Source organism: Oncorhynchus mykiss, chromosome 1, assembly GCF_057628025.1.
Source record: "Oncorhynchus mykiss isolate SJ-2025 chromosome 1, ASM5762802v1, whole genome shotgun sequence".
In the NCBI taxonomy this organism is placed as follows: Eukaryota; Metazoa; Chordata; class Actinopteri; order Salmoniformes; family Salmonidae; genus Oncorhynchus; species Oncorhynchus mykiss.
In genome coordinates this window covers 50874332-51018510 of record NC_143022.1, presented here as the reverse complement: position 1 = coordinate 51018510, position 144179 = coordinate 50874332, and the positions used below count along the sequence as shown (strand labels likewise).

The window sequence follows — 144179 nt, the reverse complement described above, 5'->3', positions numbered from 1 at the left end:
GTCTCAGAGAGAAAAATGAGAGAGAAAAGTTGTAAATCACTGAGCTGGTCTGATTGCATAAGACACTTTCCTATACAGAAAGAAGAATAACTGCCTCTGCCTGACCCGGTGTGTCTATTGCAACACGACCTGGGGCTCTGCTGATAATCTACAGGTTTACACAGCACAATACTGATTTGGTAGAATATGGAATAATATTCCATACCAGAATATTCCATACTGATAATAACCTACAGGGTTACATAAATACAGCATTTTACTGACTTGGTGGAATGTAAGGAATATTCCATACTGATATTTACAGTTTGAAATTTACCAGGGTGGGGGGGTTGGTCCAAAATAGGGGAGTCATACTTTTTTTTTTTTTAAATATTTGGGAGGGTTGTGTGTTTTTTTTATTGGGTACGGTGGAGGTAGTGCACATTTCCCCAGGTTTACATTCTCCCTTTTGCAGGTTTTAGGATATAATTTCTTCCATCCTAGCCAAATTTACTCTTCTGCTTGCCCATGCCTCCCCTATCAAGGTGATTTGGTACTTCCCTTATGCATTACGCTTTTCTGCTCGCTTACTATACCACAGGTCAATGTAGTCTACCAGTCTAACAATCCATCTGCCCTCTATCTACAATTCATTGTGAAAATAGTGGTGGGTGGATCGTTTGTGCAGATCTGCAATAGGCTGACTAGCAATCATACCACACATAAAATCATTAAAGGTTGCAACTATTTTCAACATAGATCCACAAGTACATAGAGAAATAGCTGATAGGCAGCATAGAGGTTACATGTGTCATTGTGCATGAAAGAACATTGAAGACATGAGACACACAGCTCAAATAGCTCCCCCATTGATCTTGGTGAGGGACAATAAAAATGTCCTATCAATAAACTAGCCTACAACACCACAATACAATGAATAATAGCATTATTGTTTTCAAGTGAGTTCAAAATTCTACTCTAGGCTGTAAACTGCAGTGAAAATGTCATTTGAGTAACGGTGCAAAATCCCTGTGATGTGAATGTCTGATTCCATTTGGATCAGTTGTGGGTCTACTCTAGACAGTTCATAAGGTCCAGAAAAGCACAGTAGCAGGCCAGCCTGGCTGTAATTTTACTTCTGATACTGATGTCTTTTGGGGATCATTGTTCTCCCAAGTCGTCCTATAATAATGTGGCCACATACAGAGCTTTCAGAAAGTATTTACACCCCTTGACTCTTTCCACATTTGGTTGTGTAACAGTTTAAAATTGATACAATTTACATTTTTGGTCACTGGCCTGGTCTACACACATAATGTCCAAGTGGATTTTTTTATTTTTTTTAATCTACATTTTTTTTTTAAATATAAAAAAGAAACGAGGAAATGTCTATAGTCAGTAAGTATTTAAACTCTTTGTTATGGCAATCCTAAATGAGTTCAGGAGTTAAAAATGGCTTTACAAGTCACAGAATAAGTTGCATGGACTATGCAATAATAGTGTTTATTAACATTATTTTTTGAATGACTACCTCATCTCTGTACCCCACACATCTAATTATATGAAAGGTCCCTCAGTCGAGCAAAGAATTTCAAACACAGATTCAACCACAAATACCAGGGATGCCTCACAAAGAAGGGCACCTATTGGTAGATGGGTAAAAATAAGAAAAGCAGACAATGAAGATCCCTTTGAGCATGGTGAAAGTATTCACCACACTTTGGATGGTATCAATACACCCAGTCACTACAAAGACACAGGCGTCCTTCCTAACTCAGTTGCCAGAGAGAATGTAAACAGCTCAGGGATTTCACCATGAGGCCAATGGTGACTTTAACACAGTTAAAGAGTTTAATGGTGGTGATAAGAGAAAACTGAGGATGGATCAACAATTTTGTAGTTACTCCACAATACTAACCTAATTGACAGAGTGAAAAGAAGGAAGGCTCTACAGAATACAAATATTCCAAAACATGCATCTTGTTTGCAACAAGGCACTAAAGTAATACTGCAAAAAATGTGAGAAAGCAATTAACTCCTTGTCCTGAAAACAGTGTTATATTTGGAGCAAATCCAATACGTCACATTACTGAGTACCACTCTCCATATTTTCAAGGATAGTGGTGGCTGCATCATGTTATGGGTATGGTTGTAATTGTTAAGGACTGGGGAGTTTTATGGGGGGGGGGGGGGGGGGTATGGAATGGAGCTAAGCACAGGCAAAATCCTAGCGGAAACTCAATTCAATCTGCTTTACACCAGACACTGGAAGATGAATCCACCTTTCATTAGGACAATAACCAAACACACAAGGCCAAATCTATACTGGAGTTGCCTACCAAGAGAACAGTGAATGTTCCTGAGTGGCTGAGCTACAGTTTTAACTTGAATCTGCTTGAAAATCTAGCAACGATCAACAACCAATTTGACAGAGCTCGAAGAATTCTGAAAATAATAATGGGCAAATGTTGTACAATCCAGAACAACTCACAACTGTAATCACTGCCAAAGGTGATAATAACATGCATTGATTCAGGGGTTTGAATACCTATGTAAATGTTTCTGTATTTCATTGTCATTAAATTAGCAAACATTTGTAAAAACCTGTTTTCACTATGTCATTATGGGGAATTGAGTGTAGATGGGTGAGATTTTTTCTCTATTTAATCCCATTTCACTTTCTGAAAGCACTGTATGCTCCCAGCAGGCCCCGTTATTCAGGAAAACTTAGGCACACTGCCTCCTTTCCGATCTATTCCTTGTGCACCTAGAACCTAATGCTTCAATATAGCCTAAATATGTATTATTTAACTTTTAAAATGCACTGCCTTTTATGTGTGGCATAAACACAACCAGTTACAATCTTTTAATCTGATTAGGCTACTTCGAAAGTTTCCTGTAGGCTACCTGTGCACATTTGTCCAACCTCAGGAGGCTTTACTCATTTCACATGTACAGTGCATTTAGAAAGTATTCAGACCCCTTGACTTTTTCCACATTTTGTTATGTTACAGCCTTATTCTAAAATTGATAAAATAATGTTTTCCCTCATCAATCTACACAGAATACCCCATAATGACAAAGCAAATACGTATTTAACATTTTTAAACTGAAATAAGACATTTACATAAGTATTCAGACCTTTTACTCAGTACTTTATTGAAGCACCTTTGGCAGCGATTACAGCCTTGAGTCTTCTTGGGTGTGATGCTACAAGCTTGGCACACTTGTATTTGCAGAGTTTCTCCCAGTCTTCTCTGCAGATCCTCTCAAGCTCTGTCAGGTTGGATGGGGAGAGTCACTGCACAGCAATTTTCAGGTCTCTCCAGAGATGTTAGATCGGGTTCAAGTCTGGGCTCTGGCTGGGCCACTCAAGGACATTCAGAGACGTGTCCAGAAGCCACTCCCACGTTGTCTTGGCTGTGTGCTTACAGTCGTTGTCCTGTTAGAAGGTGAACCTTCGCCCCACTCTGAGGTTCTGAGTGCTCTGGAGCAGGTTTTCATCAAGGATCTCTAAGTACTTTGCTCCGTTCATCTTTCCCTCGTTCTTGACTAATCTCCAATTCTCTGCTGCTGAAAAACATCCCCACCGCATGATGCTGCCACCATCACGCTTCACCGTAGGGATGTTGCCAGGTTTCCTCCAGAAACTTGGTTTCAGGCCAAAGAGTTCAATCTTGGTTTCCTCAGACCAGAGAATGTTGTTTCTCATGGTCTGAGAGTCCTTTAGGTGCCTTTTCGCAAACTCCAAACGGGCTGTCATGCGCCTTTTACTGAGGAGTGGCTTCCGTCTGGTCACTCTGCAGAGATGGTCGTACTTCTGGAAGGTTCTCCCATCTCCACAGTGGAACTCTGGAGCTCTGTCAGAGTGACTATCAGGTACTTCGTCACCTCGCTGACCAAGGCCCTTCTCCCCTGATTGCTCAGTTTGGCATGGGGCCAGCTCTAGGTAGAGTCTTGGTGGATCCGAACTTCTTCTATTTAAGATTGATGGAGGCCACTGAGTTCTTGGGGACCTTCAATATTGCAGAGATTTTTTGGTACCCTTCCCCAGATCTGTGCCTCGACACAATCCTATCTCTGAGCTCTACGTTTTTGCTCTGATATGCACTGTCAACTGTGTCCCTTTATATATACAGGTGTGTGCCTTTCTAAATCATGTCCAATGAATTGAATTTAACACAGATGAATTCCAATCAAGTTGTATAAACATCTCAAAGACAATCACTAGAAACAGGATGTACCTGAGCTCAATTTTGAGTCTCGTATCAAAGGGTCTGAATACTTATGTAAATAAGGTATTTCTGAATTATTATTTTTTTCAACATTTGCAAAAATGTCTGAAAACCTGTTTTCACTTTGTCATTATAGGGTATTGTGTGTATATTGATGAGTATTTTTAAAATGTAATCAATTTTAGAGTAAGGCTGTAACGTATCAACATTTTGAAAAAGTCAAGGGGTCTAAAAACTATCTGAATGCACTGTATATACTGTATTTTACTGTATTTCAGTAAATGCCACTCCGTCATTGCTCATACTAATATTTATGTATTTCTTAATTCCATTATTTTACTTTTAAACTTGTGTGTATTGTTGTGAATTGTTAGATACTACTGCACTGTTTGAGCTAGGAACACAAGCATTTCGCTACACCTGCAATAACATCTAAACATGTGTATGTGACCAATAAAATGTGATTTGATTTGATTTGACATGTCTGGTGAATGTGCAGGCCATGGAAGAACTGGGAGATGTTCAGCTTCAAACAATTGTGTACAGATCCTTGCGACATGGGGCTGTGCATTATCATGTTGAAAAATGAGGTGATGGCGGTGGATGAATGGACCTTGCAGTTGTGTTCACTGTCCATAGCTTATGCCTGTCCATACCATGACCCCACTGCCACCATGGGGCACTGTTCACAACATTGACATCATCAAACCGCTCGCCCACCTGACGCCATCTGCCCGGTACAGTTGAAACCGGGATTCATCCATGAAGAGCACACTTCTCTAGCATGCCAGTGGCCATTGAATGTGAGCATTTGCCCACTGAAGTTGGTTACGCTGCCGAACTGCACTCAGGTCAAGACCCTGTTGAGGACCACGAGCATGTTGGTGAGCTTTCCTGAGACGGTTTTTGACTGTTTGTGCAGAAATTCTTTGGCTGTGCAAACTCACAGTTTCATCCGCTGTCCGGGTGGCTGGTCTCAAATGATCCCGCAGGTGAAGAAGCTGTGTGGAAGTTTATATTTTTGTTCAGTATACTGTAGTTCCAAAGTCTTTTTTTATTGAAGATGCCCAAATAATAATTTCTAGTTGAATGAAAATATGATACAAGTTGAGCCAACTTTTAATTTTTAAAATGTTATTTCACCTTTATTTAACCAGGTAGGCCAGTTGAAAACAAGTTCCCATTTGCAACTGCGACCTGGCCAAGATAAAGCATAGCAATTCGACACATACAACAACACAGAGTTACACATGGAATAAACAAAACATAGTCAATAATACAGTAGAACAAAAGAAAACAAAAAGTCTATGTACACTGAGTGCAAATGAGGTAAGATAAGGGAGTTAAGGCCATAAATAGGCCATGGTGGCGAAGTAATTACAATATACAGTGGGGCAAAAAGGTATTTAGTCAGCCACCAATTGTGCAAGTTATCCGACTTAAAAAGATGAGAGAGGCCTGAAAATTTCATCACACTTCAACTATGACAGACAAAATGAGAAAAAAAATCCAGAAAATCACATTGTAGGATTTTTAATGAATTTATTTGCAAATTATGGTGGAAAATAAGTATTTGGTCACCTACAAACAAGCAAGATTTCTTGCTCTCACAGATCTGTAACTTCTTCTTTAAGAATGGTGTCATCAGCGTAGAGGTATACCAGAGAATCACCAGCAGCAAGAGCAACATATTGATGTATATAGAGAAGAGAGTCGGCCTGAGGATTGAACCCTGTGGCACCCCCATAGAGACATGGGGGTGCCATGGGGAGACACACACACAAACTTAACATTTTATGTTCCGGTAACACATTGATCAAAAAGTTGAGTAAGTAAAAAACGTCTGTGGAATAAGTTACTTAATAATAATTAGTTGAAACAATTAACAAATTCTTACAATGCTTCTTTTGTCTGATTTGCGATTATCAACCAATTACCCCTCTGGTCACAGGTCTTCAGTTTAACGTGAAGTCTACTTATCTACTTCAAATCAAATCAAACTTTATTTGTCTCATGCGCCAAATACAAAAAGAAATGCTTACTTACAAGCCCTTAACCAACAATGCCCTTACAAGCCCTTATTTCACTCTGTTCCTCTATACCAAGCACAAGAGGAATGGTTGGTTCTTCTACATCTGGGTAGTCAGTGTGTGATCTGGAGCCAGAATGCACATTTTTCAGAACCTTCTATCTCACACAAACAGCACTGATATAAACACTGACAAGAAAAAGCAACCTGTCTCCCTCTTTTGTATGCATCAGTACTGTTTCCTCAGGGGCATTAAAATATATCCTATCCTAAAGACAGTGTTGTGATTGTGACTCATTTGCATGTATTTTGCATTGTCTCACACACCTCACCTGACTCTGCAGTAGATTCCAACTGATCCAGTTCTCTTCCCTAGAGAATGGCGACAGTCAACTTCTAGGCAACTGGATGGTGCAATGTGTAGCCTAGGTTACCAATTACCCCCCACCCACCCCTCCACACACACACACAAAATCTCATTCATACATTCTTTCTCTCTTACCACACACACACACACACACACACACACACACACACACACACACACACACACACACACACACACACACACACACACACACACACACACACACACACACACACACACACACACACACACTAACTAAAATCAAGACGTGGAAATGCAATTCATTTTGTTTCATTAATTTGTTGTGACCCACCCATCAAACAAAGAATGCAATGCATGAACACCCATACGACAGGTTGAAAACAACCCGGACATGACTGTTGTGTCTCTGGGGCTGGTGTCATTTCTTAACCAAGGTGAGTTGTTGCCCTGGGCAGAGAATCAGACAAAGGAATGTAGACAGACTAGAATGACCAGAGCCCTATACTGCGAATGTAGTTTGAGAAGTAAGCAAGGCAACTTTGGTCAACTCTTGAGTTCAACTTGAGATTACCAGTCATACGAAAGTGGCTGACCTTTTAGCCAGGTGCATTTCTATTGCAACGAATCCGTCAGAACTAACCTGCTCCTGGGCAGGCTAACTCTTGGGTAGCTACACTTCTAACTGTGACTAATAACGGTAATATGATCCAGGTTATCACTCAACCAACTAGAGGTCATACCAATAGTGTTGGATCTGTAACGTCCACTTGTATTGATCGTATTTTCACTAATGCTGCAGAGCTTTGCGCTAAAGGCTAGTTATGACGTGGCAGGTGGCAGCTTGGTAGGCACAGTTTGTCCCATGAATTAATCCTAAAAACTGAGGATCAGCTGATAACTGCGAAACAAACGTTCTGGATGGTTTAAAGAGCCTTGAACTATTTATTGATCAGAATTTTTCTAAAAAGAAGCAGGTACATCGAAGCGAACAAGAGAAGACCTTTCCTCGAGCTCCGCGAGCGAAACTGAAGGGAAGACGCCGTCTAACATTGGAGGGGGACTTTTTATATAACTATGTCTCCAGAAGATAGAGAATTGCTTACAAGCATGAGCAAGCAGTTAAAAAAAGCTGGATCTATTGCCTGGGCTCCAGGGGGAGGTTAAGGCCATAAAAACAGGAAATGATTACAGTAATAAAATGATGGAAGAAATACGAGCGGAAAATAATATATTGAATACTACCGTGGACTCCCTAGAAGACACTACACAGAGGCTATGATAATAAAACAATGAAAGCCAAATTACTTGATCTAAAGTGCAGATGTATGAAAAATAATATTGTTATAATGGGAATAAAGGGGAATGAAAACAAAAACCATCAGTCAACGGAGGAAAAAGTCAAGGTGTTCATGAAACAGGACAAACAGGTGGAAACAACTGATTTTCAATGGCTTCACCGTTTCGGTGGCAGAGGGGAGGGAAGGCCCGTTACACATTACAATTATGTTTTACAAAACATTGTTAGTATGATGGACTTTTTTTTATTCATGCAGTATGGAACCGTTGACTATGTGGACATAAAATAAGGTTGGACTTATGATAATGTAGAATGTTTGTGATGAACGTATCCTTTTTTTAATTTAGGCAATATGGAACTTTGGACTATATCGGGAAGGCGAAGATGGAGAAGTCTGACCTTTTTTATTTTTGATTGTACATTAGAAATACCAAGGTTGTTGTTTTTTTTGTTTGCTATGGCATGGACTAATTGTAGAGGTCAGGTATATTATGACTTAAAACCTGCATAGCTACTCGATTGGAGTGGGCCTATACGATCCTAAATAAATTGGTGCCATTATCCTTTTGCATTTAAAAAAAATACATCTCAATATTACAAATGTAAGGGACATATTATAGTTCCGGTACACACCGGCAAATGGATTAGGTATTGTCACGAGGTTGTTGTCTCTATTAGTATGCCAGGCTGGTTAACACTGGGATAAACTGATTAAAGGTACTGGTAGAACCAACACAATAACTCAAAATCACTGGAGAGACTCTATCCGAAGCGGTGCAGCCAACGGGTTTCTCCACACATCGCGCTGACAGAAACAAACATCTTTCTGGTAAGAAGAGGGGCGGGGGCGTATGCCTCATGGCCAACGTGACATGGTGTGATGAAAGAAACATACAGGAACTCAAATCCTTCTGTTCACCTGATTTAGAATTCCTCACAATCAAATGTAGACCACATTATTTACCAAGAGAATTCTCTTCGTGTCATGTACTGTCATGTTGTGTCTTGTCTCTGTCCTTTCCCTTCACCCTGTCTCCCTCTGCTGGTCGTTGTTAGGTTACCTTTCCACCCCCTCTTTCCCCCAGCTGTGCCTTGTCTCCTCCTAACCACCTCGTCACCCCTTTTCCCACCTGTTCCCTTTTTCCCTCTGATTAGTCCCCTATATCTCTCTCTGTTTTTGTTCCTGTCCTTGTCGGATTCTTGTTTGTTGTGTTTCATGCCTGAACCAGACTGTCGTCATGTTTGCTGTAACCTTATCTTGTCCTGTCGGAATCTGCCGGTCCGTCTGAGCCTACCTATGTTTGGTAATTAAAGAAGCTCTGTTTAAGTTAATTCGCTTTTGGGTCCTCATTCACTCACCATAACAGAAGAATCCGACCAAGAATGGACCCAGCGACTTCGGATCCTCTCCACTCAGCCGTCGGGATCCAGGGAGCGATGCTAGGCAGACACGAGCAGGAAGTGTCTGCTGCTCGACATGCCGTTGAGACCCTGGCCACCCAAGTCTCCAACCTCACAGAACAGGTTCACCATCTCCGCCTCGATCCACCGGCCACTTCCAGGGCTTTCGAATCTCCGGAGCCCAGAATCAATAACCCGCCGTGTTACTCTGGGGAGCCCACTGAATGCCGCTCGTTCCTCACCCAGTGTGATATTGTGTTTTCTCTCCAGCCCAACACTTACTCCAGGAGCACTGCTCGTGTCGCCTACGTCATATCTCTCCTTATTGGACGGGCTCGTGAGTGGGGCACGGCAATCTGGGAGGCAAGGGCTGAGTGTACTAACCAGTATCAGGACTTTAAGGAGGAGATGATACGGGTTTTTGATCGATCTGTTTTTGGGGAGGAGGCTTCCAGGGCCCTGTCTTCCCTATGTCAAGGCAATCGATCCATAACAGACTACTCTATTGAGTTTCGCACTCTTGCTGTCTCCAGTGGCTGGAACGAGCCGGCCTTGCTCGCTCGTCTTCTGGAGGGTCTCCGCGCAGAGGTAAAGGATGAGATTCTCTCCCGGGAGGTTCCTTCCAGCGTGGACTCCTTGATTGAACTCGCTATTCGCATTGAGCGACGGGTTGATCTTCGTCACCGAGCTCGTGGAAAGGAGCTCGCGCTCTCCGTCGCCCCCCTCTCCGCATCACTACCATCTTCCTCTGCCGGCTCGGGTGCTGAGCCCATGCAGCTGGGAGGTATCCGCATCTCGACTAAGGAGAGGGAACGGAGAATCACCAACCGCCTCTGTCTCTATTGCGGTTCTGCTGGTCATTTTGTCACTTCATGTCCAGTAAAAGGCCAGAGCTCGTCAGTAAGCGGAGGGCTACTGGTGAGCGCTACTACTCCTGTCTCTCCTTCAAGATCCTGCACTACCTTGTCGGTCCATCTACGCTGGACCGGTTCGTCAGCTTCCTGCAGTGCCTTAATAGACTCTGGGGCGGAGGGCTGTTTTATGGACGAGACCTGGGCTCGGGAACATGACATTCCTCTCAGACAGTTAAAGGAGCCCACGGCCTTGTTCGCCCTGGATGGTAGTCCTCTCCCCAGGATTCAGCGTGAGACGCTACCTTTAACCCTCACTGTTTCTGGTAATCATAGTGAAACCATTTCTTTTTTAATTTTTCGTTCACCTTTTACACCTGTTGTTTTGGGCCATCCCTGGCTAGTTTGTCATAATCCTTCCATTAATTGGTCTAGTAATTCTATCCTCTCCTGGAACGTCTCTTGTCATGTGAAATGTTTAATGTCTGCTATCCCTCCTGTTTCCTCTGTCTCTTCTTCACAGGAGGAGCCTGGTGATTTGACAGGGGTGCCGGAGGAATATCACGATCTGCGCACGGTGTTCAGTCGGTCCAGGGCCACCTCTCTTCCTCCACACCGGTCGTATGATTGTAGTATTGATCTCCTTCCGGGAACCACCCCCCCCCCGGGGTAGACTATACTCTCTGTCGGCTCCCGAACGTAAGGCTCTCGAAGATTATTTGTCTGTAGCTCTTGACGCCGGTACCATAGTCCCCTCCTCCTCTCCCGCCGGAGCGGGGTTTTTTTTTGTCAAGAAGAAGGACGGGTCTCTGCGCCCCTGCATAGATTATCGAGGGCTGAATGACATAACAGTGAAGAATCGTTATCCGCTTCCTCTTATGTCTTCAGCCTTCGAGATCCTGCAGGGAGCCAGGTTTTTCACTAAGTTGGACCTTCGTAACGCTTACCATCTCGTGCGCATCAGGGAGGGGGACGAGTGGAAGACGGCGTTTAACACTCCGTTAGGGCACTTTGAATACCGGGTTCTTCCTTTCGGCCTCGCTAACGCTCCAGCTGTCTTTCAGGCATTAGTCAATGATGTCCTGAGAGACATGCTGAACATCTTTGTTTTCGTTTACCTTGACGATATCCTGATTTTTTCACCGTCACTCCAGATTCATGTTCAGCACGTTCGACGTGTCCTCCAGCGCCTTTTAGAGAATTGTCTTTTTGTGAAGGCTGAGAAGTGCACTTTTCATGCCTCCTCCGTCACATTTCTCGGTTCTGTTATTTCCGCTGAAGGCATTAAGATGGATCCCGCTAAGGTCCAAGCTGTCATTGATTGGCCCGTCCCTAAGTCACGCGTCGAGCTGCAGCGCTTTCTCGGCTTCGCGAACTTCTATCGTCGTTTCATCCGTAATTTCGGTCAGGTGGCAGCTCCTCTCACAGCCCTTACTTCTGTCAAGACGTGCTTTAAGTGGTCCGTTTCCGCCCAGGGAGCTTTTGATCTCCTCAAGAATCGTTTTACATCCGCTCCTATCCTTGTTACACCTGACGTCTCTAGACAGTTCGTTGTCGAGGTTGACGCGTCAGAGGTGGGCGTGGGAGCCATTCTTTCTCAGCGCTCCCTCTCTGACGACAAGGTCCACCCATGCGCGTATTTTTCTCATCGCCTGTCGCCGTCGGAACGTAACTATGATGTGGGTAACCGCGAACTGCTCGCCATCCGGTTAGCCCTAGGCGAATGGCGACAGTGGTTGGAGGGGGCGACCGTTCCTTTTGTCGTTTGGACTGACCATAGGAACCTTGAGTACATCCGTTCTGCCAAACGACTTAATGCGCGTCAGGCGCGTTGGGCGCTGTTTTTCGCTCGTTTCGAGTTCGTGATTTCTTATCGTCCGGGCTCTAAGAACACCAAGCCTGATGCTTTGTCTCGTCTCTTCAGTTCTTCAGTAGCCTCCACTGACCCCGAGGGGATTCTCCCTGAGGGGCGTGTTGTCGGGTTGACTGTCTGGGGAATTGAGAGGCAGGTAAAACAAGCGCTCACTCACACTCCGTCGCCGCGCGCTTGTCCTAGGAACCTTATTTTCGTTCCCGTTCCTACTCGTCTGGCCGTTCTTCAGTGGGCTCACTCTGCCAAGTTAGCCGGCCACCCTGGCGTTCGGGGTACGCTTGCTTCCATTCGCCAGCGTTTTTGGTGGCCCACCCGGGAGCATGACACGCGTCGTTTCGTGGCTGCTTGTTCGGTCTGCGCGCAGACTAAGTCCGGTAACTCTCCTCCTGCCGGCCGTCTCAGGCCGCTTCCTATTCCTTCTCGACCGTGGTCTCACATCGCCTTAGATTTTGTCACCGGACTGCCTTCGTCAGCGGGGAAGACTGTTATTCTTACGGTTGTCGATAGGTTCTCTAAGGCGGCTCATTTCATTCCCCTTGCTAAGCTTCCTTCTGCTAAAGAGACGGCACAAATCATCATCGAGAATGTTTTCAGAATTCATGGCCTTCCGTCAGACGTCGTTTCGGACAGAGGTCCGCAATTCACGTCTCAATTTTGGAGGGAGTTTTGCCGTTTGATTGGGGCTTCCGTCAGTCTCTCTTCCGGCTTTCACCCCCAGTCTAACGGTCAAGCAGAACGGGCCAATCAGACTATTGGTCGCATCTTACGCAGTCTTTCTTTTCGTAACCCTGCGTCTTGGTCAGAACAGCTCCCCTGGGCAGAATACGCCCACAACTCGCTTCCTTCGTCTGCGACCGGGCTATCTCCTTTTCAGAGTAGCCTCGGGTACCAGCCTCCGCTGTTCTCATCTCAGTTCGCCGAGTCCAGCGTCCCCTCCGCTCAGGCTTTTGTCCAACGTTGCGAGCGCACCTGGAAGAGGGTCAGGTCTGCACTTTGCCGTTATAGGACGCAGACTGTGAGGGCTGCTAATAAGCGTAGAACTAAGAGTCCTAGATATTGTCGCGGTCAGAGAGTTTGGCTCTCCACTCAGAACCTTCCCCTTAAGACGGCTTCTCGCAAGTTGACCCCGCGGTTCATTGGTCCGTTCCGTATTTCTCGGGTCATTAATCCTGTCGCAGTTCGACTTCTTCTTCCGCGATACCTTCGTCGCGTCCACCCGGTCTTCCATGTCTCCTGCATCAAGCCCGTCCTTCGCGCCCCCGCTCGTCTTCCCCCCCCCCCCCCCATCCTTGTCGAGGGCGCACCCATCTACAGGGTCCGTAGAATTTTGGACATGCGTCCTCGGGGCCGTGGTCACCAGTACCTCGTAGATTGGGAGGGGTACGGTCCTGAGGAGAGGAGTTGGGTTCCCTCTCGGGACGTGCTGGACCGTGCGCTGATCGAGGATTTCCTCCGTTGCCGCCAGGTTTCCTCCTCGAGTGCGCCAGGAGGCGCTCGGTGAGTGGGGGGGGTACTGTCATGTACTGTCATGTTGTGTCTTGTCTCTGTCCTTTCCCTTCACCCTGTCTCCCTCTGCTGGTCGTTGTTAGGTTACCTTTCCACCCCCTCTTTCCCCCAGCTGTGCCTTGTCTCCTCCTAACCACCTCGTCACCCCTTTTCCCACCTGTTCCCTTTTTCCCTCTGATTAGTCCCCTATATCTCTCTCTGTTTTTGTTCCTGTCCTTGTCGGATTCTTGTTTGTTGTGTTTCATGCCTGAACCAGACTGTCGTCATGTTTGCTGTAACCTTATCTTGTCCTGTCGGAATCTGCCGGTCCGTCTGAGCCTACCTATGTTTGGTAATTAAAGAAGCTCTGTTTAAGTTAATTCGCTTTTGGGTCCTCATTCACTCACCGTAACACTTCGATTATAATCACAGCCGTATATATCCCCCCCCAAGCAGACACATCGATGGCTCTGAACAAACTTTATTTAACTCTGCAAACTGGAAACGATTTATCCGGAGGCTGCATTCATTGTAGCTGGGGATTTTAACAAGGCTAATCTGAAAACAAGACTCCCCAAATTTTATCAGCATATCGATTGCGCAACCAGGGGAGGAAAGACCTTGGATCATTGTTACTCTAACTTCCGCGACGCATATAAGGCCCTGCCCCGCCCCCCTTTCGGAAAAGCTGACCACGACTCCATTTTGTTGATCCCTGCCTACAGACAGAAACTAAAACAAGAGGCTCCCACGCTGAGGTCTGTCCAACGCTGGTCCGACCAAGCTGACTCCACACTCCAAGACTGCTTCCATCACGTGGACTGGGAGATGTTTCGTATTGCGTCAGATAACAACATTGACGAATACGCTGATTCGGTGTGCGAGTTCATTAGAACGTGCGTTGAAGATGTCGTTCCCATAGCAACGATTAAAACATTCCCTAACCAGAAACCGTGGATTGATGGCAGCATTCGTGTGAAACTGAAAGCGCGAACCACTGCTTTTAATCAGGGCAAGGTGTCTGGTAACATGACCGAATACAAACAGTGCAGCTATTCCCTCCGCAAGGCTATCAAACAAGCTAAGCGCCAGTACAGAGACAAAGTAGAATCTCAATTCAACGGCTCAGACACAAGAGGCATGTGGCAGGGTCTACAGTCAATCACGGACTACAGGAAAAAATCCAGCCCAGTCACGGACCAGGATGTCTTGCTCCCAGGCAGACTAAATAACTTTTTTGCCCGCTTTGAGGACGATACAGTGCCACTGACACGGCCTGCAACGAAAACATGCAGTCTTTCCTTCACTGCAGCCGAGGTGAGTAAGACATTTAAACGTGTTAACCCTCGCAAGGCTGCAGGCCCAGACGGCATCCCCAGCCGCGCCCTCAGAGCATGCGCAGACCAGCTGGCCGGTGTGTTTACGGACATATTCAATCAATCCCTATACCAGTCTGCTGTTCCCACATGCTTCAAGAGGGCCACCATTGTTCCTGTTCCCAAGAAAGCTAAGGTAACTGAGCTAAACGACTGCTTTGAGAGACTAGTCAAGGACCACATCACCTCCACCCTACCTGACACCCTAGACCCACTCCAATTTGCTTACCGCCCAAATAGGTCCACAGACGATGCAATCTCAACCACACTGCACACTGCCCTAACCCATCTGGACAAGAGGAATACCTATGTGAGAATGCTGTTCATCGACTACAGCTCGGCATTCAACACCATAGTACCCTCCAAGCTCGTCATCAAGCTCGAGACCCTGGGTCTCGACCCCGCCCTGTGCAACTGGGTACTGAACTTCCTGACGGGCCGCCCCCAGGTGGTGAGGGTAGGCAACAACATCTCCTCCCCGCTGATCCTCAACACTGGGACCCCACAAGGGTGCGTTCTGAGCCCTCTCCTGTACTCCCTGTTCACCCACGACTGCGTGGCCACGCACGCCTCCAACTCAATCATCAAGTTTGCGGACGACACAACAGTGGTAGGCTTGATTACCAACAACGACGAGACGGCCTACAGGGAGGAGGTGAGGGCCCTCGGAGTGTGGTGTCAGGAAAATAACCTCACACTCAACGTCAACAAAACTAAGGAGATGATTGTGGACTTCAGGAAACAGCAGAGGGAACACCCCCCTATCCACATCGATGGAACAGTAGTGGAGAGGGTAGCAAGTTTTAAGTTCCTCGGCATACACATCACAGACAAACTGAATTGGTCCACTCACACAGACAGCATCGTGAAGAAGGCGCAGCAGCGCCTCTTCAACCTCAGGAGGCTGAAGAAATTCGGCTTGTCACCAAAAGCACTCACAAACTTCTACAGATGCACAATCGAGAGCATCCTGGCGGGCTGTATCACCGCCTGGTATGGCAACTGCACCGCCCTCAACCGTAAGGCTCTCCAGAGGGTAGTGAGGTCCGCACAACGCATCACCGGGGGCAAACTACCTGCCCTCCAGGACACCTACACCACCCGATGTCACAGGAAGGCCATAAAGATCATCAAGGACATCAACCACCCGAGCCACTGCCTGTTCACCCCGCTATCATCCAGAAGGCGAGGTCAGTACAGGTGCATCAAAGCTGGGACCGAGAGACTGAAAAACAGCTTCTATCTCAAGGCCATCAGACTGTTAAACAGCCACCACTAACACTGAGTGGCTGCTGCCAACACACTGACACTGACTCAACTCCAGCCACTTTAATAATGGGAATTGATGGGAAATGATGTAAATATATCACTAGCCACTTTAAACAATGCTACCTTATATACATGTTACTTACCCTACATTATTCATCTCATATGCATACGTATATACTGTACTCTATATCATCGACGGTATCCTTATGTAATACATGTACCACTAGCCACTTTATACTATGCCACTTTGTTTACATACTCATCTCATTTGTACATACTGTACTCGATACCATCTACTGTATCTTGCCTATGCTGCTCTGTACCATCACTCATTCATATATCCTTATGTACATATTCTTTATCCCCTTACACTGTGTACAAGACAGTAGTTTTGGAATTGTTAGTTAGATTACTTGTTATTACTGCATTGTTGGAACTAGAAGCACAAGCATTTCGCTACACTCGCATTAACATCTGCTAACCATGTGTATGTGACAAATAAAATTTGATTTGATTTTGATTTGATTTGATTTGATAACTGGCAAATTGAAGCACTTCTCTAAATGAGAGAGAGAGGTATATTATATATTTCTATATAAGCTGTTTACGCTACCTTTTATATTCTTGATCCTAATGATATAGGCCTAGGTGTAAAACAGCCGAGGTGATAGAGCAGCGACCCTGGAATAAAAACAAAAAGTGTGTAGGTGGAGAAAGGGTTGGTTTTACAGGTTTACTCACTCTGGATTGTCTGTACTGCATGTATTATTGGCTAAACGTGCCATTGTAAGTTAAACGTAGGTGTTCCTTTATGGGTATTGTGATGCCTAAGACACATTTTTACTGCCAGTCATTAGCGGCCTCTAGAATGTATGTTCCTTTTTCCTTCTTCCTTTCTTATTGGAATAAAACAGGATATACTGACGACTACATGAAATATGGACGTAATGAACTGGTTTTGTGATATATACAGTGCCTTGCGAACGTATTCGGCCCCCTTGAACTTTGCGACCTTTTGCCACATTTCAGGCTTCAAACATAAAGATATAAAACTGTATTTTTTTGTGAAGAATCAACAACAAGTGGGACACAATCATGAAGTGGAACGACATTTATTGGATATTTCAAACTCTTTTAACAAATCAAAAACTGAAAAATGGGGCGTGCAAAATTATTCAGCCCCTTTACTTTCAGTGCAGCAAACTCTCTCCAGAAGTTCAGTGAGGATCTCTGAATGATCCAATGTTGACCTAAATGACTAATGATGATAAATACAATCCACCTGTGTGTAATCAAGTCTCCGTATAAATGCACCTGCACTGTGATAGTCTCAGAGGTCCGTTAAAAGCGCAGAGAGCATCATGAAGAACAAGGAACACACCAGGCAGGTCCGAGATACTGTTGTGAAGAGGTTTAAAGCCGGATTTGGATACAAAAAGATTTCCCAAGCTTTAAACATCCCAAGGAGCACTGTGCAAGCAATAATATTGAAATGGAAGGAGTATCAGACCACTGCAAATCTACCAAGACCTGGCCATCCCTCTAAACTTTCAGCTCATACAAGGAGAAGACTGATCAGAGATGCAGCCAAGAGGCCCATGATCACTCTGGATGAACTGCAGAGATCTACAGCTGAGGTGGGAGACTCTGTCCATAGGACAACAATCAGTCGTTTATTGCACAAATCTGGCCTTTATGGAAGAGTGGCAAGAAGAAAGCCAATTCTTAAAGATATCCATAAAAAGTGGCCACAAGCCACCTGGGAGACACACCAAACATGTGGAAGAAGGTGCTCTGGTCAGATGAAACCAAAATTGAACTTTTTGGCAACAATGCAAAACGTTATGTTTGGCGTAAAAGCAACACCCTGAACACACCATCCCCACTGTCAAACATGGTGGTGGCAGCATCATGGTTTGGGCCTGCTTTTCTTCAGCAGGGACCGGGAAGATGGTTAAAATTGATGGGAAGATGGATGGAGCCAAATACAGGACCATTCTGGAAGAAAACCTGATGGAGTCTGCAAAAGACCTGAGACTGGGACGGAGATTTGTCTTCCAACAAGACAATGATCCAAAACATAAAGCAAAATCTACAATGGAATGGTTCAAAAATAAACATATCCAGGTGTTAGAATGGCCAAGTCAAAGTCCAGACCTGAATCCAATCGAGAATCTGTGGAAAGAACTGAAAACTGCTGTTCACAAATGCTCTCCATCCAACCTCACTGAGCTCGAGCTGTTTTGCAAGGAGGAATGGGAAAAAATGTCAGTCTCTCGATGTGCAAAACTGATAGAGACATACCCCAAGCGACTTACAGCTGTAATCGCAGCAAAAGGTGGCGCTACAAAGTATTAACTTAAGGGGGCTGAATAATTTTGCACGCCCAATTTTTCAGTTTTTGATTTGTTAAAAAAGTTTGAAATATCCAATAAATGTCGTTCCACTTCATGATTGTGTTCCACTTGTTGTTGATTCTTCACAAAAAAATACAGTTTTATATCTTTATGTTTGAAGCCTGAAATGTGGCAAAAGGTCGCAAAGTTCAAGGGGGCCGAATACGTTCGCAAGGCACTGTATATATACTGCTCAAAAAAATAAAGGGAACACTAAAATAACACATCCTAGATCTGAATGAATGAAATATTCTTATTAAATACTTTTTTCTTTACATAGTTGAATGTGCTGACAACAAAATCACACACAAATTATCAATGGAAATCAAATGTATCAACCCACGGAGGTCTGGATTTGGAGTCACACTCAAAATTAAAGTGGAAAACCACACTACAGGCTGATCCAACTTTGATGTAATGTCCTTAAAACAAGTCAAAAAGAGGCTCAGTAGTGTGTGTGGCCTCCACGTGCCTGTATGACCTCCCTACAACGCCTGGGCATGCTCCTGATGAGGTGGCGGATGGTCTCCTGAGGGATCTCCTCCCAGACCTGGACTAAAGCATCCGCCAACTCCTGGACAGTCTGTGGTTGGTGGATGGAGCGCGACATGATGTCCCAGATGTGCTCAATTGGATTCAGGTCTGGGGAACGGGCGGGCCAGTCCATATCATCAATGCCTTCCTCTTGCAGGAACTGCTGACACACTCCAGCCACATGAGGTCTAGCATTGTCTTGCATTAGGAGGAACCCAGGGCCAACCGCACCAGCATATGGTCTCACAAGGGGTCTGAGGATCTCATCTCGGTACCTAATGGCAGTCAGGCTACCTCTGGCGAGCACATGGAGGGCCCCCCAAAGAAATGTCACCCCACACCATGACTGACCCACTGCCAAACCGGTAATGTTGGAGGATGTTGCATGCAGCAGAACGTTCTCCACGGCGTCTCCAGACTGTCACGTCTGTCACATGTGCTCAGTGTGAACCTGCTTTCATCTGTGAAGAGCACAGGGCGCCAGTGGCAAATTTGCCAATCTTGGTGTTCTCTGGCAAATGCCAAACGTCCTGCACGGTGGTGGGCTGTAAGCACAACCCCCACCTGTGGACGTCAGGCCCTCATACCACCCTCCTGGAGTCTGTTTCTGACCGTTTGAGCAGACACATGCACATTTGTGGCCTGCTGGAGGTCATTTTGCAGGTCTCTGGCAGTGCTCCTTCTGCTCCTCCTTGCACAAAGGCAGAGGTAGCGGTCCTGCTGCTGGGTTGTTGCCCTCCTACGGCCTCCTCCACGTCTCCTGATATACTGGCCTGTCTCCTGGTAGCGCCTCCATGCTCTGGACACTACACTAACAGACACAGCAAACCTTCTTGCCACAGCTCGTATTGATGTGCCATCCTGGATGAGCTGCACTACCTGAGCCACTTGTGTGGGTTGTGGACTCCGTCTCATGCTACCACTAGAGTGAAAGCACCGCCAGCATTCAAAAGTGACCAAAACATCAGCCAGGAAGCATAGGAACTGAGAAGTGGTCTGTAGTCACTACCTGCAGAACCACTCCTTTATTGGGGGTGTCTTGCTAACTGCCTATAATTTCCACCTTTTGTCTATTCCATTTGCACAACAGCATGTGAAATTTATTGTCAATCAGTGTTGCTTCCTAAGTGGACAGTTTGATTTCACAGAAGTGTGATTGACTTGGAGTTACATTGTGTTGTTTAAGTGTTCCCTTTATTTTTTTGAGCAGTGTATATACAGTTGAAGTCGGAAGTTTACATACACTTACAGTAGGTTGGAGTCATTAAAACTCGTTTTTCAAACACTCCACACATTTCTTGTTAACAAACTATAGTTTTGGAAAGTCGGTTAGTACATCTACTTTGTGCATGACACAAGTGATTTTTCCAACAATTGTTTATAGGCAGATTATTTCACTTAAAATTCACTGTATCACAATTCCAGTGGGTCAGTCATTTACGAACACTAAGTTGACTGTGCCTTTAAACAGCTTGGAAAATTCCAGAAAATGATGTCATGGCTTTAGAAGCTTCTGATAGGCTAATTGACATCATTTGAATCAATTGCAGGTGTACCTGTGGATGTGTTTCAAGGCCAACCTTCAAACTCAGTGCCTCTTTGCTTGACATCTTGGGAAAATCAAAATAAATTGTAGACCTCCACAAGTCTGTTTCATCCTTGAGAGCAATTTCCGAACGCCTGAAGGTACCACGTTCATCTGTACAAACAATAGTACGTGAGTATAAACACCATGGGACCACGCAGCCATCATACCGCTGAGGAAGGAGACGCATTCCGTCTCCTAGAGATTTGCAACTGCACATTTCTTTTTGGAGAAATGTACTCTGGTCTGATGAAACAAAAATAGAACTGTTTGACAATAATGACCATCGTTATGTTTGGAGGAAAAAGGGGAGGCTTAATATTTGGTACAGAAACTTTTGTTTGTAATTACAGAGATCATATGTTTCCTGTAGTTCTTGACCAGGTTTGCACACACTGCAGCAGGGATTTTAGCCCACTCCTCCATACAGACATTCTCCAGATCCTTCAGGTTTCGGGGCTGTCGCTGGGCAATATGGACTTTCAGCTCCCTCCGAAGATTTTCTATTGGGTTCAGGTCTGGAGACTGGCTAGGCCACTCCAGGATCTTGAGATGCTTCTTGCGGAGCCACTCCTTAGTTGTCCTGGCTGTGTGTTTTGGGTCATTGTCATGCTGGAAGACCCAGCCACATCCCATCTTCAATGCTCTTACTGAGGGAAGGAGGTTGTTGGCCAAGATCTCACGATACGTGGCCCCATCCATTCTCCCCTCAATACGGTGCAGTCGTCCTGTCCCCTTTGCAGAAAAGCATCCCCAAAGAATGATGATTCCACCTCCATGCTTCACGGTTGGGATGGTGTTCTTGGGGTTGTACTCATCCTTCTTCTTCCTCCAAACACGGCGAGTGGAGTTTAGAACAAAAAGCTCTATTTATGTCTCATCAGACCACATGACCTTCTTCCATTCCACCTCTGGATCATCCAGATGGTCATTGGCAAACTTCAGACGGGCCTGGACATGCGCTGGCTTGAGCAGGGAGACCTTGCGTGCGCTGCTGTTACTAAATGTTTTCTTCGAGACTGTGTTCCCATCTCTCCTCAGGTCATTGACCAGGTCCTGCCGTGTAGTTCTGGGCTGATCCCTCACCTTCCTCATGATCATTGATGCCACACGGGGTGAGATCTTGCATGGAGCCACAGACCGAGGGTGATTGACCGGCATCTTGAACTACTTCCATTTTCTAATAATTGCGCCAACAGTTGTTGCCTTCTCACAAAGCTGCTTGCCTATTGTCCTGTAGCCTATCCCAGCCTTGTGCAGGTCTACAATTTTATACCTGATGTCCTTACACAGCTCTCTTGGCCATTGTGGAGAGGTTGGAGTCTGTTTGATTGAGTGTGTGGACAGGTGTCTTTTATACAGGTAACGAGTTCAAACAGGTGCAGTTAATACAGGTAATGAGTGGAGAACAGGAGGGCTTCTTAAAGAAAAACTAACAGGTCTGTGAGAGCCGGAATTCTTACTGGTTGGTAGGTGATCAAATACTTATGTCATGCAATAAAATGCTAATTAATTACTTAAAAATCATACAATGTGATTTTCTGGATTTTTGTTTTAGATTCCGTCTCTCACAGTTGAAGTGTACCTATGATAAACAAATTACAGACCTCTACATGCTTTGTAAGTAAGAAAACCTGCAAAATCGGCAGTGTAATACTTGTTCTCCCCACTGTATATGATTTACAAATATTACACTGTAATGAAAAACAATGATTGATTTGTAAATGTGTACATGTATCAACAGTGAAATACTGTGAAGCATTATACTGCAGCATCCTGTAAATTGTGGTGCATCGTTGGAAAATGTTGTGGGCAGGGAAATAATTGCTGTATTTCGAATGGTACTGTAATTCCACCCCACAGAATACACTACCGTACTGTATTTCTGGAGCGCCAAAAACCTTTTGACCACTCGTGGTTGCATGGTACGTCCTTAGGTCTGTTCTACCCTATAGTCACTGCCAGTTTGGAAGCCTTTGTTAATGGTTCCAAACAGTCAAAGTCACATTTTTCATCAACTTCGATGGTATTTACATGAAACCAATTCCAAGTAAGGTGACCCCAAGTATGAACAATTACTGTAGCTGGTACTTTGACGAAGTCTTTATGCAACATCATATAAAGCCGGAAATGTAGTACACCAACGGTAGCGTTTTATCATCTTTACTAATATAAATATGTGCCGCCTTTTCATTTCGGGTGGACAGGCTGCACCGAAAATTACAATCAGGTCACGCATGTGCAGTGCACATTTGAGGAAAGTTGTTTTATCAATTGGGGAGAACGTTCGATGGGTCTTGCCAGGAAGCTAATCTTGAAGACATATGCTGTACCGTCTTGAACAGTGGATCTTGCAAGCGCTGACGATAATGTAAGTATCAGAGTTTGATTTTTATTTCACCTTTATTTAACCAGGTAGGCAAGTTGAGAACAAGTTCTCAGTTACAACTGCGACCTGGCCAAGATAAAGCAAAGCAGTTCGACACATACAACAACACAGAGTTACACATGGAGTAAAACAAACATACAGTCAATAATACAGTAGAAAAATAAGTCTATATACAATGTGAGCAAATGAGGTGAGATAAGGGAGGTAAAGGCAATAAATAGGCCATGGTGGCGAAGTAAATACAATATAGCAATTAAAACACTGGAATTGCTATATTGTATTTACTTCACCAACATGGCCTATTTCGAATTGATGAGTCCGACACGGTAGCCAACATTTTAAGGAGGGCGAGGGGGATCGGGGGGCTAACGTTCGATAACGGAACTGTGGTTTGGCTGCGTTATCTTGTGAACTGTATATTTTCTGTAACACACCTAATAGTCACTATATGGTTTTTGTTCATCCATCCCTAAGCCCCCTACATTGAGTCTGAGAACTCCCAGTGCACAGCTGGCAAGGAAAAACTCTTAGCCAAGAGATACATGCATAGTGTTAATATTAGCCCTCTGATGCAACTCTGTTCTGGGCCTGCTGCAGCTTGAACTAGGTCTTTCTTTGCAGCACATGACCATATGACTGGACAATAGTCAAGATAAGATACAACTAGAGTCTGCAGGACTTGCTTTGTGGAGTGTGGTGTCAAAAAAGCGAAAAGCATCTCTTAATTACGGACAGACCTCTCCCCATCTTTACAATTATTTAATTTAAATGTTTTGACCATGACCGTTTACAATCTAAGGTAACACCAAGTAATTTAGTCTCCACAACTTTCAGCCACACCATTCATTACCAGATTCAGCTGAGGTCTAGAATTTAGGGAATGATTTGAACCAAATACAATGCTCTTTGTTTTAGAGTGTTCAAGAGTTGTTTAGTTGTTTATTACTGGCCACCCATTCCAAAAAAGACTGCAACTATTTATTAAGGGTTTTAGTGACTTAAATAGCTATGGTTGCTGATGCGTATATGGTGGAATTATCAGCATAGATGTACACACACGCTTTGTGCAGTACACCACACTTTACATTTCTGACATTAGAGAAGCCTCTGAGTTCTATAGGATAGATATCTCTGAATCCACAATAAGGTTGCACAGCCATTACATAAGTGTTCTAAACCACCGGATATGGTCAATTCCTCATCAATCCATGGAGCCTTAACAGTTACAACAGTCAGTTTCATAACAGGTGCATGTTTATCAATAATTGGAAGAAGCAATTTCATAAATGCATCAAGTGCAGTGTCTGAAAGATGATCCTTATTAATCACATCAGACCAACACATAGTTTTAACATCATCCACATGAGAAATATTTTGTATGATCTCTTATACACTATTTTAGGTCCAGCTTTTGGAACTTTGGCTTTCCTGGATATAGCCACTATATTGTGATCACTGCATCCAATGGGTACGGATACAGATTTAAAACAACATTATACAGTATTAGTAAAAATGTGGATGATCTTGTTCCTGTAGTGTTTGTAAACACCCTGGTAGGTTGATTAATAACCTGAACCAGATTACAGGCACTGGTTACAGTGAGAAACTTCCTCTTGAGCAGACAGCTTGATGAAAACCAGTCAATATTCAGGTCCCCAAGAAAGTAGACCTCTCTGTTTACATCACTTACACTATCAAGCATTTCACGCATATTATTTAGATACTGACTGTTAGCACTTGGTGGCCTATAGAAACATAGAAAACGTTTTTAGGTATTCATTTCAAATCTGCACCAATTGAGCATTTCAGGCACACCAACATTTCCAAATACAAACATTCAAATGTTTCACAAAAGAGTGCACAACCAAATACTGCATATTTCACATTGAGTACTTCAAAAACACTGGAAAACAAATTGTTGTATGAGTAGATCACTAGGTAAATGAATTGATAGCATAATAACTCAGAACAGTAAATAAAAGGAAACTAAATGAACTGCCCATTTAAGAAACATTGACCTTTTCAAAAACACTACAGGCTACGTAGACACGGTCCTGGATCTCCTCTTCAACGAGGTCACTGTAGGAGTCTGCCCAGTGTGACAGGCCTGATGAGGAGGAGGCCATAGCTGGATTTGTTTCCGGCTTCAATCTTGGGGGTTCTTGAAGACAAGTGGGTGACTGAGGTCTGCTTGATTGAAACGGGACACGTGGGTCCCCCTCCTCTCCTGCTCCACTCCCCATCAATATCTGCAGTTGGTTGCATTTCCTGAAGCTTAAGTCATTCACTTTTACGTGATACGATCTCACAATTTGTTTCATTGTATTGTTGTTTTTTTCAAGCATTCGGACAGGAGATTAATGTTACAAATTGTACAAATCAATGGGTCCTACACAAAGTAGGGCGGCCGGGTGCCTATATTAGGCTTATGGCTCTATTTTATTTTATGTTTATGTCAAACTATGTCTCCATTATTTCTCACCTTTTATTTCTTATGAGTGTTCATGTTGATACACATTTTGGCTATGCTGGCATATTGTAAATGATCAAATAAATGTCTGATCAATAAATACACGTCTGAACATACTGTCATTTATAATGCTAATGCAGAGACACCAATAACTTGTCCAGTATACTTATTGCATGCTGTTTCAATATACATTCCCTTGTGTCTAAGCTTCTAAATTGACTCAAACTTGACTAGTTCTTGTGAAGTATATTATTGAAGTAACTGTATTCTGTAATGCTGTTTGTCTGACATCCAACAGTCCATTTTCAGCTGTTGATCATTAAAGCCTTTTGCAGAGAAAATGGGTTGAGGCATACTATTTAAGCTCAGAATGAGTAGTCTATTGTTTACCATGTCATCAATGACATGTGGCCCACTGTTTAGCTTGTTACCTGGCAACAACTACAAGGGTGTTTTAAAGAGCTGTCAGTCAACCGCCCACTCAGCCGGTTCTTTCAAGCTTCCTGATAGTTAGAGATGAGAGAGAATGTCAAATGTATTCAATTCTGAGCATTGTAATAGCATAAAGATATAATGGGTGATGTTTTGGTCATTCAAATGCTTTTTTTACTTGGGAAATAGGATGAATGTGTGGGACCTTTAAGGCAATTGTAAAATACTTAAGTGTGGTATTTTATATCACTTGCACTTCTAGAGGCCTTAACAAAGGCTTCCAAACTGGTATTCATTGATTTGCTGTAATATGTAAACACAATACCTAGCGGCCAACCTGCTTGCACCAATCCCATGCAATTATGCTAAAATTCTGTAAAATGCAAACCCCATCTCCTCAATATATGTAATTAATTCGTTAATTATTTACAATTACCATAACATTAGTACAGTAATGCTACTAATGTTTTTACAACAATACTGTTGTTTTGTGTAAGGTACAGGCAGACAGTTGCCTGTAAGTTACCATAAAAAAACAACAGCAAAAAAGATCACAGTAACATTGGATACTGTAAAATATGGTACAGTACCTTTTTTATGGTAAGTTAAAAACAGGACATGTTTTACAGTGTACACAGGTGACTACTCTGCGAATATGAAATGCATTAATTCAGTCCATGCAGATGCGCGCCGAGATTTACTCTTAGGTCTCTCCAGCTAGTTAACTAATTGTGTTTCCAATGTGCGCAACGTAAAGATAAGGCGACAGGATTTGGTAATACCCCCGGAGGAGCCCTCCAAGTCGTCACCATATTCCACACGCCTCCTGTTATTGCTTTACTTCCTCTGTTAAACTGATATTGTCTCGCTTCACTGACACACTGGTCTGTTCGCACTTCAGGCGCGGGACAGCATGACTGGTGGACTCAAGGACGGTGAAACTGACGAGGTATGGTTCTCGGTTCTCTTCTGGACACTGCTGTCCATATTTGTAAACATTTGTACGTTTTTAGAAGATATTTCATCATCTGAGAGCAAAACAGTTTATCTGGCTCATTCTCATTCTGACATTTATCGAAAATGCCATTGGAAAATTGGGAAACTTAAACTCCAAAGCCTATTTGCCAATAGTTATCTTTTTTGGCACCTAGTTGTGAACGTTACTCCCACTCCTACTGGGCGAATGTGCAAGCCAGCCCCCTCTATCCATTAGCACTGACATGAGACATTTACAGTTATTTATTCACTTGTATTTTCTATTGTGTTACTGAGTATTTGTTCGGTGGCTGTGTAATTGACCTTAGCTACCCTGCGACTTTGGGTGCAAATTAGCTTTTGGGTGACCCCCGGTACATTTACATGGATGTTGCATTATTGTAATATTGATGCTGATTAATGTGCATTGTCCCCTATAAATAAACAAACTACACTTCTTACATTCGGAGCATTGTTTATGTTTCAATCCACATAGATAATTATGCGCACAAAGTCAGTCAAAGTTGTGTTTTTTTTAGAATGTTAATTATATTAGACTAGCTAAGCAAATCGAAAAATGCACATTCCAGTAAAACTTGACGACAGTTATATGATTAGAAAATATGCTTGCGATGCCTTATGTGAAACAGGTTCTCAGTGTACAGAGCATACGGCCATCCTAATAACCATCGCATTGTGTGAGTTCTTGGTGACGACCCCTTGCGGTGAGAGACGGATATCTACTAAAGAGGGGTGTGGTGCTCTCCCTTAAAACCATCTCAGGCTGGGGTAGGCTGCTAACTCTGGTGCGCTCAGTCCGTCTATCCTCTGCTCTCTACCCGTCTCTCCACTAATTTATCCTCCGCTTCTCTTCTTTCCCTCCGGACTACAAGTCATTTCTGCACTCGCAGTTCATCAGGAAACAAGGGAACATATACAAACCAAATAACAAAGAGATGGATAACGACAGTATGAGCGGGATGAAGACGATGCAGGACGTCCACACGAAAGAGATCGACCTGGTGAACCGGGACCCCAAATACTTAAACGACGACGTTGTCAAGGTGAGTTCAAATCCGAACCAGTCCGTATACTGGATGTGGTATTATTATGCATGTTACCATTGTAATATACCCATGAGGACTGGAAATTGTCACTTGCACGATGATTGAGTAGGAGCAGTCAAATGTGCACAGCAAACTGTCAAGGGTGACCCAAAGTAGCCTACTGCGTGTGTTCAAGTTCAAGTTAGTCAGATACACGTGATATACGTGGAGGACACAATACAACAAAATGCTTACTTGCAGGTTCACCTCTCGACAAAATGCAACAACAATAGAAACGTAGCCTTATTAAGTGAATAAAATAATAATTAAAACAACTCAATGATTGAAAAATAGGATAAACATTTATCAAAAAATATGCGAAGTGGGTGGTGAGTCGCATAGCATTCTCACGTGTAACCTATACTATATGTCAGTTTGAGCTTTTTCGGGTTCATGACCCCAGTTGACTATGTTTTACAATAGGTTTGTGAAGGGGCTCAATATGTGCGTAAAAGTTGTAAGTAGCAGCAGAGCATATTCTAAATAAAATGTATTTGTCACATGTTTCATAAACAACCGTGCAATGCTTACTTAAGGGTCCTTTACCAACAATGCAGAGTGAAAGATACAGTTTTAAAAAACATTTAAAATATATAAATAGCAACATGAGGAATAAATACACAGTGAATATGGAATAACAATAAAGAGTAAAAGTAACATGGCTATATACAGGGAGCACCAGTGTGTAGTAGATGTGCATGGGAATGAGGGAGTTGAGGTAGCTATGCTTACTGAACAAAAATATAAAACTTTGAGTTACAGTTCATTATAAGGAAATTTGTCAATTGAAGTAAATAAATTAGGCCTTTCACATGACTGGGCAGGGGCACCGCCGTTGGTGGGCCTGGGCGGGGGCTAAGGCCCACCCACATGGGAGCCAGGCCGACCCACTGGGGAGCCAGGCCTAGTCAATCAGAATGATTTTTTTCCCCACAAAAGGGCTTTATTACAGACAGAAATACAATGCAAGAAAGCGTGAGTGTGGAGGTGTGTATGTGTGTGTTGGGGTGTGGGTAGAGTCCAGTGTGTGCTCATCGAGTTCATGCAAGAGGGTTAGTGCAAAAAAGGGTCAATGCAGGTCTAAATTTGATTAGCTATTTAGCAGTCTTATGGCTTGGGCGTTGATTATGTTCAGGGTGCTGTTGTTTCCAGACATGGTGCACTAGCACTGCTTACCTTGCTGTTACGAGAGAAAATTCTATGGATTGGGTGGCAGGAGTCTTTGATAGTTTTTTTGGACCTTCCTTTGACACTGCTTGGTATAGAGGTCCTGGGTGGCAGGGAGCTCGGCCCCAGTGATGTACTGGGCTGTACTCCCCATCCTCTATAGTGGCTTGCTCGCAATGGTGCAGCTGTATAACTTTTTGAGGATCTGAGGGCCCGTGTTGCTGCGGCTGCTGTCATTAGAACAGAGTGGAACATCCTTGCTCCGGTGTTGGAACAGAGGAAATATTACTCATATCCTGTTGTTGGAGCAAAACATTTCTCACAGTCCTTGTTTTTATAGTTACACAGCATCTGTTATTCAATTAGTGAGTTATTAAAAGAGAATCATTCTTTTCAAAGTAGACACAAACCACACTGTGCCCATTTTGTGTGCTTACAGTGCGTTCAGAAAGTATTCACACCCGTGGACTTTTTCCACATTTTGTGGTGTTACGGTATGATTTTTAATATATTACATTGCGATTTTGTGTCACTGGCCTACATACACTACCCCACAATATCAAAGTGTAATTATGTTTTTCAAAACGTTTACAAATGAATACAAAATGAAATGCTGAAATGTAATTGAGTCAATAAGTATCCAACCCATTTGTTATAGCAAGCCTAAATAAGTTCAGGAGTACAAATTTGCTTGACAAGCTACATAATACGTTGCATGGACTCAATATGTTTGCAATTAGTGTTTAACAGTATTTTTTTAATGACTATCTCATCTCTGTATCCACACACACAATTATCTGTAAGGTCCTTCAGTAGGCAAGTGAATTTCAAACACAGATTCAACCACAAAGACCAGGGAGGTTTTCAAATTATTCGCAAAGGGAACCTATTGGTAGATGGGTAAAACAAAGTACATAAACACACATTGAATGTACCTTTGAGCATGTGTAAGTTGTTAATTGCACTTTGGATGGTTTATCAAAGCACCCAGTCACTACAAAGACACAGGCGTCCTTCCTAACTCAGTTGCCGGAGAGGAAGGAAACCCCTCAGCGATTTCACCATAAGGCCAATGGTGACTTTAAAACAGTTACAGAGTTTATGGGCTGTGATAGGAGAACTGAGGATGGATAAACAACATTGTAGTTACTCCACAATTACTAACCTAATTGACAGAGTTAAAAGAAGGATGCCTGTACAGAATAAAATATTCTAAAATATGCATCCTGTTTGCAACAAGGCACTAAAGTACTACAGCAAAAGAATTGGCAAAGCACTTGAATTTTTGTCCTGAATACAACATGTTACGTTTGGGGCAAATCCAATACGTCACATTACTGAGTACCACTCTCCATATTTTCAAGCATAGTGGTGGCTGCATCATGTTATGGGTATGATTGTAATCGTTAAGGGCCGGGGAGTTTTTCTGGATAAAAAAAACAAAACAGAATAGAGCTAAGCACAGGCAAAATCCTAGACGAAAACCTGGTTAAGTCTGCTTTCCAACAGACACTCAGATTAATTCACCTTTCAGCAGGACAATAGCCTATAACACAAGGCCAAATCTACACTGCAGTTGCTTACCAAGAAGACCGTGAATGTTCCTGAGTGGCCGAGTTACAGTTTTGATTTAAATTTACTTGAAAATATATGGTAAGACCTGAAAATGGTTGTCTAGCAATGATCCATAACCAATTTGACAGCGCTTGAATTTTTTTTTTAAAGAATAATGGGCAAATGTTCGATGATCCATGTGTGGAAAGCTCTTAGAGACTTATCCAGATGTCATCGCTGCCAAATGTGCTTCTACCAAGTATTGACTCAGGGGTGTGAATACTTATGTAAATTACATATTTCTGTATTTAATTTTCAATAAATATCCGAACATTTCTAAAAACACATTTTTTTCATTTTGTCATTTTGGGGTATTATATGTAGATGGATGAGAGAAATCGATTTAATCCATTATGAATTCAGGCAGTAAGTCAAGGGCTATGACTACTTTACGAAGGCACTGTATGTAAAATATTAGTTTGTTGAGAGAAAGCTTGGCTGAAAGAGCGCTGATGTAGGCTCTAGTGAAAACCACCTGTCGTGTGTGGTGGGAAGAGAACAGCAGCTGCCACAAAGTCAGAGGCTGCTTCCCAAATGGCACCCTATTCCCAATGGCCCTGGTCAAAAGTAGTGCACTAAATAGGGAATAAGGCGCCATTTTGGATGCAGTCACAGCCCATGTCCATCGCCATGTCCAGCTGGGTTATTTATTCATATGTAAGGGGTCACTGGGAGAGTGTCAGGCATTTGATGTAGTGAACTTTGATTCATAAAACATGAAAACACCCACATAGGTGAGGTATCTTATAGATCTGAGGGCTCTTCAGCATGCTTATAGAGAAGGGAACTCAACATGTACTGTACTGCACTGACAGAAATGACTACTGATTGGTTGAAAGAAATTGATAATAAGAAGGTGGGAACTGTACTGTTAGATTTCAGTGCAGCCTTTGATATTATTGACCCTGTCCTGTTGTTGAGATCTTATGCGTTATGGCTTTTCAACCTCAGCTCTGAATCCATGATATGGCAATCTATCTAATAGAACTCAGAGGGTTTTCTTTTAAAGGAAGCTTCTCTAATGTCAAACATGTAAAGTGTGGTGTACCGTAGGGCAGATCTCTAGGCCCTCTACTCTTTTCTATTTTTACCAATGACCTGCCGCTGGCATTAAACAAAGCATGATTCAACTATATATGCATCAGCAACCACAGCTAATAGTGGTGTAATGGACCGTAGTTGATCCGTGATCCGTACGGATCACCCCCCATGGTTCGGCATGCATGTGAACATGCAAATCATTTGTAAAGTTTAACCATCAGCGTGAAATACCGTTTTACTGCCACTGTTACTTTTAAAGTAATAATTCCCTAAATCTCTACGCAGAGTTGCAGTGAAAAGTAAAAGACAAGACAGATGCTTGCTGTGTTTTACTCTGAAGCCTGAAGGCTAATTTTATTATTTTTTTAAAGCAGTTGTGTGTACTGTTCACGTGAACGTGGCATGTTGAACCTGGTGGACAACACCATTACCGTGTGTAGACATTGTGCCACAAGAAATCCGTATCATCATGGAAATACATTGAGCATGGCCACACATTTCAAGCGTTATCACCCTGGTGTGTCAGTGACGGGAGCCAACTCAGCCAAGAGACAACAACTTCTCACGGCGGCATTTAAGCAGCCTTTTGCTGCAGAATCAGACCGGGCTAAAGCCATCACCAAATCTGTTGGGATGTTTATCGCTGCAGACATGAGGCCATACTCTGTTGTAGAGTATGGCCTCACGCTACGAAATTCCCTTATTCCCTTATTCCCACTTCAGTATTAAGGTCGTGCCAGATCTTTATGAAGAGGAATTTTATTACAATGGGTTCAGTCATAGGAAAATATTCTACCAGGGAACCCAACTCATGTGAGGAGAATAACATTATTCCAACCGTGGAGGTTTCTTACATGTGAATCTGTAAATGAGATTTTTCACATGATTGATTTTCAAAGTTTTTCACATGTGAAAATGCATATCCAATTTTCACATGTGGAAGCGCAAATTTGTGAAACTGAAACTGAAAACATGTTATTCTGCTCACGTGAAAAGGTGATGTTAACATGTTAATTCTAAATGAAATACATGTGAAAATATGGTTTTGTGTGTGAAAGTTAAGCTCAACATGTGAAAACCGCTATTTCACATGTTTTTTTTGCAAGGGACACACACACACACACAAGTCCCGCATACATACAGACATACAGTCACAAACACACACAACACACACAAACAATGTACACTACTCTCTCTCCTTTTGCAGAACCAGTAGACTGTTGACTTTTTTTAGCAGTGATCTTATAGTTAGAATTTCAACAGCTGCACTCAATTGGTCACATCAAAGAATCAACATCCATGCAGAGTTTGCCTTGGGAATATATTTTCCTCTCATAAAGCTGAGTTCTTTATATAGCGCAGTCAGTGGAGTGGAGTGGCTCTAGCAGTGGCCCCAAAGCCACGCAGTCTTCTGTTAAACCATAATGGGGCTAATCTGGGCAGAGTAGACACACCCACAGCCACGCCGCACGGGAACCACAGCAGTGATCGGTTCGCTAACTAGCCGCTAGCTAACATCTCCCTGCCAAATGCTCCAGTATCCTGGGAGGCACATTATAGTGGGAAATGATTATGTTCAGGCTCAATGGAGTAGCTGAGGCAGGGATTCCCTTAGATTGTCCAGGTGGGGTGCAAACAAAGGCCCCAAATCAACATGATTTATTAAGCAACAAATTCAATTAAATAAATGAAAGTCACATCAAACCCCTTTAGGTGGGAGGAAACAGAGCGAGGCAGGGGTTGTCCGCCACACCTATACAATAGTAACGGAAACACTGGACTGAGGCATTCTGCAATCTAGGGACAAAATGAAAAAAATACATTACAGTTGTCACTCCAGATTGACGCCAACAAGACTGGTCACATGTTGAACCTGAGAATGGTTCGAGTTTGTTTTATTGTATGTCCAATCCCTAAAGGGGCGACAGGTACTGAGACGAACAGTTGAAGTCGGAAGTTTACATACACCTTAGCCACATATTTAAACTCAGTTTTTCACAATTCCTGACATTTAATCCTGGTAAACATTCCCTGTCTTAGGTCAGGTAGGATCACCACTTTATTTTAAGAATGTGAAATGTCAGAATAATAGTAGAGAGAATTACTTATTTTAGCTTTTATTTCTTTCGTCACATTCCCAGTGGGTCAGAAGTTTACATACACTCAATTAGGATTTGGTAACATTGCCTTTAAATTGTTTAACTTGGGTCAAACGGTTCAGGTAGCCTTCCACAAGCTTCCCACAATAAGTTGGGTGAATTTTGGCCCATTCCTCCTGACAGAGCTGGTGTAACTTAGTGAGGTTTGTAGGCCTCCTTGCTCGCACACGCTTTTTCAGTTCTGCCCACAAATGTTCTATAGGGTTGAGGTCAGGACTTTGTGATGGCCACTCCAATACCTTGACTTTGTTGTCCTTAAGCAATTTTGCAAGTATGCTTGGGGTCATTGTCAATTTGGAAGACCCATTTGCAACCAAGCTTTAACTTCTTGACTGATGTCTTGAGATGTTGCTTCAATATATCCACATAATTGTCCTACCTCATGGTGCCATCTATTTTGTGAAGTGCACCAGTCCCTCCAGCAGCAAAGCACCCCCACAACATGATGCTGCCACCCCCGTGCTTCACGGTTGGGATGGTGTTCTTCGGCTTGCAAGCCTCCCCCTTTTTCCTCCAAACATAACGATGGTCATTATGGTCAAACAGTTCTATTTTTGTTTCATCAGACCAGAGGACATTTCTCCAAAAAGTATGATCTTTGTCCCCATGTGCAGTTGCAAACCGTAGTCTGGCTTTTTTATGGCGGTTTTGGAGCAGTGGCTCCTTCCTTGCTGAGCGGCCTTTCAGGTTACGTTGATATAGGACTCGTTTTACTGTGGAAATAGATACTTTTGTACCTGTTTCCTCCAGCATCTTCACAAGGTCCTTTGCTGTTGTTCTGGGTTTGATTTGCGCGTTTCACACCAATGTACGTTCATCTCTAGGAGACAGAATGCGTCTCCTTCCTGAGCGGTATGACAGCTGCGTGGTCCCATGGTGTTATACTTGCATACTATTGTTTGTACAGATGAACATGGTCCCTTCAGGCATTTGGAAATTGCTCCCAAGGATGAACCAGATTTATGGAGATCTACAGTTTTTTTTCTGGGGTCTTGGCTGATTTCTTTTGATTTTCCCATGATGGCAAGCAAAGAGGCACTGAGTTTGAAGGTTGGCCTTGAAATACATCCACAAGTGCACCTCCAATTGACTCAAATGATGTAAATTAGCCTATCAAAAGCTTCTAATGCCATGACATCATTTTCTGGAATTTTCCAAGCTGTTTAACGGCACAGTCAACTTAGTATATGTAAACTTCTGACCCACAATGAGCTATAAGTGAAATAATTTGTCTCTAAACAGTTGTTGGAAAAATGACTTGTGTCATGCACAAAGTAGATGTCATAATCGACTTGCCAAAACTATAGTTTGTTAACAAGAAATTTGTGGAGTGGTTGAAAAACAAGTTTTAATGACTCCAACCTAAGTGTATGTAAACTTCCGACTTCAACTGTATGTATCTAGCATACCATGACTTGCAGGATATTATAAGTCATTCCCATAGTCATGCACAAGAGCAACCTTTGAGTCTGCCCCAGTAAGACAGTATTAGTAGCAGCAGTCATGCTGTCTGGCTTTCAGAATGAGTGAGGATCCCTTCCAAATAACATAGGTGTAACGGTTCTCTTCTTCCTCTTCCTCTGAAGTAGAGGTGTAGCAGGGATCGGACCAAGACGCAGCGTAGTTATAATTCATGGTTCTTTTAATAACGAAACTATACATGAAATAGACTACAAAACAAGAAACATGAAAACCCGAAACAGTCCCGTGTGGTACAAACACTGACACAGGAGACAACCACCCACAAAACCCAACACAAAACAGGCTACCTAAATATGGTTCCCAATCAGAGACAATGACTAACACCTGCCTCTGATTGAGAACCATATCAGGCCAAACATAGAAATAGACAAACCAGACACACAACATAGAATGCCCACCCAGCTCACGTCCTAACCAACACTAAAACAAGGAAAACACACAAGAACGATGGTCAGAACGTGACAATAGGGGTATTTCTAGTGAAGAATCTTGTTCTCTGTTCAGTTATCAATAGCAAAGTAATAACCCCCTATGAACACAAAATATTTTCAGCTCATGTTTATGTATTTCTAAATTGGGCTACAGAAAAACATAGGCACAAGAGGCACCCTTGCTTAAAATTAAAACATGAATTTTTATAACCCCAAAAATACATCTGCAAAAATATACATCTGGTTTCCGGACACATGTACAGTTCTTTCGAACACTACAAGCTTGGCACACCTGTATTTGAGAGTTTCTCCCATTCTTCTCTCCAGATCGTCTCAAACTCTGTCAGGTTGGATGGGGAGCATTGCTGCACAGCTATTTTCAGGTCTCTTCCAGAGATGTTCGATTTGATTCAAGTTTGGGCTCTGGCTGGGCCACTCAAGGACATTCAGAGACTTGTCCTGAAGCCACTCCTGCGTCGTCTTGGCTGTATGCTTAGGGTCGTTGTCCTGTTGGAAGGTGAACCTTCACCCCAGTCTGAGGTCCTGAGCGCTCAGGAACAGGTTTTCATCAAGGATCTCTCTGTACTTTGCTCTGTTCATCTTTGCCTTGATCTTGACTAGTCTCCCAGTCCCTGCCGCTGAAAAACATCCCCGCAGCATGATGCTGCCACCACCACGCTTCACCGTAGGGATGGTGCCAGTTTTCCTCCAGACGTGACGCTTAAGGCCAAAGAGTTCAATCTTGCTTTCATCAGACCAGAGAATCGTGTCTTTTGGTGCCTTTTGGAAAACTCCAAGCGGGCGGCTATGTGCCTTTTACTGAGGAGTGGCTTCATATCTACATGTAAATACACTCAATATGAGCCGTCGTTTGTAAAAAATAAAACTTTTTAAAACCCAAAACCTTTATAACGGAAATAAAAACAATCTTCCAAAACGGCATCTTGTTCTCATTGACTTGTATACTTAGCTTGGATACAGTCATGTAAATGGGAAAATCTCCCTTGTTTTTCACTCAGTGTTAACAATTCAATTATACATCAAAATAACCCAAAAACAAAACAGTTTAGTGTAAACTGTTATCTCTAGATTTTGAAAACGTAACCACGAGTACAACCTGGAAAAAAAATATACAAAATGAAGGAGACAGAGAGCTAGCGTCTCTGTTCTTTTCAATGGGCTTCTTCCAACAGTCACGGAGCGGCATACAAAGAAGAGAGGCACGCGTCTGCAGCAGTAACACTCTGAATGCCTCCACCTAGTAGTAGCGCTTAAGTATGCATATATATCAATGCAACACCATAATAATGGAGTGGATGGCTCGTAAATAATAAATCATTATTTTTAAACACACTTGAATTATCATACTCGGGTAGTCTAAGTAACCTTTTTGAAAACAACCATTTCACATGTGAAACTGCAAATTTCAAAAAACAATTGTAAGGGTACATACAGTACAGTACTCAAGATGTAAGGCCTCTGGGGAAATTAAATGGACGTTGCTGGGTCTTGTGGCTTAAAATAATAATATGATTTATTATTACAGGGCTGTAATCACCAACTTTTATTTTATGCTATAAGTTTAGCACGTTCAGTTTAGGAACCCCTTTGTGTACACAGAAAGAGCTGGTAGGAATGTGTTCTGAATAAAATGTTCAATCTCATATCAAAAATGAACTTTTACTCTGCACTAGATACAGGTGTTAAACCCTCTGACAGCAACACGTCTCTCGCAGACAAAACACACGCGCAATTACTTCGGAGGCACGTAGCAAACCCGTCGACCACCTGAGAAGTGTTTTTACACTGAAAATAAATACATTTCATGGTTTACCTGGGACCCAGACTCTTGACTAGTCTTCATGTAAAGATGTAGGATCTTCATTTGATCACCCTTTTGTTACAGGAAATTTCTTGATTTGATTTGACCTAACAAAAAAATGATCAACCCCTATAAAAAAATGTCCATGATGTATAATCCACACAATAATTCACATTTCCTGTTATTATTTTCCTGCTTTGAGAAACTGGTTAGTGTTGCACCATCTTGGGAGTATAGTGCTGCTTATTTGCCCTCTGACTCAGACAATTCTGGCACTGTGGCTCTGTCTTTTGTATCAGCTCTGTCTGTCAGGAATTGTGAAAAGATGGTTTAGGATGGTAGAGAGAGTACAGAGGGTAAGGAGGGAATCACAAAAATGTTTGTTGTGGGGGTGGGTTGACCTGGTTGACCTTCTGTACCAGTCACTATGAGGAGGCATAAATCTCTTGTAATACTTTTTTGCACATTTTTAGAAATAGGTTATTCTTTATCTATGTTAGTTGCTTTGACAGTGGCTGTCTAATGAACCGTTATTGATTCAGTGATTCTCTTCTCCCGTCAGGTGGAGTTCGAGGATGTGATCGCGGAGCCTCCAGGGACATACAGCTTCGATGGCGTGTGGAAGGCCAGCTTCACCACCTTCACGGTGACCAAGTACTGGTGCTATCGTCTCCTTACCGCCCTGGTGGGAATCCCGCTGGCGCTGGTCTGGGGCATCTTCTTCGCCATCCTGTCCTTCATCCACATCTGGGCGGTGGTGCCGTGCATCAAGAGCTATCTGATCGAGATCCACTGTGTCAGCCGTGTTTACTCCATCTGCATCCACACCTTCTGCGATCCTCTGTTTGAAGCCATGGGCAAGTGCTTCAGCAGCGTCCGCATCAGCACCACCAAGGGGGTGTAGAAGAAGAGGAGGAAGAAGAGGAAAATGAATGGAGGATGTGGGGAGGATGGTGGGAATGAGGTGAGGGCTAGAAACCATCAGATTTTAAAGGGAGAGAAGACACCTGAAGAAACTGAAAGAAAAGAGAGGGAGCAACCTTTTTTGATAAAAGAAGAGGGTGAGACATTTCTAGAGCTGTGGGCGGGATGTTGGCGGTGAGGGGGCGGAGACACAGAGAGTACCTTGCCCCGCCTCTCTTTCTCCGTCTCCCTCAACGACTATTGTTTCTCTCTCCAGTGCTGGTTTAACTAACAGGGGCACATGATTATGTCAAGTCATTTCTTGGGGTCTTTGTTTATATTTTTAATTTAGTTTTTTGTTAGTGTTGTTTATCATTGCAGGAGCACCACCACGCTAGCCACCCCACCCCCCCTCCATTATTCCTAACATTATTCCGAAATGTTGTGTGATCCTCTCTCTGATTACAGCTTGTTGAATGAAGGGTATGATTGGTTGAATTATTGATTGATTGATTAGTTAGTTAATTGATTGATAGGCTCATATGATGGATTTTGGTGTCCTCTTTGCTGGGTTTGTGTTCCTATTTTTGGGAGGGTAATGCTTTGGGTGCGGGGGAAGGGATATCCCTGTGCCTGTCCCATTGCGTTGTTTGGAGAGAGTTGACAAATCCCACCTGACACAGCACAAAATCATAGAGCCAAAACCCTCTCAACACCCCTCTCTCAGTCCCACTACCCCCCCCCCCCCCCCCCACCTGACCCCCTCACACACCCTCCACCCCGCTATGCCTGCCATGACTCCGAGTCTGAAACACTGAACCTGCCCTTGTTTCTGCATGCACCACCACCTCTGCAAAGCCACCGAGCCAACCAACACGCCACTGTCAGTCTGCATGTCCTGACAGACAGACATACAGGCAGGCAGACACACGGGTATAAGACAACCACCTGATGACATCATAATCACTCTCTCCATCAACACTGTTTTGTTCCAGCTCCAATCCAAGAAAGAGAGATGAAATTCTATGACAACAACCAAGTCTACGAACGGAACAGCCTTCATGGTATATACCATTTTTCTATGTGACCGAGGATGTTTTTTCATGTTTGCCTTTGAATCTCAAAAAAATATCACTTGAAGTTTGTTTCATTACATTCACACCTGTGGGATCTTCTTTTAAACCACGTGAGGTCTCTTCTCTGTATAGGGAGGGTTGAACTTTCAATGTTGATGCGCATTTGCTGTAGCCGTAGCTAAATAACCATGCTTTATCTACACTCTATGAAGAACTTTTTGTTTTGAGCTTTGTTTGCCCAATGTATGCAACTTTTGAGTTGCGTTGTCTTTAAAAAAAAAAATGGTTTACTCCACTGTGAGTTTTGAGTTTATTCCCTGATTGAATAGTATGGTCTGGTGTAGACTTCTGCTTATTGACTGTCGTCCGCAGGAGGCTGCTGAGGCGAGGACAGCTCATAATGGCTGGATGTGTTCGATACCATTTAATCCGTTCCAGCCATTACTATGAGCCCGTCCTCCCTAATTAGTGCCACCAGCCACCTGTGCTCTCGACAGCTCCAACCAAGGACTACAGTGCCCTCAGAAAGTATTCAGACCTCTTCACTTTTTCCACATTTTGTTACATTACAGCATTATTCTAAAATTGATTAAATTATTTAAAAAACCTCATCAATCATCAGACTGTCCTCATCAATCTACACACAATGCCCCATAAGGACAAAGCGAAAACAGGTTGTTTGACATTTTTGCAAATGTATTAAAAATAAAAAACTGAAATACCTTATTTATATAAGTATTCAGACCCTTTGCTATGAGACTCAAAATTGAGATCAGGTGCATCCTGTTTCCATTGATCATCCTTGAGATGTTTCTACAAATTGGAGTCCATCTGTGGTAAATTCAATTGATTGGACATGATTTGGAAAGGCACACACCTGTCTATATAAAGGTCCCACAGTTGACAGTGCATGTCAGAGCAAAACCAAGCCATGAGGTTGAAGGAATTGTCCTTAGAGCTCCGACACCGGATTGTGTCGAGGCACAGATCTGGGGAAGGGTACCAAAACATTTCTACAGTATTGAAGGTCACCAAGAACACAGTGACCTCCATCATTCTTAAATGGAAGAAGTTTGGAACCACCAAGACTCTTCCTAGAGCTGGCCGCCCAGCCAAACTGAGCAATCGGGGAGAAGGGTCTTGGTAAGCGAGGTGAGCAAGAACCCAATCGTCACTCTGACAGAGCTCCAGAGTTCCACTGTGGAGATGGGAGAACCTTCCAGAAGGACAACTCTGCAGCACTCCACCTATCAGGCCTTTATGGTAGAGTGGCCAGACAGAAGTCACTCTTCAGTAAAAGGCCCATGACCGCCTCTAGGAGTTTGCCAAAAGGCACCTAAATACTCTCAGACCATGAGAAACAAGATTCTCTGGTCTGATGAAAGCAAGATTGAAATCTTTAGCCTGAATGCCAAGCGTAATTTCTGGAGGAAACCTGGCGCCATCCCTACTGTGAAGCATGGTGGTGGTAGCATCATGCTATGGGGATGTTTTTCAGCAACGGGGACAGGGAGACTAGTCAGGATTGATGGAAAGATGAACGGAGCAAAGTACAGAGAGATCCTTGATGAAATCCTGATCCAGAGCGCTCAGGACCTCAGACTGGGGCGAAGGTTCACCTTCCAACTGGACAACGACCCTAAGCACACATTCAAGACAATGCAGAAGTGTCTTTGGGACAAGTCTCTGAATGTCCTTGAGTGGCCCAGCCAGAGCCGCTTCTAGTACCCAAACGAACATCTCTGGAGAGACTTGAAAATAGCTGTGCAGCGACGCTCCCCATCCAACCTGACAGATCTTGAGGATCTGCAGAGAAGAATGGGAGGATCTCCCCAAATACAGGTGTGCCGAGCTTGTAGCGACATACCCAAGGAAACTCGACATTGTAATCACTGCCAAAGGTGCTTCAACAAAGATCTGAGTAAAGTGTCTGAATACTTGTGTGAACGTGATAATTCATTTTTTTTTTATAAATTAGCAAACAGTTCTAAAAAAAACAGTTTTTGAGGGGGAAAAACTATTTCATAAATCTTATAATAACGCTGTAACAATAACAAAATGTGGAAAAAGTCAAGTGGTCTGAATACTGTCCGAATGCACTGTAGGTCTTCCACCCCTGAAATCACTGCTGTTTGATAGCAAATGGGGGCATGTTTTTTAATATACTGACATGAAGCACACTTTGTTTGCGTCCCAAATGCCCCCTATATAGTGCATTATATAAGGAATACCTGCTCTCTGTGAGGATGGTAAATATTAGCACGTTGCTTAATTGAATGAAAAAGGTCATATGTATTTTTATATTAAAATGACATTTTCCTTCCCTTGCTTTTACTGTACAATCTCACGTCACTGTGCACATTAAAATGTAATATAATCCCATCTGCTAGTGATGCTTGCTTGTTAGGTTTGTTTTGTTTTCTTTTGTTTTGGTTTGTAAATCTCTCATTGAGGAGAGGTGAATTGTTGTCATATGATTCTGACCTTCTTTTGTCCATAGATAGAATGTGATATTTAGACTATATTGTGCAAATACACCTACACTACCGTTCAAAAGTTGTCACGTAGAAATGTTCTTGTTTTTGAAAGAAAAGCACATTTTTTGTCCATTAAAATAACATCACATTTCTCAGAAATACAGTGTAGACATTGTTAATGTTGGAAATGACTATTGTAGCTGGAAAGGGATAATTTTTTATGGAATCTCTACATAGGCATACAGAGGCCCATTATCAGCAACCATCACTCCTGTGTTCCAATGCCACGTTGTGTTAGCTAATCCAAGTTTATCATTTTAAAAGGCTAATTGATCATTAGAAAACCCTTTTGCAATTATGTTAGCAAAGCTGAAAACTGTTGTTCTGATTAAAGAAGCAATAAAACTGGCCTTCTTTAGACTAGTTGAGAATCTGGAGCATCATCATTTGTGGGTTCGATAACTGGCCAGAAACAAACCTTTCTTCTGAAACTCGTCAGAGAAATGAAGGCTATTCCATGCGAGAAATTGCCAAGAAACTGAAGATCTCATACAACGCTGTGTACTACTTCCTTCACAGAACAGCGCAAACTGTCTCGAACCAGAATAGAAAGAGGAGTGGGAGGCCCCGGTGCACAACTGAGCAAGATAACAAGTACATTAGTGTCTAGTTTAAGAAACCGACGCCTCACAAGTCCTCAACTGGCAGCTTCATTAAATAGTACCCGCAAAACACCAGTCTCAATGTCAACAGTGAAGAGGCGACTCTGGGATGCTGGAGGCAGTGTTCCTCTGTCCAATGTCTGTGTTCTTTTGCCCATCTTAATATTATATTTTTATTGGCCAGTCTGAGATATGGCTTTTTCTTTGCAGCATCCCGTAGTCGCCTCTTCACTGTTGACGTTAAGACTGGTGTTTTGCGGGTACTTTTGCTGGCCTCCTTGCTGTTCAAACTTGCAAACTGTTCCAAAGAGGAGCTTTGTCTGGGTCAGAAGACTATCCCTAAGGTAAAAACAATGTAATGTTGAGGCTACCAGTGGCAGACTTACCATCTCAGGTCTCACATCATCAGGGGCCTCATGAACTGGGCATGATTTTTTACATAATACAAGGGATGTAGGGATGGAGTACTTCCAGCTAGATGGGGAGGCGTTCTCCTGCATTGCCATGGTGACCCAAAACCATAACCCAGTGAAATTGGGAATCAGCTCAGACCTGGGCTGCACACTAAGTACACAGACTGGCCTCTGCCTGGGGCCTCCAAATCACTATGTGCTGTTGTAGCCTGGTGGCTACAACATCATTCTTCACCTGTGCTGTAAGATTGAGCAGTGTTTATGAATTAGATATACACACAGACTTAGACTCTTATCACCCCACTTGTGTTGACAATACCTTTGAAAAAGTTGCTCTATTTGGCCATTTACTGACCTTTGCATTGACAGATATGTTCTGCAAAGCGGATGCTAGTCAGTCATACATCAATTCGGTTTAAAACAAGTTTGCAAACAAGGAGACACCTCTCACACAGAAACATGTCTAACAGGCCTCTTGGAGACGGGCCCTTTATATTCTGATCCGTCACTACCTAATGTTCTGTAAAGACTAGTCTGAGAGGCTGGGAGGAAGACACAACATCTGGTTACAGAATAACACAGTGTCACAGAGACATTATCAGCATGCCCTCGGCTCAGTGTGGCTTTTTATTTGATTTTATATGGTCTTAACTGGGAGTACACACGTGCCTCAACTATGCTGTCATACAGCTTTACAAGTACCTGATACTCTGCAGACCCCGTATCGACAGACTACACTGCTGTACAGCTTTACAAGCACCTGATACGCTGCAGACCCCGTATCGACAGACTACACTGCTGTACAGCTTTACAAGCACCTGATACGCTGCAGACCCCGTATCGACAGACTACACTGCTGTACAGCTTTACAGGTACCTGATACGCTGCAGATCCCGTATCGACAGACTACACTGCTGTACAGCTTTACAAGTACCTGATACGCTGCAGACCCCGTATCGACAGACTACACTGCTGTACAGCTTTACAAGCACCTGATACGCTGCAGACCCCGTATCGACAGACTACACTGCTGTACAGCTTTACAAGTACCTGATACGCTGCAGACCCCGTATCGACAGACTACACTGCTGTACAGCTTTACAAGTACCTGATACTCTGCAGACCCCGTATCGACAGACTACACTGCTGTACAGCTTTACAAGTACCTGATACGCTGCAGACCCCGTATCGACAGACTACACTGCTGTACAGCTTTACAAGTACCTGATACTCTGCAGACCCCGTATCGACAGACTACACTGCTGTACAGCTTTACAAGTACCTGATACTCTGCAGACCCCGTATCGACAGACTACACTGCTGTACAGCTTTACAAGTACCTGATACTCTGCAGACCCCGTATCGACAGACTACACTGCTGTACAGCTTTACAAGTACCTGATACTCTGCAGACCCCGTATCGACAGACTACACTGCTGTACAGCTTTACAAGTGCCTGACACTGCAGATCCCTTACAGACAGGCTCGCCCGAATGCACAGTTAGCGCCTCTCAGAATATGGACCACACACACAGCTGACATGACTCTCCCTGAGAGACATGCTTTTCCCACCCCGCAGGTACCGTGTTCACAGGCGAGGCTGTTGGGCGGCCTCAGGAGTGGCATATACTAGTATCCCATTTTAAAATGTTGACCACAATGCAACCAAGATGGATCTATTGACAATACAGTGAGGCTCCTTTCACCAAAATACGTGGAAATCTTTAGATACCACGGGAAGGCAACCTCTCAGTGAGAGAAACCACAGAAGGCTCCACAACAGAGGAGTACACACGTTTGTTTGCCTCACCTGCAGAGAGAGGATTCTGAAGCTTCGCTCAACGAACATGGCTGAATACCTTAACATCCCATCCTCGTTGCCAAACTGTGAAGGGGATTTTCAGGTGAACAAAAGAGCAGAGCAGTAAATACCAGCCCGAGAGGCCCATTATCAGCATGCCCTCGGCTCAGTGTGGCGTCAAACTTTAACCATAACATTCAACACGGGCAGAAATTACAGGGGAGGAATTCATCAAATTATTCCCCATTACAAGATTTTACTCACAAAGAATCCTAATATTTAGTTTTCATCATCATTGTAATACGTTTTTTTTACCAGACATGAACCGTCTTCCTTCAATTAGTTTGCATTCAAAGACATACCATGCTTTTCAGAACTATGATTTCAGATATCTATTCATAATAATAACGGCAAAGCAATTCATATTGGGGCTGGCCTCAGTGCTCACATCCTATGTAACCCCTGACAGTTCCAGGAACTACACTGACATTACTAGGAATCAGAAATGGTGCATACTATGTATACAGAGGTATGTATACTATGTATACAGAGGTTCAATTCAAATGACTGGATGCCAGAGACTATTTGAACAAGATACATATACATGCTGAACTGTTCCTGGCCCTCTCTCTGATATAACTCAGCCATATTGGACAGGAAAGTATGGGGCCTAGAGATGTTTAAGTATAGTAGCTATGTGCTGGGGTCATTATGCACTCAAATAATTCTGCCTCTCTCTCTCTCTCTTTCTCTCTCTCTCTCTCTCTCTCTCTCTCTCTCTCTCTCTCTCTATGATCTCTCTCTTTCTCTCTCTCTCTCTATGATCTCTCTCTCTCTCTTTCTCTCTCTCTCTCTCTCTCTCTGATCTCTCTCTCTCTCTGATCTCTCTCTTTCTTTCTCCCTCTCTCTCTCTCTGATCTCTCTCTCTCTATGATCTCTCTCTCTCTCTCTATGATCTCTCTCTCTCTCTGATCTCTCTCTCTCTATGATCTCTCTCTCTCTCTCTCTCTCTCTATGATCTCTCTCTTTCTCTCTCTCTCTCTCTCTATGATCTCTCTCTTTCTCTCTGATCTATTTCCACCTTTCAATCCTTTACAATAAAGCAGTAGCCCTTTCCTGCAGTGAAATGACCAAAAACCTGCAGAAAATCTGGTGCTTCTGTCAAATGGTTTTGCTATATTTCAGTCTTCTGTCATGTACACTACCGTTCAAAAGTTTGGGGTAACTTAGAAAAGTCCTTGTTTTTGAAAGAAAAGCACATTTTATGTCCATTAAAATAGCATCAAATTGATCAAAAATACAGTGTAGACATTTGTTTATGTTGTAAATGACTTGTAGTTGGAAACGGCAGATTTTTTATGTAATATCTACATAGGCGTACGGAGGCCTATTATCAGCAACCATGATAATGGTTGTGTTCCAATGGCAAGTTGTGTTAGCTAATCCAAGTTTATCATTTTAAAAGGCTAACTGATCATAAGAAAACCCTTTTGCAATTATGTTAGCACAGCTGAAAACTGTTGTGCTGACTAAGGAAGCAATAAAACTTGCCTTCTTTAGACTAGTTGAGTATCTGGAGCATCAGAAATAGTGTGTTCAATAACAGGCTCAAACTGGCAAGAAACAAACCTTTCTTCTGAAACTCGTCAGTCTATTCTTGTTCTGAGAAATGAAGGCTATTCCATGTGATACATTTCCAAGAAACTGAAGATCTCGTACAACTCTGTGTGGTGCACAACTGAGCCAGAGGACAAGTACATTAGAGTGTCTAGTTTGAGAAAGGACTCCTCACAAGTCCTCAACTGGCAGCTTCATTAAAACACCAGCAACACACCAGTCTCAACGTCAACAGTTGTTAAGGGATTTTTTTTTATCAATAATGACTAATTATGTATACATTTCAATCAGGACTGACTAATCAGAAAACTATTATGTTACTGTATAGATGTATGAATTTTCTTTTTAACCTTAGTACTAAATATAATGTGTGTAAATATAATCAAGAATTAGAACAATGACTGTCTGTTCCTTGGTAGAAATGAATGAACTTATAGCCAGACTGGCTAGAATGCTTATCTACACAGGCAGACCTTGGCTTGGGTCGTAAATTATCTTACTAGGGAGAGACGATGTGGGAAGGCTTGAGAACTATACAGCCATTGTACTGCTGGTTGATGAGACGGGGTAGTACGAAAACTAATGACGTCATTTTCAGTTTATAATCTGTGGTAAACTGTATAATGTTCAGTACTCTCGAGAATAAACGCAGCCGGTTGATTTTTGAGACGGGTCTCTGTCCATTTTATACAAATAAGTCTTACAAATTCTTAGGAATTGACAAGAGTGTTTAATTTTAATTGGGTATTAAAACATAGAGGAATATGATGAGAGATGCTGGCCTCCTATGCAAATTGGAGTGGGTCTAGCTTTTCTGGGATAATGGTGTTGATGTGAGCCATGACCAGCCTTTCAAATCACTTCATGGCTATAGACGTGAGTGCTATGGGTCGGTAGTCATTTAGGCAGGTTACCTTAGTGTTCTTGGGCACAGGGACTATGGTGGTCTGCTTGAAACATGTTGGTAATACAGTCTCAGTCAGGAACAGGTTGAAAATGTCAGTGAAGACACTTGCCAGTTGGTTAGCGCATGCTCGGAGTACATGTCCTGGTAATCCGTCTGGCCCACGGCCTTGTGAATGTTGACCTGTTTAAAGGTCTTACTCACATCGGCTACGGAGAGCGTGATCAGACAGTCATCCGGAACAGCTGATGCTCTCATGCATGATTCAGTGTTACTTGCCTGGAAGCATGCACAGAAGTAGTTTAGCTCGTCTGGTAGGCTTGTGTCACTGGGCAGCTCGTGGCTGTGCTTTTTGTAGTTTGTAATAGTTTGCAAGCCCTGCCACATCTGACAAGCGTCGGAGCCCGTATAGTACGATTCAATAGTCACTGCGGGGACAACGTCATCGATGCATTTATTGATGAAGCCAGTTACTGATGTGGTATACTCCTCAATGCCATTGGAAGAATCCCGGAACATATTCCAGTCTGTGCTAGCAAAATAGTCCTGCAGCTTAGCATCCGCTTCATCTGACCACTTTTTTTTGACTGAGTCACTGGCGCTTCCTGCATTAGTTTTTGCTTGTAAGCAGGAATCAGGAGGAAATAGTTATGGTCAGATTTGCCAAATGGAGGGCGAGGTAGAGCTTTGTACGTGTCTCTGTTTGTGGAGTAAAGGTGGTTGACAATCATACTTAGGTAGCCTGGGTTTCACTTTTGAGTTGTGGGTGTTTGTTTTCCGTGTGTGTGTTTGTTGCCACACGGTACTGTTTCGGTTTCGTTCGTTTCACGTTTATTGTTTTGTAGTGTTCAGTTTATGTCTTTAAATAAACGTTATGGACACTTATCACGCTGCGCATTGATCCTCCGATCCTTCTCGCTACTCCTCCTCAGAAGAGGAGGAGGAATGCCGTTACAGTGGTCTAGAGTTTTATTCCCTCTGGTTCCACATTTAACACGCTGGTAGAAATGAGGTTAAAAGGATTTTAGTTTCCCTGCATTAACGTTTCCGGCCACTAGGAGCGGCGCCTCTGGATGAGCGTCTTCCTGTTTGCTTATGGCTGTATACAGCTCATTGAGTGCGGTCTTAGTGCCAGCATCGGTTTGTGGTGGTAAATAGACAGCTATGAAGAATATATATGTAAACTCTCTTGGTAAATAGTGTGGTCTGCAGCTTATCATGAGATACTCTACATCGGGCGAGCAAAACCTTGAGACTTCCTTAAATTTCGTGCACCAGTTTTTGTTTACAAATGTACACAGACCGCCACCCCTTGTCTTTCCAGCGGCGGCTGTTCTATCCTGCCGAAAAAGTGTAAATCCCGCCAGCTGTGTGTTATTCATGTCGTCGTTCAGCCACGACTCGGTGAAACATAAGATATTACCGTTTTGAATGTTCGTTGGTAGGATATACGTGCTCATAGTTTGTCTATTTTATTATCCAACGATTGCACGTTGGCTAATAGGACCGGCGGTAAAGGCAGATTACCCACTCGCCGTAGGATCCTTACATGGCACCCAGACCTCCATCCCCGATATCTCCGTCTATTTCTCCTACGAATGACGGGGATGAGGGCCTTGTCGGGTGTCTGGGGTAAATCCTTCGCGTCCAACTTGTTAAAGAAAAAATCTTCTTCCAGTACAGGATGAGTCATCGCTGTCCTAATATCTATAATGCACAAAAAAACACACAAAAGCACAATTGGTTAGGAGACCGAAGCCATCTCCTCCGGCGCCATTATTAGAATCCTTCCTATTCAAGGTGTCCAAGCTGAAACTGTGAGGTGTATACTTTTGTTTCAAAGTAGATTTGTTTAAGACTACCAAGAAACACTCTGTGTGACCCTGATTTAGCCCACTGCAGTAAAAGGTTAAATAACATGAAAAGCTAAGGAAATTTCATTCTACAATTTAACGAGAGTAGAGAGGAGAGTTAACATTTTAGTCCCTGTGCCATCTGTCTCCACCCTGACTTGAATGTGGTAAGCAGAGTCATACTATATAACAGGGGTTATTTATCAATGAGGCCTTATGCCCATCTCTTCAGTGTTGCTTATTTTTCCCCTGTAGGTTGCACAACATCACCATGGTAACCAGAAACATTGAAACAAACAGTTGAGTAATACACTACAATGTTTGAGAAAACAGGACCTATCTCAGTCTTGATTTATACAAAAAAACACGTAACTTACAGTAAGTACAGGGTGAGACAAGCAACTCCATATGCACTATATTTACAAAAGTATGTGGACACTCCTTTGTGGAGGAGGAATAATGGTCTGGGATTGTTTTTCATGGTTCGGGCCCCTTAGTTCCAGTGAAGGGAAATCTTAATGCTACAGCTAACAATGACCTTCTAGACGATTCTGTGCTTCCAACTTCGTGGCAACAGTTTAGGGAAGGCCCTTTCCTGTTTCAACATGACAATGCCCCTGTGCACAAAGCGAGGTCCATACAGAAATGGTTTGTCGAGATCGGTGTGGAAGAACTTGACTGGTCTGCACAGAGCTCTGACCTCAACCCCATCGAACACTTTTGGGATGAATTGGAACGCCGACTGCGAACCAAGCCTAATTCTCCAACATCAGTGCCTGACCTCACTAATGCTCTTGTGGCTGAATGGAAGTAAGTCCCCGCAGCAATCTTTGACGAGCAGGTGTCCACATACTTTTGCTCATGTTGTGTATCTGCTTAAACAGTATCTTGATTCACTGCCTCAATATCAGTAGCCTAATTACAGTTTAAAGGGATTTAAAGTTGCACTAAGGCTACCTTCCTCTTTCACATTGTCCATCATGCTTATTGTCTGTTAGTTGCAAAATCCGCTAAGCAACCATTAGAATGACTAGAACACACAGACATTCACATTCAATGCAACGTTCTGTGATAGTGTGGTCTGTTCCTTCTAGCGATTCTAATTCTATGGCCGGGACAGGCCAACGGACCTCTCTGGACCTACCAGAGAGGGTGTGGAACCACTGAAGCACACAGAGCATAAACACAGCAGGCCAGGCCTTACTGGACCATGGTCCATTAAGCACAACACTGTCATTTTCACTAGGTACCAAACGGAAGACAACTGAATGAAACAGGGAGGAACTCCTTGAACATGTCCAATAAGACATTTTCCATTTCCATTGCAAAACGTTTTATTATGTCTTGCTACGGTGTGACCTAATGAATACACAACCCAGAAAACTACTGCTAGAGAGGTGGAGAGGTGGAGAAGGCTTCCGTCAGTCCCAGACTCCCAGCTACAGGTAGGTTTACAGTAGTGAGGGAGAAATCCTCTCAGACTCCTCTAGGAGGGAAATTTCCATCCAGAGCTTCACACAGCGTGCCCAAAGCAGACATAACAGGAGGATGACAGAACACAAAGACATCAGTGTTACCTTGCCACAATGACCAACAGTCCTCACGTCATAGCCCTCTGGCATACATAGAGAATCAGACATCTAGCACTAGAGTTTGGATAACGTTAAGAAAATGTGACATTAAACACATTTTTCTGTTGGAGTGACTGTTAGGTGATTGGTCATGTAGCCTACCAATGAAACAGCACAGTGGCGCCATCAGGTGATAACAGATTAAACCTGCATAGAGTACACACATCTCTCCTTGGTTACAAATGGTTTCTGAGTAAATCCACTCGACTCAATGACATATTCCATTTCTGGGAGAAAGAAAATGACTTGTTACGTCCTCATTTCATTGAACAAGACAATAAGTTGGTGCCTTGGAGGTGTCCTTCCTTCTCTCTGGGATGATTCATCCAATGATGGATTCGTCATCATACACAATGGAAAGAAAAGGTAAGGTGACATAGACCTGTTTCCATTTTATTCTGTTTTTCTCTCTCTCTCTCTCTCTCTTTTCTCTTCCTCTCTTCTCCACCTCTACAACGGGTCAGGGAGAACAGGTCTTGGACCCATGCTTTTTGGGGGCACAGTCCAGTCTAGATATCTTGGCCCACCATGAGTAGTGATGATGGGGATGACACTTACATCACACAGGAAGACTGGCGGTGGGCCATCTCCTCCAGCCCCAGTGTCTAAGATCTACTCCCCTTACAGATGTTTCCTGTAGCACACCAGGTTTCTCTTCTCCACACCACCAGTCATCCTCTCTCAGCTATTTGTCTTTAAGCGTTCCAGTTTTGACTGCTTTGCTGTTGTCTTTTTGACAACACAATTTTACTACATGGTGAAAAATTAGTCAGGAAATATATATTTTCAGAGAAGTACTGATGTCCACAGGTTCAATTGCACACACTGTATGTCTGGATTTGTCATCCATTAAACAGAACAGTCCTCCTCTCTATAACATACATGTTGTTAATCCACAGCTTGGGGAGAGAAGCCAGACAGGAAGGAGGAAGACGTCCCATACCTTACAAATATGAAATTCTCATGGCAGGCAGGCCCTGAATTGTTACAGTCGTGCCCAGTCCCCTCTAGCTGCCCTGTAATCCGAACCCATGACCTGGCTTCTCCCAGATGAACGAGTGAGCCGGTAGAACATTACTAGAGCTTCTCTGAGTCTGAAGAACCTGGCTCCACTTGATGGTGATTTGTTTTGTGTCCGTTTCCTCGGGTAAACAAGCCGAGTGGATTTTTAATAGCTCTTTCAAGAAACCGCGTAAACATTTTAACTAGACCCGGGAGCATTCCACTAGAGACTGAGAGAGATACAAAAAATAATAATAATTCAACATATTGTAGTAAATGTTTTATTTTGGAACGGTTGTTTTGAGAATGGGAATCCGGATCTATTGCTCCCCCTGAAACAAATTCAAGAAAAGTTTAAGAGAAGGTTTTATTGTAACGCTAAGTGAGGATTTATCTACCACAGCTAAATGTTATAATATGCCTTTCTGAATTTGGATTCAGTTCATGTTTCCAATATTCCACAGATGACATCATTTTGTCTCATATCACTTTTATTACAGACGCTGTGCCGCAAATATGAACAATGACAATGAGATTTCGTCCGATAATGGCCACACAAGGAGAGATTAGAGGATGCCAGAGTCTTATTGATTGACACTTTTTCACTCTCAGATGTAGTTATCTTATTGTACAACTCCAAGATTGGGATCTTTTGATTTCCTATTTTATTACCACCACGCTTGTGACGCTACAAACAGACTGTCTCTGAGACTAGTACGTCCACCAGACCCTCACTCATCTTGACACAATGTCCTCTTCCTCTGACCTCCATCTTGTGATATTGACACATGTATGTCTCTCTTGTTGTTTACCAACCAAACATTGTGTTTTTATCGCCAAGATGCTTTATTATTGGACATTATTCTCGGTCACTGGCCTCCATCTCCAGGATATGTGGTTAGTGACTGATTGATTGAGAGGAGAGGGGATCACTAAATCCCTGTCTATCCGTCTGTCTGTTACAGTGATCAACTTCTGGAGCGACCCCCCTCCCCCAGCCCAGCCCAGGCCTCAGCAGGGTCAGGGCCACTAATGGGTCAAGCATCAATCAGAGTTTACAGTGACAGAATGGAGGGTAGATCTCTATGGTCAGCGGTTACTTCAGGTTTCTATTGACCTGCCAGGTGATAGATACAGTATCTCTACTAGACTTAACCACTGCTGGATGACTTGGGGGCTGATGAGGATTATTACTGTTCCACTCTCTTCCTCTTGACAGTGGGGTTCTCTGTGAGGTAAAAACATTTTTTTTTTTTTTAAAGAGTCATGGTGGCTCATAGGATTAAGGCAAGTAAGTCCCTCTCTCTGTTTATTTCTCCCCATTTTTTAGTATTGCCTTTCTCTTTTCTGCCTGTCATTCGTTAGCCTCTGCCACAATCTCTGTTCAAATTCCAAGAGGAAACAGTGCCTAGTTGTTTAAACTCTTCTCCACTAGATGGCAACAACAGTTATACAACGTTCATTGAACAGTCAAGCCTACGCTGGTCCGGGTTACTTTTGGGACACGCTATGTTCAATGAACGTAAAAATGTTTATGCCGTACCCATGAAATCTGTGGAAATCGGATCCTTGCTATACATACAGGACGGCACGACAAATATCTCTGTTTATCAGAACTGTGGTGTGGTGGTGGATCGTGCGGTGAGTTTTTTCACAGACCAACAACAGCAGTGACTACAGCGTGAAGACGTAAGGTTAACCACCCCGACCATCCACCCAACTGAACTTTTCCTCCATGGCTGCTGTTGAGGAAAAATGCCCCAGTTGGAATGGAGTCCACTGTCGCCACAGGAGCCACGAGCCACCACAGGACCCCTTCAGGCGCACACACACACACACACACACACACACACACACACAAACACACACACACACACACACACACACACACACACACACACACACACACACACACACACACACACCCCGTTCTGTCAGAGCAGACACACACCTTGGTTACTGCATCAGACATACTGTACATGCCCTGAGGTACTGCAAAAACACAGCAAACAGACATGAGACACACACTATAAAACCAACAAAGGAGGAGTAGCAGGCGAGGATACTCCACACTACGTAACTGTTGTTGACAGAATAAGGGTAGAGCGTTGACTCACAGAAACATTAGCAGGATGTATGTGCACTTGAACAGAACCCTCTCAAATAGGCTACAACCAGATAATGTCTCGTGTGACAGATTATTACAACCACTGTTGCCAAGTGGGTGACTATGGTAAGGGTGCACATCGCCCAAACACATGGCGCCTGATTCACATGTTACATTCACCAGTTCACCAGTCACTAGAATGAAGTCATACGAAGGGCAATTATGTTACTTGTTCTCACTTACTGTTGTCACTTGTTCCAACACACTCAACAGTCTCAAAGAAGTCGACCTCCCTCAGAAGTCAAAGGTTACCGTCACTTCTGCAGTCACTGTAGAACGTGAATAGTCTCCTACTGACCAGCGTGCCTGCTCATTTTATGTTCTCCAACGTTACACTGTTATCTTGATTTCCCAACTCCCTTTCACTTCAATAGCCTGGTTTCAGGAAAGTGGGACAAAGTGATCATTGTGCTGTCCACTGTGATTCATAGGTGACACACTCAGCTGGGTTAGGACCCGTTTGAAATGTACTGTGGTGGGGAGGGAGTCCAAAATAGGGGAGAGTTGTGTGGTGTTTTATTGGGCACAGGGGGAGGGTAGTGTGTTTTATCCCTGGTTTACATTTGCTCTTTTGCAGGTTTTACTATATAATTGCTTTCATCCTAGCCACATTTCCTCATCTGCTTGAATGTGCCTCCCCAATATAAATGTATTTTGTTACTTCCCTTACGCACTACACTTTTCCATGTGCTAACTATACCACAGGTATTTAGTACAGTCTACCAGTCTAACGGACTAACCTGTCCTCTATCCACCATTCATAGTGACAATAGCGGTAGGTGGATCGTTTGTACAGATCTGCAATAGGCTAACTAAGAATCGTACCACACATAAAAACCATTCAAATGAGCATTAACTTTGAATATGAGTCCACAAGAACCAATGGGACGGGCTGATAGGCAGCAGAGAAGCCAGGTGCATCATTGCTCATGAAAGAACAGTGAAAACATGAGACACTCAGCTTAAAAAGCTCCCCTATTGATCTTGTTTACCAGAGTGCACTAATTCGCTATGCCTAGAAAATGTTTCTTGTGACAAAACTATCAGTAGGCCTAGAGTTGAAAATGAATGGAAACCCATTTAACTATGTATTTACGTATTTTACCCACATGATTGTATCTGCAACAAGTCCATTTGATGGAAACACAACTCTGACGGGAAAATGAGCATTTAGTTTTTATGCAGTTTTTGATGTTTGCATGAAAATCTGGCAATTGGATGGAAACCTAGCTATAGACACCCTAAGGACTCTGGCAAGTGTGCTAGTCCAGTGTCACTTTGATTATGCCTGCACATCATGGTTCACCAGCAGCCCAAAGCATCGAATGAATAAGCTACAGACCAGTTTATGAGAATTGTACTTAAATTTCCCCCCGCATACTTGTCTAGAGGTCGAGCATTTTAAGCAGCTAGCCTGGCTATCCGTGGAAAATATAGTCAGTCATATTAATTCAACTTAGTCTGGTCCATAGAATTATCACGGACTCAGCCCCCAGGTACCGATCCAACCATTTTTCATTTGTTTAAGATGTCCACCAGCGTAATACCACAGCAAGAGACTCTAACATTCACTGTTTTAAATATGAGTCTATCTGGTAAGAACAGATTTTTACAGTACCTGTCAAAAGCTTGGACACACCTAGTCATTGCAGGGTTTTTCTTTATTTTTAATATTTTCTACATTGTAGAATAATAGTGAATACATCAACACTATGAAACAACACATATGGAATCATGTAGTAAGTAAAAAAGTGTTAAACAAACTCAAATATATTTTAAATTTGAGATTCCTCAAAGTAGCCACCCTTTGCCTTGACGACAGCGTTGCACACTCTTGGCGTTCTCTCAACCAGCTTCATGAGGTAGTCACCTGGAATGCATTTCAATTAACAGTTGTGCCTTGTTAAAAGTTCATTTGTGGAATTTCTTTCCTTCTTAATGCGTTTGAGGCAGTCAGTTGTGTTGTGACAAGGTAGGGGTGGTATACAGAAGATAGTCCTATTTGGTAAAAGTCCATATTATGGCAAGAACAGCTCAAACAAGCAAAGAGAAACAACTGTCCATCATTACTTTAAGACATGAAGGGCAGTCAATACGGAACATATCAATTACTTTTTTCTTCAAGTGCAGTTGCAAAAACCATCAAGCGCTATGATGAAACTGACTCTAATGAGGACCGCCACAGGAAAGAAAGACCCAGAGTTACCTCTGCTGCAGAGGATAAGTTCATTAGACTTAACTGCACGTCAGATATTTCACAGAGTTCAAGAAACAGACACATCTCAACATCAACGTTCAGAGGAGACTGTGTGAATCAGCCCTTCATGGTTGAATTGCTGCAAAGAAACCACTACTAAAGGACACAAATAAGAAGGGGAGACTTGCTTGGGACAAGAAACACGAGCAATGGACAAATTTGAGATTTTAAGTTCCAACCACCTTGTCTTAGTGAGAGGCAGAGTAGTTGAACGGATGATCTCTGCACGTGTGGTTCCCAACGTGAAGCATGGAGAAGAAGGTGTGATGGTGTGGGGGTGCTTAGAATTCAAGGCACACTTAACCAGCATGGCTACCACAGCATTTTAAAGTGATATGCCATCCCATCTGGTTTGCGCTTAGTGGGACTATCATTTGTTTTTCAACAGGACAATGACCCAAAACCCACCTCCAGGCTGTTGAAGGGCTATTTGACCAAGGAGAGTGATGGAGTGCTGCATCAGATGACCTGGCCTCCACAATCACCCAACCTCAACCCAGTTGAGATGGTTTGGGATGAGTTGGACCACAGAGTGAAGAAAAACAGCCAACAAGTGCTCAGCATACGTGGGAACTCCATCAAGACTGTTGGAAAAGCATTCCTCATGAAGCTGGTTGCGAGAATGCTAAGAGTGTGCAAAACTGTCGTCAAGGCAAAGGGTGGCTATTTGAAGAATCTCAAATATAAAATATATTTGTTTAAAACTTTTTTGGTTACTACATGATTCCATTTCTGTTATTTCATAGTTTTGATGTCTTCACTATTATTCTACCATGCAGAAAATAGTAAAAATAAAGAAAAAACGTTGAATGAGTAGGTGTGTCCAAACTTTTGACTGGTACTGTGTATCCCGGAGCTGTTGAGTGGAACAAACAACCACAGCAATTCAAAGCCATACCAGCCGTAACCACTTTAGAAAAGAATGGCAAAAGCTGGCTAATGTGTGAATAGTATAACCTTTTTTTGTCTGTGTCTCTGTAATGTGTCTGTATGTATGTAATGTGTCTGTATGTCTGTATGTATGTAATGTGTCTGTATCTATGTAATGTGTCTGTATCTATGCAATGTGTCTGTATCTATGTAATGTGTCTGTAAAAAAAAAGAAATGGAGACCACAATGGAAATCAGTCCCCAATTTTATTGTGCCATCCCAGTCACTTCCAAACATCTTTGTACTGTGTGTATATATACTGAACAAAAATATAAACACAACATGTAAAGTGTTGGTCCCATGTTTAATGAGCCGAGATTTAAGATCCCAAGAAATGTTCCATACACACAGAAGCTTATTTCTCTCAAATGTTGTGCACACATTTCTTTACATCCCTGTTAGTGAGCATTTCTCCTTTGCCAAAATAATTAATCCACCTGACAGGTGTAGCATATCAAGGAGCCGATTAAACAGCATGATCATTACACAGGTGCACCTTGTGCTGAGGACAATAAAAGGCCACTCTAAAATGTGCAGTTTTGTCACACAACACAATGCTACAGATGTCTCAAGTTTTGAACGAGTGTGCAATTGGCATGCTGACTGCAGGAATGTCCACCAGAGCTGTTGCCAGAACTTGCCTCTTTATTGATAGCTAAGGGAGCATTTTTAACTTGACAACCAATAATTAAGAATAGAGTGAGTCAGTGGTCTTTCTTGGGTAAAGTCAGGTGGAATGTTGGATAGTTTTTCTAGTGAGAAGGAAAGGTGCTTCTATAACGAGTTATAGGATATTTTATTTACTTGTTATGGCACATATAATTATTAATTAACATACAATGTGGGAACTAAGCTAAAGACTGAACAATACTGAGAAAAGTTAGCGTTGCTATCGATGAAACCTGTAAACTCACCTGAGTGTAATCGCGCGCCTTCCAACCACCCGCAGTACAGTAGTCGAGAGGAGGAGCGCTGCGCGCTAAAGCGGACAAAAATACGCAGGGGGTTAGAATGCCTGTGTGTGTGACCTACACATCTACATTATATCCTGAGTCACACAGGTCCGCAGCTTGTGAATCGGAGTCAGAAAGAGTCGAACTTTGTCTGAGAAACGGGAAAACGGTTGTGATCGTTGTGAAAAGAAAGGGAAAACGTCTGATAGAGTATTCAAAGTCAAACATCTTCTGCGCATCAATTTGTTCTTTAGCCGTCAAAACGTTGATGCATGCGTGAGGAATCCTGAGTTTTGTGGGCTACTATGATTTGAAAGAAGAAACCAAAACATAACTGAGATAGTTGCCTAACTGACAGGTAAGTTCTATTTTTGCCTTTCTATTGTTCATGTTTGCTTTACTTTGAATGACTTTGTAGCCTGTGACTCATCCACGAAACACTCGTCATTGCTTTATAGGTCGTTTTCAATACAACGTCCCAATGAGGTGTAGAGCGTTCGATTTACCTTCTTTGGGGCAAGACCCACAGCTCCGCTAATACCATTGCCGTTTACAAAGGATTGATAAATAAATGTTATACTATTTGGTTTAAATATCATCACCTCTTGAAGAGCACAGGCAGACCTACAAATGTCAGATTATTCCATGCAAAAACAAAACAATTGCGCACAATGGCCATTACTGAATTCTTTCAATGATTAAAAAAATAAGATTGTCCAAATAGCCTAAGTTTTGCAATACATGCATTATAATATGCTCAGAATTTATAACCTACACTAACCAAAATCTCCAGAAATAGTCTTACAGAAATGTCCGCGTGTTCCCTCACAGAGCAATTTCTCCCATGAGTCATTTCCCTCTCTTTAAATCACAATATATCCTCAAATATTCTGTTTCTCAAAGCTGTATTTACTTAGGATAAGTCATTGTTCCTTGCAATAACACCTCTTATAGGGAATGAATTGTTTCGGGAGTGGAGCAGGTGCGTGGTAGAATGTGGAGTCGAGAAAATGTGTTTTTGTTCCTCACTCTTACTCATAATTTTAAGTAAAAAAAAACGAACTAGTCACTTGACCAGTATGCACACCTGCCACTTTGGCTCCCATCCATCCTTGAAAATAGTATAGTAGTCAGAACTCTGGACTGGTGATGGTCCATGTTAATTGCTTAATTTACCACTTTCCACTGATTTATTTCGATGTTAACTTGCACGACTTTTGGCAGACCCTATAAAACAACATATTTCACTGCACCTATCTCTGGTGTATGTGACAATAAAACATTCTTATTGTTTCGTTTTTTACAATCTTGTAATGATTCTATGTTTTAGGGCAGTTAATATCCTAAAGAAATCCCAGAGGGTTAATCAATAACTTGTTTGCAGTAATTAAGTACATACTGTATCATTCATTATATAATAGAAATCGTCATTTCCATAGCACATTACATGATGGCTGGGGAATCAACCATTTTATATGATAATGAGTTGGATCAATTGTCTGAAAATATCAATAACAGAACTTCCTATACCAGTTCCATTTATTGATTTTTCTGAGAATCGACAATATAAGCTAAAAAAAAAGAACTGGGGGGTTCTGTTGGGCTTTCTCTCCTGCAGTTTTTGTTGTCTTGTTAAAAATGTGCTGAACCACCAACTCAGATCGCCCTGATATGGATCGTACTTGCAAATGATCTGATGACTATCATGCATGGGGTCGAAAATCTCTCTATTTCTCTCTCTCTATTTATCTCTCTCTCTCGCTCTCTCTCTCTCTCTCTCTCCCACACTCCCCCTTTCTCTGACACTCTGACAGACCCTAAAAGCATTCCCCAGTGGATTGCCATTTAAGTGGCCTCCACCAACTATTTATCATTTTGTACAGAGCACCACTCAAAGTCCCCCTGCATTGTTTTAATTGAGTTCTATCTCCCGCTACCTTGGAGACATTTTCTAAACTTAGCGCCGTGGTTGGTTGCATCGCCCTGCAGAGAGGGAGGGCTGCTGTGTCCATGACTCCACCATGATTCACCATGTTGGGTCGCACTGTGGATGGAATTTGGAACCACAGAAGTGGTGCTCAATGGTGTTTGGTGGTGCTCGGTCAACACAGCGGCACGCTACTTCCAATAGCCTACGACTTTATTGTCCCTCAGTCAGCACATCAGCAACAGTTCTCCAGTCCCTCATGAGTGTCAGCGATTGGCTTGTTCACAATATTAACGAGTCATAGTAGAAGTGCTGATGTGTTTGATATTGAAGTAGGGCTCTATTAATGCTCCCATATCGGCTTTCAGCAACAGTGATATTACTGAGGTGATGCTGTGGTGGAGTGAGTAAACCATGGCTTTTAACCCCAAAACACAGATTCATATGTGTGCCGAGCTGACAAGCAAATTGTCCCTCTCTCTTGTGTTTCTAATGGTCTCTATTTTTAGCAAGAGAATGCTCCTTTTTCTCCATATACAGTTGAAGTCAGAAGTTGACATACACCTTTGCCAAACACATTTAAACTCAGTTTTTCACAATTCCTGACATTTAATCCTAGTAAAAAATCCCTGTCTTGGGTCAGTTAGGATGACCACTTTATTTTAATAATATGAAATGTCAGAATAATAGTACTGAGAATTATTTATTTCAGCTTGTCTCGACTTCCGCCGAAGTCGGCCCCTCTCCTTGTCCGGGCGGTGTTCGGCGGTTGACGTTGCCGGCTTTCTAGTCACCACCAATCCATGTTTCATTTTTGTTTTGTTTTGTCTGTATTACACACACCTGGTTTCAATTCCCATATTATGTTCCTTATTTAACCCTCTGGCATACCTTTCTGTTCTCTCCGTGATTGTTGGTGTCTTAGTGGTTGTTGAAGGTGTTAGTTTGACTGTGCCTTGTTGGAATATTGACTGTTTGTTTTATTGAGTAAACTCAGTTGTTTTGCTCTAAGCTGTGTCCTGCGCCTGACTCCGCTACATCTCTGCACCCAATCGCTGACACAGCTTTTATTTCTTTCATCACATTCCCAGTGGGTCAGAAGTTTACATACACTCAATTATTATTTGGTAGCATTGTCTCTAAATTGTTTAACTTGGGTCAAACTTTTCGGGTAGCCTTCCACAAACTTCCCACAATAAGTTGGGTGAATTTTGACCCATCCCTCCAGACAGAGCTGGTGTAACTGAGTCAGGTTTGTAGGCCTCCTTGCTCGCACACGCTTTTTCAGTTCTGTTCTTCCTATCTTCTATAGGATTGAGGCCAGGGCTTTGTGATGGCCACTCCAATACCTTGACTTTGTTGTCCTTAAACCAGTTTGCCATAACTTTGGAAGTATGCTTGGGGTCATTGTCCATTTGGAAGACCCATTTGCGACCAAGCTTTAACTTCCTGACTGATGTCTTGAGATGTTGCTTCAATATATCCACATAATTTTCCATCCTCGTGATGCCATCTATTTGGTGAAGTGCACCAGTCCCTCCTGCAGCAAAGCACCCCCACAACATGATGCTGCCACCCCCGTGCTTCAAGGTTGGGATGGTGTTCTTCGACTTGCAAGCCGGGCAGTTCTATTTTTGTTTCATCAGACCAGAGAACATTTCTCCAAAAAGTACGATCTTTGTCCCCATGTGCAGTTGCAAACCGTAGTCTGGCTTTTCTATGGCGGTTTTGGAGCAGTGACTTCTTCCTTGTTGAGCGTCCTTTCAGGTTATGTTGATATAGGACTCGTTTTATTGTGTATATAGATACTTTTGTACTTGTTTCCTCCAGCATCTTCACAAGGTCCTTTGCTGTTGTTCTGGGATTGATTTGCACTTTTCACACCACACTTTTCACATCATCTCTAGGAGACAGAACATGTCTCCTTCCTGAGCGGTATGACGGCTGCATGGCCCCATGGTGTTTATACTTGCGTACTATTGTTTGTACAGCTGAACGTGGTACCTTCAGGTGTTTGGAAATTGCTCCCAAGGATGAACCAGACCTGTGGAGGTCTACAATATTTTTTCTGAGGTCTTGGCTGATTTCTTTTGATTTTCCCATGATGTCAAGCAAAGAGGTACTGCCTTTGAAGGTAGGCCTTGAAATACATCCGCAGGTACACCTCCAATTGACTCAAATTATGTAAATTAGCCTATCAGATGCTTGTAAAGCCATGACATAATTTTCTGGAATTTTCCAAGTTGTTTAAAGGCACAGTCAACTTAGTGTATGTAAACTTCTGACCCACTGGGATTGTGATACAGTGAATTATAAGTGAAGTAATCTGTCTGTGAACCATTGTTGGAGAAATTACTTACCATGCACAAAGTAGATGTCCTAACCAACTTGCCAAAACTATAGTTGTGGTTGAAAAATTAGTTTTAATGACTCAAACCTAAGTGTATGTAAACTTCCAACTTCAACTGTAGCTCTGTCTGATCAAGTGAGGGCAATCGAGGAAGACATTTAAAAAATGGATGGTGTTTTCTTTGTGTTAGTGACTGTTCTCAAAATCAAATCAAATCAAATTTTATTTGTCACATACACATGGTTAGCAGATGTTAATGCGAGTGTAACGAAATGCTTGTGCTTCTAGTTCCGACAATGCAGTAATAACCAACGAGTAATCTAACCTAACAATTCCACAACTACTACCTATACACACAAGTGTTCTGAATAAGTAATTCCTCATTTTTAACTCATTTTAAAACTTTTTTTTGGAACAGGATGAAGAATATCTGCTTGTTGGACATCGCTCACATTGTGATCATCCGCTGGGCTCTTTGTTTCTCTGGGTCCGTGGTGATGGGTCAGTGTAATGAGGCAGCTGAGAACTCCAAGCTCAATCTGTCTGTGACCTACGACCTGCCCACCTTTGAGGCCATCTCCGCCATTCAGAACCTGGTAACCTTCGAGGGGACCGTCTACATTGGTGCCGTGAACCGAATCTACGCACTGTCAGAGAACCTGACCAAGCTGTCGGAGTACCAGACCGGGCCCGTGTCTGAAGGCGCTGTCAGAAGGCGGTGTGGTCCTAGTTGTCAGGATGGAGCCTGCGGTAAGACCAACGCTGTGGTGGACAACTATAACATGGCCCTGCTGGTGGAGCGTTATTATGACGATGAGCTGTTCAGCTGCGGCTCAGCGGACGCCGGTGTCTGCCGTCGCCACCTGCTGGAGAGAAAGAAGGTGGACAGGGAGGTACAGTGCATGTATTCACCCAAGACAGATCAAGGAGGACGGCACGGCTGCCCCGACTGCGTGACTAGCCCCCTGGGGTCCCGTGTGCTCAACGTGGAGAGCGGAGGCGTGGTGCGATTCTTCGTAGGAAACTCGGAGATCCCCGGAAGCCCATCCCGGATGATCTCCAGCCCCCAGGCCCAGCAGCCACAACACCACACCATCTCAGTGCGTCAGATGAAAGAAACCCAAGATGGTTTCCGCTTCTTCTCCGACCAGTCCTACATGAATTTGGCCCCGGGCCTCCGCGGCGACCACCACCTCCAGTATGTCTATTCCTTCCAGAGCGGCTACCACGCCTACTTCCTCACCGTGCAGCGCGAGGGCCACAGCTCGCAGGTTTACCACACCCGCATCGTCCGCATGTGCGGCACGGACCCGGAGCTGCGGCGCTACGTAGAGATGCCATTCGAGTGCATCCTGACGGAGAGGAGGAGGCGGCGGCGCTCAGCCAGCATCGAGGTGTTTAATGTCCTCCAGGCAGCCCACGTGGCCAAGGCGGGCCGCGAGCTGAGGCAGGAGATGGGGCTGAAGGAAGGGGAGGACGTGCTGTTCGCCGCCTTTGCCCGGTCCAAGCCAGACTCCCCGGAACCCAGTGCAAACTCGGCCGTTTGCGTCATCTCACTGGCAGACGTCAACAACTTCTTCAAGGACTTCATCCAGAAGTGCCACACCAAGCAGCCGTACCATTTCACCGGCTCCGAGGAGAAGCGCTGCTACAACGGGGTAAGAACTGAACAGCAATGCACTATAACAGTTATGTGTTATAGAATAGACTGCACTGTAGATGTAGTGAGAGTACTCTTCAAGGGTATTACGGTTATTAGGTTATTTTCGGGATTTTAGAGATAGAGAATTAGCTACTGCAGTAAATATGGTATGTAGTTGACGTGAATTAAACATGGGTCTTCTCCATCCATACTTCATCATTGATGGGATCAATCAGCTAAATCATCTGATCAATAGTGACACGAGTTTAACTGCTGACGACCTCTCCGGAGGTCCTGTCAATAGTCCTGTCAATATCTGTAGCAGCACTAAAAATCCTCCCTTGACTTCATCAATACCTGGGTTCAAATACAATTTAAAACAATTGCTTAAGCAAACGCTCAATGTGCAGTATATTTTAAAGATTTCAAGTAGTATTTGATTCCAGGTAGGCCTGACTGAATCATTACCTAACCTGCAGCCATATAACCTATAGGCCTGGTCACCATGTAATGTTAAGCCAGTGTATAACTCGGGTGCACTCCCACAGAATAAGGATGTTAATAGGTTTTAACGATTATGTAGCTACAGTAGAGATACAGAGGGAGGAGAGCAGGGCAGGGGGCTGCAGAGAAGAATGCAGAGGGGACAAATGGAATCACGGAATGCATTTCTGACTCTTAGGGAGCCACGATGAATCTGTGGTAGAATAACAGGGAATCGGCAGCTGCTGGGAGGAAGATGATCCCATCCCTATGCCCGTCAGAGCAGAGGCATCTAATGAGAATCTCTCTCGCTCTCTTTCTCTCTCTCACTCCCTCTTGAAAATTGTTTTGCACGAGGGTAAATTTCCTCTCCATCACAAGGATTGTATCTATTTTTCTGTGATACCCCCAAGTGTCTTGAAATAGGGAATCAGAACTCTGGACTACTGATGGTCAATGTTATCTCTCTGCTTTCCCTCTACATGCCCACCTACATCTGATTCCATCTGTGGGAAAGAGAAAACGGTGTTAGTCTGGATATAGCATTAAGCCAATCAATAACAGTGCACATCAAGCTACTTCTAAAGTTATAGATCTATTCTATTCTACACTGAAACACAACCCCGCCAAGCCGCACTGCTTCTTGACACAATGCACGCTTAACCCGGAAGCCAGCCGCACCAATGTGTCTGTGGAAGCACAGTACACGTGGTGATGGTGTCAGCGTGAATGCGTCCGGCCCGCCACGGGAGTCGCTAGAGCGCGATGAGACAAGGACTTCCTGCCCCCCGGCCTATTGTGGGTCTCCCGGTCTCAGCCGGCTGCGACACAGCCCGGTATCGAACCAGGATCTGTAGTAACGCAGCTAGCGCACTGCGGTGCACAATCTTATCGAAGATAATTTTTCCTTGACTAATTACACTACTTGACAGACAAGAGAGCCACGTCAGATGCCTTGAGGTGCAGGGTTCTCTACACTTATAAAGTGTAATCATGTGTAACACCTTTTAATAATTCCACAGTCAGAACTAAGTAGGCTCCGTTTTTATAGCCTACATCATCTTTCTTGGCAGCTGTTGCGTGTCAGAAACCCCATTATTATTGTTTTGGGTTTAGTGGTGTACAGTCTCTCCTGCTCTTGTTCTCAGTCTCTCTTCCACCGACTCTGAACACTCTCAAACATTCATCACTCAAATCTGCTATTTCAAATATTTTGGTTTTGCGGGATTCTCTGCTTCAGACAATGTCATACAGTTAAATCCATCTAGTCGATTATCAAATGTTGTGTTGATTTGCTGCAGCCAAAAGAGCTTTTAACGATACGCGACAGGTAAACGCTAACAGGGTTTCTCTTTTAACGTATGACTTTAACAGTCATTCAAACATATTCCGTTGTGCCGTTTCGAGTCTAAAACAAAGAGTAATTTAAACTTTAAAGCACCAAATTTTTTTGTTTAATCCCGGGGAAAGGCAGTAAAGAACTAATGAATATGAACGTACAATAACTGACCAACCGTCACCAATGTTTTACCCTGTTTTTGTTTTGAAGCCTGAAGAAGGATCTCCTCCCAGTTGTTGTCTAATGAATGTATGGGTCGTATTCAGTGGCATATGGCAAGTAGGCCCTTTCTCTTATCGCATAGTAAGAGAACAAGATAATCTAGGCCATAAAACAGTAAAAAGTTGTAAACGCGTGAGGCATGCTGTAGCGCACTTTACATCATTTGTTTTATCTTCTGGTCAACTAAACTGACCTGGAATAGGAATTTAAAGGAGGGTTGGAGAAGTGAGCCGATGCAAGAGCATGTTTGATGATGTAAATGGTGGTTGTCAATTCCACCCAGCCTCTTAACTCCTGGCTATGGGCCCATAGGGCTCTGGTCAAAGGTAGTGGACTATGTAGGGCATAGGGTGCCATTTAGGATGTGCCCAAGTAGTGTAGGGAGCCAGATATGATAAATGATACAATGGTGTCTCTGTCTTTTTCATGTGCTATAGGCTAGAGCCAGTCTCTTTTCAGTAGCTGCTCATTGCCTCTCTCACTGCAGGCTTATTGTGGGTCTCATGGGGGCCGTTTGTTTGTTACCAGAAACACAAATCATCTAGAATACTTATGAAAGACTAATAACTTGTCCCGTCAATAGACTTACTGTATACACGCAAAGTTCAAAGAGACTCTTGAAACTATTGATTGGATTAGACAGAAGATTTTGGCTTGACAATGTTATTGGCAACAAAAAGAAACACTACACATTTTGCTGTGTAATGGTAATGGAAGAGAGTGAGAGATGGTTCAGACTTGGAATGTCACCAACAGGCTTTGTGGCCATTATCATAAGTTGAGTCGAGAGAGAGAGAGAGAGAGAGAGAGAGAGAGAGAGAGAGAGAGAGAGAGAGAGAGAGAGAGAGAGAGAGAGAGAGAGAGAGAGAGAGAGAGAGAGAGAGAGAGAGAGAGAGAGAGAGAGAGAGAGAGAGAGAGAGAGAGAGAGAGAGAGAGAGAGAGAGAGAGAGAGAGAGAGAGAGAGAGAGAGAGAGAGAGAGAGAGAGAGAGAGAGAGAGAGAGAGAGAGAGAGAGAGAGAGAGAGAGAGAGAGAGAGAGAGAGAGAGAGAGAGAGAGAGGAGAGAGAGAGAGAGAGAGAGAGAGAGAGAGAGAGAGAGAGAGAGAGAGAGAGAGAGAGAGAGAGAGAGAGAGAGAGAGAGAGAGAGAGAGAGAGAGAGAGAGAGAGAGAGAGAGAGAGAGAGAGAGAGAGAGAGAGAGAGAGAGAGAGAGAGAGAGAGAGAGAGAGAGAGAGAGAGAGAGAGAGAGAGAGAGAGAGAGAGAGAGAGAGAGAGAGAGAGAGAGAGAGAGAGAGAGAGAGAGAGAGAGAGAGAGAGAGAGAGAGAGAGAGAGGAGAGAGAGAGAGAGAGAGAAGAGAGAGAGAGAGAGAGAGAGAGAGAGAGAGAGAGAGAGAGAGAGAGAGAGAGAGAGAGACTAAAAATAACACAACAGCCACATTAAAGTCAAATTATTATTAGAATTTACCATTGATCTGTGAAAACACCACCCGACGCTGATTGCTTTTAAATTGAATCTGAAGCCTGATTGATTTACTATGTAATATAATTCCAATGGAAGAGGCTTTGATTGACAGTCATTGTAATTAGGCAGTACTGTTCAAATGACAGGTTAAAGGTGGCCTTAAGAACAAAACATACATAATAGTATCTGGTTATGAAATGCAACAAGGATATATGTCCTTATATATCCAGCATTGAACACATCACTATATACTTTTAAAAAGTGTCCATTCAACAGTTGAGTAAGATCTACAGTAAGGGGCTTGCTGTTGTTTGAGATACACGCACTGTGTTTCTACACATAGAATTTGGAATTAGAATGCTAGAATGGACACTAACCTTCTTATGATTGCGTAAAGGTCAGCCATTTTGGTCAGGGAGTTGGTCAACCAGTGTTTGCCAGTGCTGTGATAAGATATTGTGTAAAATAATGAATTTGTATGTCTCTTTAGCTAATCCACTCCATGTACTCCATGTCATGTGCCAAAGAGACTGGCCTTTCCTCTTCAAATATGAACATTCTATCATTAACGTGCTTAAGGATAATGGTGGATTTGATCCTTATTCGATCACCCTCACCATTTTTTGTTTTTCCGGACGAAACCAGTCTGTCAAAAGTTGCTACCTCACCTCTACATTTTTAAACGTAATACATACTCCAATTCCAACCCCAAAATATCCTAGACTTTGTAATAGATTCTAATTCTATTTTCGAGTAGCCACATGTCAAATGTTTTCCACACACATACAGTTGAAGTCGGAAGTTTACATACACCTTAGCCAACTACATTTAAATTCAGTTTTTCACAATTCCTGACATTTAATCCTAGTAAAAAGCCTTCCACAAGCTTCCCACAATAAGTTGGGTGAATTTTGGCCCATTCCTCCTGACAGAGCTAGTGTAACTGAGTCAGATTGGTAGGCCTCCTTGCTCGCACACGCCTTTTCAGTTCTGCCCACAAATTTTCTATAGGATTGAAGTCAAGGCTTTGTGATGGCCACTCCAATACCTTTACATTGTTGTCCTTAAGCCATTTTGCCACAACTTTGGAAGTATGATTGGGGTCATTGTCCATTTGGAAGACCCATTTGCAACTAAGCTTTAACTTCCTAACTGATGTCTTGAGATGTTGCTTCAATATATCCACATAATTTTCCTACCTCATGATGCCATCTATTTTGTGAAGTGCACCAGTCCCTCCTGCAGCAAAGCACCCCCACAACATGATGCTGCCACCCCCGTGCTTCAAGGTTGGGATGGTGTTCTTGCAAGCCTCCCCCTTTTTCTTTCAAACATAACGATGGTCATTATGGCCAAACAGTTTTATTTTTGTTTCATCAGACCAGAGGACATTTCTCCAAAAAGTAAGATCTTTGTCCCCATGTGCAGTTGCAAACCGTAGTCTGGCTTATTTATGGTTGTTTTAGAGTAGTGGCTTCTTCCTTGTTGATTGGCCTTTCAGGTTACGTCGATATAGGACTCGTTTTACTGTGGATATAGATACTTTTGTACCTGTTTCCTCCAATATCTTCACAATGTCCTTTGCTGTTGTTCTGGGATTGATTTTCACTTTTTGTACCAAAGTACAATCATCTCTAGGAGACAGAACACGTCTCCTTCCTGACCGAAACTATGGCTGTGTTTTACCATTGTGTTGATACTTGCATACTATTGTTTGTACAGATGGAAATTGCTCCCAAGGATGAACCAGACATCCACAGGTACACCTCTAGTTCACACAAATTATGTCAATTAGCCTATCAGAAGCTTCTGAAACCATGACATAATTTTCTGGAATTTTTCAAGCTGTTTAAAGGCACAGTCAACTTAGTGTATGTAAACTTCTGACTCACTGGAATTGTGATACAGTGAATGTTAAGTGAAATAATCTGTCTGTAAACAATTGTTGGAAAAATTACTTGTGGCATGCACAACGTAGATGTCCTAACTGACGTGCCAAAACTATAGTTTGTTAACAAGACATTTGTGGAGTGGTTGAAAAACGAGTTCTAATGACTCCAACATAAGTGTATGTAAGCTTCCGACTTCAACTGTAGCTAGCTACGTGTACCCTACTTGGACACCGGCTCCCCACAATTTCTCACTCTCCCACGCCAAATTGCCATCAAGCTAGGGCTCTTCGTAGGTCACAATTTTTTTTACCTGGTTATAATAGCACTCACAGCTTTCCAAGAAAACCAACATTTGGACATTTATGGTCTGTTTACTTATATTTTATAGGCTATTTATACAGTTAATGTATATAACACCTGTATAAACTGTATTTAATTTAATAGGATCTCAATGGTCCCACATGCCTGAGCATGCTGGTGACCTGACTGCCTGCTGTCACTAGGATGTTGTGGTAGGGTTTGTATTCACCAGACACCAAACACAAGAAAACGCACCAAAACAATGAGGGACTAACCGAATTTGTCCAATAAGAATCTCACATTTTTGTTGCAAAATGTTTTCCATTTTAACTACTGAATATGTGGTTTAGGTCACAGCTCGCCTGGTGGGAAGGAGACATCACTTCACTGGTGAAATGAACAAAATAATGAAAATACAGGATTGTTCCTGCCCTGTCCTGTTCAAATCCATAATAATCTCACAATGTTGGGTTTTGATAAGGTAGGATAGGTGTGCACGCCTGGTGTATGTGTGAGTGTGCACGTAAAAGTGATAGTAAGAGGAACTGAGAAAGGTGAGTCAGATAAGTCAAGAACTGTGTGAGGTTTAGCTTGAGATTTTGTGGTTGTTTTCCTCAACCTGCATCTGTTTCACAAAACCACACACACTCACCAGCCTATCCCTTAATGAATATGTGGTAAGAGTTGGGTGAGAGACCCTGCAGCTGTGTACTCTCTCAGGCACCTCCACCTCCACCCCCTCAGCTCAGTGAGTCCATCCCAGTATGAGCTCAGACCAGTACAGTGTGTCATGAATTGCCCGTGCCCAGACAGGCTCCATGCTTGAGGAAAGGCTAAGCAACAGCAGCTAGATACCACCAGGCACCAGAGACTGACTGACTGGCACGCTGGCCACCTGGCATCCAGCTGCTGACTGATTGCCTTCAGCACCTGTCTGTGGGGTAGAATAAATATTATAGAAATAGAGAAGGAAATAATAGAAACAAAATATAAACACTATGTCATATAAACACTATGTCATAATGGCACAGTTGCCTATTTCACATGATGTATTAAGTCCTTGCCCATAGAAAGTAATGGAAAACCATACTTACTTTGCCAGGCTGGAGGTTTATAAACTTGCATTGACCAACACTAACTGTGCAATATACAGAGAAGAGCAGTGGGTCAATATTCTGCGACTGAGTCGTGATTACATAAGATTGTCCTTTTGGTCAATCGATGGTGACATTATCAAACTGGACTTTGATTCTCAATTAATGAAAACAGATATGTTTAAAAAGCTGTTTATTTAAGACATTCTTCAAGGCGGGTATGTTTTCTGCGAGTTAGAAATTCACCAAGGCTGGTTTGTTTGCTGTTTGCAGCAGTGGCTGTTGATTGGTGAATACCTGGGGCGTGAAGATGGTTGGAGTTGTCAACAAAGCAGCATGACACAAGCTACCGGTAGTTTCTTTGAGAATATATATATATAAAGCAATCTGTGCATTTGAACGACAGCATAAATACACCTTTTTCACTTTTGCATGTCAAAAACCGAATGACCACTGCTGCGCATGCTGCCGCTGTTATGAACAGATCAGATTATACTATTTAGAATAAGCAGCCAGCTCATGAACGAACAAGTGGACCAGGAAGAATGCAACAAATGTACAAATGTAATAAGTGAAAATACGTTATCTAACTGAGGATAGCTGGCTAACATAATGTGACAAGGTATGATGCGCTAGCTAGTAAACGTTCATTCTGAAAACTTCATATTTCCGAGTAAGTCAGATGTGAACTTAGAAAGACTTGAACTTGGCGTGGGAGATAACTAGCTAGCAAGCTACCAGCTAGCTATATCAAAAGGTTGGTTGAAACTGGTTAGTTTTAGCTAAAAATGTACCAATCTATTTCTCGATGTTTCTCAAAATTACTGTATAATTTGATCATGCTTTGGGATACACCCGGTTTTATGCTGTTTTAGTCCACACAACATGTCGCCCTGTCACCTACAATAGAACCTGATAAACAACATTAGGGGCAAACAATCAAATTGCCCACGCTTTTTTGTCCTACCAGATCCGCGATGAGAAGGTTCTAGCTAGTGTATCCCCCTGTCCTTCAACTCTTCTTGGATGTAGTTGACCGGTTTATCAGGTCCCAGGCTCCTGTGACTGTTATGATTATTTATTTGCAAGTTAATTACAGTTAGCTTTTTGCTTTAGAGCCATCTGTACCTGATAGAGAAGTTCTACTGTAGTCTCACTTGTGGAAGTAAGCTATCTGGCGCAAGATAACTTTTGGGAGGAAGGAGACTAGAGCAGACCCAGAAGATCTGACTGAACGGACGCACATTTGAGCTATGAAATCCTCCTATTTCATTGGGGCTGTTCCCTCTAATAGAAAATAGCTGGCAACACAATCCAAGCAATGTTCGCACAATGTTGGCAGTCACTGTGGGGCAAGTAACTGAACATCTTGTTTTTAACAAATATTTTTGAAACAGGCAAATTACACATTTACCGCACTTTTATGAGCATTTAAAACATAATCCCTACAAGGTATTTTTTAGACCAATCACAAGTATGGCGCTGCCCTTAACTCCCTAATGGGCGAGCCGCCTCTGGCTGTTTGTTCAAAATTCTCCAGGGCTGGTGTGTTTTCTCAGTTCACATATGCAGGTATTTCCTGGTAATAATCGGGTTGTTTTCTGTGGTAAATGTTAGTTTATATTTTGCATTAAGTTAATCATTAGTGAGGGGTCTCCAGTCCCAGTTCTCTTTTGACTTGTTTGGGAAAAACAACATTGCGTAGTAAAGGTGTATGCTTCTTGTCTGTTTGTGAGGTTGGAATTGTGTGCACACCTTACCTTATCTAAGAGCAGTAACTAGTGGTAATGTCTCCCTCTGCTTGCAACCTGTCTGTCTGATTGAATTGTGTGCACACCTTACCTTATCTAAGAGCAGTAACTAGTGGTAATGTCTCCCTCTGCTTGCAACCTGTCTGTCTGATTGAATTGTGTGCACACCTTACCTTATCTAAGAGCAGTAACTAGTGGTAATGTCTCCCTCCGCTTGCAACCTGTCTGTCTGATTGAATTGTGTGCACACCTTACCTTATCTAAGAGCAGTAACTAGTGGTAATGTCTCCCTCCGCTTGCAACCTGTCTGTCTGATTGAATTGTGTGCACACCTTACCTTATCTAAGAGCAGTAACTAGTGGTAATGTCTCCCTCCGCTTGCAACCTGTCTGTCTCATTGAATTGTGTGCACACCTTACCTTATCTAAGAGCAGTAACTAGTGGTAATGTCTCCCTCCGCTTGCAACCTGTCTGTCTGATTGAAAGCACATACTGGAATTGCCATAGCCCTGACACTGATCTCTGCTGTCCACCGCTCCTGTCCTCGTCAATTTCTCTTTTTCGACATGCCGTTACAAATTATATACATTCTCTTCAAATCACATATCTTCCATTTTGTCCTCCACACATCTAAGCAGGGATTTTGCAAAAATGTGGCTACTTTATTGCTTCTCAGAGGTCTTTGCCAATAGTCCCTAAGGCTCCACATCATACACTTGTTTAGTGTGTGATGTGGAGTAAAGGAGCTTTGCTCAGTTGAGCTTAGATATGAGTCAAGGGCCCAGAGCTGTTTTCTAATCAGTCACTTGCCTTTCCCCCTACTCATTTACTTCTCTGCCTCTACCTCCACACAGTGATATCCTGCTTCCTGGTGGAATAGGTGCTATGTGGACACACTCGTATTTCAGCATGCACGCACATACACGAGGCACTCTCCTGACCAGTGCCCTTACCTCAACCCCCCCCCTGCCCGGCCCCCCCATCCCTTCTTAAAGTGTTGTCTCACTACCAGTCTGAGCTGGCTTCATGGATGTTTTAATCACCAAGGTCAGTGTAGGGGGTGGAGTAGTGGAGCAGAAACAGCCCTCTGTGTTAGGCCAGCCGGTCTACTCCACCCTGTGGGCCCGGAAGCCCAGGCCAGCGTCCCAGCATGGACCTCAGACAGACTAACATGGTGGACTCTACAGCCCTATGGAACTCTGGACTTTGCCATGCAGCTGCATATGTCTCTAGCACTTTATTTTAGAAGTCCGTGATAAACCATTTATAAAGGCATTTTTAAATTGTTTGTTCACCGTTTATTAATAATTACTCCCACGTTTAAAAAAACATTCACTAAGTCTTTTTGCAGTCCCTAGTCTAAAGTGAGCACTGTTTATACTTTATAAATGTTTTGAGTGAACAGATAAAAGACAGTATGTGGAAATATATTAGGTTCTGGGAATTGCCAGGGACATCCTGATACGATATTATCACAATACTTAGGAGCCAATACAGTATGTATTGCGATTCCCATGATTCTACATGTATTGTGAATCGATACTCAGTTTTTATTGCAATTTCATGTTCCAAAAATAATTCTTACTATATGTCTGCTCCAGAGAGACATGTTGGCTCACTATTTAAAAAGAAGATGGAGAACAAGCTATAGGATGAACAATACCAGAGTTTTGGCGCAGTTACAGCCAACTAGTGCTAGCTAACGCTGCCTAGCAACAAAAAAAATCTCTCTCTATATATTTTTTTTAACCTTTTACTGCAGTGGGCTAAATCAGGGTCACACAGAATGTTTCTTGGTGGTCTTAAATACATTTACTTAGAAACAAAAGTATACACCTCACACACATAGTTATGCAACCTGGTCTCAGAACATTTCGTATTATTCTGTACATAAATCCAAGACGATCCATCCACCATCCACCCCGACCAACCACCCTACTTTTGCTTTTTTTTTGCCCTTAAGTAACCATCTGTCTTATGGAACCATACAAAACGTAACATTTGACTGCAGGAAAGCGCTACCAAATCTATAGTTAGAGTCAAGGTATCAGTATACAGTGACTTAAGAGAGTACTCATACTTTTGACTTACTGTGTTACAGCCTGAATTCAAAATGGAATTAAATAGATGTGTCACCCATCTACACACAATATTCCATATTGACAGTGAATACATGTTTTTTTCTTGTTGTTTTTTTTGTTTTTTTGAAAATGAAATATCTTATTTACATAAGTATTCACAACCCTGAGTCAATACATTAGAATCACTTTTGGCAGCGATTACAGCTGTGAGTCTTTCTGGGTGTCTCTAAGAGCTTTTACACAGTGTTTGCTCTTTTCGAATTGATTTGTTCTCCATGCTCTGTCAAGTTGGTTGTTGATCATTGCTAGACAGACATTTTCAAGTCTTGCCGTTTATTTTCACTAGGATTTAAGTCAAACTGTAAGTAGGCCACTTACCACAAAGAACATTCAATGTCGTTGTGGTTAGCAACTCCAGTGTAGATCTGGCCTTTATCAGGAATCAAGGTAAGACTGAAGTGCAGACTGTGTGAAGTAACAATGTTGTAATGTAACAACAGGGGCAGGCAAACGGCAGGTCAAGGCAGGCAGAGGTTGATAATCCAGAGTAGGAGCAAAGGTACAGGATGGCAGGCAGGCTCAGGGTCAGGGACAGGCAGTGGTCAGATGGGCCGGTACAGGCTCAGGACAGGCAAGGGTCAAAAACCAGGAGGACGAGAAAAAGAGAGGCTGGGAAAAGACAGGAGCTGACAGGACAAACGCTGGTAAGCTTGACAAACAAGACGAACTGGCACAGACAGACAGAAAACCCAAGTATAAATACCCAGAGGATAAGTGGGGAAGATGGGTGACACCTGGAGGGGGTGGAGACAAGCACAAGGACAGGTGAAAAAGACCAGGGCTGACACTTGTGTTTTAGGTTATTGTCCTGCTGAAAGTTGAATTTGTCTCCCAGTGTCTGTTGGAAAGCAGACTGAACCAGGTTTTCCTCTAGGATTTTTCCTGTACTTAGCTCTATTCAGTTTATTTTTATCCTAAAAAAACTCCCTAGTCCTTGCCGATGGCAAACATGATGCAGCCTTTAAAATAAAAGAGAGCCGCACACTCTAGGAGCTCAGATGCAAAAATGTAATACAGCCAAGCTGTCTTCATCAGGGTATAATCCATGATGCAGCCACCACCATGCTTGAAAATATGAGGAGTGGTACTCAGTGATGGGTTGTGTTGGATTTTCCCCAATCATAACTCTTTGTATTCAGGACATAAAGTTAATTTATTTGCCACATTCTTTGCAGTTTTACTTTAGTGCCTTATTGCAAACAAGATGCATGTTTTGGATTTTTTAAATTCTGTACAGGCTTCCTTATTTTCACTCTGTCATTCAGGTTAGTATTGTGGAGTAACTACAATGTTGTTGATCCATCCTCAGTTTTCTCCTATCATAGACATTAAAGAAGATCTGTAACTATTTTAAAGTCAGCAGTGGCCTCATGATGAAATCCATGAATGGTTTCCTTCCTCTCCAGCAACTGAGTTAGAAAGGACGCCTCTATCTTTGTAGCGACTGGGTGTATTGATACACCATCCAAAGGGTAATTAATAACTTAACTAGACTCAAAGGGATATTCAATGTCCGCTTTATACATTTTTACCCATCTACCTATAGGTGCCCTTCTTTGCTAGGCATTGGAAAACCTCCCTGGTCTTTGTGGTTGAATCCATGCACATCCAGACCGGTCAACAGTGAACTGATGATACATTGACAGAATGTGAGAGACTTTATGTTTCAGGGTTAGGTTTAGATGAATCTTGAATACATCTAAACCTTGGTTAAGATAACTTGATGAAATGGAAGGTGATTTAAAGTCCTTCCGGGCCAAGGCATGGTCTGACTCTGGCATCAGCTGATGCTAAACCCCCAGCCATTCCATTCAGCTACACTAAGCCACACACAATGGAGCCAAGAGATTGTGTCTAAATGTGTACTCAAGTATGGAGGGGATCGAATAGAAAGACACCCCCCCACCCTCCTACTCCAACCTCTCAATCCCTATCCTCTCAACGCTTGTGTGGTTTTTATCACCCTGTCGCGCTCCCATACAATGCACCAACAAACAGAGACCTAGGCTATCTAGCCAAATCCCCAGGACACCATTCAGATTGGGGCAGAAGGCTTTGATGTTATCCACCCCACTGGGGATTGGTGATCTCTGGCTGAATCATATTGCTGTTGAAGGAGGAAAAGGAAGGGAGGGCAAGCTCACACCTGAGTGAGCATGAGCTGTTTTTCTTGGAATTGAATGGTGTATTTTACGGTTAGAAAGCCCAGTATTTGGCCATGCATCTAATGGACTATCCCAATTTACTGCCAAGAAAACATAGTCTTTGTGCGTCAGGGATTGTGTCAAAAGAGAAAGATTTTGTTTTTAAAGTTGGGCTCCCGGGTTAGGGTTTGGCCGGGGTAGGCCGTCGTTATAAATAAGAATTTGTTCTTAACAGACTTGCCTAGTTAAATAAAAAATAAAAACAACCAGCATTTACTGGTCTGATGTATCCTACAATAGTCTCTGACAATGAACCCTTGAGCTTTTTTTTGGCAGTCGTCTTACCGGGACTGTGACAATGTTCAGTCATGTTTCAGAAGAAGAGTAAGATGGTAGGTGATGCATTACACACAACTTCCTGTTTATACGCTGCTATAATACATTTACAGTCTAATACAAAAACCTATCCTGTTTGAAGATTTCTCCTCTGGCATTAACAGTACTGGGCCGGTATTCACAAAGTGTCCCAGAGGAGTGCTGATTTAGGATCACGTCCCCCCTTATTCATTATGATTCAAGGCAAAACTGATCCTAGATCAGCATTAACAGTGTTCCTGGATCTGTGCCCTGGAGAAACCAACCAGATGTACAGTATTTAGATCATCATGAATTATTCTCACGTGTGTGTGTGTGTGTGTGGAGATGCCAACTTCCAGGAGTTTATTAGTGTGAAAAGGCAGTACAATGATGCATTGTTGCACTGCCGCCCATTTCTCTGGACTGGGGCTATGCCCATTGTTAGTTTGCCTTTTGTTGTGTGTTTTTTGTTTTACAGACATTATAGTATTCAGCTGGTGCAGAAATAGTTACAAAAAAAAATACTAAAAGCCACCACCACCTGCAAGTTGTCATGAAATAAATCTGAATATCATACGTATGATAAGGTTGTGTTTGTTCCCTCCAAGTTTGTGTTGATTTTTAAACCTGCGTTCTCGTTAAACACAAGTACACTATATGTACAAAAGTATGTGGACACCCCTTCAAATGAGTGGATTCAGGCTATTTCAGCTGACAGGTGTATAAAATTGAGCACACAATAATGCAATCTCCATAGACAAACATTGCCAGTCTTACTGAAGAGCTCAGTGACTTTCAAAGTGGCACTGTCATTGGATGTCACCTTTCCAAAAAGTCAGTTTGTCAAATTTCTGCCCTGCTAGAGCTGCCCCTGTCAACTGTTAGTGCTTTTATTGTGAAGTGGAAACATCTAGGAGCAACAATGGCTCAGCCGCAAAGTGGTAGGCCACACAAGCTCACAGAAGGGGACCGCCGAGTGCTGAAGCACGTAGCGCGTAAAAATCGTCTGTCCTCGGTTGCAACACTCACTGCCGAGTTCCAAACGGCCTCAGGAAGCAACGTCAGCACAAGAACTGTTCATCTGGAGTTTCATGAAATGGGTTTCCATGGTCAAGCAGCCACACACAAGGCTAAGATCATCATGCACAATGCCAAGCGTATGCTGGAGGGATGCAAATCTCGCCACAACTGGACGCTGGAGCAGTGGAAACGCGTTCTATGGAGTGATGAATCACGCTTCACCATCTGGCAGTACGACAGACAAAAGAAGGGAAGAACTAGCTATGTTCATATCCTGTGTCAATTAAGAAAACGAAGGTGATATGCACATCCCATACTTAATGCAGATGTTCAATGCAGATGTTTTTTTTTTTTTATCTCAATATCAAATCATTTCTGGGTAACAATTAAGTACCTTACTGTGATTGTTTTCATTTCAAATGGTAAAATTAGAAACAAAAATAGCCTCTTAGCTCAGAGCAATTTCTCAAGCAAGAATTTTGTTAGGACTGTCTGGGAGTGGTCTGAGTGGGGAGCAGAAAAAAAAACATTTATTAGCTGTTATTAGCAGAGAGGTTTCAAACTCATTCTTATTGGTCTATTAGCTAATGTATTGCATGGTGATGTCACCATGGAAGGCCAAGACTCCATCCCACCAAAACAGCCTGAAATTTCAGGCGTTCTTTTCAAACAGCTCCTACACTAAAAGGGCATTATCATACTTTTTTATAATTTCAACGTATTATTCCAACCTCATAGTGTGGGAAAACATGTTTTTGAGTCCACTGGGCCTTTAAGATACATAAATGAGGCATGCACACAGTGCTCCCCAGGCCCTGCGTCAATGTACACTGATAAGCAACGCTGTCAGACCTAGAGCCAAGATACAGTGTATAGTTTCCTGACCCTGTTTACAACCCTTGGTTATCTGGTTAATCTTAAAGTCCCTACTGTTGGAATTGCTACTGGTGCTGGGGTCCTTCTGTGTTTCCCACACCGTGTCTCATATACAGTTAGCTAAGGTCTTAATGGTTCAGTGTTTGGAAAAATCCTTCTCCCTTTGCTCCGCGTTGGCCTCTCCAAAAAATAAAAAGAGAGAGCGAGAGAGACCAGACAGACACACACACACACACACACACACACACACACACAGAGAGAGCCCTAAACACACCATGCAAGTGGTAGCGGGATGGCCTGAAGGAAGGAGCAGGTTTTCAGACGTTTAACTTCACTCACCGTGAAGTCATCACTACAAAAGGCTCTTGCCAAACGTTTTGCTGCTCGCTGGCCCGGGTGGAATTGATTAGTCCAGACTACTACTGACTGAGAACCAGGAATTCCGTTTCAATTCGTTTGGCAGGAAAGGGCTTTAAAGCATGTCAGGTTGGATCTTGGATCTTTGAAAAGCAGTTACGCTCCTTTGGAATCGTGCATGTTCCCCATTCCAAGTTGGATATGTTTCCTTATTACTCATCAGGGAGCATTGGCCATTGACAACTCCTCTGCGGTGCACTCTGCTCTGGGCAGTTCCTTTTCATTACACCAGAGTCCATTACTGAAATGTAGTAGGAGACAGTGGGGTGGGTTCATGGTGGAAAGGATTCCCACTCGAAGCCCCTTCTGTCTGTCGGTGGTTGGTCATGAATACGAGTGGATAAGCGCTAATGCTAATAATGCAGGGCGGGGTAAATGATGGGCGCTAACTCCGCGCTGCCCCAACACTAAATTATCCTCAATTTGCGTTGGTCTGTTTGGTCTAATTGAATTAACATGCTAGGCTGGCGGCTGCCTGCCGTGCAACAGTAAATATGTTGTATGGACTGGCTGGACTATCAGTCACAGAAAAGAGAAAGTCTTGGGCTAGTGAAGAATGTTCTATAGGTCCTATTATGTTCCCTGTTTCCCTCCCATCGTCAGATATCAGTCATTGTTTCGATGACGGAGTGTAGCTACGTGCTGGAAGAAGAGCTCTGAGGATAGAAGTTCATCACAGTACGACCACAAATAATATCTTTGGCCCAAACTCTCTACAGCTCCACACTGCACTCCTCTTGCTATACGAGACCAAGCTTAAGGAGCAAATTATTAGTAACTGCCTTCTTCAGCTTAGGGAGAGAGAGAGAGAGGGAGGTGCCGGGTCATCATTCACTCATCATTCATTCAGCCAGTGTGTGTGTGTGACTATATAGAGTGTGGTACCCAAGGGTAGCTGCATTGTTCCCCGGCAGGATTCACAAAGGCCCCCACAGCCCCCCGGTCTGCGTTGACAGATAATTTGACTATTCAAATGAGCCACGGACACCAAGTTGTGCCTCAGTGACAGAGAGAGAAAGAGAGAAGGGTGAGTGAGTGAGTGAGTGAGTGGAATGATAGGAGAGAGAGAAGGGAAGGGTGACAGGTGGAGAAGAGTGTGAACAGGGAGCGAGAGGGGAGGAAAAAACAATGGGAATGCGGGGTAAAGGGAGAGAGGGTTAGAGAGAAGTTTAGAGTGGGCCCTTTCACCAACAGAGGCTTTTAGACCATGTACTTTTCTCCCTCAATGAACTGAAACGCTCGTTCCCAACGAGGGTTGGGTTTAACACTCCAAAACAGAAATGAATATTATTCAGCCTGACTGAGTTCCTCTGGCGTCTGTTTATATGATGTGCGAAGCTGTTCTCTGTCCGGGCTCAATGCACCCATGCCACCCTGGGTCACCATACCTAACCCATACACACACACTCACACACTAACCCCTAACTCTGCCTGGCATCCGGAGGGCACGCATCGCCCCCAGACCAGCTGCCCTCGGCGCGCCAGGGTCTAATCCAACCTTATTGTCAGCTTCTCTAATTCCCCGGACACACACACGCACACACACACACACACACACACACGTTCCCATACACACAAGCTATGTATATTGTGTGGGGGCCTCTACACACACACAAACACACATATACGTACATGTCTAATTACTCACAACCCATCAACACCCCTTCCAGACTCTACAAAATATACATATACACACACCCCATTACACCCCAACCACACTTGCTCCCTAATAAGTACACACAAACAACAGTCAGTGCAAGCTGTCAGGGGGCAGAGTTGTGTTATTCTAGTAAAAGGCCAGCTGACTTTGTGGAGAGCTTTGCTGCCCACTCAAGAAATCAGCAATAACAAAGTGTGTGTGTGTGTGTGTGTGTGTGTGTGTGTGTGTGTGTGTGTGTGTGTGTCTCTACCTACTCTAAGCAGTAGCCCCCAGTGTATTTTTATGACTGAGTGAAGTGAGTGTGTAGGTGTATGTCTACTATTAATAGTAACACAGCCCTGGCCTCCCGAGTGGCGCAGCGGTCTGAGGCTCTGCATCGCTGTACTTGCTGCATTACTACAGATCCTGGTTCGATACCGGGCTATGTCGCAGCCGGCCACGTTAGGGAGACCCATGAGGCGACGCACAATTGACCCAGCGTCTTCCGGGTTAGGGGAGGGTTTGGCCGGCCGGGATTTCGCATGCACGCTGACACGGTCGACAGGTGTACAGTGTTTCCTCCGACACATTGGTGCAGCTGGCTTCCGGGTTAAGTGTGCAATTGTGTCAAGAAGCAGTGCGGCTTGGCGGGGTTGTGTTTCAGAAGACGATCGGCTCTCGACCTTTGCCTCTCCCGAGTACCTACGGGAGTTGCAGCGATGGGACAAGACTGTAACTACCAATTGGATATGACGAAAAAGGGGATAAAAAAATAATAATTATAAATAAAATAATAAATAGTAACACAGCCCCATCCCAGTGGTTTTGTGTGTCGCTAGAGCCACTGGTGTGTCTACTCTAAGGGAGCCTGGCCCGAGGGTCAGAGTAGGAGTATGAAAAGGACAATAGACCTCTCTCTGCACCTTGTCTGTACTCAGCATGCGGATTACACACCTCTCTTGACTCTGGCCTCACACACACATACACACTCATGTAGACACACACACATGGGTTGCTAGCGGGCCCTGCGGAGCAGTTAAACACTGAGACCCTGCTGCCATAGTAACTCTATCGCCTGGCCGTTGTGTTGCAGACAATGGCCGGTGGTTAAGTGTGGGGGAAAAAGGTGTACAGTGTCTCACGTATCCCCACGGCTTCTGTTTTACTGGACAAAAACATCTTCCTAAAACTTGGGGAAAGTTTGGAGACCCGAAACCAGTTGGGAGTTCACCTTCCTTTGCCTTAAAACGTCTCTTTCAATTTCAAATCGGAGCCCCAAAAAAATTGAGAGCTAGAGAGAGAGAGTAGAGAACGTAGTTAACCTCGCTAAGGAAATCGTTTGCCATGACAACAGCGTGACCATTCTTCAAGACTGTCTTACTGTGTGCCAAAGAAAATCCCTAGGTCTCTAGGATAATAGCAATGGGGCTTCAAACACGACTTGTCAAAACACCCGTCCACTGTCCAGTTACGTCCCCTTGATCCTCAGCGTTACCTTCCCAGAGTTCCATGGAATGCTCCAGAACCCTTTCTCTTTCTTCGTCTCTCCCTCCTACCGCTCAGCGTTGCTTTTACAAACACTCCATAGGACCTTGTTTGTTTGCTATCAAAATAATCTCCCCTGGACCTGTTTTTGGAGCGGTTCTGTGGTAATCTCCATAGTATCCTGGCTTGATGACATCTCAATCTCGGGGAGTAGTAAGAGAGAGAGGTCCCGGACTTTGGACCACTTCCCATGGACTGTATCTCATGTGGTTTACTTACGTGAGAGGTGCGGACAGCGGGAGTTATGATGGATCAAAGTTGTTGGCCTGGAGATTCCGGGCAAAAGTAAACACACACTGTAGACACATGAAAGACGGTCCATCCGTCATCTGTCCCCCCCCACACACACACACACACACACACTATATCTTACCCACCTGATCTATTTTCACTCTAGGTAGTCAGTCCTCTCTCCTTCTCAGACGTCAGATATTATTCTCCTCTTCTGAAAGAAAGATGAGGTTCTTGTAGAGTGAATCAACTCCGGCCTGACAGCTCAGCACCGCTGGCCCTCTGCAGTACAGCTGTGGCTTTTGGCATTGCGTTCAGCCAGAGATGTTGGCCAGCCTGAGCCTTGAGGATTTCCCTCTGTAGTTGTCTCTCTATCTATCCTACCCTTGCTATAGCCTTGGAGCTAGTTGTAGCCAGTCCAACCTGGTTTGGCTTATGATAGATACAGGTATATCGTAGCGTTGAGGCTGTTTTATTGTTTGTTTGTCTACCAGCCAGGACTGTCTTTTCACCTTGGAGCTAAACTCGCCTGTAATGGTCTACTCTGTAATGGCTGCTAGAGAAAATCTGCTTGCGTGATTTACTACTCTCCCATTGTTCTCCTCAGCTTCAACGCACGCCTTTGAGGTTTACCCCGAGACATTTCAGTGTTACGCATCGCAAGCAAGTCACCCTGACATAGTCCTCACACGTAGTACTTCGTTTACAGAGAGTCTCTCTTTGGGTGCTTCATAAGTTGGCTATCCCTCCCTGATTCACAGGCACCATCAGTCAGTGTGGTATGTGAGTTGATACTAATTCCAACTGAGTTTAAGATCATTTGAAAATAAATGACCCACTTGACCTACATCATTGTATACACTCTCTCTCTCTCTCTCTCTCTCTCTCTCTCTCTCTCTCTCTCTCTCTCTCTCTCTCTCTCTCTCTCTCTCTCTCTCTCGTTCTCTCTCTCTCTCGCTCTCTCTCTCTCTCTCTCTCTCTCTCCATATGGGTTTTGGGCCAGTGTTGTGTTCCTTACTGAGTGTTGTGTCTGGGCCCTTTGGAGCGTACAGTGAAACAGTAGATGCTGCCAGGCCGGGCCAAGTGGAGTTAGTGGTAGGGGCCCCAGCCTGGATTTCTTAATCAGTAACCCTCTGCCTCTGTAGTCTGTAGCTAGCACCCTAAACTCTGTAGCTGGCCCCGCCTGTTTAGTCACGGCCCCCGCCTGCCAGCCTCGGATTTCATTAACTATTGATGACCGACTGGGGGGGGGGGGGTCCTTGACCTGAGAGCTTGTCTAGCTTGACCACACCAGCCCCCCTCACCCTACCCCAAGCTTTCTCCACTTTAAAGACTGGTGACCTCTTCTAATGGTTTAATGGCGACGACTTAGGTTACTTTCAAAGCAGAGAGTAGGGTGGCCAAGTGAAAAACTGCACAGGGTTGCCATTGCCAGACAGTGGTTCTGGAGGGTGGCCAAGTGAAAAACTGCACAGGGTTGCCATTGCCAGACAGTGGTTCTGGAGAGTGGCCGAGTGAAAACAGGCCAGGCGCAAACACACTTACAGGGTGGACTTTTACTCTATTACTAATGGAGAAGACTCTTGCATGCCTATTGGGCGAGCTAGAGAGAGGGAGACAAATAGGGAGGGAGAAAAGCAAAAGGAGAGAGAGAGAGAGAGCAGTGAGCGTGTGTAATGTCATGGCAGCCGCACCGGCACGCATTCCCAATGTGTTTCCCATGAATTCCTGCCACACACACACACACACACACACACACACACACACACACACACACACACCGTGCCAGCCACAACTCAGCTCTCCATTACGAGCAGGGTCCGACGAAAGAGCAGATGAGGAGGCTTAGGGAGCCCTGCTCTCCATCCCTCCCTTTTACCCTCATCTGACAGGGGCGTGGGGGGAGGTTGGGGGTCTTGGGAAGTACTGTGGCTCATCAGTTGAGACACTCGGAATGTAATTAGTTAAAAACCACTGGCTGTACGTGACGTATTTCATGCAACAGTCTGTGATCCACATATCTTATGTAGCATGTGTTTTCCTCCCCATGTAGAGTTCCTCAGACGACTCGTTTGGCTGTGGGAAGCATGAGGAGGGCTACCGTCTGGAGGTGACCAGTACCATGGCCAGACTAGACTACTTCAGCGGGCAGTTCAGCAACGTCCTGCTCACCTCCATTGCCGTGGCGACTGCACAGGAGCAGACCGTGGCCAGCCTGGGCACCGCAGACGGACGCCTCATACAGGTAGGGGGACAGGGGGCAAGAGGGAGCACTGGCAACGAGAGGGGAAGTGTAACACTTTACTTAAACAGCCTTACGAGAGTGGGAGCAGTGAGAGTGTGAAAATCACACACTCACTCAATGCAAAGGAAGCAGCATAAATGAGTCCGTATAGTCCAAAAAGGTCCTTGAATTATTATCGATTTATTCATAAACAAAAAGTCTATTGAGCTCCTGAGTGTATACAGAAGGCTCAAACCTGCAAAACTGTCTGTTGGTGCCATGGCCAGGCAGCACAGTCTCCCTTTCTTATTGTGCATGTAAATGGGGCAGGACGTTGGTACGTGACCAGTGAAACCTGACATTTTGGCAACACAAGGAGCCGAGACACAGGTGGCAGCCAGTACAGGGCCAGGTTAGGAAACACCACAGCTGGGAGGTGGGTGGCTTCCTTCCTATTTGCTCAACACATGACCCCTGACCTTGCCTCGGCATGCTTCCACAAACCCTCCTGCTGCGTTCCGCCGTGTGTACCATCTGAGCGAACAAACCACGTCTGGTTTTGCCTATTAATGACAAGTAGAGCTAATGGTGGATTTCACTTTCCCGCTTCCCATTTGTGTGTCTAGGCCCTCGGCAGCGGTCTCACTGTCTCCTAGAGAGGCAGGATTTACTCAGCAGATGGCTCAGTCTAGCCTGGTCCCAGATCAGCCAACATCCTGCCCATTTGCATGCATAATGCATAACCGATCTTGGACCAGGCTAGGTTGAGTGAGGTCAGGTGGAAGTGGGAACGCTGACGGATAAGAGCTTTGGAGTGGTTGCTCTGTCTTGCATGTCCCTGTAAAAGGAAGCTCTGTTTGGCCTCAAACTCTGATGTTTTATGAGTACTTTCAGGAAATACTGTGTTGAAAAAAAAGTCACGGAGGAACGATGGGAACGGGCGAAAAAGTCGACGACAGCTGCGCGGAAGCAGGGTCATGAGCCGAACTGCCCGTTAATGGCAAGCGCCCTGAGCTTCGATGACACGTTCCCTCGCACAGCATTTCTCTCTCTCTCTCTCTACACCGAGTCCCCGCAGCTGTTGGCATGTTATTTTTTTCTCACTCTTTTTTTTTGTTGTTGGTGAAATTTCTAACCTCATTGTCTCGGGATGGGGGTCTGGGAAGGAGAGAGCAGGAGACCAGCTGTCCTGAGAGAGGGATACAGTGGACCTCATGGGGTGGGGGGGTGGGACTTTAAGAGACGAGGTGAAGGTATGGAGAGATTGGTAGAATAGAAGAGTTGGAGCATGAGAGAGAAATATGGGGCCGAGTGTAGAAAAAAGAGGGAGGGAGAGAGCTTGTAAGGTTGAACGATTGCTTCTAGCTTATTAGAATCCTAGGAAAGGCCTCTGTCAACTGCCTTTCATTCTGTTTAGCCTTTGTTCCCAGGGGAAAATGCTCTTAGCACCAATGGAGAGAACAAAAGAGAGAGGGTAGGAGAAAGAAAGAGAACGATGTGCTGTGTTGTGCTGTGTCCCCGTGGTCTCTCCATTCTGGCTCAGGAAATCTCTCCCTATGGTTCAATATCACTGTGAAAATAGAACAGTGGCTGTGTTTATAGGCTAACCCTGTCTAATACAATAAGCTGTAATTCCGACCACTATTACCTCTGGAGAAAGAGACTAGGCCATTCAGTCTTTGGTTGTAGCTGAAGAGCGGAGCAGGAAATAAGAGTGTTCCCTATGAGAAAGGAGACATGCCATTCATTGACTGGCTGAAGTCTCTCACAAAGAAGACATTGGTTTTCAGCTTCAGTGTATCAATGCTCCAAGGTGCCTTGTCAACAAAGGACCTTGAAAACAGGCGTTAGTGTCCACGTCTGACTACCTGACATGACTTAAGACTAAGAGGGTAGCAGCCCCCTTCATACTCTTCACTGAAATGCAATGGTAATTTAAAGTGAGCACAGCTGACACGCACGTACACACCTTGCAGAGACGCACACCCGGCGTAGGGCCATAGTCAATGAATAGATAAGGGGGATAGAAGGAGGGGTGGGTGGGTGATACAGTGGATGATTTAAAGTCAACCAGGACATAACCACACTCTATTACAGCCCACTGTTATGTTTCACCCCAACCCAACCGGTTCGGAGCTCCAAGCCTGTAATTGCAGCGTAACCACCGATGATGCGTGTTACTCCTGGTGTGCGCTGCACTGCATCTGTGTGTAGGAGTGTGTATGTCCGTGCAATGCTTTTATGTGTGTGTGTGTGTGTGTGTGTGTGCGTACAGGCGTGTGTGTATGTGTATGAATGCGTGCCTACGTTGACGTGTGTGTGTGTGTGCGTGTGCGTGTGTGAATAAGACCTCTGAAACACCTCGCGACATGTCCAGGTACAAGATGCTCTCTTGCTGCTCTTTCTGCCTTCGGGCAATGTCTTTTGTCCCTCCGTCTCCCTGTAGCTCCCTCCACCTCCATGGTGGTTAAGCTCTAATCTGCCAATCTGTCATCTCACTCTCAATATAGCAGCATTATTACCCTCCACACAGTAGTGGGAGTGGCTCGCCGGGCCCCTACAATGCCAATGGGGAAAAAAACACACACTTTGCATGTGACGTGAAACATCGTTCAGTGTTACTGTGTTAATAGTCCCTCACAACTAGATGACCTGGTCTGCACCACCAGATTCCATGGCGTTATCTCTTTGTTACCGTATTCCATTCTATTGCAACCTTCAGTCTTGTACGGCACCCGATTAGTAGAAACAGCAGAAGATTGACTCAGCACTAAAAGGTCCTACGAAATCACCATGCCCAAGTTCGTGTCAAAAAAAAATTTCTGGATCAAAAAGGCTTGGAAGGGGCCGTGGTAGGGTCTGTGGTAGGGGCGCGGTCGGCCTGGCGGCAGAATTTCAGATAACATTTTAGAGGCCGTTATCTTGGTGGTGTAAGGACATTTTTGAATTTTTAAGCCAATTTCCTGCATTTTTACTCATTTCTCCATGGAGCCGAGAGAAATGTTTGCAGTTTGAAAGCTAATTTCCTGTAAATCTACACATTCTGCCGTGCTGCCGAGAGAAAATGTTGCCCTTTTAAAACCCATTTCCTGTGATTCTATTTATTCTCCCATGGAGCTGAGAAACATTTTTTCCACTTTTAAAGCTAATTTCCAGTAACTCTATGTATTTTGCAATGGCTAATGCTGTGTTATTTTGCTCAAACATAATAACAAAGTCTATACTGCTAAATTCATTGTTTTGGTAATTGTCAATGTTCCCTGACTGTCTAGCTTTTATTTTGGTGCCTGTTAGTTATCAAAGATTATATTATTTAAAAGCCCAGTGCAGTCAAAAACTAGACTTTGCAGTGTTTAAAAAATATATATTTCCACACTATGAGGTTGGAATAATACTGTGAAAGACCACCTGAAATGTCTGCCTGTTTTGACGGGATGGAGTTTTAGCCTGGGGACATCACCAGGTGGTAAATTAGTTAATTGACCAATAAGAAAGAGAGTTCCAAACCTCTCCCAATAACAGATAGTTTTCAGTTTCCCCCTCCCCACTCAGTTTGTTTTTTTTTTACCATTTTAACTGACAACAATCACAGTACTTGAGTGTTACCCAGAAAGGATTTGATATTGAGATAAAAACTGCTGCGTTGGACCTTCAAAAATATATAGGTCCATTATCTTTTCTACATACTTTGTATTTGGCTTTAGCCGTTTAAGTTTACACTGAAAGAGTTTCTCCCGCAAAGGTATTTCTACACTGTATGGACTTACGCAACCTGAAGAAACGCTTAGGCAGCCTGCCCAAGTGCAACACCCCACAGTGCCTTTCTACATTATTACATTGCTTTATTAATAACTGAGGTATGTGTGGCATCTCCGGTAGACAGGGGTGTTTTTTAAATTATTATTATTAAATGGTTGAACTCTGTGTTTTACTGAGCTGGCCTGGCCTCTGTCTTCCCCAGGTGGTGGTCTCCCGTTCCAAACGCAGCACGCCCCACGTGGACTTCCGCCTGGATGACTCGCGCCCCGTGTCCCCCGAGGTGGCTCTCCTGTCCCCCCAGCGCCACGACGGCTCCCCCCAGCGCAGCCAGGACGGCTCACTCTTGTTGGTGACAGGAAATAAGGTGGGTAGTCAGTAGACACAGGAGAGGGAGTATCAAAAGACAACACACGCACACACACACACACACTCAAAGACACACGCACACTGTATCGACACACACACACTTTATATTCATAACAGACATTCTTTACATTGCTGGTTTGATGGAAACAACAGCCCCCTGGCACTAAGCCACAGTGTCAACATTGACCAGAGCCAACAGATTGTTTGAATCAATGTCCTACAACAGTTCTGTCACGTTCGTTCGTAGAAACTGACCAAGGCGTTGAGTTCCACATATTTATTAAAGAAGTGAAACTTAGCAAAGACAAACACAAATAAACAATAAACTAACAACGAACCCGCGACTACAGAGAATACTAACGTGCAATAACTCAAAAACAATATCCCGTAAACACAGGTGAGAAAAACAGCTACTTCAATATGATCCCCAATTAGAGACAACGATTACCAGCTGCCTCTAATTGGGAATCATACACAAACACCAACATAGAAAAACAAACCTAGAACCCCACATAGAAATAATAACCCCCCCACCCCAGTCATGCCCTGACCCACTCTACCATAGAAAATAAGTACTCTTTATGGTGAGGACGTGACAAGTTCAGCCAACAGTTGAAAATAAATGTTTTCCCCGTATGCCCACATTGATCAGAGAAATAAAAAAATGGATTTAATTTAGATTTTTTTCGTCACTGGGCCTGAGTACAATACCTTATAATATGAAAGTGGAATTCTCTTTTTTTGTTTTTGTTTTTACAAATTAATTTAAAAAATGAAAAGCTGAAATGTCTTGAATTAGTACGTATCAACCGCTTTGTTATGGCAAGCCTAAATATGTTCAGGAGTAAAACATTGCTTAATTAACAAGTCACATAATAAGTAGCATGGACATCCTCCTATGTCGGGCCTTCCACATCTGCGGTTTTTGTTAGACCTTGAAATCCCGAAAATAGTTATTCTTATGAAAATGTCTGTAGCTTCCGTATGGTTTAGCCTAGAAACGAGTATGACCCTACTGTGGAAAGGGTAGACTCTCACAAACACGATGTTCTCTGTTTTGGATGTAGTTTTGTGCCACCAAAAATAAGAGGTTAAATATTTGTCAAATAAATGTATATTTCCTGAGCTTTCTTCTATCTCGTAGATATAAGACAGACACTTCATAACCTTATTCTCTATTGTTTAGTTTTTTTTAACTATTATATGGTATTTTAGCTTAGCAGATGCTTTTATCCAAAGTGTCATATAGTTATGTGATCCATGCAGGAATTAAACCCACAGCATTCTTATGTACAAAACAAACTTGTTTTTGTTTAGTCTGTATTCTGATTGGCTGTCGTGTGTACGCCCAGATCACCAAGGTCCCTCTGATTGGTCCTGGCTGTGAGCAACAGTGGATGTGTAGTTCCTGCCTGCTGGCACCAGGTTTTATGGGATGTGGCTGGTGTGACGGCCGCTGCACCAGGGCAGCCCAGTGTCACCCAGCGTCCCTCTGGACCCAGGACTCCTGCCCTCCCGTCATCACCACGGTAACTAGCCAGTTCAAGTTTAAAAAAAGCTTTGTTGTCCACAAGCACAACATTTCACAACACCCCCTATGTCACTCCCTCTGACCAAAACACTGGGACTATTGTTGTTGTTTTGATCTTTATTGCAATACTCCATACTGAGAGTGTCTACATAAACAAAGACAAGCTGCTAGTGACTAGTGTCATCTGAGGCCATACAGGTAACTGCCAAAATAAAGGAAACACCAACACAAAGTCTCTTAATAGGGCGTTGGGCCACCACGAGCCAGAACAGCTTCAATACACATTGGCACAGACTCTACAAGTGTCTGGAACTCTATTGGAGGGATGCACCACCATTCTTCCACAATAAATTCCATCATTTGGTGTTTTGTTGATGGTAGTAGAAAACGCTGTCTGAGGCGCCGCTTCAGAATCTCTAAGTGTTCAATCTGGTTGAGATCTGGTGACTGAGACAGCCTTGGCATATGGTTTACATCGTTTTCATGCTAATCAAACCATTCAGTGACCCTGTGGATGGGCGCATTGTCATCCTATGGGGCATAGCCATGGTAGCCAAAAGAATGTCCAAAATAATGGCCTACGCAGCGTTTTTAGAGATGACCCTAAGCATTATGGGATGTTACTTGCTTAACTAACTCAGGAACCACACCTGTGTGGAAGCACCTACTTTCAACATACTTTGTATCCCTCATTTACTCAATTTTTTAAAATTATTTTGGCAGTTACCTGTAGCTAATTTTGCAGTATACTATATGCCATATACCCCTTTGGCAAGTATGGAAACAAAGCTCCCACCAGTAACCTGGACACACTACACAGTGACACAGTGGGATTTAGCTGTGAACAAGCTAGTCGTGTTTTTACTGGAGAGCTTGTAAGCGACTCCTCCATTGTTGTCTAAAGGTTGTCTAAGGATAGTTTAAAGATATTCTGCCTGGTCGCTTGTCATTTCCAGTGTGTGGTTTCTACACTTGTTTTTGGATACTAGTTGTCTCTGCTAAAAACCAGCACCTGGAACTAGAAGTACAGGGTTTTCGCTTCCTTTGTTATCTGATTGTTTGGAGGTTGTTTGAAGGATGTTTGAAGGTTGTCTTTGGGTTGTTATTGTGTGTTTGTGTAGATCTCCCCAGCCAACGGCCCCCTGGGAGGGAGCACCAAGGTGACGGTGTGTGGGAGGAACTTTGGCTTCAACAAGACGGAGAGGTTTGACCACACACTCATCAGCCTGGACGTGGCCGGAGCACCCTGCAAACTACTGAAACGAGAGAGCAACAGCAACAGGTGAGGGAGGACGGACTGGGATTGGGGTGTGTGTGTAGGCAGGGGGGGGGGGGTAGTGCATGCATCCTTGTGGATGAGTCAGTGGGTGGGGGGGGGGGGGGGGGGGTTGTGTTTGTGTGTGTACTGTTTAATCATGCGTTGGGATAAGGGTGAGGGTAAACAGTTGAATGAAGAAGGTTAAGGAAACGGCGCCATAGAATGAGGACTCCAAGTGCCGGGCCGCATTCCCACGTTGCATTGCATTCTGCTCATGACTTCCCTAAGTGTTAAATTGGTGGGAGAATGGCTGCGTACAGAATTTCACTCTTTCCAATCCAAGAGGCCATGCCAGACAGCAGCGTTTAACTCAAAAGCCCAAGTTACCAAACATCCCCCCCCCCCCCTCTTATAGTCAACTCATTGTGTAGAAGATTGAACCCCCCAAAAGATGGCCTCTTTGTGCTTTTCTGCAGCGTAGTAAAGTCATCATCAAATTAGGTTAACTGCTTGCTTACCCCAACAAGAGTGAGCACACAATGTTTGTTGTTGGTGTTCTTGTGCCTCTCTTGCGGGATAAATCAAGTTTTATTGAATTGTGTGTGTGTGTGTGTGTGTGTGTGTACACGTCTCTGTGTGTGTAGGTTGGTGTGTGTTCCGGCGTCTCCTGTGAACTCGTCTCTGGCTAGTAGTGTGGTGAAGGTCCACAGTGGCAAGGAGATGTCCCAAACACAGGGATTCACCTTTGTGGTAAGAACTGAATGTTGTCTCCACTCACAATCACAATATGAACACAGTAGACAGTAGTCATTAACCCTGGTCCTGGAGAGCTAAAAATGCAGGCGTTGGTTCTCTCTCTAGCTCTCCACGACTACAGTTGGTGCCCACTGTCATAGACACTGTAGGTACAGTATGTCAGATGGCTGGACAGATTGATTACTTACAGTAACTGACTGATTTGCATATGAACTGTAATTGTGGTTGTTGTTGGGTTTGAAGTGGCTTCGACTCCCCTCCTGTCTCGCTCATACAGAACCCAGTAATCAGGGAGATCTTCCCTGCATTCGGTCCTAAGTCAGGAGGCACCGTGCTCACCATCAGAGGCTCTTTCTTAGACAGTGGCAACTCCAGACAGGTCACTGTTGGGAATGCCACCTGTGAGATCCTGAGGTGAGAGTGCATAATGTTTCTGCTTCGAGTAAAAATGCTTGCGTGTGTACATGCGGACGATATACACTGTATTTAACAGGTTTTGGTTATTCTCCAAATGTGAGGAACTGTGTTGTGTGTGTGTGTGTACTCTCACTAATATGCCGACGTGTATTTTGTCTCTTTCTCCAGTGTGTCAGTTACCATGCTGATGTGCAGGACCCCTCCCCAGTCGGCCCCGTCCCTCCAGGCGGTGTATGTGAGGGTGGACTCTGTGGTCCGAGAGGCCCCTGTACTCTTCGCCTACAACGAAGACCCTCTCATCTCCAGCATCCAGCCCACACGGTCCTTCATCAGGTACTTGATATTAGTTTGCTAGTTTGTCCGTTGGTAAGGAGGGAGGCAGGCCGTAGAGCAACAGCAGGAGTAATTTGGCGGTGTCGACAGAGGTAGCTAGGGAAAGAGATATAGCTATTATTATCCGTAGGAAGAGGTTCCATAGGATACAGGTGTCAGAGAAGGAATGAGAGATCGTAGGGGGGAGTTTATGAAAACAGAGAAGTCACAGAGAGAGGGAACGAGTAGCAGTGTGTGGTATACAGAGGAGAAGAGAAAGTGAGAGAGACGGTCATAAAGGATAAGTGGGTGAAGAGGGACACATTAAATAAAAATCTATTTGGCTGCTGGTGGGCAAGGAGACCCCCAGCTCCGCTAAAACCATTGACGACTATGTGCCGTTTTCCAGGGATGGTTAAATAAAGGTTCTAACTATTTGGTTGGAATATCATCACCTCCTCTTGAAGAGCAGAGTCAGAACTACACATTTCCGATTATTCCACATCAATCATCAGAGTTGTACTGCAAGTAACTGCATGCTTTTTATGATCAGAGAACATTGACTGAGCATGTATTTTCAGATAGGTGAGGGTAGCCTATCGATTTGGCGTGTAGCTAGCTAAGAAAACAACACGTGTCATTTAGCTTGCTTCCTCAGAGATTCGACTTTTGGAAAGAGCTTGACGTCGGCATTTCTTTGACTTAGTTACATTGCCAGTCGGATTACTGTCTTCACCTCTATAGATGGCAAGCAAATCAAACTATATTTGGATGTAGCCTTCTAGCTTTGTTAGCTGTTATTAGCAAGCTAGCCAATTTGACGTGGTCCGTCAATAAATGGAGCCTGTCATGTCTGTCGGCAGCAAGCGTGATGAAACACCCTTGAAAACAACGTTGAAAAGGGAATCATGTTAGCTAACTTCGCTAGGAAGGCCTACGTTGTTTGGGGGAGAAAAGTACATTAGGTCTATTTACGTCTATGTTTAGCCAACCTTTACAGTTTATATCGTCAAATACGCCCTTCTGCTGCTCGACAGGCAGATCTCACAAAGGATGGGAAATGAACGTAAACCACTCATTGCCTACTTGTCACTTATACAGTAGTTCACTTTCATTTGACTGTGTATCACTCAGATATCCAATTCATGGTGGCCAATATTACAGGATGAATTGATTTTTAATGATCATTGAAAGCATGCAGTTACTTGCTGTATGACTCTGATGATAGAGCTAAATGTGCGCAATTGTTCTGCATGGAATAACAATGCATTTGTAATTATGACTATGTTCTTCAAGAGGTGATGATTTTTGCAGGACAGTTATAACATTTATTGAACGATTCCTTGAAAACGGCACGCAGTTGTAAATGGTTTTAGATGTTTTCAGCAGGCAAATCTAACACTCTGCGCCTTATTGTGACGTTTTATTGATAACGGCCTATGGGCCCGCTAGTGACTAATCACTAACAGTCATTTTCTCCATGGAGATCACACTGTGTCTTTATTCCTGGCTACTCTCTCTGCGTCCCCAATAGCGGAGGCAGCACTGTGGTGGCCCAGGGCTTCTACCTTCACTCGGCTTCCCCGCCTCAGATGGTGCTCATCCCCACAGCCCAGGACGGCAAGGTGTTCACTGTGGTGAGTGTCTTAACCTCTACTGAACTAGGAGTGAGGTTTAGCACGGCCTCGTTCCCGTTGAGTGTCTGTCCGTCTGTTGAGGCGACCGACCGGACGTCTTCCAGCCTGTGCAAAAAACGAAATACCTCCAGGCCCCCCCCCCCCCCCCCCCCTTCAAACAAACCGCGTGGCTGTTATTGTCATTAAGCCCCCCTGAAAAGAGGAGAAAAGAGGTGAAATATTAGGGGAACAGTGCTAGATAGATTTGTACGAATGGATGGGGGGGAAATGGAAAGTCTACGCTCCATATGAGATAGTGTCATCACCTCTGAGTCACACAGTAATGTTACAGTAGCTGACTTGGTTTATTATCTGGCTTCAATCTGCTCAATCTGGGTTGATTATCTTTCCCCCCGCCGCATCCCAAATAGCACCATCATCCCTATATAGTGCACTACTTTTGACCAAAACCGTACGGGACACAACCATGGTTTATTATGCACTACAAAGGGAATAGGGTGCCCTTTGGGACACAGCTGTGGGCCTCGAGCTCTTCAATCTGTGTTGATTCTCCTTATTCTAAGAACGCTGCGGTGCGGATACACATGTATTCAGCCACTATCAAGGTTACCTCAGTTACCACAGCACGAGAGAAGCCCTGACCTGACTCTCTGTGTGTTCCACTTTTATAAGGAACCCTGATAACTAGATAGAAATGTAGGTTTCATTGCAGTTGTTTTTTAACGTTACCCTCTGTCTTGAAACAAACTGGTACACCTTAGTGTTGGGGGTTGGTGGTTGGCTGACTTGGAGTTGGCCCACATTGTGACATGTTGTTCCCAAATCAAATCAAACGTTATTGGTCACATACACATGGTTAGCAGATGTTATTGGTCCAATACACATGGTTAGCAGATGTTGTTGGTCACATACACATGGTTAGCAGATGTTATTGGTCACATACACATGGTTAGCAGATGTTATTGGTCACATACACATGGTTAGCAGATGTTATTGGTCCAATACACATGGTTAGCAGATGTCATTGGTCACATACACATGGTTAGCAGATGTCATTGGTCACATACACATGGTTAGCAGATGTCATTGGTCACATACACATGGTTAGCAGATGTCATTGGTCACATACACATGGTTAGCAGATGTCATTGGTCACATACACATGTTTAGCAGATGTCATTGGTCACATACACATGGTTAGCAGATGTCATTGGTCACATACACATGGTTAGCAGATGTCATTGGTCACATACACATGGTTAGCAGATGTCATTGGTCACATACACATGGTTAGCAGATGTCATTGGTCACATACACATGGTTAGCAGATGTCATTGGTCACATACACATGGTTAGCAGATGTCATTGGTCACATACACATGGTTAGCAGATGTCATTAGTCACATACACATGGTTAGCAGATGTCATTGGTCACATACACATGGTTAGCAGATGTCATTGGTCACATACACATGGTTAGCAGATGTCATTGGTCACATACACATGGTTAGCAGATGTCATTGGTCACATACACATGGTTAGCAGATGTCATTGGTCACATACACATGTTTAGCAGATGTCATTGGTCACATACACATGGTTAGCAGATGTCATTGGTCACATACACATGGTTAGCAGATGTCATTGGTCACATACACATGGTTAGCAGATGTCATTGGTCACATACACATGGTTAGCAGATGTCATTGGTCACATACACATGGTTAGCAGATGTCATTGGTCACATACACATGGTTAGCAGATGTCATTGGTCACATACACATGTTTAGCAGATGTCATTGGTCACATACACATGGTTAGCAGATGTCATTGGTCACATACACATGGTTAGCAGATGTCATTGGTCACATACACATGGTTAGCAGATGTCATTGGTCACATACACATGGTTAGCAGATGTCATTGGTCACATACACATGGTTAGCAGATGTCATTGGTCACATACACATGGTTAGCAGATGTCATTGGTCACATACACATGGTTAGCAGATGTCATTGGTCACATACACATGGTTAGCAGATGTCATTGGTCACATACACATGTTTAGCAGATGTCATTGGTCACATACACATGGTTAGCAGATGTCATTGGTCACATACACATGGTTAGCAGATGTCATTGGTCACATACACATGGTTAGCAGATGTCATTGGTCACATACACATGGTTAGCAGATGTCATTGGTCACATACACATGGTTAGCAGATGTCATTGGTCACATACACATGGTTAGCAGATGTCATTGGTCACATACACATGGTTAGCAGATGTCATTGGTCACATACACATGGTTAGCAGATGTCATTGGTCACATACACATGGTTAGCAGATGTCATTGGTCACATACACATGGTTAGCAGATGTCATTGGTCACATACACATGGTTAGCAGATGTCATTGGTCACATACACATGGTTAGCAGATGTCATTGGTCACATACACATGTTTAGCAGATGTCATTGGTCACATACACATGGTTAGCAGATGTCATTGGTCACATACACATGGTTAGCAGATGTCATTGGTCACATACACATGGTTAGCAGATGTCATTGGTCACATACACATGGTTAGCAGATGTCATTGGTCACATACACATGGTTAGCAGATGTCATTGGTCACATACACATGGTTAGCAGATGTCATTGGTCACATACACATGGTTAGCAGATGTCATTGGTCACATACACATGGTTAGCAGATGTCATTGGTCACATACACATGGTTAGCAGATGTCATTGGTCACATACACATGTTTAGCAGATGTCATTGGTCACATACACATGGTTAGCAGATGTCATTGGTCACATACACATGGTTAGCAGATGTCATTGGTCACATACACATGGTTAGCAGATGTCATTGGTCACATACACATGGTTAGCAGATGTCATTGGTCACATACACATGGTTAGCAGATGTCATTGGTCACATACACATGGTTAGCAGATGTCATTGGTCACATACACATGGTTAGCAGATGTCATTGGTCACATACACATGGTTAGCAGATGTCATTGGTCACATACACATGGTTAGCAGATGTCATTGGTCACATACACATGGTTAGCAGATGTTATTGCAGATGTTATTGCAAGTGTAGAGATATTCTTATGCTTCTAGGCTGGTTTTCTTTTTGTAATCTGTGATTGTCTGTAGACCCTGCCACATACGTCTCGTGTTTGAGCTGTTGATTTGCGATTCCACTTTGTCTCTACACTGATACTTTGCTTGTTTGATGCCTTATGGAGGGAATAACTACAATGTTTGTATTTGGTCATGTTTCCAGTTGCCTTGCCATGATTAAATGCGGTGGTACGTTCTTTCAGTTTTGCGTGAATGCTGCCATCAATCCACGGTTTCTGTTTAGGGAAGGTTTTAATAGTCACAGTAGGTACAACATCTCCTATACAATTCCTTATAAACTTGCTCACCGCGTATATGTCAATGTTATTGTCTGAGGCTACCCGGAACATATCCCAGTCCACTTGATCGAAGCAATCTTAAAGCGTGGAATCCGATTGGTCAGACCAGCGTTCGATAGACCTAAGCACCGGCGCTTCCTGTTTTAGTTTCTGCCTATAGGAGGGGAGCAACAAGATGGAGTCATGGTCAGATTTGCCAAAAGGAGGGTGGGGGGAGGGCCTTGTATGCATCGTGGAAGTTAGAGTAGCAGTGGTCAAGTGTGTTACTCGCTCGTGTACTGCAATCGATATGCTGATAGAATTGAGGTAGCCTTGTTCTCAGATTAGCTTAGTTAAAATCCCTAGCTACAATAAATGCAGCCTCGGGATATATGGTTTCCAGTGTGCATAAAGATACCAAGACAGCCTTGATGGCCGTCTTGGTATCCGCTTGCGGGGGGATACACACGGCTGTGACAATAACCGAGGAGAGTTCACCTTGGGAGATAATACAGTCAGCATTTGATTGTGAGGAATTCTAGGTCAGGTGAACAAAAGGACTTGAGTTCTTGTATGTTGTTACAATTACACCATGAATCGTTAATCATGAAACATACACACCCTCCCATCTTCTTAACAGAGAGATGTTTGTTCCTGTCTGCGCGATGCACTGAAAATCTCGTTGGTTGTATGGATTCCGACAGCATGTTCCCAGCTAGCCATGTCTCTGTGAAACAGAGTATGTTACAGGATATCTCTTTGGAAAGCAACTCTGGCCCTAATTTTGTTGACTTTGTTAGCTAGGGACTGGACATTAGCAAGTAATATACTCAGAAGCGGTGGGTGGTGTGTGAGCATCCGAAGCCTAGAAGACCGCTCCTGCACCCTCTCCTCCGACGGCGTTGTTTTGAGTCGGCGTCTGGAATCAGTTCAAATGCCCTGGGAGGTGCAGACAAAGGATCCGCTTTGGGAAAGTCGTATTCCTGGTCGTAGGGCTGGTTGTGCTGGTAAGTTGACGTCTCTCTGATATCCAATAGTTCTTCCCGGCTGTATGTAAGAACACTTAAGGTTTTCTGGGCTAACAATGTAAGAAATAATACATTAAAAAAACAAAATACTGCACAGTTTCCTAAGGACTTGAAGTGAAGCTTCCATCTTTATCGGCGCCATCTTGCCATCTCTATGAACCACAACAAATACGTTTTACACACAAGTGGCCTCTGATGTTATGTGGACAGGTAGTGCTTTGTTATGGTGTTATCTTTCAACCTTGATAGCAAGGCACACAGGTTTAGTCATGACTCCCTTAGGAGAAACGCACACTCAAGCAAGACACACACATACACTGCTCTAACACTTTATCTCAAATCTCAACCAAACAAAATCCCTCTCTATCCCTCTCAACCCCCTCTACACCAGACCACTGTATCTGTATCAGCTAAGCTACAACCAACCCCCATCCCCTGACATCAAGCGCACGCACGCACGCACACACACACACACCAGCTCGCCTTTCAGTTTCCCTTTCACTGACCCCCTCCTGGTGTGACCTGTGATGAGGTTGGTGCTCTACAGAGCCTCAGGGAGGGCTAGGGTCAGAAGAGACAACAGGAGAGGAGGGAGGGATGAGGAAGGAAAAAGGACACAGGTAGAAGGTATTAAGGTATTGGAATTTATTGTGCTTAGAATTTCAGCACATTTTCTCAATAGACTTGAATAGAAATGGTATCAATCTTGGTACAACTATGGATCAAATAAGCGTGACTCAACGAATGCACTGAGTTTGTCCCTTTTCAAACAATCTTATTTCCTTTCCATTCCAACCACTAATCTAATACCTAAACCCCCAGAGAAGACTGACTGGATGACAGTGCACCAGGCAAGACAAGACAGGGACGTGTACTGTGTTTAACAACATGGGGTATAATTTCTAATGATTTAGTATAGGGGATAATGCTCTAGTCCCCTAATGCTCCAGCTGTTGCCTCTTAAATTCTTTACAATAACCAGGATGAGATGAGGCATTCTCTAGGAAGAGACGGTATGAGACACAGTATTATTTTGACCCACAACACGGGGTCGCCGGAGAAGAGAGGGAGATCGAGAGAGAGAGAGGGATCACTGTTTCCAAAGAGAACACCCCTGGATATATGAATGCCTGAGCAGTAATTTGAGCGGGCCTGTCATCATCCACCACCACAGCAGCTCTGTGTTTGTTCAGTAGAGAAAAGGCAAAGAGGGAAATGAAACTTTGATCCGTGTACAATTTCATCTCCTGACTTTGGGTAGCCTGTCTGCACAGACCCCTAGCTGACTGTCAGCCCGTAAAAATATAGTAGGACTGTGGTTGAAATAGGAGTCCATAATATACTCTGCATATGCAGCATACTCTACACATACAGTACCCATGCTGACATGCACACATGCACAGCCACACACTTGCAGGCACGTAGAGTACAAACACACGCACTCGTGATCCTCTTTCCAAAAGATTTCATACCAACAAGGTCTAGAAGGGAAGAAAAACAACTCTTCCATAGACCAACAATGAGATTTGGGGCCTCGACAACAGCATGAGAGAAAGGAGACAGAGAAGAAAAAAAAAAAAAATGTCCAGCATCGACTTGATATCTGTTTCTCAGATCTGGAGTAAAGCCGAGGCTCAAGTAATCTCAGCTTTCCCACAAACATGAAAGGAATGTTTTTTTCTTCTTTCTTTTACGATCTGCAGGGAAAAGCTGGCATGGTCAGAAAGCCAAAGGAGCCGAGAAAAAAAGAGGGATGGAGCAATAGATCTGAGTTAGTGTGAATTTTCACATTACTACGTCCAGGGCCCATTCACATCCAGTAAAGGGGGCCAGGGAGCAGAGTGAGATTGCCAAGGGTTGGTGTGGAGAGGTTGATGGGGAAGTGGCGTTTGCGGTTGGACAGGGTTCGCTTTACTAGAGGATCCACTAGACTAGCCAGACACCGGTTGGTAAGGAATCCTAAAGTTCCATGTCAACACATCCCAGGTCTGCCTTTCCCATCCCCTGTGTTATAATGCACTATACGTGTATCATATCATTGTAAATACACTACGGCGTTGTGTGTATGCGCCTCAGAGAAAGTGTTACTGTTCCATTAACCGGCCAGACACATGTTGGAGGAATTCATACATGGGGGTGCTCCATGTCAACTGAAGACCCGGTGTGGTCTGCCTTTCCCATCTCTTACCCTTTCAGCAGCATGGCCAAAGCTCAGCTTGAGGGGATGCCTGAGAGGGGCAAGTATGAGGCCTTCCCTTTCCACCTGGCTAGTTAAAGATATTTTTGTGACCCAATACGGCTACACTTGTCGGTGTTATCTTTCGATCTTAACTAACTATGTATGTACAGCTTGAGTCCTTAGCTTCTGGGTAACACTTAGTATCTTATAAGATCGCTTTGTTTGGCATTGTTATCCCTTGGTCAGGATACTGAACACTTTCCAGAGAGTTTACAATTGTACAATTGCACTATGGTTGCTGTCTCCATTTTGGGAGTACAGGGTTGCCAGTTCAGTGATAATCAGAGCTAACTACCCACCTCTGCTGCTACAATATCAACTAACAAGTAATTGTATTCACAGTTGCTCCCCCCCAACCCACAGTCATTCAGATCAGTCTACCAACACAAGCGAGAGGAGACATTTATGAAACAATGAATCTTTGCCATGTAATGAGTAGTGGTTGACTGAGGTTTCCCCTAATTCACAGGATATTTGTCTAAACTCTCCAGGGGACCATTTTACCTTCTAGACCCCTTTAGTTGCTCCCTGTCGAGGAGCACACACACACACACACACACACACACACACAGTGCAGGTTGTGTGTGAGTGAACAGGGCCCATGTGTGTGTGTGCATGCTAGTGTGTGTGTGTAAACAAGGCCTGCAGTGTGTGTGTGTGTGTGTGTGTGTGTGTGTGTGTGTGTGAACGAGGGCCTGCAGGGCCAGAGGGTGTGTGTGTTTGCACTCCATCTGCGTTATTGCTCAACACCGACTAGAGTTTGGAAGTCTGTCCAGGGGAACTGAACTGCTAACAGGAAGCTTTTGTAACACTTAAAACCAGCCCTGCTATTCCACCCATGGCTACTGTGATTAGCAACAATGATGCTCATGGGAATTGGAGTTCAATCACTTTGTTAGAGCCAAAGTACTAACGAGTCATTGAAAGGTTTATTAAAACACTTCCATGTTCCGGAAAAGTTGAGCGTGGAGCAAAATAGTGTGGCCACTGTGCGTCTGCCTCTGCTCCTGCTTGCCCTTCGGGGTCAAGACCAGGTTACTGTAAATGCACGTTGTGACAACTGTACGATGTATTCCATGTGTACCCCGGTACATACAACTAATACCACTTGAAACTGCCGATGTAAAATGGGCTTTATGAGTACATTTGATTGATTGATATGTATTCCACTCCTGCCGTGATATGTAAAAACATGCCACCTAATGAAATGTTTTAGCAGAAAGGACATGTGACTGTGGTGCAGAAAGGCCACTAGAAACATGTGTTTGGGGTCATTTTTGGGGCCATGGGTACTTTGGGCTTGATGTCTGTCTGTGTAGGATGTCTTTACTCAAGGACGTGTTTGCTTTAGTGGCCAACTAGATACATATACAATATCAATGGCCCCTAACCACGCGACAAACATTTACACTTGGCTGTCAACTCTGGGCAGAGTTAAACTGTTTTTTTTTCGTCCATGCCACAGCTGTGTGTGCACCAGGAGGCTTCGAAGTGTCTGCTGCCGGGGCACTTTCAGGAGGCCTTTGTTGAAAACACACAACAAGTTCCATAAGGAACACCAGATTGCTATATATATATAGGAAGCATGGGGACTGACTGACAAAAACTCCCTGCGACTCCATTATCACATCAAGAAACACTTCTAGAACTCGTCCGCACCACTTCCCAAATCTCCAGTTAGACGTGAAGAGCCGGAAATTACAACCATACCAGACATCTGGGCCAGTTTCTCTCCGCGCTAGTTGTGCTAGAGGACCGAAGTGCCATGTCGATGCCGAGAGGGGAAAGAGGAGAGGACAGAAGAGATGCCGGAGGATACAGGGACGGCAGGTAGGCTAGTGGTTAGAGTGTTGGGCCAGTAATCAAAAGGTTGCTGGATTGAATCCCTGAGCTGACAAGGTAAAAATCTGTCGTTCTGCCCCTGAACAAGGCAGTTAACCCACTGTTCCCCGGTAGGCCGTCATTGTAAATAAGAATTTGTTCTTAATTGACTTGTCTTGTTAAATGTAAAAACAATTAAAATACCTGAACTAACTTCCACCACTTTAGCTCTTAGACTGTGTCCCAAATGGCACCCTATTCCCTATGTAACCGGTGTGAAATGGTAAGCCGGGTGCACACTAATAGCGCTTTGATTGGTGACTTCACTTGCTCTGAGACCTTGAAGTAGTTGTTTCCGTGGCTTTTGTGGAGCGATAGGTGACAGTGCTTTGAGGGTGACTGTTGTCAATGTGTGCAGAGGGTCCCTGGTTCGAGCCCAGGTAGGGTTGAGGAGAGGGACGGAAAGCAGAACTGTTACACCTATATAGTGCACTATGGGCCCTGGTCAAATGTAGTGCACTACAGTAGATAGGGAATAGGGTGTCATTTGGGACTTTGCCTTTATTCTTCTGTTCTGGATGAGGGCCCTTGTTTCACTCCTACTAGAATGCAGGCCCTTCTTTTCTCTCTGTTTACCATTATGTCAGACTAGAAAAGATGGAGGATGCATTAGCAGAGAAGTGATTGAGTGTGTGAATGTATCTACGTTTGTTTTTAGGGTAGTGGTACCCTTACAAAATAACGTGATAAGAAACACATCTGGTTTTCGGACCTGTTTATTTTGAACATGTTTATTTTTCATCTTCGTCTGGTCTCCCATCCCATCCCTGCGAAGCTTCAGAGGCTTCAGAGGCAAACTAGCAGTGGGATGCAGGGTGCTACAGTATGTTGCTTGAATAAATGTTCCAAAAAAGGCAGCGAAAGCAAAGGCCAGGCGAACATAACCGAAGATAGGGAAAATTGCAGGAAAGAGGGAGGCGTTTTATTTATCAGAAATGTTTCACTTAAAAATAAAAATAAATACATTTTGAAATTATTTCCTTGCAATATTTGGTTTTGCTATCAATACTTTTGGGTTTATGTTTTGCTTTCAATATCATTATTAGTCTTTTTGTTTGCCATGCTAACAATTTTGTTCTCCACGTCAGACGTTTTTCTTGATAATTATGGCACAAAAGTAGAGGATTAGAGGACACATAATCACTAGAGGATTACAACACATAATAAAACACTATTACTCTCTTACACCATTATTCCCTGCCACAGTTTCAGTAAAGAGCTGAGGGATGGGGATGGGGCTGGAGAAATGCAACCCCTCTCAAATCTATAGACAACGCTGGATGCAAGGACTGACCATCCATGATATCAAAATGATAGTTTTAACCATGTGTTTAGTGGTTGTTCCTATTTACTTTCTTTACAAACATTGGGGTAAAACAAGATTATATTTGGGGGTCTGATGGGGTACGACAGTGGAATGAAGCTCATGAGACATTTATACGTTACATTCTTCAATAACAAACACATATCATTCATGTACAAGTCCAAAAATGGATGTAGCAACTAAAGATTGCACCTTTTTAACAGGCAGTGGCCTTTCATACAGCAGAACTACAGTATGTCGTCCTTTGAACGTAATCCATTAACATTATTTCAACCCCACATTTGAATCTGCAATTCCACATGTGAAAGTGAATTTTTTTGACAGTTAAACTGCTAATTTCATTTTCACGTGATTGTTTTTCACATGTTAAACTTGCAATTCAACATGTTTAAATGAGATGTGGAGTTTTCTGAAATGTGAAACGGCAAATGTGATTTTCACATGTCAAAGTTTTTAACACGTGAAACTGCAAATTGCACACGTGACATTGCAATTCACATGTGAGGTGAAAACATGTTATTCTCCTCACATGTGAAAAGGTGGTGTGAACGCAAAATGTATACATGTGAAAATTATAGTTCCACGTGTGAAATGTAAGCTCAACGTGTGAAAGGAACGTGACATGAAATCCAATATTGTATAACAAACAAATGGAGAAATTACAGGGGGAAAAGTTACAGGTGTTGCATCTGACCCTGCCTTCACAGACTGGTTGAACTATCATGAGTAGGCTGAACAAAAATGTAATCTCTCAGTATGGAATAGTGTAAAACTGTCACTCTACCACCCTTTGTACCCCACTTCATCCCCCTTGGTATTTTTCCTATTTTGTTGCATTACAACCTGTCATTTAAATGGATTTTTATTTGGATTTCACATAATGGACATACACAAAATAGTCCAAACAAATAAAAAATAAAAAGTGGCGCGTGCATATGTATTTTCACCCCCTTTTCTATGAAGCCCCTAAATAAGATCTGGTGCAACTAATTACCTTCAAAAGTCACATAATTAGTTAAATGAAGTCCACCTGTGTGCCATCTAAGTGTCACATAAACTGTCACACGATCTCGGTATATATACACGTGTTCTGAAAGGCCCCAGAGTCTGCAACACCACTAGGCGAAGGGGCACCACCAAGCAAGCAGCGCCATGAAGACCAAGGAGCTCTCCAAACAGGTCAGGGACAGAGTTGTGGAGAAGTACAGATCAGGGATGGGTTATAAAAAAATATTCAAAACTTTGAACATCCCAAGGAGCACCGTTATATCCATTATTAAAAAATGGAAAGAATATGGCACCGCAACAAACCTGTCGAGAGGGCCACCCACCAAAACTCAAGGACCAGGCAAGGAGGGCATTAATAAGAGAGTCAACAAAGAGACCAAAGATAACCCTGAAGGAGCTGCAAAGCTCCACAGCGGAGATTGGAGTATCTGTCCATAGGACCACTTTAAGCCGTACACTCCACAGAGCTGGGCTTTATGAAAGAGTGGCCAGAAAAAAGCCATTGCTTAAAGAAAAAAATAAGCAAACACGTTTGGTATTCACCTAAACGCATGTGCGAGACCCCCCAAACATATGGAAGTAGGTACTCTGGTCAGATGAGACTATAATTTAGATTTTTGGCCATCAAGGAAAACATTATGTCTGGCGCAAACCCAACAACTCACATCACCCCGAGAACACCATCCCCACAGTGAAGCATGGTGGTGGCAGCATCATGCTGTGGGGACGTTTTTAATTGGCAGGGACTGGGAAACTGATCAGAATTGAAGGAATGATGGATGGCGCTTAATACACTGAAATTCTTGAGGGAAACCTTTTTCAGTCTTCAAGAGATTTGAGACTGGGACGGAGGTTCACCTTCCAGCAGGACAATGGCACTAAGCATACTGCTAAAGCAACACTCGAGTGGTTTGGCCTAGTCAAAGCCCAGACCTCAATCCACTTGAGAATCTCTGGTGTGACTTAAAGATTGCTGTACACCAGCAGAACCCATCCAACTGAAGGAGCTGGAGCAGTTTTGCCCAAAAATCCAGTAGCTATATGTGCCAAGCTTATAGAGACATACCCCAAGAGACTTGCAGCTGTAATTGCTGCAAAAGGTGGCTGTACAAAGTATTGACTTTGGGGAGATGAATAGATATGCACGCTTAAGTTTACATTTTTTTGGTCTTATTTCTTGTTTCACAATAAAAAAATATTGTGCTAGGCATGTTGTGTAAATCAAATGATACAAACCCCCCCCAAAATAAATTTTATTTCCAGGTTGTAACATTTTAAACACTTGTCAGGGATAACACAATAAAGTCAAGCACTTATCAAAATCAAATCAAATCAAATTGTATTTGTCACATGATTCATAGACAACAGTTGTAGACTAACAGTGAAATGCTTACAATTTCCAACAATGAAGAGTTAATATAAATATATATATAATAATTATGTTTATCTAAATAGTGACAAAAGGAATAAATACACAGTGAATAACAAATAAAAATGGCTATGTACTATAGGCTATGTACAGTATATAGGGAGTAGAAAATGACATGGCTATATACAGTATTTAGGTAGTAGAAAAGAACATGGCCATATACAGTATATAGGGAGTAGAAAATAACATGGCTATATACAGGGAGTACCAGTACCGAGTCGATATGCTGGGGTACGAGGTCATTGAGGTAGCTATGTACTATACATATAGGTATAGGTAAAGTGACTAGGCAACAGGATAGATAATAGACAGTAGTGTGTGTGTGTGTGTGTGTGTGTGTGTGTGTGTGCGTGTGTGTGTGTGTGTGTGTGTGTGTGTGTGTGTATGTGGCTGTGTGTGTGTGTGTGTGGCTGTGTGGCTGTGTGTTTAGAGTCCTGTGTGTTTGCATAGAGTCAATGCAAGAGAGTTAGTGTAAAAAAGGGTAAATGCAGGTAGTCCAGGTAGCCATTTGATTATCTATTTAGCAGTCTTGTTTAGAAGTCTTGTGACTTGGGGGTAGAAGCTGTTCAGGGTCCTGTTGGTTCCAGATTTAGTGCATTGATACCACTTGCCATGCAGTAGCAAAGAGAATCGTCTTTGGCTTGGGGGGTTGGAGTATTTGACCATTTTTTTGCCTTCCTCTGACACCACCTGTAATAGGTCCTGGATGGCAGGGAGCTTGGCTCCAGTGATGTGCTGTGCCGTACGCACTACCCTCTGTAGCGCCTTGTGGTCGGATGCCAAGCAGTACCAAGTGGTACCAAGCCAGTCAAGATGCTCCTGATGGTGCAGCCGTAAAACTTTTTGAGGATCTGAGGGCTCGTACCAAATCTTTTCAGCCACCTGAGGGGGAAGAGTCGTTGTCAAGCCCCCTTCACAAACTGTGTTGGTGTGTTTGGACCATGATTGTTCCTTGGTAATGTGGACACCGAGGAACTTGAAGCTCTCAACCCACTCTACTACAGCCCTGTTGATGTGAATGGGGGCATGCTCGGCCCTCCGTTTCCCGTAGTCAACGATCAGCTCCTTTGTCTTACTGACAATGAGGGAGAGGTTGTTGTCCTGCCACCACACTGCCAGGTCACTGACCTCCTCCCTATAGGCTGTCTCATCGTCGTAGGTGATCATCTGCAAACTCAATGATGGTGTTGGAGACATGCGCAGCCATGCAGTCGTGGGTGAACAGGGAGTACAGGACGGGACTAAGCACACACCCCTGAGGGGCCCCTGGGTTGAAGGTCAGTGTGGAGGTCAGCGTGGAGGATATGTTGTTGCCTACCCACACCACCTGGTGGCATCCCGTCAAGAAGTCCAGGATCCAGTTTCAGAGGCAAGTGTTCAGTCCCAGGGACCTATATACTGAACAAAACAATGTAAAGTGTTGGTCCCATGTTTCATGAGCAGAAACGTTCCAAATGCACAAAAAGCTTATTTCTCTCAAATGTTTGTTTCCATCCCTATTAGTGAGTATTTCTCCTTTGCCAAGATAATCCATCCACCTGACGGGTGTGGCATATCAAGAAGCTGATTAAACAGCATGATCATTACACAGGTGCACCTTGTGCTGGGGACAATAAAAGGCCACTCTAACATGTGCAGTTTTGTCACACAACACAATGCTCAAGATTTGATGGAGTGTGCTATTGGCATGCTGACTGCAGGAATGTCCACCAGAGCTGTTGGCAGAAAATGTCATGTTAATTTCTCTACCATATGCCACCTCCAAATTTGTTTTAGAGAATTTGTCAGTATGTCCAACTGGCCTCACAACCGCAGACCACTTGTAACCACGCCAGCCCAGGTCCTCCACATCCGGCTTCTTCATTTGTGGGATAATCTAAGACCAGCCACCCGGACAGCTGATGAAACTGAGGAGTATTTCTGTGTACCTTAAAGCTGTTTTGTGGGGGGAAAACTCATTCTGAATGGCTGGGCCTAGCTCCCCAGTGGGTGGACCTATGCCCTCTCAGGCCCACCCATGAGTGCACCCCTAACCAGTCATGTGAATTCCTTAGATTAGGGCCTAATTTATTTATTTAAATTGACTGATTTCCTTACATGAATTGTAACTCAGTAAAATCATTGAAATTGTCTCATGTTGCGTTTTATATTTTTGTTCAGTGGAGATTCAGACTTGGAAAATGGTTATATGGTTCAGTCATCAGCCAGCTTTTGACATTCTTTTAAAAATCAAAGTACAGTTTGTTCCACTCAGCACGCCGGTATATCTTACTGGATAGACTCTTACATTTGAAACAGTCTAAATAATAGTATGGGGCACTGGTATAGCAGCAGATGCTGGTTTGGATTCTATACAGTATTTGATGTTCTGTCATTACTTTGGCTTTATTATGACCTGCTGGAATCTGGAACTAATCATCTGCATGGAAGGGAATGTTTCAGGAAACGATTACATGTGCACATTCATTGTCTCTGAGCGGGTGCTGGATGTATATATATATATATTTTTTTTCAATAATACATTTCAAGTTGAAAAGGTGAAAAGAGACTCATATAATGCTTTCTCTTATGTGTTTCTCAAGTCGGTGTGTAGCTCAATAGCACTTATGGTAAAGCGCTAGTGATGGGAGGCTTTTAAGTTTGAATCCAGGGTGGTATACACACACTGCTGTTGTGCCCGGAGCAAGGCACTTAAACCCTACTGAAGCTGTATGGAGAAATACATAGATAGTGTGTACAAGCATGTAATTAGCCCTGGGATGAAAGCATCTGTCATCTGACGGATTAGTATGTGTCCTTGTTATGTGACAGGGGAACAAGGGAAATGCTGGAGGAATTTGTAAGGAGTGTTTCTCCTTAAAGCACAATTGCGGTGTGTGCGTGCATGTGTACATACTGTACGTGCATGTGTGTGCACGTTGTAACTGCCATCGTTAATGCAGTAAAGGACAACGTATTGTGTGTGTGTGTGTGTGTGTTACTTACGCCACGTGTGCGCTCTCTCTCCAGAGCTGTACGCAGGGTGAGGACAGGCTGACCATCCTGTGTACCACTCCCTCCCTGAAGGACCTGGGCCTGCAGCCTCCTGTGGTCACCAAGGTGGCGTTCGTCCTGGATGGTTTCACCGCGCCCCAGTTTGACCTGCTGTATGTAGAAGATCCTCGCTTTGAGGACTTCCAGAGACCCACCGTCACATCCAAAGGCAACAAGAGCATCCTGGAGATTAAGGTGAGACGTGTCAGACCGGCACCTTTTTGTTCCCTAACTGGGTTTCTATTGATCTCCTGAATCGTCTTGAGTTTAAGGGGAATTGACAATATTAAGGTGAGGTCCTTTCTCCCACATCCCCATTCCCCCTCGTCCCTTTCCCCACCACCACCTCTCCATGCAGGGCTCTATGCTTACCTTTTTGACAAGGAACACGTGTTTGCCTAAGTTGACAAATGTACAGTAGTTGCACACAAAGAAATGTGAGAGCACAAAATGAAGAATATTTTAGATAATAAAGCACAGAAGAATATGAAGGAGGATATGCAAGCGAAAGGGTCCCACTGTAAAGCCCTGCCATGATGATAATGATGAAAGCAGGGGTCAGTGCAACTACCAATGCATCCATTCAGAAAATGAATTAAAATTGGAGAATTCCTATTTTAAAACAAATGGCGAGTTTCAGTTGATCTCCTGAATTGAAATGGGAATTGAGCCCTGATTGTAGCTTGTTGTACTTTGCCCTCCTCGACACCCTTCCACTGACTCACCCTCGCCCGTCTGAGGTGGGAAGGAAACAATACTGGGGGCGAGGGGTTTGTATACTGAAAGAAAACAGGAAAAAGAGTCCCGTTTCCCATCGCTCACCCCCTACATTTCCCTCACTCACTCCTCCGATCCCTCTCCTCTGTGTATTCTCTCCATCTCACTGCATTGTCTCAGGTTCCTGAGGTCAAAGCCCTTGACATATTAATGGCGTGTTTCAAATGGGCAACCTAATTTTTCTGGGTAGAAAACGTTGTTGTTGTTTTTTTTACAATGAAAACAATTATAGCTTTCTTTCTTTTTTTTACTGAGGCGGCCCGATGGTTAGTGACAGCTGTGTGGAACAGGTCTCACAGGATCCTGGGTCGGCTTTTTTCCCAGGCATGACCTTGGCCCCATGGCTTAATCCAGCCCCTGCCCCTCCTTTCCCTCTCAGTAACCTCCCAACCCCCATCTAGGTCCCAGATGAGCTCCCATGAGCCCCCATTACCCCAGGGACACCCAAGGCCCTGGGTTGCACTGTTATAGAGTACATTTGGGGCCATCTGATATCTTTGCCCCAAAATGTCCGCCAATCAGTAAAGGCTACTGATAATGTTATTAGTCTTGGCTGGTGTAGAGCTCTTATCTCTACAGATCATTCCATGGGAGGGTAACAAGCATCTTAGCACAGATTAGCGCCACACACTCTGTTTGTTTGGATAGACTGTTTAATGCCTGGCAGAAATTGTATAGTTATTCTCTCTATGGGATATGTTGCTTTCAATGACTCGTAAACACACATTAAATGTTACACACAACCTCAGAGTACAGACATGAGATGACACGTGTTGAGATGAGAGATTGTACATATTATGCAATATGCTTTGTATATGTTAAAATACTGTTGATATTAGAGTTTGTTATTGTCTCAGTGTCCATGTGTGCGTATGCGGGGGGATTGTGAAGCAAGGACCTTCTCCCTCGTGGGGACATTTCCCACATCCCCATGAGGACAAAGGCTATTTTAAGTTTAGGATTAGGGTAAGGATTAGTGGTTGGGGTTAGGGTTAGGAGTTAGGTTTAGGGTTTTGGTTACAGGTTACGGGTTAAGGTATTAGTAAGGGTTAAGTTTAGGGTTAAGAGTTAGAGAAAATAGGATTTTGAATGGAAATAAATGTAATGTGCCCACGAGGATAAAAGAACGTGTGTGTGTGTGTGTGTGTGTGTGTGTGTGTGTGTGTGTGTGTGTGTGTTCACATGTACTGCACTAGTTGACGCATACAGTTACACCGTGAGGTTTGGGAACAGGTGCGGCCCTCCACTCTGTGTCAAATCTGAAAATCCCAGGCTGTCACGCGAGGAATGTGATCATTCTTTTTATTGCCTTCTGCTATACACATACAGCACAACCATGCAGAGTGAGAGGCGACTGAGCTGTGTGTGTGTGTGTGTGTGTGTGTGTGTGTGTGTGTGTGTGTGTGTGTGTGTGTGTGTGTGTGTGTGTGTGTGTGTGTGTGTGTGTGTGTGTGTGTGTGTGTGTGTGTGTGTGTGTGTGTGTGAACCAAGCAGTTTGAGAATAAACCGTCAGACGACAGGGTTGAGGTTGAGACAGTAACATTAGAGACTGAAGGAACCAAACCATTTTACAGTCCAAGAGGCAAGTGAAATGTGTGTGAAGGAGCATGTAGCCAAGGCAGTGAGGGTGAGATTCCTTCCTTCAAAAATCCTCTCTTCCCGTCTGAAGAGCCCTCATCGACAAAAGGGTTAGGTAGTTTGTATGCAGACGCAGAGAGGCTGTTGTCTCTGTCCTGGAGAGAGGGTTCACAATAACAGTAGTGGCACCACAACCAGTGCCTCAGTCACTTCCACTGGAACCAGTTTTCGAGCAAGCCTGCATGCATGTCTCTGTGTGGATATGGTAGGACTCACTGAGGATGATGTAGTACGTAGGATTTTTATACTGACTCCATTTATCCCTTTCCCCTTCTTTCTAAATCTCCATATCCCCATCTCCAGGTGCCAGGTCGTGTGGATGTGGAGGCGATGAAGGGGGAGGTGCTGAAGGTGTCTAACAGGACCTGTGAGAGTGTGACTGTGGTGGGTAACACCTTGGAGTGTACTGTCCCCATGGAGTTACGGGATGCCACCAATGAACTGGAGGTGGAGGTGAGGACAGACACACACGCACACACATAGACAGAGAGAGACAGAGAGAGAGCGAGAGAAAGACCTTGTACAGACACATGGACAAAAACACACTCCCTTCCAGCTAAACTCTCAGTGAACATTTCCAAACTACCTCCATTTGGTTTCTACTGAGTCCCCTCATCACCCCTAGTTAAACATTAGTGAGACCACCCTACCTTCCCTAGGATCTCTGAGCCCTCCACTTCAGCCCTTCACTTGAAACAGCCCCTTTTCTACAGAGACCTCTTCAGACCACTACCCCCCCCCCCCCTCCCCCCACACAGTCTAGCAGCACCCACTCCACAGCTCCATAAAGGCCTTGGGCAGCCACTGCATCCATACAGAGGGCTCTGTGTGTGGTGTGTCCGTGCGTGCATTTGTGTATGTGTCCATGACGACGGCGTTGTGTGTGTGTGTGCGCGCACGTGCTTGCGCGCAAGCGTGTGTGCTTGAAGCATGTGTGTGTGTCGTGTGTGCGTCCTGAGTGTTTGTATTGACAGCCCCTGCTTTGATAGATGCCTGCTTTGATAGATCATACAGTCATTTTTATCGTTCTGCTGCCTGGCATTTTATTACCACTAGGCGGGTAAATCCATGGATATCTCTGCATTCCTCCTGGCATTCCATCAACACCTCTCAACTTTTACTGGACTGTTCAACTCAGACTTCCAATATCTCCCAAAAAGTCGTCTCCCTCAAATAGAAATTTATCTGACACAAAATGCTTATGAATGTAATAACAATAGATTGTTCAACCATGAACTTTTGACTTTCCACATGATTTAAACCCTTAAAACGTTACAGGAACACTGAGCTGGGGCCTCATTTGTAAACATCGTGTACACACTAACAGTTTCTCGTGGTTGAAGTAGCTTTGTGCAAATGGGTAATATATGACTCGTGTATCATTCATAATGAAAACAGGTAGCCTAGTTAAATATAATAACAAGATGCAAACGTTTGCCGTTAGTGGTAAGAGCAAATGTTGGGGGGGGTTTCTTGTCTTTGCATTCGAAAAGAATTCGAAATAGACATATATTTCCTATTATTTACAGTATTCCATTTCCATGATCATTGCAGAATAGATTCCTCACCTATGACCTGTGATGGTTTCATAGGCTACTCGTGAAGTAGCCTATAGGCCTACAACAAGTTTGGACTGTCGACCATTCGTCCCATCTCTCATTGAATTGGACCCAGTTCACATTAGTAAATAGATGAGCTATTTCAAGTAGCCTATTTTGCTCTATGCTCACCTTTTCCCATTGACGTTTTTAGGCCACGTCTGAGTACTGTAATGTCACATTTCTCACGTAGACAATATTTCATTTAGAAACATAATACGTATGTATCATAACCATTGCAGAATACAATTCCTCAACCTTTTCTGGCCATGATGAGTTTATATTCCCGGAGTAGCCATGCACCAAATTACCGTGCGCATCGCTCATTTAATTGGGACTGTTAATCATTTCTCGTTTTTTGCTTGATGCATCGGACAGGGTGTGCGGTTTATAACACATTGAAGTGTGTAGGATTGTCGTTGCCTTTCAGAAACGGTCAGATACCGCTAATGTCACTGCAAAATAAAACCTTCTGCCAACTCCTCCAAAAGACGTTTGATCAAGTCGGCCATTCCTGTTTCCTTTAGATACTGTCTTAAGGGTGTTATTATCACCATAAAAGGTGAATGGGTGTTCTTCAGGACGAGTTATAATGGTTGTTCACGTGTGCACAGTTTTACGACAGGTCTGATTTCATAATGGGAAACTTGTATGACATTCACCAAGTTTATACATCTAAATATTTTTGTGCAGATCTTTCATGTTAAAATTACGCAACACGTATAAATGAGGCCCCTGGAGAGGAGACGGTGGCCGTGTCCGAATACCCATACTAGGGTATTACATACTTGGCAACTGCTTGTCATCCGACCGCAAGGTGCTACAGAGGGTAGTGTATACGGCCCAGTTCATCACTGGGGCCGAACTCCCTGCCTTCCAGGACCTCTATACCAGGCGGCGTTAAATACTCCAGCCACCCAAGTCATAGACGGTTCTCTCTGCTACCGCAGGGCAAGCGGTACTGATGCACCAAGTCTGGAACCACCAGGACCCTGAACAGCTTCTACCCCAAAGCCATAACACTGCTAAATAGTCAGTTAAATAGTTAACCAAACAGCTACCCGGACTCCTTGGATTGACCCTTTTTGCACTAAATTTTTTGACTCATCACATACGCTGCTGCTACTGTTTATTATCTGTCACTTTATTCATAGTTATATTTACATATCTACCTAATTACCTCGTACCCCTGCACATCGACCCAGTACTGGTATCCTTTGTATATAGCCAAGTTATCGTTACTCATTGTTTATCTATTATTACCATGCCATGAACCAAAAGGTTGTATGTTAAAATCCCAGGTGAGGAGATGAATATTAATTACTATATGAATTAACATGCACAATGTAATCATATAGGTCATATAGGTCAACATCATATAGGTTGAATACATCATTTGGAAACATTGTATGTAACCAGCTGCAGAGCCCTATTTAGGTAAGATGCTGAAATAATAATTTCTAGTTGAATGAACTTACTGTCTAAAACAAGTTGTCACGCTGGTATAAATGATTCGGGAGACAGGCGCAGCAATGCGTAATTGGGTTTTATTCAGCCCAAATTACGGTGTGCCGTGTAAAGGCACAGGAACGAAGACCAAACAAACACGTATACAAAACACAGGGTAGAAACCCAAACAAAAGAGCGAGGAGTACCTCGAATAAATACAGTTGAAGTCGGAAGTTTAAATACATCTTAGCCAAATACATTTAAACTCTGTTTTTCACAATTCCTGACATTTAATCCAAGTAACAATTCCCTGTCTTAGGTCAGTTAGGATCACCACTTTATTTTAAGAATGTGAAATGTCAGAATAATAGTAGAGAGAATTATTTATTTCAGCTTTTATTTCTTTCATCACATTCCCAGTGGGTCAGAAGTTTACATACACTCAATTAATATTTGGTAACATTGCCTTTAAATTGTTTAACTTGACTTTTAACTTAACACAATAAGTTGGGTGAATTTTGGCCTGTTCCTCCTTACAGAGCTGGTGTAACTGAGTCAGGTTTCTAGGCCTTCTTGCTTGCACATGCTTTTCAGTTCTGCCCACAAATGTTCTATAGGATTGAGGTCAGGGCTTTGGGATGGCCACTCCAATACCTTGACTTTGTTGTCCTTAAGCCATTTTGCCACAACTTTGGAAGTATGCTTGGGGTCATTGTCCATTTGGAAGACCCATTCACAACCAAGCTGTTGCAAACCATAGTTTGGAGTTTTTATGGCGGTTTTGAAGAAGTGGCTTCTTCCTTGCTTAGTGGCCTTTCAGGTTATGTCGATATAGGACTCGTTTTACTGTGGATATAGATACTTTTGTACCTGTTTCCTCCAGCATCTTCACAAGGTCCTTTGCTGTTGTTCTGGGGTTGATTTGCACTTTTCGCACCAATGTACGTTCATCTCTAGGAGACCGAACGCATCTCCTTCCTGAGCGGTATCACGGCTGCATGGTCCCATGGTGTTTATACTTGCATACTATTGTTTGTACAGATGAGCGTGGTACCTTCAGGCGTTTGGAAATTGCTCCCAAGGATTTTTTCTGAGGTCGGCTGATTTCTTGATTTTCCCATGATGTCAAGCAAAGAGGCACTGAGGGTAGGTAGGCCTTGAAATACATCCACAGGTACACCTTACTTGTGTCATGCACAAAGAAGATGTCCTAACCGACTTGCCAAAACTATAGTTTGTTAACAAGAAATTTGTGGAGTGGTTGAAAAATGAGTTTTAATGACTGCACACACGCCACAATGATTAACACACGGGACGAGACCCGTAATCATCTGCGCAATCCACAAAGGCACGAAAGCCCAAAACACACAGCACAGGTACTCACACGCACCAATGGACATTGTAACAATAATCAACAAGACCATGGACACCAAAGGGCACATACATACAAATACTAATCAGTGGGAATAGGAGACAGGTGTGCGTGATGAAAGTTCCGGAGGGATCCGTGACACAAGTTGAGCAAACACATCATTTAAAGTTTCAAGTCGGAGCTAAGTTTGGACCAACTAAAAACGTTTAAGTTCAGGTAACACTTTGATCAAAAAGTTGAGTCAACTTAAAAAGGCTGTGGAACCAGTTACTTAATAGTAATCAGTTGAAACAACTAGAATTGATTTACAGTGTGCATGTGCGCGCATCGGTATTTCCCCTAGGGAAAAAAAAAAAAAAAAAAAAGATTATCTAGAAAGTAGTTGTACATCTCACTCACTGTTCTCCTCTCCTTTCTGTGTGTGTGTGTTGTGTGTGCGTAGTGGCGTCAGGCATCGTCTTCAGTGAGTCTGGGAAGAGTGATGTTGGCTCATGAACAGGACTACAGAGGGCTGATAGCTGGCTGTGTGTGTGTCAGCCTGTTTCTTCTTCTGCTGCTCGCTCTATTCATCTGGAAAAGGAGGAACAAGCACATTGACGGTACTACGTGTGTTATTATAGAAATGTGATATACAGGATTTACTATGTTTTTGTTTGTGTGGGTTTTGTGTGCGTGTGTACGTTTGCACGTGTGTCCACCTCCTACTAGCCGTGTTGGGCTGTGGGGTTGGGATGGCTGTGGGGTTGCTGGAGATGTTGTGCTGACTGGCTGGTCACGATGGGAGAAATGGTGGAGCGCTCTGTCCTTCTCCTTCAATGACTGTGTTCTCTCTCTCTCTCTCTCTCTCTCTCTCTCTCTCCCTTTCTCTGGTCCTACCTTCTCCCTCCACCTTTACCCCATCTTTCCCTATCGCTCACCTCTCTCTGCCACCCCTCTCTTCCCTACATCTCATCACATTCCCTACATCCAATCCTCTACCTACCTACCTCCCTCCCTCTCTCTCTCTCTCTTGCCCAAACACCCACCCACCACCCCTCCCCTCCCCCCTCTTCTCCGCCTCTCCATCTCTCTGGTCTCTAGATCTGGCTGAGGGTAAGGTTTGGTATGATGGCCGAGCTCACATTCAGCACTTGGACATGTTGGCAAACGCACGAAGCGTCAGCCCTACTAACGAAATGGTGTCCCACGAGTCGGTGGACTATAGAACCACCCTGCTGGAGGGTACGTTTCCTGACATGGCCCTAATCCTAACACTAACCCTGTCCTAACACTAACACTGACCTTATAACCCTGTACTAACAATGCTCGCTTTCCTTTCCTAAACTTAAAGTGGCTATTTGTATTTGAAACATTTACAAACTGTACTCGACTGCCATTGTTTCGGTAAAAAGCTGAGGAATGGGGCTGGAGGAATGTAACGACTCTCAAATTCATAGTCAGAGCAATGGATGCATTGACAGACCATCCATGATATCAACACTACAGATGCAACCATGTTTTGAGGCTGTACAGTGTTTGTTTACATTTACTTTGCTTTTAAACTTTGGAGTAAAACAAGTTTATATTTTGGGTTATGACAGTTGAGCTAAGCTTATAAAGTATTTACACATTATTTTCTTCAAGAATCAATGGGTACATATGATTAATTTATAACAACAAAAAAAAAATTGATGTAGCAATGATTGACCCCTTTAAACTTCTAACTCGTAAGTTCATAACCCAGAGATGTGCTGCAACTTCTAAGGACTAGAGTGGTCCATCCCTGCATGAACCTCTTTCAATATAACCCCAACTGTTTCCACTCATTCGAGCAACACTGACATAAAGGGAAGAAAGCAACGTAACTACCTTTCTCACTTTCCTCTACATGTACTGGACAGGGCTCAAGTTCTCCCTCTTCCGTTCTGTAACCATGACTCTCTCTGGCATCGCTCTGTGATCATCTGACCTAACGCTGACCTCTAACCCTGACACCCTGTAGTAATTGACCTTTGGCTATATTGTTTCAGACCAGGGCGTGGAGAGGCCAGAGTCGTGCAGGGGGGCTCCCCCCATCTACGGGGGCCATGGGGAACTCCTGTCCCCCAGGCTGGGGCTGGGTGGCATGGGGATGGGGATAGGTCTGGGGGTGGAGGGGGAGCTGGTGTCCCCTCTCCTGTCGGCCTCGGTCCACATCGACACGTCCCAGCTGCACCCTGACCTGCTGAAGGAGGTTCAACATGTGGTCATCGCTAGGGAACACCTGCTGTTACACCTAAGCCAGGTCATAGGCAGAGGTGAGTGGGATGATCATACATGTGTGTGGGATAGACATATATAGGATAGACATGTACAGGGATGGATGGATGGATGGATGGATAGTCCAGGAGGCAGGAGGGGGACAGGGAGAGCAGGTAGCTGACGAGTGGTGGCTATTCAGCAGCCTGATGGTCTGGGGGTAGAAGCTATTGGCCATTCTGACAATTTTTGTCATGATTCTCCTATACTGCCCACGTCTGAGTGATGGAAATGGGGAGAACAGGCCATGGCTCAGGTGGCTGGGGTCCTACCTTCCCTGTAGGCGTGTCATCATTTTTGGTAATCAGGCCTACTACTGTCATGTCGTCAGCGAACTTGATGATGGGGTCGGAACTGTGTCTACTATACATACTTCTGATACATGAAAAGACACCCACATCCATGAACACACACACCTACGCACACATTACCTTAACGTACACCAAATGGCCAAAAGTATGTGGTCACCCCTTCAAATGTTTTCAGCTGAAAGACCCCCCGAGCTTACCCATGATGTTGTCCAACGATTTAACTCAATAAGTCATAGTTTTAGTCAAAGTACACTAGATATACAAAAGTATGTGGACAACCCTTCAAATGAGTGGATTTGGCTACTTTAGCCACACCTGTTGCTGACACATGTATAAAATAGAGCACACAGCCATGCAACCTCCATAGACAAACATTGGCAGCAGAGTGGCCTTACTGGAGAGCTCAGTGACTTTCAATGTGGCACCGTCATAGGATGCCACCTTTCCAACTAGTCAGTTTGTCAAATTTATGTTCTGCTGGAGCTGCCCAGGTCAACTGTAAGTGCTGTTATTGTGAAGTGGAAATGTCTAGGAACAACAACGGCTCAGCCGCGAAGTGGTAGGCCACACAAGCTCACAGAACGGGACTACCGAGCGCTGAAGATCATAGCGGGTAAAAATCTCTGTCCTAGGTTGCAACACTCACTACCGAGTTCCAAACTGCCTCAGGAAGCAACTTCAGCACAATAACTGTTAGTTGGAAGCTTCATGAAATGTGTTTCCATGGCCGAGCAGCCGCACACAAGTCTAAGATCACCATGCACAAATCCAAGCGTCGGCTGGAGTGGTGTAAAGCTCGTCGCCATTGGACTCTGGAGCAGTGGAAATGCGTTCTCTGGAGGGATGAATCACGCTTCACCATCTGGCAATCCGACTGACAAATCTGGGTTTGGCGGATGCCAGAATCTACCTGCCCGAATGCATAGTGCCAACCGTAAAATTTGATAGAGGAGGAATAATGTTTTCCATGGTTTGGGCTAGGCCCCTTAGTTCCAGTGAAGGGAAATCTTAACGCTACAGCATACAATGACATTCTAGACGATTCTGTTCTTCCAACTTTGTGGCAATAGTTTGAGGAAGGCCCTTTGCTGTTTCAGCAGGACAATGCCCCTGTACACAAGGCGAGGTCCATACAGAAATGGTTTGTTGAGACCTGTGTGGAAGAACTTGACTGGCCTGAACAGAGCCCTGATCTCAACCCCATCGAACACATTTGGGATGAATTGGAACACAGACTGTGTGCCAGGCCTAATCGCTCAACATCAGTGCCGGATCTCACTAATGCTCTTGTGGCTGAATGGAAGCAAGTTCCCGCAGCAATGTTTCCACGTCTAATGGAAAGCCTTCCCAGACGAGGAGTGGAGGCTGTTATAGCAGCAAAGGGCGGACCAACTCCAAATGAATGCCCATGATTCTGGAATGAGATGTTCGACAAGCCGGTGTCCACATACAAGTAGTGTATACTCAGACTCGGACTTTAGGGGATCTGTAGGTCTCAACCATGGTAATATCAGAATCCATCCCCATAGGGGATACACCTAAATACAGTATTCACCATGTTAGAGCTTAGTGACCAACATAATCAAACCACCAGGTTTGACATTCAGATATGACAACAGAAAAAGGAGAAAGGCCTTTCTTTGTTATTAACATCCGCACAATGTTCAGGGACAATGCTCCCCCCAAAAATCCCCCCCTCCCCCTTGACTCGGCCCTCAGGGAAGCCTGGAGATTCTGAAGCAGGATTATGGGGTGGCGTGGGATGATTTATTCCCGGGTAGAATTCCGAGCACCATTGTTTATCCGTGTGGTGTAACCCGAGCCCTCAGTGCATCTGCAAGGATCGTGATGGGAGAACACCTCAGAGTTCTCTACACTCCTTAGCTTTTAATAGCCCAACACCCTTGCAAAGCTGCACTGAGCCCCCCAGACCACATATAATAAAGGCCACAGTAACTCAGATATGGGGCGATATGGCCTCTAATGAACCCTATTGAACTAAACTGAAGGGAATGAATGGGCGCCTCAAGTAGAGCTTCATAGAAGTAATCGAGACTTCAACAAAGGGGAATCTAGCTTTTCAGCCTGCCTGACTCCCCTGAACAAGGCAGTTAACCCACTGTTCCTAGGCCGTCATCGTAAACAATCATTTGTTCTTAACTGACTTGCCTAGTTAAATAAAGGTTAAATTAAATAAATAAATAAGTACTTTTTTTTTTAAATTGCTCCATTGACTTACTGGTCTAAAGAAGTATGTCTATAAAAAAACAAGGGTTTCAGCATCAAGCATTCCTCTAACAGCAAGTACTCTGTTTCTAGCTTATTTTGACACCCATTTGAGCTTCATCTCTTCTTCTTCTTCTCTCTCTTTTTTTCTTCACAGGTCACTTTGGATGTGTGTTCCATGGGACCTTGTTAGAGGCTGACGGTCAGAAACAGCACTGTGCCATCAAGTCCCTCAACCGTGAGTACAGACCACAGCATGACCAAAAGAACCACATCACAAAGTCACTTGACCAGGGTTGTGTTCAGACACAAAACGAGAGAAAACCTTTTGAAGCTAAGGGGTTCCGACTTGGACGTGGTTGGATGATCAAAAACAGAAAAGGCCAGATCTTCATCTGGAACATGGCCAAAGATACAATAATAATGCTAAGATGAGCTCCGTACCTACACCGTGGATTCCAGTTGAAACACACCTGACTAACCATGTCCAAAATTCAACCATATAAGCAGAATCCAACCTCAGTCATCCCCTATTCATTCATTCAAATTTCATAGCTATGATGTGATATGATATCATAGCAACAATGCAATGCCACAATAACATTAGAGGGCCTTATCTCATTCCAGCTGGGCTCTTGACACACAACACACACACACACACACACAATGACACACACAGCCGCAGCGGTGTGGCCTGTGGAAGGATGATTGAGATGAATGGGCTCCTGGCGACGAGGATGACATTAGGGTCCCCCTGTCTCTAATCGTGTAACCTGTCACTTTACCCTGGGAGATTAATGTCCTAGATAAGGCTTTGGTGAGATCTGCCTGCTGGACTGGTGGTAACCCATAGCGATTGAGGGCACTCGGCTGGTAACCCATAGCGATAGAGTTACCTCTGCCTTTCGTTTAGACATTGTTCTCTGAGCCTTGGCCTTCTCATTGAGTTTACAGTGACCTGAAGTTCCCCAGGGAACTTTAAAGAAAACGAAGTTCCCTGGGGAACTGTGTCACTGTCTTGGCAAAGACACAGTGTTTTCGGTGAATATTGTAGGTGATGTCACCATGTTGTTTCTGCAATACAGAAAAGTGTAGTTTGAACTCTTGCAGCTTAACAGTCGTATTGTCTTCTTTCTTTTTTTTTAACTCAGCATTAAATGCCAAGTCTTCTTTTTTCCGTTTGAGTGTGTCGTCATCTGGTAGTTCCAGTGAAAGGGCAATCAGCTGTTTTATCTTAGCTAAATGAGATTCCGTTTTAAACGAGATTAGAAGAGAGGGGAGGGGGAAAGAGCAGTGACACCAGGAGCACTGATTCGATTGGGTAATGGGAGTGTTGCGTAGCGGTTGCCTATAGGTTTGGTTTAGGGTCACAGTCCCAATGCTCAGACAGCCTGAAGACTGGCTCCTCATGGGCTGCTAACTAAGGTTTAGATGGCACGGTAAAGAGATTTAGGTTTATGGCTCCAGGGCCTGTTTTGTTTGCGTTTTTGGTGGTGGCAATGCATGATTATAATAAAGACTTTAATGTCAGGATGTTGTGTAAAAGAGAATGTGTTCTCTTTTCAGTAACTTGGCTAAATAAGTAAACAAGTCATTCTGTAATATCTTGCCGGGTTGTCAGGGATCACTGACCTGGAGGAGGTGTCTCAGTTCCTGAAGGAGGGGATCATCATGAAGGACTTCAGCCACCCCAACGTGCTGTCTCTACTAGGGATCTGTCTGCCCACTGAGGGCTCTCCTCTGGTGGTGCTGCCGTACATGAAGCACGGAGACCTCAGGAACTTCATACGGGAAGAGACACATGTACGACACACACACACACACACACACACACACACACACACTCTGGTCATACATGAAGTAATGTCAGACAAAGTCCAATGCAGCTGAAACATTTGTATATGTAGGTACAGGAGTAAAGCACTGAAGCAGCATTTCCCGTGTGTGAGCTTTTCTTTCTGTATTTATGTGCTTTACTTCCTATATGAAGTATTTTTTTCCCCCCCAGCACCAGTGGATACATTTGGGACGTGTATCTCACCTCCACCCTCTTCCTTGTTTCTTTAGAACCCCACAGTGAAGGACCTGATGGGCTTTGGTCTGCAGGTGGCCCGGGGCATGGAGTATCTGGCCAGCAAGAAGTTTGTCCACAGAGACCTAGCCGCAAGGAACTGCATGTAAGATCTGGAACCAACTGTCAAATGCAACCTCAAACACTCAGTGTGTGAACGTGTACCCATCTTTGTAGTGAGAGAGGCATACAGTCATGCATACTTTGAGATTCCGCATTGGAAAAGACGCCATTTTGGCTCCAACCATTACAATATACTATAAGAATGTTCGGATCCAACATGGCTGTCAGTTTCCCTAGCGCTGTTTGCATGCTGTAAAGCTGTTGTTGACCCCATCCCTCTCTCTCTCTCTCCTAGGCTGGATGAAAGCTACACAGTGAAGGTGGCAGACTTTGGCCTGGCCAGGGATGTGTATGATAAGGAGTACTACAGCATCCACAACAAGAGTGGAGTCAAACTACCTGTCAAGTGGATGGCCCTGGAGAGCCTGCAGACACACAAGTTCACCCCAAAGTCAGATGTGGTGAGAGACTACCCAAGCACACACATCAAATCAAAATCAAATCAAATGTTATTGGTCACATAAAAATATTTAGCAGATGTTATTGCGGGTGTGGCGAAATACACACAAATCCAAAAGGAAAATAATGGAATTAAGAAATATATAAACATTAAGACGTGCAATGACTAAATTACAGTAGCATATATTGCAGTATATACATATGAAATGAGTTAAGCAGTATGTAAACATTATGAAAGTGACTAGTGTTCCATTATTAAAGTGACCAGTGATTCCATGTCTATGTATAGAGGGCAGCAGCCTCTAAGGTGCAGGGTTGAGTAACCGGGTGGTAGCCGGCTAGTGAAGGCTATTTAACAGTCTGATGGCCTTGAGATAGAAGCTGTTATTCAGTCTCTCGGTCCCAGCTTTGATGCAGCTGTACTGGCCTTGCCTTCTGGATGATAGAGGGATGAACAGGCCATGACTCGGGTGGTTGATGTCCTTGATGATCTTTTTGGCCTTCCTGTGGCATCCGGTGCTGTAGGTGTCCTGGAGGGCAGGTAGTTTTTCCCCTGGTGATGCGTTGGGCACCCTCTGGAGAGCCCTGCAGTTGTGGGCGGTGCAGTTGCCATACCAGGCGGTGATGCAGCCCAACAGGATGCTCTCAATTGTGCATCTGTAAAAAAAAAAATTGTGCATCTGTTTGTGAGGGTCTTAGGGGACAAGCCAAATTTCTTCAGCCTCCTGGGGTTGAAAAGGCGCTGTTGCACCTTCTTCACCCCACTGCCTGTTTCGGTGGACCATTTCACATCATCAGTGATGTGTATGCAGAGGAAATTGAAGCTTTCTCCACTGCGGCCCGTCAATGTGGATAGGGGGTTGCTCCCTCTGCTTTTTAATGTCCACGATCAGCGCCTTCGTTTTGTTGACGTTGAGGGAGTGGTTATTTTCCTGGCACCACTCCGCCAGGGCCCTCAGCTCCTACCTGTAGGCTGTCTTGTCATTGTTGGTAATCAGGCCTACTGTAGTTGTGTCATCTGCAAACTTGACAATTGAGTTGGAGGTGTGTGTGGCCACGCAGTCATGGGTGAACAGGGGGCTGAGTACGCAACCTTGTGGGGCCCAGTGTTGAGGATCAGCGGAGTGGAGGTGTTGTTGCCGACCTTCACCACCTGTGGGTAGCCCGTCAAGAAGTCCAAGACCCAGTTGCAAAGGATGAGGTTCAGACCCAGGGCCCTGAGCTTGATGATTAGCTTAGAGGGTACTATGGTGTACGAGGCGATAGTCATGCACACACACTCAGGCACACACGCATGTACCGTGCCAGTCAAAAGTTTGGACACACCTACTCATTCAAGGGTTTTCTTTATTTTTACTATTTTCTGCATTGTAGAATAATAGTGAAGACATCAACATTATGAAATAACATATAATAAATCATGTAGTAACGCACTTTTTTAAAACAAATCTAAATATATTTTATATTTGAGATTCTTCGAAGTAGTCACCCTTTGCCTTGATGACAGCTTTGCAGGCTTTGGATTTTCTCAACCATCTTAATGAGGTAGTTACCTGGAATGCATTTCCGTACATTTGTGGAATTTCTTTCCTTCTTTTAGCGTTTGAGCCAGTCATTTGTGTTGTGACAAGGTAGGGGTGGTATACAGAATATAGCCCTATTTGGTAAAAGGCCATGTCCGTATTATGGCAAGAACAGCTCAAATAAGCAAAGAGAAACGAGAGTCCATCATTAATTTAAGACATGAATGTCAGTCAATCAAGAACATTTCAAGAACTTTTGCAAAAACCATCAAGAACAGTTGCAAAAACCATCAAGCGCAATGATGAAACTGGTGTTCATGAGGACCAACACAGGAAAGGAAGACCCAGAATTACCTCTGCTACAGAGGATAAATACATGAGAGTTAACTGCACCTCAGATTGCAGCCCAAATAAATGCTTCACAGAGTTCAAGTAACAGACACATCTCAACATCAACTGTTCAGAGGAGACTGTATGGATCAGGCCTTCATGGTCGAACTGCTGCAAAGAAACCTTTACTAAAGGGCACCAATAAGAAAAGACTTGCTTGGGCCAAGAAACATGAGCAATGTACATTAGACTTGTGGAAAATCTGTCTTTTGGTCTGAGTCCAAATTTGAGATTTTTGGTTCCAACAGTCTTTGTGAGACGCAGAGTAGGTGAACGGATTATCTCCTATGTGTGGTTCCCACCGTGAAGCATGGAGGAGGAGGTGTGATGGTGTGGGGGTGCTTTGCAGGTGACACTGTCAGGGATTTATTTCGAATTAAAGGCACACTTAACCAGCATGGCTACCACAGCAGTCTGCAGTGATTCGCCATCCCATCTGGTTTGCCGTTAGTGGGACTATTTGTTTTTCAACAGGACAATGACGCAACACACCTCCAGGCTGTATAAGGGCTATTTGACCAAGAAGGAGAGTGATGGAGTGCTGCATCAGATGACCTGGCCTCCACAATCACCCGACCTCAAACCAATTGAGACAGTTCGGGGTGAGTTGGACCGCAGAATGAAGGAAAAGCAGCCAACAAGCGCTCATCATATGTGGGAACTTCTTCAAGACTGTTGGAAAAGCATTCCAGGTGAAGCTGGTTGAGAGAATGCCAAGAGTATGCAAAGCTGTCATCAAGGCAAAGGGTGGCTACTTTTAAGAATCTAAAATCTTAAAGATATTTTGATTTGTTTAACACTTTTTTGGTTAGTACATGATTCCATATGTGTTATTTCATAGTTTTGATGTCTTCACTTGTAGAAAATAGTAAAAAATAAAGAACAAAATGCTTGAAGGAGTAGGTGTGTCCAAACTTTTGACTGGTACTGTATATACACTACTACTCACTCCTTCATTCACTTACAGTATTACGTAATCATTCTCCCGTCTATTCTAACACACACACGATGATAACCTGTGATAAATAAGTAGCAAGCTTAATTCTTTGGAACTTAATCAGAGCTCCATCCTCTCAACCCCTCGAACTCCACTCTGCCTTAACAAACCACCACTGTACCGTTCCATCTCTGGTTGAGGTATATAGGTTTAGCTTGTCACTCTCTGCTACAGTATCTGTCTGTGATCTCACTAAGGTTAGCTGATTTTAACACTCTTCCCGGCTGGCTGCTCTCATCACTGAAGGCCAGAAGGGAAATGATCTCATTAGGACTGACTGTGTTTGAAATGACACCCTATTCCCTATATGGTGCGCTTCTTTTGACCAGGACCTATAGGGAATATAGTGCCATTTCAGATGCAGCCTGTGATGTACTGTGATGTGATCTGATGTGTAATTGGTCCATCTGGTGTTCAATGTTTCAGTGGTCGTTTGGCGTGTTGCTATGGGAACTGATGACCCGGGGAGCCCCGCCGTATTCGGACGTCAACTCTTTCGACATCACTGTGTTCCTACTGCAAGGGAGACGGCTGCTGCAGCCAGAGTTCTGCCCTGACCCACTGTGAGTGAACACACACACACACAAACACACATTCATATACAGTACGCACACACATCACGCGTGCACGCGTGTACACACACACACACACACACACACACACACACACAGGCAGTGCACACACACACGCACTGTGAGTGGAAAGTGTGTGTGTGTCCACTGGTCACACACACACTCATAAACAAACACACATGCATACTTACACCCATCAAGCTTATACCCAACCACTCCCAAATACAATGTGCAGACAGATGCTTTCAGTATTAATAAAAGTGTATTCCTACGCACACATATGCCCACACACACTCCTGTCTTTCACCTTGACCAATGCACATAGGGATGGCTCAGTAGTGCTTGTCCTTGACAGAGACATTGAGATGAACAGAGGCCCATTGTTAACACCACCCTTACGTACTGCATGGTCTGCTTGAAGAAAAAGACTGAGACGGACAGATATGTAGACAGGGAAGGGGACGGACGGACAGAGGGAGGGATGCAGACAGCCAGATGGAGGGAGGGAGGGAGGGAGGGAGGGAGGGAGGGAGGGAGGGAGGGAGGGAGGGAGGGAGGGAGGGAGGGAGGGAGGGAGGGAGGGAGGGAGGGAGGGAGGGAGGGAGCCAGACAGAGAGTTAGGGAGAGAGAGAATTGTGTAAACTATAACGCATATATAACTACTGAATCAATCAGGTCACTACAGACATTAGATCTTCCTTAATCTCCCCCAATCTGTAAAAACAACATGTTTCCAAGTACGAACTACAATTATTTCGTGAAAATAAAATACTATCTCCCTATTCATCTCCGCAAGTCAGGGGGAGTTTTCAGGTGAGGTGTAAATCCTGGTATAGATTCAGCCAAGCGGAGAGCAAAACGGAATAATCCATAACCATTCATATGTCTTTTTTCATGAACATTCACTGACATGCAGTATTTCCAGAATGAATGGGGCCCTGTGGCAAAACTGTCAAAACTACACTGAACAAAAATATAAACGCAACATGTGAAGTGTTGGTCCCATGTTTCATGAGCTGAAATAAAAAATCCCAGAAATGTTCTACATGCACAAAAAACGTATTTCTCTCAAATTGTGTGCACAAATTGGTTTACATCCCTATTAGTATGCATTTCTCCTTTGCCAAGATAATCCATCCACCTGACAGATGTGGCTTATCAAGAAGCTGACTAAACAGCATGATCATAACACAGGTGCACCTTGTGCTGGGGGAAATTAAAAGACCACTCTAACATGTGCAGTTTTGTCACACAACACAATGCCACAGATGTCTCAAGTTTTGGCTTGGCTTGGCTCCCCAGTGGGCGGCGGGCCTGGCTCTCAAGTGGGTGGACTTATGCCCTCCCAGGCCCACCCATGGCTGTGCCCCTGCCCAGTCATGTGAAATCCACAGATTAGGGCCTAATTTATTTATTTCAATTGACTGATTTCCTTATATCAAATCAAATTTGATTGGTCACATACACATATTTAGCAGATGTAATTGCAGGTGTAACAAAATGTTATATGAACTGTAACTCAGTAAAATTGTTGAAATTGTGTGCATGTGGCGTTATACTTTTGTTCAGTATAAATGTGGCTACTAAATATCTAAGTGAGCAAAACATATGTACATAATTGTATTTCACCTGCATATCGGCTTATCCATGCATCAAAATTTTATCCTAACCACCTCCCCTCCCTTATCTCCCACCCCAGGTATAACGTGATGGTCGAGTGCTGGCACCCCAAGTCGGAGAGGAGGCCCACCTTCTCAGAGCTGGTATCCCTTATCAACGGCATCTTCTCCAGCTTCAGCGGAGAGCACTACATCCTTCTCAACACCACCTATGTCAACATAGACAAGATGAGCCCCTACCCCCCTCTCATCTCCTCATCCTCCTCTTCCTCCTCCACCCTTCAGGGCCACCCCCTGGAGCGAGACTGCTGCACCTGAGAGAGAGGGAGTGATGGAGAGAAAGAAAGAGAGAGAGAGAGAGGGAGAGATGAAAGAAAAATAGTTAAGGAGAAAAGGAGAGGGCATGGGGAGAGATTGAAGACAAGGGGGTAAAAGGAGGGTAGGAAAAGAATGAGTTTGACAGAGTAAGAAAGAGAGAGAAAAGAGTGGGCTTGAGGCGGCGAAGCCGTTGGGTCGCTTGGGAACTGTATGTGACTGACAGACAGACACTGGACAAACTCTGTGTACGCTGGCTGAGAAAAGACAGTTTAAGGACACTGACACGTGCCGTGCCTACTTCACATGTGTGTAATGTATGTATACTGACCAATGACCAACCAAACAAACATCACTGTACGCCTGAGGCCTGTATGAACTGTTAGGTCGATCTTGGCCTCCCTCTGCTCTTTAACCTAGAACTTGCTCTAGACCCTCCCATGACCTTTTACCCTGGTATGCCCTTGGAGCCTGACTTCAGGAGGTCAGGCTTCTCGTCTCTCTCTACCACATACAATTTGGAGACATAGGAGAACCTTTTCAATGAACAAAGCCTATAGAATTCTATAGAAGCACATTGTGTGTATCAAGTACAAGTGACTCACCCAACATTTCAACAACTCCCGTGCCAAAGAGGGACCGGATGATTTTTGGAGACATTTCCGCTTGTTAATGGGTGGCATGTGTATGGCGATATGGCGAAGGGCCACACTGCCACTGAATTCCCCTCTCTTCCCACCTCTCCTCACATGCCTCCTCGCATACATCCCTAAGCACTAGGACTGAATGAAGAAAGTCCCAGCTCCAGCCTCCAGGGGATGTTCTCACTAACCGAGGTGGCGGTGCAGATTGGCTGGCAGAAGGAACAATTTGCTGCCCGTGTGCAGTAGGCTACACTGGATACTTCTTTATGTGTGTAATTATCTTTGACGATTCTCTTTTGATGTGCTTCTTTCAAAACATCTCGCTGCTTCATTGCTGTGAGTGACTCACCTTTTAGGAATCTGCAGACGTTTCCCAGTTGAAATGTGTATTTTTTTTTTGCCTCGGTTGGACTTGAACCGGCCCGTCATAATGTCTACATAGCATGTGTCATAGCAGTTCATGCAAGCTCAGCCTGAAAACAACTGACATAATCATGTTTTAGACTTCAGAGAGTCAAGTGGGGGGAAACTGGAGACACGTTGGAACATTTGATGTTTTTTTGGGCATCATAGTACTACGTCAGTTGGAACAAGTGTTTTTACTGTCAATCATGACTTCATCGCGGCGTTGTTACACACTGCTATGTCGACATTTTGAAAGGCCACTTCAAGTTAAAACGTGACCATTTTGCCTCTCCTGTGTGAAGCGTTTGTCTTTTTGTTACTATGGCTGCTGTTCTGTTTTAAATGATCAGGCCAGCAATGGACAGATATGAATGTTTGCTCAAATAAATGTTTAAAGAACTGTACTATATTTTTTATAATGCCTTTTATTATGAAAATGAGCCTAAATAAATGGTCGGCCCAATAGAATAATGCCCGAACTGAGCAGTGGTGCCACAACAACGACCAATCAACTTCAGTGAATGAACCACTGCCTTCTGTACAAAAATGATAAATGTTAACACCTCTGTGGATGTGTCTTCTATATGTAGGATTTAACTGTGGTAAATGTGTGTGTATGTATACTGTCTGACAGGTGATTGTTGTGGGTACAGCACAGTACAAACAACCGATACTGTACAGTCATTGAACAACTGGAGCTAGCAAGTTCACGTCCTTAACTATTAGACTGTTCTAGATGTTCCTATTGGTAACTAAATGGCTTGTAAATCCATGACTTTTGTCCATTAATATGCCATTGAGCTCACTGTCAGTGCAGTGTGAGCATATATATGAAGCACTGTTTAGGGATTGTCTATGAAAATAGTGATGGTACATATGTTGTTACTATGTTATGTCATCTGACTGACTCGGTGTAATAAAACTATATTATCAGTGTGGACATGTCAAATACTGTATCTGTACATTCTTTATTTGACCAGGCAAAGATCATTTTTATGATGTCACAGTGCCTTTGGAAAATATTTAGGCCCCTTGCCTTTTTCCACATTTTGTCACATTACAGACTTATTCTAAACTTGATTACATTAAAAAAAAATCCTCAGCAGTCTACACACAATATCCCATAAAGACAAAGTAAAAACATTTTTTTTGTATTTTTGCAAATATATTATAAATAAACTGAAATACCTTATTTATATAAGTATTCAGACCCTTGCAATGAGAATCGAATTTGAGATGTTTTTACAACTTGATTGGAGTCCACCTGTGGTAAATTCAATTGATTGGACATGATTTGGAAAGGCACACCTGTCTATATAAGGTTCCACAGTTGAAGGTGACCAAGAACCTGATGGTCACTCTGACAGAGCTCTAGATTTCCTCTGTGGGGATGGGAGAACCTTCCAGAAGGACAACCATCTCTGCAGCACTCCACCAATCAGGCCTTTATGGTAGAGTGGCCAGACGGAAGCCACTCCTCAGTCAAAGGCACATGACAGCCCGCTTGGAGTTTGCCAAAAGGAACCCAAAGACTCTCAGACCAGGAGAAACAAGATCCTCTGGTCTGATGAAGCCAAGATTGAACTCATTGGTCCGAATGCCAAGCCACATGTCTGGAAGAAACCTGGCACCATCCCTACGGTGAAGCATGGTGGTGGCAGCATCATGCTGTGGGGATGCTTTTCAGCGGCAGGGACTGGGAGACTAGTCAGGATCGAAGCAAAGATGAATTCTAGAAGGTGATGATCCTTGATGAAAACCTACTCAGGACCTCAGACTGGGGTGAAGGTTCACCTTCCAACAGGACAACAACCGTAAGCACATAACCAATACAACGCAGGAGTGGCTTTGGGAGAAGTCTCTGAATGTCCTGAATGTCCTCCCCATCCAACCTGACAGAGCTTGAGAGGATCTGCAGAGAAGAATGGGAGAAACTCCCCAAATACAGGTGTGCCAAGCTTGTAGCGTCACACCCAAGAACAATCGATGCTGTAATCGCTGCCAAAGGTGCTTCAACAAAGTACTTATATAAAATTGATTAAATAAAAGTATTTAATCAATTTTAGAATAAGCCTGTAACGTAACAACATTTGGAAAAAGACAAGGGGTCTGAATACTTTCCGAAGACACTGTATGTTACATATGCTGCTTCAGTCGTTCTACTCATTGCCTCATCTACCTACCGATAGCTTCAGAGTATCCACAGGGTGGATGGGTGGATTACTTCATATCTGTCCACTAAGGAGTCAAGTGGCTTCAGTTTCAAATTAATTAATTTAACATTTATTTAACCAGTGGCTTCAGTTTCAAATTCATTTATTTAACCAGGACATCTCCTGAGGGAGAGAACCGAAATATAGAAAAACCTGGTTCTTGCTGAGAGTTGGGGGGGGGGGGGGGCACACACACAATTATAGGTGCTCAGAATACTGGGTTTTATGACCCTGTGTTAACAAAGTGTTTTAAAAAAGTAACATTTGAATGGTAGTGGACATTGAATTTGACTGATTGGAACTCCTGTTTGGACAACATGTAGGAATATACATTTACGACCCGTACCTTTTGTCTCTATCCTGTTAGCTTTGTTCTCACTCCTTCAGCCTTCTCTGCTCTCATTGGCTAGTGGTGACCTCTGACCCCTCACCTTTCTTTACCCTCTCCTCTTTTGTATTGCTGTCTAGACAAGCCTGGAGTTTCCCTCTGTGTAGCCTGGCCGTGACCGAAGCTTTCATTACAGGTCATCCTCTCAGAGTTGCTTGGTGACCCTGGATCTGGGTTGTTTTCACGACAGCACACCGTAGCAACGGAAAACAAAAAATTAATGTTTCTAATTGGTCAAGTTCAGATATAGCCTCCTCGTTTCACTCAGTTTAAAGATGATTTCTTCCTATTTGTGCTTACTGAACAAGACCTTGTTTGAGAACGATCTGTCTTTGCCTATAGCCTAATCATGCCACCCTGGTCTTAGTTAAAAGGCCATCATATGGAGATAGATAGAGGAGAGGACCTCTGAGTGCCAGTGCTCTTCAGTTATGTACTAATCAGTTGCTCTGTAATGGCTGGAGCTTGCACCCTGTTTCTCTCATTCTCTTTCTTACTCTCTCGCGCTCTCTTTTTGTATTTCTTTCTCTTTCTCTTTTCGATACACATACACAAAGAAAGAACAGGTGTATGTTAGATGGGCACAGTTCAGGTATGTTATGTCATAGGATGATTCAGGACCTTTGGAATGCAATGCTGGACACACTGCACTAGTACCCCCCCCCCCCACCCCCTCACCCCCCCCCACCCCTAACCCCATGCCAACTGATAACGAACCTATCCCAACCTCTCCTCAGCACCCATTCTGACCTACTGAGTCAACACACACTCATTAAGCCACTAATGTGCTTTGGCAAAGAGCATTGGCAAGAGAGAGATTTAGGAGATATGTTTAAAGGTACACAACAGCTCCTTATATTCATTATCAACCAATCACTCATGGTTCTAATATTTTACGCTGTTTTTCTTTTGGATAAATCAGTACAGAACAACTCGCTTGAGATGTGAGTTTTTGGGGTATAGATGCCCCCTATTGGTACTCTGCCACTCTTGCAGCTAAAGAACCATTATTATTTTCTGCTGATTTCCCAACCTAATGTATAAATGAATTAACACACACATGTTTTGTCTAAGACCATTTTTATAAGAGAATAAAGCATTTGCCGCCTCTTCTATAGCACCGGCAATTTTCCCAATATATTTCACAATTCCTAGGTCCTACATTTGGATGAGATTAGGTGAACTTCAACACCTTTATCTATGATTCAAGAACTTGGTTGTCACTCTGTAGATGAACACATCTCAGATGATACCTACAGGCTGTTGGATCTTGGCCTGCATCAAACATTCCTCCCTCCACACACATTCTGCATCAAGGTCATCCAACTCAACCCCAGATATGAGCCGCATAGCATCTGTGTCCCAAATGGCACCCTATTTCCTATATAGTGCACTACACTTGATCAGGCCCCATAGAGCTCTGGTCAAAAGCAGTGCACTGTACAGGGAATATGGTACCATTTGGCGCAGACTCAGACTGCCCCTGGCATAAAGTAAACAAGACTAATTAGAAGATGGTTTGGGTATAACTATATTCCAGAGTTTAGGTTTGCAGTGGTACGTACACATGTGGATGTATCACTCTTTGCACCCATTTTTTATGGAATATTCCAGACTTCGATCTGCCAGACATACAGTACCAGTCAAAAGTTTGGACACACCTACTAATTCAAGGATATTTCTTTATTTGTATAATTTTTTACATTGTAGAATAATAGTGAAGACACCAAAACTATGAAATAACACATATGGAATGATGTAGTAACAAAAAAAGAATTTGAAATGATTTCTACTTATGATTTATGATTTATGACTTTTGATACTTAAGTATATTTTAGCAATTACATTTAATTTTGGTACTTAAGTATATTTAAAACCAAATACTTTTAGAATTTGTATTTTATTTTACTGGGTGACTTTCACTTTTACTTGAGTCATTTTCTATTAAGGTATCTTTACTTTTACTCAAGTATGACAATTGGGTACTTTTTCCACCATTGTAATATTGGCACAAGGCACATTCAGACTGGCCACTGCTCTCCTCCCTCAAACAGCTTGTAACACAACAGCTATCTAGTGCTGACAGGAACTGAAGTCTAGAGGTGTGGACATAATCTCAGTTACCCTGATGGCACTGCCTCTATGTACACTTTGATCCCGGGCCAAAAATACTTTTCTCACAGTGATACTAAGAAGGGAGGAGTAAAGAGAAAAGAAAAGGACACAATTGTGAAGAATTATATTGTAATGATACTGTATCCAAAAGTTCAACCGCTCCTTGTAATTTTATCCTGATACTTCGCACTTCTTTGATTTCTTCCCTGTTTAAACGCTTATTGAGCGTTTCTACTGAGGATTATCTGATCGAGGTGTTTGTAATGGGTATCTGGAGTGACTAGCGGGTAACTGAGGGTGAGTCAGAGAGAGGCCTTTTGAGTTCTGGTCACAGAGGTAATGAGTAGCTCACAGATAGCTCCCATGCATGTCAACACAATGGCACAGGCAGCAGACTACGGCTTGTGTCCTAAATGGCACCCTATTCCCTATATAGTGAACTAGTCTTGACCAGGGCCCAGAGGGCACTCAACATCTGGAGAGATTATAGGGGCCTCAAATACCCTTTTGATCCCCAAGTATGTGTTCCTCATCTGGGACTTGAACCTCTGGGATCACTAGCCCTCTTGTCTCTCTGGCTCTACATATTCAAGATAGTGATGTTGTTTTATTGTATACAGTAGAGTAGACCGTATGGTCATTGCAGCATATCAACATAGATGTAAAAAGGCATGTTTGAAGTAACTGACTAATGTTAGGCATTGTTGTTTGGTTAAAAATAAATGGCGTAACAGTCAACTGAGCATACAAAGTAGACTGGTGTGTGATTAGGGGTATTATTCACACAAAGAGGGATCTCTTAGATTGCCATAAGCGACTGAGAATGGGGGATTTGCTAGGAGGTCTAAAGGTGTGCCCAGCCCATCCACTTTGATAGTTAATGACAGAGTGGATTATTAAAATAACCTCTAGTCGCCCACCAAGAATGGAAGAAATACATAGAAGACGCGGTACTGTAGAAGGCAACACGGTACTGTAGAAGACAGCACGGTACTGTAGAAGACAACACGATACTGTTGAAGACAACAAGGTACTGTAGAAGACAACAACGTACTGTAGAAGACAACACGGTACTGTAGAAGACAACAAGGTACTGTAGAAGACAACACGGTACTGTAGAAGACAACACGGTACTGTAGAAGACAACAAGGTACTGTAGAAGACAACACGGTACTGTAGAAGACAACAAGGTACTGTAGACGACAACGCGGTACTGTAGAAGACAACGCGGTACTGTAGAAGACAACACAGTACTGTAGAAGACAACAAGGTACTGTAGAAGACAGCAAGGTACTGTAGAAAACAACACGGTACTGTAGAAGACAACAAGGTACTGTAGAAGACAACATGGTACTGTAGACGACAACAAGGTACTGTAGAAGACAACACAGTACTGTAGAAGACAGCACGGTACTGTAGAAGACAACACGGGACTGTAGAAGACAAGGTACTGTAGAAGACAACAAGGTACTGTAGAAGACAACACGGTACTGTAGAAGACAACAAGGTACTGTAGAAGACAACACGGTACAGTAGAAGACAACACGGTACTGTAGAAGACAACACGGTACAGTAGAAGACAACACGGTACTGTAGAAGACAACAAGGTACTGTAGAAGACAACACGGTACTGTAGAAGACAACACGGTACTGTAGAAGACAACATGGTACGGTAGAAGACAACACGGTACTGTAGAAGACAACACGATACTGTTGAAGACAACAAGGTACTGTAGAAGACAACAACGTACTGTAGAAGACAACACGGTACTGTAGAAGACAACACGGTACTGTAGAAGACAACAACGTACTGTAGAAGACAACACGGTACTGTAGAAGACAACGCGGTACTGTAGAAGACAACGCGGTACTGTAGAAGACAACGCGGTACTGTAGAAGACAACACGGTACTGTAGAAGACAACAAGGTACTGTAGAAGACAACACGGTACTGAAGAAGACAACGCGGTACTGTAGAAGACAACACGGTACTGTAGAAGACAACATGGTACTGTAGAAGACAACACGGTACTGTAGAAGACAACACAGTACTGTAGAAGACAACATGGTACTGAAGAAGACAACATTCACTTCAAAGGCTTCTACCGACACAACATTACATTAGGCAAAACATGTTAACAAAAACAGCTCAAGTCAGAAATAATGTTCTCCTTGCATGGTATTCATTCTAAAGCCTCTAGAGAGTGTATGTGTGTGTGTGTGTGTGTGTGTGTGTGTGTGTGTGTGTGTGTGTGTGTGTGTGTGTGTGTGTGTGTGTGTGTGTGTGTGTGTGTGTGTGTGTGTGTGTTTTAGACCATCTGATACATCCATATTCCAAGGTTTCCCAAACTTTTACTGCACACAACCCCAAATTGACACTGGAAAATGCAGGAGACCCCACTTGGAAAAATGACATTCTCTAGTTCACATTGGGCATTCAGCAGGCTGTCGCAACACACCATGACATGAACGTGCATTCTAGTGTTAGTACTAAAACGTTGTATTCTATACCCATGTGAAGAGAAAAAAGTTCTTAATTTGTTTGATAAAATGACAGAGTATCTCAGGCTCATCTCACGGGTACCAGTCTTTTTAGCTAATATTCCACTCCTGTTAGTTGTCTGCGTTTTCACTGGAAAGAAATGTACCAAGAGAACATGAATCACTCAACTGTAGCCCAACAATAATTGACGGCATCCTCGCATTACAAAGCCTTAAGCCAGACGTTCAGGTGCGATCGAGTAGCGTAGCCATTGGGCTAGTGAAGGAATTGACACCAGAGAGACTCCTATAACTTATCTTGGGTAAAATGTAGACCAAAGTCTGACTTGAGCAAACTGTTGTATTTGCTAGGGAGCTGTCCTTTGAAAATTTTACTTTAAAATCTCATTTGATCACTTGTTCTGTAGCCTAAACAAGTTTAATAAAGGATACAGTTATTTTAAGGCCTAACTCATATGATGGAAACATTACATTACGATTACATCACATTGCCATGATAATGCTACTAGACTGTAGCGTCCTGGTTGTCGTAGTGTAGCAAAGTAATCACTCGTATTTTAGAATTGAACCATTCTCTGGAATTCAGAATTCTGGTTGGTATTCTGAAGCACAGCATCCTCTTTTACGTCATAAGAGATCATCATGTGTTCTAAAATACATGATCAACAAAAACAAAAACAAATTCTGAGAAACATTTATTTATTTATTTATTTTCACCTTCATTTAACCAGGTAGGCTAGTTGAGAACAAGTTCTCATTTACAACTGCGACCTGGCCAAGATAAAGCAAAGCAGTTTGACACATACAACAGCACAGAGTTACACATGGAATAAACAAACATACAGTCAGTAATACAGTAGAAACAGTCTATATACAGTGTGTGCAAATGAAGTAGGGTAAGGGAGGTAAGGCAATAAATAGGCCATGGTGGCGAAGTAATTACAATATACCAATTAAACACTGGAATGGTAGATATGCAGAAGGTGAATATGCAAGTAGAGATACTGGGGTGCAAAGGAGCAAGATAAATAAATAAATACAGTATGGGGATGAGGTAGTTGGGTGGGCTATTTACAGATGGGCTATGTACAGGTGCAGTGATCTGTGAGCTGCTCTGACAGCTGGTGCTTAAAGCTAGTGAGGGAGATATGAGTCTCCAGCTTCAGTGATTTATGCAGTTCGTTCCAGTCATTGGCAGCAGAGAACTGCTATGGTGACCAGTGAGCTGAGATAAGGCGGGGCTTTACCCAGCAGAGACTTGTAGATGACCTGGAGCCAGTGTTTTGGCGGCGAGTATGAAGCGAGGGCCAACCAACAAGAGCATACAGGTCGCAGTGGTGGGTAGTATATGGGGCTTTGGTGACAAAACAGATGGCACTGTGATAGACTGCATCCAATTTGTTGAGTAGAGTGTTCGAGGCTATTTTGTAAATGACATCGCCAAAGTCGAGGATCAGTAGGATGGTCAGTTTTACGAGGGTATATTTGGCAGCATGAGTGAAGGATGCTTTGTTGCGAAATAGGAAGCTGATTCTAGATTTAATTTGTTTTGCTTAATGTGAGTCTGGAAGGACAGTTTACAGTCAAACCAGACACCTAGGTATTTGTAGTTGTCCACATATTCTAAGTCAGAACCGTCCAGAGTAGTGATGCTGGACGTGCAGATGTGGGCAGCGATTGGTTGAATAGCATGCATTTAGTTTTACTTGCATTTAACAGCAGTTCGAGGCAACAGAAGGAGAGTTGTATGGCATTGAATCTTGTCTGGAGGTTAGTTAACACAGTGTCCAAAGAAGGGCCAGAGGTGGATCAGAGAATCACCAGCAGCAACAGCAACATCATTGATGTATACAGAGAAGAGAGTCGGCCCGAGAATTGAACCCTTTGGCATCCCCATAGAGACTGCCAGAGGTCAGGACAACAGGCCCTCCGATTTGACACACTGAACTCTGTCAGAGAAGTAGTTGGTGAACCAGGTGAGGCAATCATTTGAGAAACCAAGGCTGTGGAGTCTGCCGATAAGAATGTGGTGATTGACAGAGTCCAAAGCCTTTGCCAAGTTGATGAATACAGCTGCACAGTAATGTATCTTATCGATGGCGGTCATGATATCGTTTAGGACCTTGAGCGTGGCTGAGGTGCACCCATGACCAGCTCTGAAACCAGATTGCATAGTGGAGAAGGTACGGTGGGATTCGAAATGGTCGGTAATCTGTTTGTTAATTTGGCTTTCGAAGACCTTAGAAAGGCAGGGTAGGATAGATATAGGTCTGTTGCAGTTTGGGTCTAGAGTGTCTCCCCCTTTGAAGAGGGGGATCTTTGGGAATCTCAGACGATACAAAAGAGAGGTGAAACAGGCAAATAAATAGGGGTTGAAACAATTTTTGCAGATCATTTTAGAAAAAGAGGGTCCAGAGTGTCTAATCCGGCTGATTTGTAGGGGTTGAGATTTTGCAGCTCTTTCAGAACATCAGCTATCTGGATTTGGGTGAAGGAGAAATGGGGTAGGCTTGGGCGAGTTGCTGTGGGGGGTGCAAGGCTGTTGATCGGGGTAAGGGTAGCCAGGTGGAAAGCATGGCCAGCCGTAGAAAAATGCTTATTGAAATTCTCAATTATAGTGGATTTATCAGTGGTGACAGTGTTTCCTAGCCTCAGTGCAGTGGGCAGCTGGGAGGAGGGGCTCTTATTCCCCATGGACTTTACAGTGTCCCAGAACTCTTTTGAGTTTGTGCTACAGGATGAAAATTTCTGCTTGAAAAAGCTAGCCTTAGCTTTCCTAACTGCCTGTGTATATTGGTTCCTAACTTCCCTGAAAAGTTGCATATCACGGGGGGCTATTCGATGCTAATGCAGAACGCCACAGGATGTTTTTGTGCTGGTCGAGGGCAGTCAGGTCTGGAGAGAACCAAGGGCTATATCTGTTCCTTGTTCTACATTTTTTTAAATGGGCATGCTTATTTAAGATGGTGAGGAAGGCACTTTTAAAGAATAACCAGGCAATAGGTCAATATCCTTCCAGGATACCCGGGCCAGGTCGATTAGAATGGCCTGCTGCTGAATTGTTTTAGGGAGCGTTTGACAGTGATTACGGGTGGTCGTTTGACCGCAGACCCATTACGGATGCAGGCAATGATCACTGAGATCTTGTTTGAAAATAGCAGAGGTGTATTTGGAGGGCAGGTTGGTTAGGATGAAAAGAAAAGTGTATGCAGTCCTATTAGCCAACGTGTAATCATTGGATAACAAAATGGATGAGCTCCGATCAAGACTATTCTACCAACGACATGGATAACATACAGCTGGCTGGGTTTTCGGTCCATCGGCAAGATAGAACAGCAGCACTGGGTAAGACAAGGTGTGGTGGTCTGTGTCTATTTGTAAATTACATCTGGTGCCCAGAATCTAACTTTAAGAAAGCCTTGAGGTTTTGCTCACCTGAGGTAAAGTATCTCATGATAAGCTGTAGACCACACTATTTACCAAGATAGTTTTCATCTATATTTTTCGTAGCTGTCTATTTACCACCACAAACCGATGCTGGCACTAACACGGCACTCACCGAGCTGTATAAGGCCATATCAAACAAGAAAATGCTCATCCAGAGGCAGCGCTCCTAGTGGCCGGGGACTTTATTGCAGGGAAACTTAAATCCGTTTTACCTCATTTCTACCAGCATGTTAAATGTGCAAAGGAAATAAACTTCACACACAGAGATGCGTACAAAGCTCTCCCTCTCCCATTTGGCAAATCTGACCATAACTCTATCCTCCTGATTCCAGCTTACAAGCAAAAACTAAAGCAAGAAGTACCAGTGACTCGCTCAAAACGGAAGTGGTCAGATGATGCAGATGCTAAGCTACAGGACAGTTTTTCTAGCACAGACTGGAATACGTTCTGGGGTTCTTCACATGGCACTGAGGAGTACACCACATCAGTCACTGACTTCATCAATAAATGCATTGATGACGTCGTCCAGACAGTGACCGTATGTACATACCCCAACCAGAAGCCATGGTTTACAAGCAACATCCGCACTGAGCTAAAGGGTAGAGCTGCCGATTTCAAAGAGCGGGACTCTCTTAAGAAATCCCGCTATGCCCTCCAACGAACCATCAAACAGGCTAAGCGTCAATTCAGGACTAAGATTGAATCGTACTACACCGCCTCCGACACTCGTCGGATGTGGTAGGGCTTGCAAACTATTACGGACCCAGTTGCATAGGGAGGAGTTCAGTCCCAGGGCTGTATGCTTTGTGGTGAGCTTAGAAAGCACTATGTTATTAAAGTCAGAGCTGGAGTCAATGAGCAGCCTCCTCATGTATGCATTCCTTTTGAATTGCTCCTCCACACTGTCCTTATATTTGTGTATCGCCATCTTGATCGATCTGCACAGGTCGTATTTGTACTGTATAACCATACAATTGTCCCCGTCACCTTGCATGTTTATAAGCAGCATCTCTCAGTTTCCCGACTAGGCTGCCATCAATCCACAGTTTTTGATTCAGGTAAGTTTTGAAAGACACCATCGGAATCACATGTTTTTATGAATTCGGTGACTGCGTATTCATTGATGTTATACCCAGAGGTTCCCCAGAACTTATTCCAGTCCATGTGATCAAAACAGTCTTGGAGCATGGATTCTGATTGGTCAGACCTGACCACCGGAACTTCCCTCTTGACTCTTTGGTTTTTTGAGACGGGGAGAAGCAGAATGGAGTCATGGTCAAAATACATGTAGGAGTCAGGCTTAACTCAGGAAAGACCTAGTCAGTTATACTACTGAATTCCTTCAACTGAAATGTGGCTTCCACATTTAACCCAACTTCTCCATATCAGAGAAGTGCAGGGAGCTGCTTTAATTGACGTCCATGTCTTTAGTACCCCATGCCACCCCAACTAAGCCTAAAACATATGGTCTTCATGAGAGTTACACTTTGAGACTTATTTGTTAACTAGCCCAACTCATATGTGCTGCACATCGGGATTCTGCAGGTTGTGGTCAGGTTCCTACCAGCTTGGAAAGCATGAGCTAAGGTCATGCTGAGGTCATATTGAGTTCACGCTTGGTCCATAGACAACAAAAAAAGTGTCCCAGCCATAAAGGTATTATATTAACTAGAGATCCCTGGCCTAGTATAATCTGCTGGAAACAACCAACCAGTGAGAAAGATAAGATGACCCTAGGCCTACAAAGCTCAACGTCATATTTGGAGTTAATACAGTAAATCAAATGTAGCATATTTTTCTTCCGCTTCAAATAATCCCTTGATAATTACTTTTTTCTCATTTCAAGCAATCCAATATTTCTGTTTCCACCTTTACCTAGTGTACGTCATTGGCGTAGGCTGATGGAGGCTGATAAAGCCTGGACCACTATTTGGTCAAAACACTTAATAAGACATTTTA

At 43.7% G+C, this 144179-nt stretch overlaps 2 protein-coding genes across 3 annotated transcripts; both read left to right on the top strand.

Moving 5' to 3' along the window:
• The first annotated feature begins 26562 nt into the window (after positions 1–26562).
• Positions 26563–42626, top strand: LOC110524368 (caveolin-1). Of its 2 annotated transcripts, none has more exons than XM_021603952.3 (3): positions 26563–26899; positions 27819–27989; positions 38310–42626. In XM_021603952.3, exons 1-3 carry the CDS (start codon positions 26864–26866, stop codon positions 38649–38651), a joined length of 549 nt encoding a protein of 182 aa, XP_021459627.1. In that variant the 5' UTR covers positions 26563–26863; the 3' UTR covers positions 38652–42626. The 2 variants fall into 2 exon arrangements, with proteins under 2 accessions (XP_021459627.1, XP_021459635.1); XM_021603960.3 differs by lacking the exon at positions 26563–26899 and adding an exon at positions 26930–27714.
• Positions 42627–58022: 15396 nt separating this feature from the next.
• Positions 58023–132505, top strand: LOC110532382 (hepatocyte growth factor receptor). The gene is made up of 21 exons (XM_036979352.2): positions 58023–58752; positions 63090–64329; positions 85276–85467; positions 89408–89569; positions 90924–91100; positions 92224–92384; positions 93005–93110; positions 93394–93530; positions 93702–93866; positions 95380–95482; positions 110827–111045; positions 113569–113718; positions 118127–118283; positions 118765–118905; positions 119694–119960; positions 122656–122736; positions 124120–124301; positions 124566–124675; positions 124928–125093; positions 128428–128564; positions 130273–132505. The coding sequence occupies exons 2-21, from the start codon at positions 63091–63093 to the stop codon at positions 130508–130510; spliced, it is 4290 nt and encodes a 1429-aa protein (XP_036835247.2). The 5' UTR covers positions 58023–58752; position 63090; the 3' UTR covers positions 130511–132505.
• Positions 132506–144179: the final 11674 nt, after the last annotated feature.

Bases quoted from the DNA above. Each gene is read 5' to 3' on its own strand.
- LOC110524368 (XM_021603952.3), top strand. From the start codon at position 26,864: ATGACTGGTGGACTCAAGGACGGTGAAACTGACGAG. The intron at 26,900-27,818 runs GTATGGTTCTCG...CCGGACTACAAG, and splicing joins AGGACGGTGAAACTGACGAG to TCATTTCTGCACTCGCAGTT. The intron at 27,990-38,309 runs GTGAGTTCAAAT...TTCTCCCGTCAG, and splicing joins TAAACGACGACGTTGTCAAG to GTGGAGTTCGAGGATGTGAT.
- LOC110532382 (XM_036979352.2), top strand. From the start codon at position 63,091: ATGAAGAATATCTGCTTGTTGGACATCGCTCACATTGTGATCATCCGC. The intron at 118,906-119,693 runs GTACGTTTCCTG...ATATTGTTTCAG, and splicing joins TAGAACCACCCTGCTGGAGG to ACCAGGGCGTGGAGAGGCCA. The intron at 125,094-128,427 runs GTGAGAGACTAC...TCAATGTTTCAG, and splicing joins TCACCCCAAAGTCAGATGTG to TGGTCGTTTGGCGTGTTGCT.